Source organism: Triticum aestivum, chromosome 5B (genome assembly GCF_018294505.1).
Source record: "Triticum aestivum cultivar Chinese Spring chromosome 5B, IWGSC CS RefSeq v2.1, whole genome shotgun sequence".
In the NCBI taxonomy this organism is placed as follows: domain Eukaryota; kingdom Viridiplantae; phylum Streptophyta; class Magnoliopsida; order Poales; family Poaceae; genus Triticum; species Triticum aestivum.
Window position 1 is genome coordinate 688814443 of NC_057807.1, and position 144179 is coordinate 688958621.

At 45.0% G+C, this 144179-nt stretch overlaps 1 protein-coding gene, 2 non-coding genes and 1 pseudogene across 3 annotated transcripts; 2 read left to right on the forward strand and 2 right to left on the reverse strand.

Annotated features, from left to right (window-relative positions):
* Positions 1-3243: 3243 nt before the first annotated feature.
* On the forward strand, positions 3244-3316 carry TRNAR-CCU (transfer RNA arginine (anticodon CCU)). The gene has a single exon. It is a non-coding gene; the product is annotated as a tRNA-Arg (tRNA).
* A 12102-nt stretch (positions 3317-15418) lies between these two features.
* Positions 15419-46685, reverse strand: LOC123115293 (protein NRT1/ PTR FAMILY 2.11-like; annotated as a pseudogene).
* On the forward strand, positions 16763-16835 carry TRNAR-CCU (transfer RNA arginine (anticodon CCU)). Its single transcript has one exon. It is a non-coding gene; the product is annotated as a tRNA-Arg (tRNA).
* Positions 46686-81246: 34561 nt separating the features above from the next.
* LOC123114256 (UDP-glycosyltransferase 73E1) lies at positions 81247-83178 on the reverse strand. The gene is made up of 2 exons (XM_044535667.1): positions 81834-83178; positions 81247-81688 (listed from the first exon to the last, which is right to left on the reverse strand). The coding sequence occupies exons 1-2, from the start codon at positions 83049-83051 to the stop codon at positions 81392-81394; spliced, it is 1515 nt and encodes a 504-aa protein (XP_044391602.1). The 5' UTR covers positions 83052-83178; the 3' UTR covers positions 81247-81391.
* Positions 83179-144179: the final 61001 nt, after the last annotated feature.

Consider the following 144179-nt stretch of genomic DNA (forward strand, 5'->3'; position numbering starts at 1 on the left):
GCGAGGCGAGTCAATGGGATAGAAAGCAATGCATGGGAAGACATTATCGTGACGCAATGGCTAGTACGGAACATTAATGTGCCAAAATCCGATGAAACGTCAGTCAAAAATATTAGCTTTTGTTTTTGTTTTAGATTGTTAATATCTGAAATGCTGATCTAACAACATAAAATGTTGCAGTTCATGTTGTGCACTGTACATGCTGAAGAACATCGAATTATTTACGGGACTAAAACTAAGTAAGCAATATGACGAAGTACGTATAGTAACACCTAAAATTATGTCATTTTCTCAAGGTAAAGGAATGATACTAACATATCCTTGCATGCAGGCGTACATCGAGAAATTCAGAAAAGAGCTACCTGTTGTGCTTGTCGATTCACCCTACAACAAAATGAAATACATGAATAGGTTCAAGCAGTACCATGCTAGGCTATCAGATGCAGCTGCGGTTGAAGACGACGAAGATGCAAGCAGTTAGTACAGCAGTGTGGAGTGTTCACTTGGCCATAAAGCGATAGAGTAGGGTGTGGTTGGGTTTTAGTCCTGATCGAAGAAGGTTTCCTAGCCGTGTTCTTAGTCCATTGCACACGAGTCAAGTTGTAAAACTTTAATAATATTGGTTACTATATTTTTCTTGAAATAAATTTGGTCTCTACGGGATCTCGTAGAAATCTATATTTGCATTTTAGTACCATGTGACAGTAATTGTGCCTGGGGCAACCCTAGAAGAATAATGGATTATGATATGTCTATTTTCATACGAGAGAAAAAGGTACGAGCATGAGCATAGCCTCACAATAGAAGTCAAAAATACTGCGTGATTCAACATGCAATCCCAGCTATGTCTGGTAGGCAGGCCGCAAAGCCAAAAAAATAGAGCATAGGATAACAAGAGTAAAGCACGTACCATAGGGGGCCTCTGCAGGTGCTGCAACGCTGAATTGAAGCGGTCACCTTAAGGAGCACAGTGGTGTGGACATGGTACATCCATCCTGCCTCACGGAATCACATAGCATGTTCTGTCATAGCCTTGCAAAACAAAGGAAAAATTACTACTTGTACTAACCTTGTCAAGTGTGTGCATGTAACAAATGTTGGACATAACTAAACACGGGAGAATGAAATGCAACATATGGAAGAATCAAATGCTCATTCCTTTCTCTCTGCTTTTTGCGAGGACCATTACTCTCCCTTTAACAAGGCTAAAACATCATAATAAGAATTAACAACAATCTTGAAAAGGTGGATATCCCATGTGAATCTAATTTTTTATATAAAGCACATGCCAAGTCTGTTGATCCCAGTCCAGCAATTGCACAAGAAGAAGCGAGCATCATAAATATTGAGCAACATAAGCTATGAATTGTTTATAGTACATTCCAAAATTAATAGCTTATCATCTCTATTGATCTCCAAATCTCACCTATCAGCCAAATTGTTTATAGTACATTCCAAAATTAATAGCTTATCATCTCTATGGATCTCCAAATCTCACCTATCAGCCAAATTGAAAGAATACATGTTGAATGCAACGATTGAACGTTCGTAGATCATGCAGTCGGGGCTGGATGAATGGGGCTGGCTGTCGGGGCCGGCGGCCGGCTTCATCTAGTCCCGCAGAACATGATCCATACCCAACCACCTTGCCATCGGATAAGATGCATGGCCAGATCAAAGCTGCAGCCATGGCGGAGAAATGATATGTGTAGACGACGCAAACAACCAATTGGGGTGTGGGAAAGTGGTTGCCTATAACGTTGTGGCTATAGGCACCCGCATGGAGGACTGGGAGGTGGGATGGCGCCGACTCTTCACCGGCGGCCACCGCGGGGAGGGCAGTGGGCCTTCTCTAGTGTTCGTTGAAAAGGTGGTGTGAGATCGCGAGGGAATTGGGGTGAAGGAAGGGAGGGGCCGCGACATGCGGCTAGATCCTGCCGGCGACGAGGGAGGGAGGGGCCGCGACGCGCGGCTAGATCCTGCCGGCGGTGAGGTAGGTAAGGGGCCGCGACGAGCGGCTAGATCCTGCCGGCGAGGATTAAAACCCTAGCGGCGGCGAGGAATAAACCCTAGCGAACAGGATAAAAATCAAACTGAAAATAGCCCTGAAATTTGTACCGAGAATACCCTCGAAATATTTGGGAGGGAAAATCAGATCAGTTCGAAATATTTTTTCTTCCGAAAATGCCCCTCGGAGTCTGATATAATACACGTAACATCAGCATATTGCATCGGATCTGGACCATCGAATTCGTTCCGACGGACGGTCCATATCGTCCGGATGCACTGTAAAATGACTCAAATCACAAGGAGAGCCATGGCCCCTGCTCGCCCACTCCCTCTGCATCGACTAGCAGTAGATTTGAATTGTAAAATCTGTAACCCACGACCATGTTGCCATTAAGGACTATTTGGAATGGAACAATATTGACCCCTCTATGCCTCGTCCATCTGGAACAATATGTATTAGAAGTGGATGTGCACGCTTTGTTGCGTCGTTTTCTCTCCAGTGTTTCACATTTATGTTTCGCTTCCATGGTTAAATTGAAGTTCTATTTTACCTATATATGCAAAAATTTCAGGATAAGTTATCCATGCTGCAAATAGGGTAAAGAAATAGAATTGTATAGTTGAGTAAGCAAATCATATATACGATGAAATTACACCTAGTGCCAACCGACTTCAATTATGGCTTGACGAAATACTTCTTAATAATAATTTCCTAATTATTGAAAAAGCCTTATAAACTATAGTGCGGTTTTATATAATTTCTCATCTTATCCATTTAATCTGATTGATTTAATTGGAATTCCCTCCTCACATCTCCAAAATTTGATCAAGATGTCTGTACATTTCCACAATTCCTCTCTCTTGCAGAAGTTCCGAGCCATAATATAAACAAGTCATATTTTGCAAATCTAACCGAAGAAAGAGTGTATTGACATGACCCTGAAGCCAAGGTAGTAAGTAAAAATTAAATAAGTGGACACGCTGAAAGATAGACAACAGCATAGAGGTATTTGATACGATAGTGAATAGTAAGCACAACACTTTTCTATTTTGCCAAACACAATTTTACCAACCAATAAAATAGAATGGTCAAAAGAATTGGCTAAGCTAGGTTGGTGTGGGCCTTCTTCTGGTTGTCGTCAACGAGCTTGACGTCACCGCACCCGGGTCATTTTTTATGGATTCAGTCGCCACTTGCTAGAAAGTTCCACACCACTACAATGGAACATATGAGCGCCTGTAGCTCAGTGGATAGAGCGTCCGTTTCCTAAGCGAAAGGCCGTAGGTTCGACCCCTACCTGGCGCGTCATTTCATTTTTGCTGTACTGTTTCAAATCTAATTACCTGGCTTCAATTCTTTTTAGCTGATTGTCTTCTGCCAAAGCTTTCTAGCAAAGCTGGCCGTGAGTCTTCTCCCTAGAAATTAGTGAATTATTGGATTTGCTACTGTTTGAGTGCTAATTGACTGACTTTGCACACTCGCTTGTCTATAATTTGGCTCTACTGTTTCAAAGCTAATTACCTGGCTTCAATTCTTTGATTGATTATATAGAAAACACTCCAAAATTGACCATGAAATTCTTTCAACTAAGCATGTTTCCTTGCTAGCATATATTTTCTTGCCTTCAAAGAGAAATAAATATAGTCATGCAATTCCTGTTTGAGTCTACAACATTTTTTTTGCGAATTGAGTCTACAACATTAATCAATGTTGATGATATCACTTATCGTTGCCGTCTCGGTCAGCTAAGGATAAGAGATTAATCGGAAATCGGCTGATTAATTGATACGATAGCATAGAGGTATTTGATACGATAGTGAGTAGTAAGCACAACACTTTTGTATTTTGCCAAACACAATTTTCCCAACCAATAAAACAGAATGGTCAAAAGAATTGGCCTAAGCTAGGTTGGTGTGGGCCTTCTTCTGGTTGTCGTCAACGAGCTTGACGTCACCGCAGCCGTGTGGGCCTGGTCGTTGTCGGACTTCTTAAACCTATACCACCGTGTGCAGTGTGCTGGCCATTAAGTAGACGAGGTTCACGGCGGCGATGACGGTGGTGACCAGGTACAACAAGCCCATACTCCCCTTGTCCAGATCGCGAGCCAGCCACTTAGGTACAACAAGCCCATACTCCCCTTGAAATTTTGAATATTTTATAAAAAAGTAAATAAAATTTGAATTTCTGATATTTTTCAAAATTCAAAGATTTTTTTATTTTGAAATTCTGAACATTGTTGTTTTTTTTAAAAAAAAAATTCTGAAGATTTTTTGAAAATTCAAATAAAATTTGAAATTATGAACATTTTTTGAAAATGTAAACAATTTTGAAATCCTAAACTTTTTCAAAAATTTAAAGAAATTTTGAAATTCTAAACTTTTTCAAAAATTTAAACAAAATTTTAAATTCTGACATTTTTTGAAAATATAAACATATCTGGACATGGTCTGGTGGGTGGGGACGAGTGTCAGGGCCAACATGGCTGCCTCCATGCACCCTGTCTGGGGTGTATGAGATGAGCATAGCTGAGGGCCCTTTTATGCATCAGATGAGCATAGCCCATGTGAGCTTATGCATCCTACCAAACAAGCAAAAGTGGGTCGGATTGGGAACTTTTGCCCTCATGCACCCTCCATGCACCCTACCAAACACACCCTTAGGCTGCCCGCCCTGGTCTCGGGTCGCCCTGTGCACCATTGTCAATATCAGCCCGCTCACGTAGCTCGCCATCGCGAAGACGCGAACCAAGGAAGTAGAGCGCTCCCGCGACACTGCGTATAGTCCCTAGTAACTATCGGTAGTAGAACTAGATATGCCTGATGACACCGAATGCCTCCGACAACCATGCAAACAACTCTTGTGGCAACGGCCAGAAGCACGACATTGATGAGTCGATGGTGTTGGAAGGGAGAGAGGGATTGGTGGAATTGTCGTTATATTGCTTGAGCCTCATAGGCATATATATAGGAGTACATGATCATCTTAGAGTACAAGGCAAGGTAGAATAATATCCTACGGTATCCTAACTTTCCTAATAATCACGATACCCAACATCCTCCCGCAGTCACAACGGTAGCGACGCAGACGGTGAGACTGAAGAAGAATCCGAAGGCAAGCTGACGGACACCCCCCACAGTCATAACAGTCGATGCATCACGGAGTCGTGGCTGGAGTGAAAACCGTCGAGGTTGCTCAAGCAGGCGGTAGCCCTTTGTGCCGTTTGTCGATATAGCCGAGAGCGTGGGTGGTGGAGCCGTGGTCGAGGTAGCCGTGCGAAGAATGCCGTGGTCGATGTCAAGTCAGGGTAACCGGTGTCGAGGAAGTCGCCGTGGAGCCGCGGGCGCAAGGAGGCGCCGAGTTAGTCGTGGGCGTAGTGGTGTCGAAGTAGTGGTGCGCTGGAGGATGATGTTAACGACGCGTCGCGCCAAGGTTGCCAACCCCGGGAAAACATAGCAGACGAAGGCACGCGTCGGTGTTGCCAGCACCGAGCATGCGTAGATGGACGAAGATGAAGTTGACGAATCGCCGCACCAGGCTTGCCAGGCCCAGGGACACGTTGTGGACGAAGGCACGCGGCGGTGTTGCCAGCACCGGGCATGTGTAGACTGGGACCTGCACGAGCTGTACGTCATGTCAAAGAAGTCGGAGAGGCCAGCAGAGAAGGACTCGACGACGGTTGTGGCGCCAATCGGCGCGGGGGCAATGTCGCCCACGGTTGTTAGAGTAGATGAAGCGGTCAGGGTAAATGACGGCGATGCTGGCGACGGGATGGTGCTGGACAAAGACGAAGGGAGGTGGATGGGCGGCTGCGGCGGCTATAGGGGTAGCGGCGGCGGCGGCCGAAGAAGAGCGGCGGCGATGGCCTGTCGGCGGCGGCGACGGCTATGTTAGGAGTGTGATGGCGATGCTCGAAGGAGGCGAAGAACCTGACAACATGACGAAGACCAGCGCGGACAGTGGCGTTCCCGCGCCAAGGGAGGCGGTGCGGCGCATACCACGAAAGGTCAACACGCAGCGACGGTGGTTGACCACGGCCCGCGGCGCTATGGCCTGAAGGGGCTATGCAGCGGCGGCGGCCAGGTCGGGGCGACGGCGGGAAGACCTCGGGACGGCGGCAGGAACCGCGGGCTGCGGCGCGACAGCCCGAAGGGGCGGCGCGGCGAAGGAGCGCGGCTCAGTGTAACTACGGGGACGGCCTCGGGACGGCGGCGTGAACCGCGTGCCACGCTCGCTACGGTGGCGCGAGGGTCTGTGCAGCCATGGGGACGGCCTGGAGCGGACGGCCCCGGGGCGGCGGTGGACCGCGGGCCGCGGTACTACGGCCCGAAGAGGCGACGCAACGGTGACGCGGGTCAGTGCAGCCAGGAGAAGAACCACGAGGCGGCAGCGCTGTGGCCTGAAGGGGCGACGCGGCGGCAGCCCGTTGCTCGATCGGTGGAGGGGCGCGCTGAACTCGGGGATGCTCTTCACGGGCCCTGCGGAGTGCGCGCAACCGACTAGCCATGTCAGTCGCACGGCGTAGATGAGACGGATCGCGGCGGCGGCGGGTGATCAATCCGATCGCGCGCGAAGTCGGGGATGTCGCTCGGTGGAGACGGGATGGCGGCGGAGTTCGAGATGAATCCGGCGATGGCTGGCGGCAGGGCGGCTATGATTGGCCGCCGCATGGCGCGAGGCCGCCGGATCAGGGTGATGCAGGAGTCCCAGTCGGAGCAGAGCGGTGAAGACCGATGTAGATCGACGGGCGGGCCGGCGCGTTAACGGCAGCGGTGAAGGGCCGCCACATGACGCGAGGCCGCCGGGTCGGGGCGACCAGCGGGCAGACGCGCGAACGACGCTCTAAGCCGCCGGGTCGGTGAAGTAGCCGGCCGGTTGCGCCGAGTTTGGAGTAGAGGCGCACAGGCTCGTCGGCGATGGTGGGCGATGCAAACCGATCATGATTAGATCGAAAAACCAAAAAGAAACCGCCGATCAAGATGACCGGTGGGAGAGAGAAAACCCCAGAGCAAGGGCTCGGGAAAAAGACTCTCTAGGGCAGCCGGTCAACACGACTGGTAGACGAACCCTAGGTACGGGCGGCGCGGACCCCGGCGGCGGTCATGGAGGCCGACCGCCCCAGGGGCGGCGCGCAGGTGCGGAAACGGCGATGGCTAGGATTTAGAACCCAGAAACTGATACCATGTTGGAAGGGAGAGAGCAGGGACGGAGCTGCTTGGTAAGCATTGGGGTCAATTGACCCCAATGAAATTAGATAACTCTTCTTTAGTTTAGTACTAATTATTATTCATTTATGGAAGATGACCCCACTGTCACATGACCCTATCAAACTTTTTTTCTAGCTTCGTCCCTGGGAGAGAGGGATTGGTGGAATTTTTGTTATATTGCTTGAGCCTCATAGGCATATATATAGGAATACATGATCGTCTTGGAATACAAAGAAAGATAGAATTCTACATATACTAAACCTGGCTAGGTTTAGTTTTTCTGGTTTTTTCCACTTTTTCCTATCATAACAAATCGTCCAATGAATGTGCAACACGTGTAATAGTGGGGGATGTGGGTGTGTGCACGCCTGGGTGAGCGGAGCGCATGTCGCTGGGAATCATTAAAAAATACGACCGCCTTTGACGATTGGGTGTCCATGTTCAGTTTCGTATTGGTTGCATGGGGGAGACCAATTTGTCTATCGCCTGGTTTGGATTCTTCTGCATGCGCCGCTGTCTACTTCCTTTTTTTTATCTCTGCTTTTTGCCACGTATGCTTGGCTGGGTTGGCTGCCGTTTGCATCTTCTCCACTTTTCGCGCTGGCGTTTGCCGCTTCGATGGAAGTCTCTGCGTATTTCTGCGCTGGCGGTTGCCGCTTTGCTGGAAGCCTCTGCGTGTTTCTCTACCGCCTTTGCTTCCCGACTCCGATTTGAACTCTTCTGTGCTGTCATTCCCTATAAATACAGGTGCTCTTGTGCCTCCGCTGCTCATTGCGTTCGCTTCCGGTTTTCTTCTTCTTTCTTCAGCAGTAGTGCTGCTTCTTTGTTCGGCCCACACCCTGAGCCATCCGGGGGGGAGCTGGTTCGTGCCCCTGTGGCATCGGGGGATACTGCCCTCACCTACGAGCAGCACAGATGTGGAGGGGTTGCGCCGTGTGTGATGTGTGGGAGTTGGAGGTGCCGCTTTGGCAGGAGCTATTCTGACCGGTGTGCCGGTGCGATGTCGCCGGGGTGCAGATGTCGGTCGCTGGCGACCAGTCTGTTAGTCGACTACGCCGCCGGGAGCAACCGCCGGTCCAGTCATAAACATGTTCCTGTCTCTATTTCTTCCTCTTAATTTCCGCCCGGTGTTGTCGATCGGAGGGGAGGCGACACCGGTAGAACACCGTGCAGGAGAGCTCCGGCACAAGTCGGCGGGAGCAGGAGGGATGCAAGAGCATGTCTTCAAGGACGAGAGGTTATTTGGCATGCACTTACCACTCCCACCTCGCATGCGCCGCCGCCCAAGGCCCCAGCCATCGCCACCATTGCGATGTTGCCATCGAGTCGATTTTCACCGTCGGCGGCGAGGTCTTGCTGGGTCCGCAGGAGCCACGGCGTCTTCAGCCTCCTGAACTGGCTACGCGTGCAGCAGCTGGGCGTGGTCGCTGCTATGCTCGAGGTGGTCGTATTCGTGTGAGTCACGCCCGAAGCCCTCTTTCACGCCCGCGGGCCTCCCTTCTCTTGAGTTGTCGCCGTTGTGCACATGGACACAACGTCTGCCGTTCTCTGCCGGTTGCTGGAGTTTTCCTCTACGCTTGCATGGCGGCCATGGTGCTCCAATCCCGAGTTTCCTGCGTCGCTACCTGGCCCGTGCAAGGTCCAAGCTGGGCGAGAAGGATGCCGGAGCCGGCCACAACCGTTCCTCTGTGTGCATGCGTCAACTCTGTTGGGTGTCGTCAACTTGCTTTCTGTTTGCTGCTGCTTGCTTACTGCTTTCTGTATTGTTATAGTTTTAAATTTGTGTTCATACATGCAATTAACTAATTATATTCATTTTCTGGTACACAGATCAATTTTGGCGATTATATTCATTTTCAGGTACAAAGATTAATTTTGATTATATTCATTTTCAGGTACAAACATTATTTGCAGTAGTACGTATAATGAGAAATATAAGGTCTACTTACTTGAGTATGAATAGTCAGATGGAGAAAACATAATATGTAATTGAAAAAAAAAACAGTATGTGATACACTGAATTTTCTTTTACGAGTTCCCTTTTGTACTCTATACTTATTTCTATGGTCCATGTTAGGATATCTCCTACAACTGGCCTGATTGTTACACAAATCTGAATTCCTAAAGGTCCACCGGGATTTTAATGTTGCTAAAGAAAGAGACAAGGATCAGTGTTACATATTACTTACAGTACATCCTATCATGAATAGGCATATATGCTTTTTACCTACCTTTTCCTTATGGACTATGCCGTAGTACATGACTATTTTCAGTTAGCGCTAGCAGAGGGAACACGCAGCAACTGTTGTCCATCTGTACAGCGGCACTGTTGATGGTAAATTGCGTGGACGCGGGCGTAGATGACGTTGTCACGCTTCATTTGTTCTCCATACTTAATTAGCTCCCTAGCTATTTGTGATGGTGAAATTTTTGTAATTTGAATTGTCATATGTGTTGAGATAGCTAGCAGGTACTATGTTTTGATCGACCCATTTGTTTGTCCAGTTGAATCGGTAAGTCCATTATAATGTGTGTAATTGGAAGAAGGTCGGTATCAGCCGGTACATGCATATGTTTTCTCATTTGATCGATCAAGCATCGTGCATGCATGTAGGAATAGTAGGGCATTTGAACATGCTTATTGATCTTGATAGGAACACTTTTCGCCTGTGATTTCTTACTTGGAAGAGCGTTGTATGGTAGTACATCCGGGTGTCCTGAAGCAGGCAACTTGTGATACTATGATTAGTTTGAAGCCATACATACTTGTTTCACAAAATACATGGTTCATCACTTTTATTTTCTTACTATTTGTTTCACTAATGGTGTATATTTTTTTTGGAACGTTTCCTAATGTATACATATGGAAGCTCGGTTCAAGCACAATTTGCCATCAGAATAGGTAGTCTCAAGTTTCTTTTGGTTTTGCCTTGCAAGATTTAATGACCAGAACTACTTCAGTACTTTATTTTGACTCACTACTTTTAAGAATATTGTTGAATGATACAAATTCGATGAAGATTGGCATGTTGGAATCAGTTTAATATGTGCTTCGGGAGAAGATTTCCAATAGGGTCTCTATTCATATATTTATACACTATTCCCCTAAAATTTGATTCGACATGCACTTCTTGGCTCTCAAATTAAGGTATGCATCTTTTATGCTTTCCAAAAGCAGTGGAAGAAGGAAAGAGTTCATGATGTGCTTTCTTTGGAGAACAAAGAGAATGCTACTCTCCATTTTGGATGGAGAAGTGGTAGTTCTTGCCGGGTACTTTAGGACTAATTAGCCAGTGGTTCAGGCCCCTACAAGATATGACATGATTGATGCATAACTGATTGTATCTTCATTACAAAGACATACCTCATCTATCTCACATGAAATCACAACAATGGAAGAAATAAACCAAATAAAATTAAACAAAACAAGAGTTCAAACCAAGCACATGAAACTAGATATGAAGATGAAAAACCAAACATTTCGTGACAAAAAACATACAATTAAACTTACATGAACCTGAACAACCGTTGGAAACACAACAACTAAAATTAAAAACCTCAAACTAACGTAACAACCAACCAATTAGCCAAATAATCAACACAAGGCCCTTTCTATCATCACATACAAAACTTCTATGTAGTGTCTAAATAATGTGTGTATCTTTATGAAAGATTTCAGAATGCGTACCAATATGATGTTCTCCCATACATACAACACAACATAAGAATAAAGTGAACAAACAACAAGTGAATACTCAATCAGATAAAGTTTAACAACATTGCGTACACAATTTCTCACATAATGTATCAATAGGCGCGGCGTGCCGCCGCGCGGGTATGGCTAGTAATATCCTAAGCTATCCTAACTTTTCTAATAATCACGATACTCAACAGATCGTTCGTCATCACTGCTCCATGGTCGTTAACACCAGCATCGTCGCCACTGATGTCGATCCGTTGGAGCGGATGATGCTAGCCTCATGCTTCATGAAGTGGTGGAGCTTTAGCACCCTAAACCGATCATACATGGCGATTTATGGCATGGGAGAGCATCTAGAAGACGACAAAGGAGCCCTGTGGGGTGTCTAGAAGTTAGTTGTTGATCCATCGGTCAGTCTTCAGTGCCTGGAGCACGATGTACGCACCCTACTGGGTGAGCGCGATGAAGTAGACAATCCCCGCTGATCATACCGGAATGATGTGCGTCAAACACTTCAGCTCCTCCACCTGTTGCGCCATGCATAACTGCCATGGTTCCGTCGACATCCTCCCATTGGCACAGAGAATGTTTTTTTAGAACGAAGACTCTTAGACGCGTTTGGCTTTAAATTAATAAAGCCCACAACAGGCAGCGTATCGGACATAGTGACGAAACAGACGACACGAGCACGGAGGCTCCCGGCTAGCTTAAACATAAGGTTTACGAGCGAAAGACCTGACCAAACGAAGTACGAAGCGAGTACATGGCACATAGCCAGAGCTTAGAGCACGCAGGCTCGCTCGATCGCGGGGCAAAAGGGCCACTATCAAGATGGAGACGTGGCGGGGGGCTCCCTAGCCAAAACGTAGAAGTAGCACAGACGGTCTTGAGCATGCTTCAGCTTGTCAGCATCCTTGCGCCTCGCCAACGGACTCCACTGCTGCAAGAAGAGGTTGCATTTATAGATGATGTTAGCCGGGTGCGTTGGGAAGATACCCTCGATCGCAAGTTTGTTCCTAGTGAGCCAAAGAGACCAAGCCAGGGCTCCGATACAGCTCCACAGCATGCGATTGTTGCCTCCTGAAGCAGAGGCGATGATACCCGCTAGATCTGAGGTCGATCGAGGGTTCCACGAGGTGTTAGCGACTGCGCGGACCGCGCTCCAAGCAAAGCAAGCTATCGGGCAGCGGAAGAAAACGTGGTTCGCATCTTCCGTGACGTTGCAAACCGCGCACGTACCCGTAAACGGGCCGTGTCGTTTGGCAACGTTGGCCGAGTTGGGCAGTCTATTGCGAAACAGCTGCCAGAAGAACACCTTAATCTTAAGCGGGAGGCTCGCGGTCCAAAGGCCTTTTGGCACTAGGAAGGCCTGGCTCTGGCACATCTTTCGGTACAAAGATTTGATCGAAAACTTGCCAGAAGGGGTAAGGGACCACGTCACGGTGTCCGCGGGCATGGAAAGCGACACCGGCGCGATGATATCAAGCAGCTCCGCTAGGTGGGCAAGTTCCGTTCCCGTTAACTCGCGCCGGAAACAGATCGCAGGGGGGAGGAGGCAAGCCCCGTGGCAACGCTCAAATCCGAGTTGACCGCCTGTACGTACAAGTCCTGGAAAGCGGACCAGAGGGGTTGGGATCCCCCCCAGTGATCCAACCAAAACTGTGCCGAACGGCCATTGCCAATGGAGAACTTGGCGCCCAGGGCGAAGGCTGGCCGAATCGCTTGAAGGTCATTCCAAAAGGGTGAACCCCTCGCCACACCTTCGAAAAAGTTCCCGGACGGGAAGTACTTTGCACGAAGCAGATTGACCCACAAGCCCGTCGCCCCCTACGACAGCTTTCAGATCCACTTACACATGAGTGCAATGTTGAGTATTCTGGTGTTCGTGATCCCTAGCCCTCCCTGGGCCTTTGGACGGCACACCGTATCCCAACGAACCATGTGGTATTTGCGCTTTGGTCCCGCTCCTTCCCAAAAGAAATGGAACCGGGGTGTGTCCATCTTGGCATGCACCCCTTCGGCCAAAAGGAAAAGCCCCATAGCGAATTGCGGCAACGAGGAGAGGCTCGAATTCGTGAGCACCAACCTAGCTGTGGAGGAGAGGAACTTTCCCCTCCATGGGCAAACCCGTCCACCCACCTTGGTCCAAAGCGGAGCCCAGCCGTCGATCGTAATGCGCTTAGCATCTAACGGAAGACCCAAATAAGTAAACAGAAGTTTGCCTAACTTGCAATTCAGCAGGTTCGCAACGCGCCTACTATCCTGCACCTCCATGCCCATAGACATGACTTCGCACTTGTGGAAGTCTATTTTAAGACCCGACATCAGTTCAAAGCTAATGAGCAGTGCTTTGACTGTAGCAATGCTGTGCAGGTCGGGTTGGAACAATAATAGCGTATCGTCCGCGTATTGCAAGTGAGAAATCCCCCCTGGGATGAGGTGTCCCAACACCCCTTTTATGTGGCCAGCCTCCGCGGCTTTCCGCAGCATGGCAGCCAGTGCGTCGGCGAAAAAGTTAAACAAGAGCGGTGACATGGGGTCACCTTGGCGCAAGCCACGCTTGTTCCTGAAGAAGTTCCCTACTTCTCCTTAACCGAGACGGCAGTTTGCCCCCTCCCCCGAGACCAATTGCATCACTCGATGAACCCATACAGGCGAAAAGCCCCTGCCGGAGAGGACTTGCCGAAGAAAATCCCAGTTGACGCGATCGTAAGCCTTCTCGAAATCTAATTTCAGGAGGATCAGCGGTTCGTGTGTGCGTCTAAGCTCGTGAAGGGTCTCTTGCAAGGCTAACGGACCCTCGAGGATGTTCCTACTGCGAATAAACGCCGACTGCGAGCGACTAATGATGCGATGGGCGATTGGCGAGAGCCTAGAGGCGCAGCCTTTTGCGCAAATTTTGAACGGGACATTAATGAGTGCAATGGGTCTGTACTGACGGATGTTGTCCGCGCCCGGTACTTTCAGAATGAGCGAGAGCACACCGTAGTTAAGCCTAGCAATGTCCACAGAGCCGCCCATAAAACCGTTGCACACGTCGAAAATAGGGCCACGTAGCAGTGACCAAAAATGCTTAAACATCGCCACCGGCCACCCATCCGGGCCTGGGGCCGTGTCGGTTTCATGCTACATAACGCGTTGTCGATTTCCTTAGGGAGGAATGCAAGCCCCGGCTCCTCGTTCTCGCTATCTAACACCCGCTGGGACGGCAGCCACACATCCGCACGCAGGCGCGCGCGTTGTGCCTCGTCCGTCCCCATCATACTTATGTAGAAGTCGTAGATGTGGTTGGAGATCTCCGATTGCTGAAGAAGGAGCCCCTGCTCCGTCTGCAGCCTTAGGATAGAGCATTTCCTGCGCCGGCCGTTCGCATAAGCTTGGAAATACTTAGTGTTCGCGTCCCCTTTGAGCGTCCACTTGAGGCCACCTTGACGCCTCCAATATTCCTCCTCGGCCCGCAGCAATGCTTCGACTTGCCCTTCCAAGTCGTAGCGCTGCACCCATTCTTGCTCCGAGAAAGGACGCGTGTCCGCTTGGGCATCAAGGAGGGCGATATCAGCCAGTAGCCTCGCCCTGAGGACCTTGGCATCACGCCTCTGGTTCGCGCCCCACCCCTTTAGGCTTGCGCGAAGGCGGGACCCCACCGTGATCCAGAGCTCCATCGGGCCACGTTGCTGGCCAGAGAGGTGGACAATTCGTAGTCATCTCTCCCTAAAGATTGCGTCAAAGTCAGGGAGCTCAAACCACGCGGTTTCGAAGAAGAAGCGCGGGCTGCGATGGATTCCATCTTCCCCAGAAGATAAGATTAAAGGCACATGGTCCGAACCGATCCTTGTTTCATCAAGGAGCAAGCACAAAGGGAACACTACTTCCCAGTCCGGAGACATGAAGGCACTATCCAGGACAGATCACACCGGGGCTAGTTGCTTGTTAGTCCAAGTATATCTCGCCCCAGTTCTAGCCACTTCCCTAAGTGTCATAGAAGCAATCGCGTTGTTGAACATGGCCACCCTTGACCAATTAATGTTGTCATTGTTCTTATCCGCACCCGAACGAATCAGGTTGAAATCCCCTCCCACCATGAGCGGGATCCGAGCTGCAGCTAGATCGAGCACCTTGGCTTCAAGTTCTCCCAAGAACTTAGCCGAACGGGAGTGATCTGTCGGTCCGTAGACTTGCACGATCGCGAGTTCGCGAAGCGACGCTCGCAGGCGGATTCTGGCCGCAATAAGGAAAGTACCGACCTCCCAGGTCAGCACCTCATAAGTGGCACTGCAAAAACCAAGCAACATGCCACCCGAGTGGCCGTGAGCTGGGATATGTTGCCACACAAAGCGCTCTAAGGGGTCTATAGCTAGGATATCTTGGTGCCCAAACTCTGATTGATCGTTTCCTGTGGCCCTACGATATCGATCGCCTGTTTTCTAATGTACTCCTTCAGCTGGGTGCGCCGCCTCGAATGGCCGAAGCCACGAATGTTCCAAATAAGCGCGCGCATTTAAATTACACGGTTCCGAAGGCGCACCCCCTGGAGGTGATCGCCTTAGCCACGCGCCTCACCTTGCCACAGCGAGGCGAGGGGGGAGCAGCAACCCCTGTTGTCGTGTCCCCATCGGGCTGGATTGCTGGCACCAGCGAGGGCTCAGCCTCCAGTGCCAGGCGTTCCGTGTGTTGAGCAGCCGCCGCTGCGAGCGCTGCCTGCGCCATCTCCTTAGCACGGATCAGCGAGATGAGCTCGGTCACCCCACCGTCACCCATCAGTTCCACCCCACTCTCTCCCAGAACCTCGCCCAAATGCTCGTCCGAAAAGAAATCTAGAATCGTAAAACGCGGCAAGGGATTACCTGAAGTTTCCAGGTTCTTCTGAGCTTGCAGTAGTTGGGCGCGCTGGAGAATGTCCTGGGGGGCCGGCATGACTGCCTTGTCTAGGCATGTGAAGTGGTTAGTGTATGCTGGCTTGGAGATGAGATTGATCCGATGCAAGGGTCAAACAACTCGACAACACCACGAGATCGCGGGAGGTGGCACTTTTGTGCGGCAGCGACAAGGACTTGGGTGAAGCTCTTGAAGACGACAGCGGGGCGTAGAGGTGCATGCCCATGAAGAAGACGACATATGCAAGAGTCACATGAGCATGGCAGGTAGGGTAGGCATGGCGAGCCCCAACGCCAAGTTGACGTTGCTCTGGAGGTAGATGATGATGGTGGTCGAGAGCATCATGGACGATGGTGAAGATGAAATAGTACTAGTTGAAGAAGCTGGTGATGCCGCGTCGACCATTAGTGGTGCGCGGGTTGAACTAGTCGGCCCCGAAGGCCAGGTTGCACGATTGAGTGCCACTAGCGCTTACGACCATGAGAAGGAGGACACCAGGAGTGTGGCGAACTGGGAGCTGGCGGGGCCCTCACACTGACGCTCTTTAGATGCGTTGCACGCCCGAGGGTAACGGGCATGGAGCGCGATGGCGAGGGTGAGGATGAACATGCCGATGAAGGAGGACATGGTAGTGGCGGCGATGGTAGTGTAGTGGCCGAGGTACGTGTTTCTGACATAGGCACCAAATACGATGGTGAGGTTGCTGGTGCCGAAGAATACGTTAAGGAGCCTGGTGGTGGTGACGCTCGGCACGTGGTACAGTCTCGTTAGGTAGACTAGCATGTTGGACAACGTCGCGGTCGTCCTAAGCTTCCTGAACGTCTCGTTTCCTGGGATAACAAATGCATATCTGCTTAGTTTTCCTAGTCCAAAATTAAATCCAAGGAAACTAACCTGTTCATCTTTTATGAATTCAGTCGCCACTTGCCAGAACAAGTCTATAGCACTTCGAATTAAAATGGGAACATATGAGCGCCTGTAGCTCAGTGGATAGAGCGTCCGTTTCCTAAGCGGAAGGCCGTAGGTTCGACCCCTACCTGGCGCGCAATTCCTGTTTGAGTCTACAACAATTTTTTTTGCGACTTGAGTCTACAACATTAATACATGAAACTGTAAACCCAACGTCACGCCCTGAAAGAAGGGAAACAGTATAATTTCCAAACACATATATACAGTTCGTTTTAAAAACAGAAGGTGACTACCACACAAAAAGTGTAACTAGCCCCAAAAAACTAAGAAGGAAAGAAAAAACTGTTGGGATAGTGAACTATCCCTTAGGAGAGTGGCGGCGGGACAACGGCGGCTTCGGCGTACGGTGACGGGCTGCGGGCTGCGGCGAGCCGACGGGGCGGCAGCGAGACGCAAGACGTCGCGGCGGCGAGGCGCGAGACACGGCAGCGGATCCGGCGGCGGCGGCGCGGATCGGCGGGGCTAGGGTTTTCGGGTGTGTGGGGGGGGGGGGGGGGGGGGGGGGGGGGGGAGGGGCTGGCGGCTCGGGCCTCCCGGCTTATTAGGCCGGCAGGGCCAGGAGTCCGGGGCGGACACGACCCGGTAGGTCGGTTCGTTTTTTCTTTTTTAAATAATTCCGTGTAGAAAAACAAATAAAATAAATACTAAACTGACTCCAAAAATCCTGAATTAAATTTTCACCGTCCTCTAAAAATAAGGTGGACAAGGTGAACTTTTATTTGGGACTCTAATGCAATTTTGAAAAATGCATTTTTTCCTAATTCAAATAAAATAGCAATAAAACTCCAAATAAAATTCTTATTTGATTTTAATATTTTTCCTCCAATTTATCTTTGTTTTGGAGAAGTCATTTTATCTCCTCTCTTTTATTTTTATATTGGAAATATACGGAGGGAAAATAATTAAAACCAAATGATCCCTTTTTCAAAATTTGAGAAAACTCAAATATTCAAATAATGAAATCCCCAACTCTCTCCACGGGTCCTTTAGTTGCTTAGAATTTCTAGGATCAACCAAAATGCATGAAAATATGCTATGCAATGATGATCTAATATATAACATTCCAAATTGAAAATTTGGGATGTTATATGAGTACTGCTCACCCCTCCACCGATCGAGCTATGAGTTGCGGCTACCATCGCCGCCGCCACCATGAGCTAGGCCTGAGCCTTCTCTCTGGAAATTAATGAATTGTTGGATTTGCTATACTATTTTGAATGCTAATTGATTGTCTTTTGCACACTCTAGCATGTCCATAATTTGGCGTATCCTAACTAACTAAAAAAGCGTTGATTAAAAAACACTCCAAATTTGACCATGATTTTTTCCTAACGAAGCATATTTTCTTGCTAGCAGATGTAAGAACATTAGGAATGGGCCATGAATGGGCCAGGCCCCAGGCAGCCTAGGAACGAAGGAACTGGGCCTCACGCCCCAGGCCGCGGTACAAATACAAACACAGATGTCTGCCAGCTAATTTGATAGACTTTGTGGAGACTCATGCGACCGGGCTTCGTATTTCATGCGCAGCTCGATGGATAAGGAACTATCTTGTCGTGTGCCTGTCCACTCTGTGGCCTTTTGCCTCTTTAGTTTCAGAAAGTTCTAGAACCTTCCTTGAACCAGGTTTCTCTTTTTCCTTCTATTTTATTACCTTTTGTTTTTATTTTTTATTTGTATTTTTGTTTTTCTTTAATAAGAGTCATGATTAAACTCGTGAAGTTTTCCAAATTTGTGAACATTTTCAAAATTCACACTATATTTTTAAAATTTTCTGGATATTTCTAAACTTCATGATCTTTGTTAGATATATGGCAACAATTTAGAATCAATGAAAATTTTCTGAAATCCGAGAACATTTTTCAAATTCACAAACATCTTTTGTATTTGTGAACATTTGTTTAATTGATGAACAGTTTTTGAATTTTGTGAAAAAACAAGGAGTTTTAAACATTTCAGAAAGGCGCGTTTTTTGAACTTCAAAACATAATTTGAAGGTCAAGTAGATTTTTTTAAAAGTTAAACATTGTCTGAAACTTATGAACCATTTTAAAATTTGTGAACAATTTATACAATTCATATTTTTTCTTTAAATTTATAATATTTATTGTCGGATTTGGGTTCATGAACATTTTTAAAATTTAACACACTTAAAAATAGAAAAAAAGAAAAAAAGGAAAAAAGAAAAAAATGAACAAGGAGATTTCCCCATGTGTTTCGGGGAACAAGGAGAGGAACTAATTAATCAATGGGTACTTGGACGGCTCCTGCAAAGGTCACTTTTTTGGCCTAAGAGCGCGCTAAGTGGTGCACCCAACAGCCACCACGTTTCGCGATGTGGACGTATCCTTGAGATTTTATTTTTCTTTTCTTTTTGCACATGTTTTCAAGTTTTATTTATTTTTTCAAAAAAAAGTGCTAGTTGTTTTTTGGCTTTTTAGTTTTTTGCTTGGTTTTTTCTAGGTTTTGGTGGAATCTTTTACTTGGTATTTTTTGGGGATGCAACTCTTTCCCGTGAGAAGAAAAGTTGTGCTTCCAAAAAATAAAAAAACCACAATCTGTGCTTCCTAAAGAAGCACAACAATACTTTGTGGAAGGAAAATGCACTGTTATGTTTTTACCGAAAAAAGGGAAAAGCACAACATGTGCTTCTGCGAGATGCAGGGTCTATCACTACTAGGGAAAACCTTAGTAGTAGCGCTTGAAATATGCATAGCAGTAGCGTTGGTACCAACGCTATTGCTATCACGCTACAGATAACATGTAGCCGTAGCGTTGTTTGACCAGCGCTACTGCTATACCTAGTTGGCAGTAACACGGGTGTTTGAAAAGCGCTGCTGATAGTAGTAAGTAGCAGTAACGTTTCTTTTGAAAGCACCACTGCTTATTTTTCCTGCATTTTTAAATTGCAGCTTATTTTTGCTGTATTTGTATAGGATTTTTATACAATATTTTCATCATATGATTTTATCACCATGATTAGTTACTATATACAACAGTGTGTGAAATGAATGTTGTTAGTATATACAACAGTGTGTGAAATGAATATATCAACATTCATTTCACACACTGTTGTATATACTAACTAATCATCATAATAGTCATTACCACCGGTCATAGTCATAGTGTAGCACATCATTATCTTCAAACTCATTCTAGCTAGCTAATCACTACCAACACTAGGTACGGTAGCTATCTAATCACCACCAACACTAGCTAATAATAATCATCATAGTCATTATCACCAACACTAGCGATTTAATCATCATAGTCATAGTGTAGCACATTATCATCTTCAAACTCATTCTAGCTAAATAATCACTCATGCTGAGCATAGAACATGTATAACACTCCTACTTCATCATATTGGAGAATGCAGATGAATCCGTCTCCTAATTGTGGGCTGCGCTTCTGATTGCTGCCTCCATAGTACTTCTCTGCGATCATTCACAATTTTGTTTCAGTCGTTGACTATTAAGGCATGCTTTCTTTTAGAAATCCTGAATGCGCTGATGTGCATTGTAGGATGTCTTGGTCGTATGCTAATCATGAAGATGAGACCTTTAGCCTCAATCCACTGAGGCACAACTATCATCGGGAGTCCCTGTTGAAGAACATCATAGTAACATACTTTGCAATGAAGTTTAGCTTAAAAAATAATGTGTGCAAAAGATGCACAGAGGAAAAATAGTAAAAATCTTACCATCTTTCTTAAATAGATGTGACCGTAGTTCAGTATGAACACTATTGGTCGCACATTTTCAGTACTAAGATTTTCAAATCCAGGAAAATAATTTGTCTTCACAGTATGAAGATCCTCAAGCCATGAAACATAATGACTTATCTCCTCGTAGTTTAGTTCAGCCCCGGGACAGTAGTAGGTCATGTCTACCAAGCGCCGGACATGTTTTCTTGAATGAAAATAAGCTGTCAATAGAAATTAGTTGTCAACTATTTTTGAATAAATAATATCTAAGAAATAAATATGGTTGAGAAACTCACATAATGGTAGAATTGGAGGCGTCTGCACATCGACCCAGATGTCTATATTACCTTCAATTTCATCTTCTGAACAAATATCAAAGTTGATAACCATATTAGGCTCAAAGGCATAAGCCTTGCATAGTGCTCTCCAATCTTTGCATTCAAAATAGGAGTAGGTGTCTGCATTGTATAATTTTGCGGCAAAAATATAACCATGCTCGGTCCTCAAGTGAACTTTCTTTACCTCCATACTTTCCATAGTACTAAAACCAATCTTATCCAAGACATAGTTTCTTGCATGACAGGGGATATGCTAGTAGAATTATAAAAAAAATAAAATTATAAGTTAAAGCAAAAAAAGCAGAAGTAGCAGAAATCATGCTTAACTACAAAAAAATATTTGTCGTTGTGACTTACTGTATCCACTTCGAAGTTCTCATCCAGCACGATGCTGAAGCGCCAACCACCAACTAGGTGAGGCCTGTCGCACATGCCGAGCTCGTATTCACAATATTCGCACATACCAAATTTCCTTTCATCGTCAGACATTTCCTATATATGTTCATATTTGAAACATTGAAAAATCAGTCGAGGGCAATTACTTGGGTGTAGAGGAAGTAGAGGTTCATAATTCAAAGATTAAACTTGTACAATTCAATATATGTAGAGCAAGTAGATCATTATTATTCAGCACGGGTTGACTATCGGTCCGTCGAGTCTCTTTTTTTTAAACTCTCAGCTCACGTGGTGTATATATTCGACCGTTGGTGATGGTCGCTCCTCCCTTCATCTCTGAGTGCATTCAAACTAAATTCTAGCACACGGAAATCAAGGAGAAGCGACCCCCACGACAACAGTCGGTATTATTCTTCTCTCACATATGGTGGACACACTCCCTCACTCATTTTTTGATTGTCATGTATGGGGCCTCGACAGACTTAAAGTCAACCCGAAATATCGTTTAATTATCTTTCTAGAAATTCCAGGCCACTCGATATTTCCTACATATTCTAGCACAAGTCATGCTAGAATTCACGGAAAAATCCGGCATGACCTTTGCTAAAAATGACATATCGAGCTCCTGAAATTTTCCGCAACAGAAATTAATCAACACTCCGGCAAAACATAGGCCACTCGGAGGTGTAACCTGCAAACATGGCTGGCCACTTGGGCATTCAAAGTAGGAGTAGTTTTCCAATTTGAGCATTCAATAAGCAAAACCAAATTGTAAATTAAATAAGTATTAAAATTAACATGCATTCAATAAGAAAACTAAATCATCTCTTTCGTCCGTACATCGTCGAATATTATCACTAATACATCTCGAATAGTATTGTACATATAACATCACTAATATAGCTAAAAACCTAGCGAACGACGGGTATCGGCGTGGGCGATGGACACCCAAAAAGAAGGAACCATCACAGGATCATAGCTCCAGTGAGATCCCTAAAGAACCTGCCAGATATTGGAGAACCTTCCCTCCAACGCAACCATGTAGCGACGGACGTGCTCGTCCTCCTCGCTGACACAATGACGTACCACCTCCACGGGGTCCGCAAGCCTCCACACCATCACTGGCCCACGCGACCGCCACCAAAAAGGTTCTGGTTAACAACGGGTTGGCTCCTCACCAAGCTGTGCCGCCCGGAAGGTAACACCTCCCAGTACCAGCCCGGCAGAGCCCAGTCCCGGACATGGCCCCTCTAATCAAGCAGGTGTCCTCCGCCAAGTCGACGACGAGGATGCGTGATCGGCATCGTCGACGTCGATGCGGGAATAAATGTTTTAACTAAAAAAATAACAACAAATTTGACATGTTGAACATGGTTCGATCATAACTAGGGTTCATACTACATTATTCTAAGATTAAACACCTAAAATACCTAAATTATATTAAGTACACCTAATTAAAAACCTACATTTTGAACATGGTTCGATCATAACTAGCTAGGGTTCATACTACATTATTCTAAAATTAAACACCTAAGATTAAACACCTAAGATCATAACCTACTACATTATTCTAAGATTTAACCTAAAATTTTCAACTAGCTAGGGTTCAAAATTAACAAGGGACGAGGAGGGAGGAGGAGTACCTCTCGGTGGAGGACGACCGACGCGGGGTGGGGGGGGGCTGCGGGGGACGAGGGCCGGCATTGGAGGTCGGCCGGCGGGGGAGGAGGCCGGCGCGGGGGAGGGTGACCAGCAGGGAGGAGAGCCAACGCGGGCGAGGGCGGACGGCGGGAGAAGACCGGCGCGGGGAACAGCGGCAACGACGGCACACGGTGAAGGCGCGCTAGTGACACTAGTAGAAAACAGGGCATATGTTTGGGCCACATGAGCCCATTAGTCCCGGTTCAGTTACGAACCAGGACCGTGAGGCCAGGGGGCTGCCGGGCCTCGTGGGGGCATTGGTCCCGATTCGTCCGCGCCCTTTGGTCCCGGTTGGTGGGACGAACCGGGACCAATGGGCCTCGCTCCTGGACCACCACCATTGGTCCCGGTTGGTGGCTTGAACCGGGACCAAAGGCTGCCCTTTAGTCCCGGTTCATGCCATGAACCGGGACCAATGCGATGCCTATATATACCCCCTCGCGTAAGACCAGAGCACACTGCTCTGTTTTTTCTGGCCGGCGAGGGGAGAGAGCTTTGTGGTGCTCTCGCTCACCTCCTATGCACAGGAGGTGTTCGCTGGAATGCCCGGGCCACACTACTTAAGCTTTCTCCTCTCCAAGCTCGACCTCCAAACTCCATTTTCCTCAATATTTGTCTAGGTTTAGCGGTCTGTCACGTCCCGTCCCTGTCTTCACCGCCGTCGATCACCCGCGCCTATCTCGTCGCCAGAACCACCGTGGTGAGCTTCTTGTTCTTGTCTTCTTTTTGAAAGGAAAAAAAATTCTTACTTGTATGTTTAGATAGATACTTGTATAATTTTCTTACTTTTATTATTGATTCTTATTATTTACACTACTAGGGAAAATCCTAGTAGTAGCGCGGGTTTTGTGCCCACTAGTAGCACGGGAGATCGCACTACTAATAAGGCGCTACAGCTATTACTTAGCAGTAGCACGTGCGTACACGCGCTACTGCTAAGACACATAGCCGCAGCGTGTGTTCTCTCCCGCTACTGCTAATCTAGCTAGTGCCAACGTGTTTACTATCCTTCGCTACTAGTATTTTTTTATTTTTTTTATTTTGAGTGTATTTATAAGACGTTATACAAATTTTGGTACAATACCAATTATGAGGTTTATATCATTATGTCCATAACAGTGTGTCAAATGAAGGTGATTAGGTTCAAGTGGAGGCAATATGTGGTGCATGTCAAAAGTATACTACTAATCCAAACTTGATCTAGTTTGGACTAGTAGTTCTTTCGATGTGCACCACATGTTGCCTCCACTTGAATCTAATCCGTCAGCACATGCTATTTAATCATCATCATAGTCATAACACCAAGAGTAGTTATTTAATCATCATAGTCATAGTGTAGCACATCATCATGTTCAAACTCATTCTATCTAGCTAATCACCACCAACACTAACTGCGGTAGCTATCTAATCACCATCAACACTAGCTACGGTAGCTATCTAATCACCACCAACACTAGCTAATAATATTAATCATAATAGTCATTACCACCAACACTAGCTATTTAATCATCATAGTCATAGTGTAGCACATCATCATCTTCAAACTCATTTCTAGCTAGCTAATCACTCCTGCTGCTCTCTCTTAGGTAAAATAACATAAAACATGTGTAGCACTCCTGCTTCATCAAGTTGGAGCATGCAGCTGAACCTGTCTCCTAATCGTGGGCTGCGCTTCTGATTGCTGCCCCCTAGTACTTCTCTGCGATCGTTCACAATTTTGCCCCAGTCTTTCACTATTAAGCATTCCTCACTATTAGAAATCATGAATGCACTAAAGTGCATTGTAGGATATCTTGGACGTAAGCTAACAATTCTCATGTGACCTTTAGTCTCGATCCAATGAGGCACAACATTCAGCGGGAGTCCCTGTTGAAGAACATCATATAGTAAAATACCTAGCAATGAAGTTTAGCTTAAAAAATAATGTATGCAAAAGATGCACTGAGGACAAATAGTAAAAATCTTACCGTATTTCCTAAATAGATGTGACCGTAGTTCAGTACGAACACTATTGGTCACACATTTTGAGTACTAAGATTTTGAAGTCCAGAAAAATAATTTGTCTTGACAGTATTAAGATCCTCAAGCCATGAAACATAATGACTTATCTCCTCGCAGTTTAGTTCAGGCCCGGGACTATAGTAGGTCCTGTCTACCAAGCGCTGGACATGTTTGCTTGAATGGAAATAAGCTGTCAATAGAAATTAGTTGTCAACTATTTTTGAATAAACAATATCAAAGACATAAATATGGTTGAGAAACTCACATAATGGTAGAACTGGAGGCGTCTGCACATCGACCTAGATGTCGATATTACCTTCAATATCATCTTCTGGACGAATATCAAAGGTGATAACCATAGCAAGCTCAAATGCATAAGTCTTGCATAGTGCTTGCCAAGTTTTGATCCAAAATAGGTATTTAGGTATCTGCATTGTGTAATTTTATGTGGAAAATACAACCATGCTCGGTCTTCAAGTAAACTCTCTGTACCTCCATAGTAGTTTTCATAGGACTGAATCCTATCTGATCCAATACAAAAACTCTTGCATGGCAGGGGATACACTAGTAGAATAGTAAATAAATTAAATTATAAGTTGAAGCAAATGAAGCAGATATCATGCTTAATTACGAAAAAAGACTTGTCGTTGTGACTTACTGTATCCACTTCGAAGTTCTCGTCCAGCTTGATGCTGAAGCGCCTATCATCATCTAGGAAGATTCTGTCGCATATGCCGCGCTCGTCTTCGCAGTACTTGCAAATACCGAAATCCTTTTCGTTGTCAGACATTTCCTATGTTCATAGTTAAAACATTAATTGAAAATCAATTGAAGACAACTATTAGGATACTCAACACACAAATCCAGGGCACTCAATATTTCTTACATATTCTAGCACAAGTCATGCCAAAATTCATGGAAAAATTCTGCATGACCTTTGCTAAAATATGACATATCGAGCGCATGAAATTTTCCGGAACGGAAATGAATCAACACTCCGGCAAAACATAGGCCACTCGGAGGTGTAACCTGCAAACATGACCGGCCACTTGAGCAAGCACGTATCCTATTTGATCAACACAAGATATACATTTTAGAATATCTTATAGGACTCATATTGACATGAGCATTCAATAAGCAAAACCAAATCGTAAAATAAATAAGTATTCAAATTAGCATGCATTCAATAAGCAAAAGTAAATCATCTCTTGCGTCCGTACATTGTCGAATATTATTACTAGTACATACCGAATAGTATCATACATATAACATCACTAATACAACTAAAACCCTAGCGAACGACGGGTATCGGCGTGGGTGGTGGACACCCAAAGAGAAGGAACCATCACAAGATCATAACTCCAGTGAGATCCCTGGAGAACCTGCCAGGTATTGGAGAACTTGTGATCCAACGCAAACAAGTAGCGACAGACGTGCGCGTCCTCCTCACTGACACGGTGACGTACCACCTCCGCGGGGTCCTCAAGCCTCTCGACCATCACTGGCCCACGCGACAGCCACCAAAGAAGGTCCGGGTCAATGACGGGCTGACTCCTCACCAAGCTGCATCCCCTGGTAGGTAGCGCCTCCTAGTACCAGCCCGGCGGAGCCCAGTCCCGGACATGGCCCATCTGGTCAATCAGGTGTCCTCCACCAGGTCGACGGCGAGGATGCGAGATAGGCATCGTCGATGTCGATGCGGGAAAATTGCTTTAACTAAAAAAATAACAACAAATGTGACATGTTCAACTAGTTCTATTAATTCAACTAGTTCATACTAAAAATAAACTTACCATAAATAAAAATAAACTAGTGCCTAATCAGTACCTAGTTCTTACTAACTAATTAGTACCTAGGAACTACTGCCCGAATTACCATCTAATTTGATGAACCTAGGGGTGGAAAGTGGTAGAGGATATTCCAATTATCCAACTTAAAAGTGAAATAAGTGGTCCAATTTTACTCGTTTTATGATTAATTTTAGAAATTATTATGCATTACAATAGTTTTTATTCATCATCTGAAAACATCCGAGCCGCATCCGTATTTGATAACATCTGCATCTAATTCGTTTCCACCCATAGATGAAGAATCCTAGGCAGAGGTAGGGGAGGGGGAGGAGCGGGTGTGCTCACCTCGGGTGCCTACAGCGAGGGAGGAGCAGGCGGCGTCGAGGTCGGGGTCAGGGGCGGCGTCGAGGCCGGAGGCGGCGTCAAGGTTGGGGCCGGGGGCGGTGTCAAATCCGGGGTTGGGGGCGGCATCGAGGGTGTGTGGAGAGCGACGAGAGAGTACGCGGCGGCCGACGGGCGATGGCGGTGGCGACATCGGAGGAGTTGGATTTAGGGGAAGTGGCCATGGGGAAGAATGAAACCGCGCGGTTAAGTCAGAAGTAGTAGTACCGCGTTCTAGGAAGTGCGCTACAGCTAAGTTAGCTACATCGCATTCCCCGATACGCGCTACTGCTACCCCTTTCTCTTTTTTCCCTTATTTATTTCTTTTTATTTATATTTTATTTTTTCCTTTCATCTTTTTCTATTCTTTCATTTTTATTTACTTTTCTATTTGCTTTTCATTTATTTGATTTCCTTTAGTAGTAGCGCCTTTCAGCTTAAACGCGCTGCTACAAAGCAAGTAGTGGTAGCGCGGTTCAAAGTAGATCGCTACTACTATGTGTAGCATATCGGCTAAGCCGTGAGAATTTTAGTAGCAGCGCATTTACCTTCAGGCGCGCTACTGCTACAACTGTATCTGTAGCACCGTTTACACCAGCGCGCAACTGCTAATTAGCACCAGCGTGCTTTTTTGACACGCGCTACTGCTAAAGTTTTATGTATAAGGTTTTCCCTAGTAGTGTTAGTGCGATGGTTTTGGTATCCGCCCCCGTCGGCCCTCGTCCTGTCTATGATTCAGATGTGGTATATATTATCTTTATAACTATTTGGTTCATTTATTGTTTATGACAATTATACCGACCAACGTGACATAGCTTTTATTTATCTAGGAATTATGTGAACCGAAAATTCCAACCGACCCTATTGTCGAGAGGTTAAATTTAGTTGAAGAAGAAAACAATTTCTTGAAGGAAAAAATAAAAAAAATGAAGGAGGAGAAGATGATATTGGAGTTGCATGTTGCGGATGTCGTCGATAAAAAGATGGATGCAATGCGCTTGAAGATTATAAAGATTAGAAAATATGCCATTCATACCGAGGCTTGGTATCATTATGCCGTTGGATCAATTGTTACCTTGGTTGCGATTATAATCACATTTGTTTTCGCATTGAAATGTTTTACATAATTTTAATGTATGGTTTAATTAATTAGATGCTCTGGAGAGCTATATGTTGTTCAACGAGAACTATGTATGTACTTTGGTTTTAATGTGATGATGAACTTATATTAATTTGGTCACTTAATTATCTATTCATGATGTTCTCTAATGGTTTTTGACACACTTAATTTTATATAATGTACACAGATGAACTGGCAATGGAGACACACCTTTGAGTACATTAAGGGCGTGTTTGGTTTCGTGGCTCGCACCTGGCTCGTACCCGCCATGCATTTTCCTCGCTGTTTGGTACGCTGCATGCCTCCCTGGGCCAGGCCCGACGGATGCAAAAAGAGGCTCCCAGCCAGGCCGAGTGGAAACGCAGGTTTCGGGCGTTTCCGCGAGCCTGCATCCGCGACTGCACCCACGCGAGAAAAGGGCCCGGGCTTGTCTGTCAGCCGCCTCCATTCGCGGCGCTGTCCTCACTCATCTCCTCTCTCCCGCGACTCTGGATCTCGCCGCCCCTTCACCTTTGTCCGCATCACCGGCGCGCATCCTCATCTCCGGCGGATGTAGAGATTTCCTCCTCTCTCCCTCCACCATCTGTCCGCATCCTTCGCTTTCCCGTTCCATCCCCAGCTCTCTGGCGCTCGCGCTGCTCGGATGCGTGAGCAGATTGGAGCGGCGGCCTTCCGTTCAGGGATGAGAAGGAAGGCAAGACGAGGCATGTTCGCATGTCTGGGAAGGTCCACGGACGGGATGATGGCTGGCACTGATGCGTGCTTATCCCGTAGCCTCCACTCTTCTCTTTTTTATTTAGTCTGAGATCTGTCCCCAACCTCATTTCCTCCTATGGATTTGGGTTGTTTATATATTACGTGGCTATTTATCAGCATGGATTAGGCTGCGATATATCCCAAGCTCATCTTCCCCCAGGATTAGAGATGGCTGGTGATTAGCATTTAAGCTGAGATTTGTGCGATCTGTTCCTTCACAAATAATTTCTACATCATTTTTATGTAAATAGGTGTGGCACCATTGCTTATATTCTTAGCTAAATTTACCCAACAAAGTTCTGAAGATACTCCCACTGCTTCAAAGAAGACTGTCACCGTTCCAACATGCACGCACAAGCATCTATATTCAAATCACACATTTATCATATTGTTTGGCCTTATGCAGCCTACCAAACAAAAACTAAGGCGAGCCTGGGCCATATCATGCGATACACCAAACACACATCTTAACTCCTCCTTGCACCAGCTCAACCAGGCCGGTCCCAGCCAAGCTCGTGCATGCGATGCAGCCTAGGTGTGCCCAGGGAACCAAACATGCCCTAAGGGTGTGCATGATTTTATCGAAGTGGCTGAGGCAAACAAGCAGAATGGTTTTATGTGTTGTCCATGCCCTATTAGTGAGAATACGAAGTCTTAATCTAAACGGAAAACCCTTTACATCCACCTTCTTGAGAAGGGTTTCATGCCACACTATAATGTTTGGACCAAGCACGAAGAAATAGGGGTTATGATGGAAGACAGCAAAGAAGAAGAGGACGATGACAACTATATGCCCCCTGAATACGGTGATGCTGCAACGGGGGAAGCTGTTGAAGATCAAGAGGAACCAGACGATGTGCCCGGTGATGATCTCCGCCGGGTCATTGTTGATGCAAGGAGTTAGTGCGAAAGTGAAAAGGAGAAGGTGAACTTCGATCACACGCTAGAGGATCACAAAAAAGGTTTGTATCCCAGTTGCGAAGATGGCAACACAAAGCTCGGTACCCTACTGGAATTGCTGCAGTGGAAGGCAGAGAATGATGTGCCTGACAAAGGATTTAAGAAGCTACTGAAAATATTGAAGAAGAAGCTCCCAAAGGATAACGAATTGCCCGACAGTACATATGCAGCAAAGAAGGTTGTATGCCCTCTAGGATTGGAGGTGCAGAGGATACATGCATGCCCTAATGACTGCATCCTGTACCGTGGTGCGTACGAGGATTTGAACGCATGCCCGGTATGCGGTGCATTGTGGTATAAGATCAGACGAGATGACCCTGGTGATGTTGACGATGAGCGCCCCCGGAAGAGGGTTCCTGCCAAGGTGATGTGGTATGCTCCTATAATACCACGGTTGAAATGCCTGTTCAGAAACAAAGAGCATGCCAAGTTGATGCGATGGCACATAGATGACCGTAAGAAAGACGGGAAGTTGAGAGCACCCTCTGATGGGTCGCAGTGGAGAAAAATTGAGAGAAAGTACTGGGAGGAGTTTTGCAGGTGATGCAAGGAACGTGTGGTTTGGTTTAAGCGCAGATGGCATTAATCCTTTCGGGGAGCAGAGAAGCAATCACAGCACCTGCCCGTGACCCTATGTATCTATAACCTTCCTCCTTGGCTTTGCATGAAGCAGAAGTTCATTATGATGCCAATTCACATCCAAGGCCCTAAGAAACCCAGCAAGGACATTGATGTGTACCTAAGGCCATTAGTTGAAGAACTTTTACAGCTGTGGATTGGAAACGATGTACGTGCATGGGATGAGCACAAACAGGAGGAATTTGACCTGCATGCGTTGCTGTTTGTCACCATCAATGATTGGCCTGCTCTCAGTAACCTTTCAGGACAGGCAAATAAGGGATACCACACATGCACGCACTGTTTAGATGACACCCAAAGTATATACCTGGACAAAAGCAGGAAGAATGTTTACCGGGGGCATCATCAATTCCTTCCGACCAACCATCAATGTCGAAAGAAAGGCAAGCACTTCAAAGGCGAGGCAGATCACCGGAAGAAGCCCGCCATGCGTACCGGTGATCACGTACTTGCTATGGTCATTGATTCAAAAGTAATCTTCGGAAAGGGTCCCGGTGGACTATCTATTCCGAAAAATGCTGAGGGACAAACACCCATGTGGAAGAAGAAATCTATATTTTGGGACCTACCCTACTGGAAAGACCTAGAGGTCCGCTCATCAATCAACGTGATGCATGTGACGAAGAACCTTTGCGTGAACCTGCTAGGCTTCTTGGGAGTGTATGGGAAGACAAAAGATACACCGGAGGCACGGGAGGACCTGCAATGTTTGCATGAAAAAGATGGCATGCTTCCAAAGCAGTATGAAGGTCCTGCCAGCTACGCTCTTACCAAAGAAGAGAAGGAAATGTTCTTTGAATGCCTGCTCAGTATGAAGGTCCCGTCTGGCTACTCGTCGAATATAAAGGGAATAATAAATATGCCAGAGAAAAAGTTCCAGAACCTAAAGTCTCATGACTGCCATGTGATTATGACACAACTGCTTCCGGTTGCATTGAGGGGGCTTCTACCGGAAAACGTTCGATTAGCCATTGTGAAGCTATGTTCATTCCTCAATGCAATCTCTCAGAAGGTGATTGATACGTCTCCAACGTATCTATAATTTTTGATTGTTCCATGCTATTATATTACATCTTTTGGATGTTTATGGGCTTTATTTTATACATTATTATCATTTTTGGGACTAACCTACTAACCGTAGGCCCAGCCCGTATTGCTATTTTTTTGCCTATTTCAGTATTTCGAAGAAAAGGAATATCAAATGGAGTCCAAACGGAATGAAACCTTCGGGAGCATGATTTTTGGAACGAACGTGATCCAGAGAACGTGGAGTGCAAGTCAAGAAACAACCGGAGCCTCCACGAGATAGGGGGGCGCCCTCCCCCCGTAGGGCGCCCCCCTATCTCGTGGGCCCCTCGGGAGTCCACCGACGTACTTCTTCCTCCTATATAAGTCTACATACCCCGAAAACATCCAGGAGCCACCTGAAGAAATATTTCCGCCACCGTAACCTTCTGTATCCGCGAGATCCCATCTTGGAGCCCTCGTCGGCGTTCTGCCAGAGGGGGAATCCACCATGGATGGCTTCTACATCAACATCCTTGCCCCTCCTATGAGTTGTGAGTAGTTTACCACAGACCTACGGGTCCATAGTTATTAGCTAGATGGCTTCTTCTCTCTTTTTGGATCTCAATACAATGTTCTTCCCCTCTCTTGTGAAGAACTATTCGATGTAATCTCTTTTTGCGGTGTGTTTGTCAAGATCCGATGAATTGTGGGTTTATGATCAGATTTATCTATGGATAATAATTGAATCTTCTCTGAATTCTTTTATATGATTGAATTATCTTTGCAAGTCTCTTCGAATTATCGGTTTGGTTTGGCCTACTAGATTGATCTTTCTTGCCATGAGAGAAGTGCTTAGCTTTGGGTTCAATCTTGCGGTGTTCTTACCCAGTGATAGAAAGGGTTGCAAGACACGTATTGTATTGTTTCCATCGAGGATAACAAGATGGGGTTTATATCATATTGCTTGAGTTTATCCCTCTACATCATGCCATCTTGCTTAATGCGTTACTCTGTTCTTATGAACTTAATACTCTAGATGCATGCTGGATAGCGGTCGATGTGTGGAGTAATAGTAGTAGATGCAGGCAGGAGTCGGTCTACTTGTTATGGATGTGATGCCTATATACATGATCATGCCTACATAACGTCATAATTATTCGCTTTTCTATCAATTGCTTGACAGTAATTTGTTCACCCACCGTAAAACTTATGCTCTCGAGAGAAGCCTCTAGTGAAACCTATGGCCCCTGGGTCTATCTCTTATCAGATTTGTTTCCAATCTACTTTTATTTGCATCTTTATTTTCTACATCTATATTATAAAATACCAAAAATATATTTATCTTATCATACTATCTCTATCAGATCTCACTTTCGCAAAGTGGCCGTGAAGGGATTGACAACCCCTTTATCGCTTTGGTTGCGAGTTCTTTGTTTGTTTGTGTAGGTTCGTGGGACTTGTTGAGGAGCCTCCTACTGGATTGATACCTTGGTCCTCAAAAACTGAGGGAAATACTTACGCTACCGTGCTGCATCACCCTCTCCTCTTCGAGGAAAACCAACGCAAGCTCAAGACGTAGCAAGAAGGATTTCTGGCGCTGTTGCCGGGGGGGTCTTCGCTCAAGTCCAGACATACCAAGTACCCATCACAAACTCATCTCCCTCGCATTTACATTATTTGCCGTTTGCCTCTCGTTTTCCTCTCCCCCACTTCACCCTTGCCGTTTTATTCGCCCTCTCTTTCCCAATCTTCTTCTCTCTTCTCCGTTTGCCGTTTTCTGTTTAATTGTGTGTTGGATTACTTGTTGCCATGGCACAAGATAATACCAAGTCGTGTGATTTCTCGAATACCAATAATAATGATTTCCTTAGTACTCCAATTTCTCCTCTTAATGATGTTGAGTCTTGTGAAATCAATACTGCTTTGCTGAATCTTGTTACGAAAGATCAATTCATCGGCCTTCCTAGTGAAGATGCCGCTACTCATCTAAACAATTTTGTTGATTTGTGTGATATGCAAAAGAAGAAAGATATGGATAATGATATTGTTAAACTGAAGTTATTTCCATTTTCACTTAGAGATCGTGCTAATGTTTGGTTTTCGTATTTGCCTAAAAATAGTATTGATTCTTGGAACAAGTGCAAAGATGCTTTTATCTCTAAGTATTTTCCTCCCGCTAAGATTATCACTCTTAGGAACGATATTACGAATTTTAAACAACTTGATCATGAGAATGTTGCCCAATCTTGGGAAAGAATGAAATTGATGATTCGCAATTGCCCTACTCATGGTTTGAATTTATGGATGATCATACAAAAATTTTATGCCGGTTTGAACTTTGCTTCTAGAAATCTTTTAGATTCAGCCGCCGGAGGCACGTTTATGGAAATCACTTTAGGAGATGCTACGAAACTTCTTGATAATATTATGGCTAATTATTCTCAATGGCACACCGAACGATCTACTAGTAAAAAAGTGCATGCTATAGAAGAAATCAATGTTTTGAGTGGAAAGATGGATGAGCTTATGCGATTGTTTGATACTAAAAATACTCCTCTTGATTCCAATGATATGCCTTTGTCTACTTTAATTGAGAATAATAATGAATCTATGGATGTGAATTTTGTTGGTAGGAATAGTTTTGGAAACAATGCTTATAGAGGAAACTTTAATTCTAGACCGTTCCCTAGTAATTCCTCTAATAATTATGGAAATTCCTACAATAATTCTTTTGGTAATTTTAATAAGATTCCCTCTGATTTTGAGAATAGTGTGAAAGAATTTATGATTTCTCAAAAGAATTTTAATGCTTTGCTTGAAGAAAAATTGCTCAAAGTTGATGATTTGGCTAGGAACGTTGATAGACTTTTGCTTGATGTTGATTCTCTCAAACTTAGATCTTCTCCTCCTAAGCATGATATCAATGAGTCTCTCAAAGTAATGAGAATTTCCATTGATGAGTGTAAGGAAATAACCGCTAGATTGCGTGCTAAGAAAGAAAGCTTTATAAAAGCGTGTTCTTCTAGTTTCCATGAAAATAATGATGAGGATCTTAAAGTTATTGATGCATCTCCTATTAGATCTATGTTTTGCAATATGAATTTTGATGATTATGGGACTGATAATGAATCAACTTTGCCTAGAAGGCGTCCCAAAAATTTAGAGTCTTTTGATCTTGATGCTAACTTTGGTAAAAGTAAAATTGGAGAGGTCACGACTTTAAATAGTATTGAACCCACTATCTCGGATTTCAAGGAATTTGATTATGATAATTGTTCTTTAGAAAATTGTATTTCCTTGTTGCAATCTGTTGTTAATTCTCCACATGCTTATAGTCAAAATAAAGCTTTTACCAAACATATCGTCGATGCCTTGATGCAATCTTTTGATGAAAAATTTAATTTGGAAGTTTCTATACCTAGAAAACTTAATGATGAGTGGGAACCTACTATAAAGATTATAATTAAAGATCATGAGTGTTTTGCTTTGTGTGATTTGGGTGCTAGTGTTTCCACGATTCCGAAAACTTTATGTGATATTCTAGGTTTCCATGATCTTGATGATTGCTCTTTAAATTTGCACCTTGCGGATTCCACCACTAAAAAGACAATGGGAAGGATCAATGATGTCCTTATTGTTGCAAATAGAAATTTAGTGCCCGTTGATTTTATCGTTCTTGATATAGATTGCAATCTTTCTTGCCCTATTATTCTTGGTAGACCGTTCCTTAGAACGATTGGCGCGATTATTGATATGAAGGAAGGGAATATTAGATTCCAATTTCCATTAAAGAAAGGCATGGAGCACTTTCCAAGAAAGAAAGTCAAATTACCCTATCAATCTATCATGCGAGCTACTTATGAATCAAGTGATGTGGCACAATGTCTTGTCAGTTTCGAGCTGGTGTTCCCACCATCCTTCTTCAATATCATGACGCACGTCCTAGTTCATCTAGTCGACGAGATTGTCATTCGGGGCCCTGTATTTCTACACAGTATGTTCCGCTTTGAGAGGTTCATGGGAGTCCTAAATAAATATGTCCATAACCGCGCTAGGCCAGAAGTAAGCATCTCCATGGGCCATCAAACAGAGGAAGTCATTGGGTTTTGTGTTGACTTCATTCCTGACCTTAAGAAGATAGGTCTCCCTCAATCACGGTATGAGGGGAGACTGGGTGGAAAAGGCACGCTAGGAGGGGACTCAATAGTATGTAGGGACGGTCATTCTTGGTCTCAAGCACACTACACGGTTCTACAAAATTCTACCTTGGTGACCCCGTATATCGATGAACACAAGAACATTCTGCGCTCCAAACACCCGGACTAGTGTGACAACTGGACTACATGTGAACACATCAGTAGTTTCGGCAGTTTGTTCGAAACACGTCTCAGGCGTGACAACACTGTTTCTGACGACCTGTACTCATTGGCGAGGGAACCATCTTCGACTGTAATGACTTACAAAGGGTACGAGATAAATGGGAATACATTTTACACGATCGCTCAAGATCAAAAGAGCACCAACCAAAATAGTGGTGTCTGCTTTGATGCAAAAACCAAGAGGGGAAAGGACACATATTATGGTTACATATTGGACATATGGGAACTTGACTATGGACACGATATTAAGGTCCCTTTGTTTAAGTGCAAATGGGTCAATCTGTCGGGAGGCAGGGTATAGGTAGACCCATAATACGGAATGACATCAGTGGATCTGAACAATCTGGGGTACACAGATGAGCCATTCGTCCTAGGCAATGATGTGGCGCAGATTTCTATGTGAAGGACATGTCTACCAAACCAAGAAAAAAAGATAAGGAAGCGGATACATCATACGATGAGCCAAAATGCCACATAGTTCTTTCAGGAAAAAGAGACATCGTGGGATTGGAGGGCAAGACAGACGTGTCTGAAGATTATGAAAAGTTCCATGAAATTACTCCCTTCAAAGTCAAGGCTGACCCAAGCACCCTGTTAAACAATGAAGATTATCCATTGTTACGGCACAATAAGCAAAGAACACAAGCAAAGAAAAAGTGAAGACTTTCTATCAACAACTATTATGATGCCTTTGATGTAGAATATCACTGCAGTTACATTTGAACAAATGAAATCCCTTTGTAACAGATGAGTTTTCGTCCGAAACCCTGATACTTCCAAAGAGATTGTCTGTTTTGTACACGAAGTGCATCCAATTTTTTCGTAACCCTCTCAACTTTTTAGCACATGCTATATGGGTGAAATGATGATACCATGCCAACTTTCAACCTTTTCAGAGTTCATTTGAAATGCTTTTTATTTTCAGGGATCAACCAAAAAGCTTTTATAAACCTCTAGTATTATTGAAATTAAAATTATATAAAATTTATGCAACTAAAATTATCAAACTATTTGCTATTCAATACATTAAAAGCAAAAAGAATTTTCATAAAAAAATAAAAAAGAAAAAAAAAGAAAAAAAATAAGTAGAAACAAAATAAAATAAATAAGTAGAAACAAAATAAACTTTAATAAAGTAAAATAAATAAACTTTAAGAAAATAAATAAAAATAGCAACTATAAGTAGAAACAAAAAATAATAATAAAGCAAAAAAATAAAAAAAGCAAAAAAGAAAAGAAAATAAATAAGTAGAAACAAAATAAACTTTAACAAAGTAAAATAAATAAACTTTAATAAAATAAATAAAAATAGCAATAGTAAGTAGAAACAAAACAAAATAAATAATGCAAAAAAATGCCACCTACTGGGCCACCACAGCGTGAATACGACTAGAAACCCAACCACGGGCCAGGATTCAGGCCCGCAGAAGGCCCAGTAGGCCCACAAGCAGCATAGTATGCAATTAGGCCCAGTAAGACTGCATTGGAGAGGAGCTCGGGAGGGCAGCCGCAGTGGGGATTATAAACCACTCCGAGCTCCTCTCAACTAGCGAGGTGGGACTAAACATTTGGCCGCGGGGCAGCACAGGGCCTTTGGTCCCGGTTGGTGGCACCAACCGGGACTAAAGGGGTGCATTGGTCCCGGTTTGTGGCACCAACCGGTACAAGTGCACCCCTTTAGTCCCGGTTGGTGCCACCAACCGGGACCAAAGGCCCCCTGCTTCCCTCCCTTTGGGCTACTGAAAAGAGAGCTTTGATCCTGGTTGGAGGCACCAACCGGGACTGAAGTGTTGGGGAACGTAGCAGAAATTCAAAATTTTCCTACGAGTCACAAAGATCTATCTATGGAGAGACTAGCAACGAGGGGAAGGAGAGTGCATCTACATACCTTTGTAGATCGCTAAGCGGAAGCATTCAAGAGAACGAGGTTGAAGGAGTCGTACTCGTCATGATCCAAATCACCGGAGATCCTAGTGTCGAACGGACGACACCTCCGCGTTCAACACCACGTACAGCCCGGTGACGTCTCCCACGCCTTGATCTAGCAAGGAGAGAGGGAGAGGTTGGGGAAGACTCCGTCCAGCAGCAGCACAACGGCGTGGTGGTGGTGGAGGAGCGTGGCAATCCTGCAGGGCTTCGCCAAGCACCGCGGGAGAGGAGGAGTACTTGGGAGAGGGGGAGGGCTGCGCCAGAACTTGGGCTGCGGCTGCCCTCCCACCCCCACATATATATAGGGGCAAGGGAGAGGGGGGCCGGCCCCCTCAGATCCAATCTGAGGAGGGGGCGGCGGCCAAGGGGGGAGGAGTGCCTCCCAAGTCAAGTGGAGGCCCTCCCCTTAGGGTTTCCCCTCTCCCATGCGCATGGGCCTTGGGGGGGCTAGTGCCCCTGGCCCATTAAGGCTAGGGTGCCCCCCTATAGCCCATGCTGCTGTATTGGATGTGGTGTAACAATTTACGGACCTCCGGACGCCTCCAGAATCCTTCGGAACCTTCTGGAAGCTTCCCGGTACAATACCGGAAAAATCCGAACTTTTCCCGGAACCCGAACAACAACTTTCCATATATAAATCTTTACCTCCGGACCATTCCGGAACTCCTCGTGACGTCTGGGATCTCATCCTGGACTCCGAACAACATTCGGTAACCACATACAAACTTCCTTTATAACCCTAGCGTCATCGAACCTTAAGTGTATAGACCCTACGGGTTCGGGAGACACGTAGACATGACCGAGACAACTCTCCGGCCAATAACCAACAACGGGATCTGGATACCCATGTTGGCTCCCACATGTTCCACGATGATCTCATCGGATGAACCACGATGTCAAGGACTCAATCAATCCCGTATTCAATTCCCTTTGTCTAACGGTATTGTACTTGCCCGAGATTCAATCGTCCGTATATCGATACCTTGTTCAATCTCGTTACCGGCAAGTCTCTTTACTCGTTACGTAACACATCATCCCGTGATCAACTCTTTGATCACATTGTGCACATTATGAGGATGTCCTACCGAGTGGGCCCAGAGATACCTCTCCGTCACACGGAGTGACAAATCCCAGTCTCGATTCGTGCCAACTCAACAGACACTTTCAGAGATACCTGTAGTGCACCTTTATAGCCACCTAGTTACGTTGTGACGTTTGGTACACCCAAAGCATTCCTACGGTATCCGGGAGTTGCACAATCTCATGGTCTAAGGAAATGATACTTGACATTAGAAAAGCTTTAGCTTACGAACTACGATCTTTTTGCTAGGCTTAGGATTGGGTCTTGTCCATCACATCATTCTCCTAATGATGTGATCCCGTTATCAACGACATCCAATGTCCATGGTCAGGAAACTGTAACCATCTATTGATCAACGAGCTAGTCAATCAGAGGCTTACTAGGGACATGGTGTTGTCTATGTACCCACACATGTATCTGAGTTTCCTACCAATACAATTATAGCATGGATAATAAACGATTATCATGAACAAGGAAATATAATAGTAACTAATTTATTATTGCCTCTAGGGCATATTTCCAACAGTCTCCCACTTGCACTAGAGTCAATAATCTAGTTCACATCGTCATGTGATTAACACTCACACGTCACATTGCCATGTGACCAACATCCAAAGAGTTTACTAGTGTCATTAAACTAGTTCACATCGTCATGTGATTAAGACTCAATGAGTTCTGGGGTTTGATCATGTTTTGCTTGTGAGAGAGGTTTTAGTCAACGGGTCTGCAACTTTCAGATCCGTATGTACGTCGCAAATCTCTAGGTCATTCTGTAAATGCTGCTTCCACGCTCCACTTGGAGTTATTCCAAATGGTTGCTCCACTATACGTATCCGGTTTGCTACTTAGAATCATTCGGACAGGTGTTAAAGCTTGCATCGACATAACCCTTTATGCCGAACTCTTTATCACCTCCATAATCGAGAAACATGTCCTTAATTTACTCCAAGGACAATTTTGACCGCTGTCCAATGATCCATTCCTGGATCATTCTTGTACCCCTTGAATGACTCATGGCAAGGCACACTTCGGGTGCGGTACACAGCACAACATACTCTAGAGCCTACGTCTGAAGCATAGGGGACGACCTTTGTCTTTTCTCTCTCTTCTGTCATGGTCGAGCTTTAAGTCTTAACTTCGTACCTTACATCTCAGGCAAGAACTCCTTCTTTGACTGATCCATCTTGAACACCTTCAAGATCATGTCAAGGTATGTGCTCATTTGAAAGTACCATTTAGCGGTCTTTGATCTATCCTCATAGATCTTGATGCTCAATGTTCAAGAAGCTTAATTCAGGTTTTCTATTGAAAAACACCTTTTCAAATAACCCTATATGCTTTCCAGAAATTCTACATCATTCCTGATCAACAATATGTCAACAACATATACTCATCAAAAATTCTATAGTGCTCCCACTCACTTCTTTGGAAATACAAGTTTCTCATAAACTTTGTATAAACCCTAAATCTTTGATCATCTCATCAAAGCGTATATTCCAACTCCGAGATGCTTACTCCAGTCATTAGAAGGATTGCTGGAGTTTTGCATATTTGTTAGCGTTCTTCAGGATTGTCAAAACCTTCTGGTTGTATCACATACAACCTTTCCTCAAGAAAACTATCGAGGAAACAATGTTTTGACATTCTATCTGCAAGATTTCATAAATAATGCAGTAACTGCTAATCCAATTCCAACAAACTCTTAGCATCGCTACGAGGGAGAAAGCCTCACCATAGTCAAATCCTTGAACTTGTCGGAAAACATCTTTAACGACAAGTCGAGCTTTCTTAATGGTGATACTTACCATCATTGTTTGTCTTCCCTTTTAAAATCCATCTTTACCCAACGGCCTTACGACCATCAAGTATTATTTCTTCCGAAGTCATGGATCCTTTCTCGGATTTTATGGCCTTGATCCATTCCTCGGAATCCGGGCCCACCATCGCTTCTCCATAGCTCGTAGGTTCATTGTTATCCAGCAACATGACCTCCAAGACAGGATTACCGTACCACTCCGAAGCAGTACGCGTCCTTGTCATCCTACGAGGTTCGGTAGTGACTTGATCCGAAGTTTCATGATCACTATCATAAGCTTCTACTTCAATTGGTGTAGGTGCCACAGGAACAACTTCCTGTGCCCTGCTACACACTAGTTGAAGTGATGGTTCAATAACCTCATCAAGTCTCCACCATCCTCCCACTCAATTCTTTCGAGAGAAACCTTTCCTCGAGAAAGGACCCGATTCAAGAAACAGTCCCTATTGCTTTCGGATCTGAATTAGGAGGCTTACCCAACTGTTTTTGGGTGTCCTATGAAGATGTATTTATCCGCTTTGGGTTCGATCTTATCACGATGAAACTTTTTCACATAAGCGTCACAGCCCCAAACTTTCAAGAAACGACGGCTTAGGTTTCTCTAAACCATAGTTCACACAGTGTCATCTCAACGGAATTATGTGGTGCCCTATTAAAGTGAATGTGGTTGTCTCTAATGCCTAACCCATGAACGATAGTGGTAATTCGATAAGAGACATCATGGAACGCACCATATCCAACAGGGTGCAACTATGATGTTCGGACACACCATCACACTATGGTGTTCCAGGCGGTATTAATTGTGAAACAATTTCCACAATGTCTTAATTGCGTGCCAAAGCTCGTAACTCAGATACTCATCTCTATGATCATATCATAGACATTTTATCCTCTTGTCACAATGATCTTCAACTTCACTCTGAAATTACTTGAACCATTCAATAATTCAGACTTGTGTTTCACCAAGTAAATATACTCAACATCTACTCGAATCATCTGTGAAGTAAGAACATAACAAAATTCACTGCATGCCTCAGCACTCATTGGACTGCACACATCAAAATGTGTTACTTCCAACAAGTTGCTATCTTGTTCCATCTTACTGAAACCGAGGCTTTTTCAGTCATCTTGCCCATGTGGTATGATTTGCATATCTGAAGTGATTCAAAATCAAGTGAGTCCAAACGATCCATCCGCATGGAGTTTCTTTATGCGTATACACCAATAGACATGGTTCGCATGTCTCAAACCTTTTTTAAAACGAGTGAGTCCAAAGATCCATCAACATGGAGCTTCTTCATGCGTTTTACACCAATATGACTTACATGGCAGTGCCACAAGTAAGTGGTACTATCATTACTATCTTATATCTTTTGGCATGAAAATGTGTATCACTACGATCGAGATTCAACAAACCATTCCTTTTAGGTGCAAGACCATTGAAGGCATTATTCAAATAAATAGAGTAATCATTATTCTCCTTAAATGAATAACCGTATTGCGATAGACATAATCCAATCATGTCTATGCTCAACGCAAACATCAAATGACAATTATTTAGGTTTAACACCAATCTCGATGGTAGAGGGAGCGTGCGATGCATGATTACATCAACCTTGGAAACACTTCCAACACATATCGTCAGCTCACCTTTAGCTAGTCTTCATTTATTCCGTAGCTTTTATTTCGAGTTACTAACACTTAGCAACCGAACCGGTATCTAATACCCTGGTGCTACTAGGAGTACTAGTAAAATACACATTAACATATTGTATATCCAATATACTTCTATCGACCTTGCCTGCCTTCTTATCTACCAAGTATCTAGGGTGGTTCTGCTTCAGTGTCCGTTCCTCTTCTTATAGAAGCACTTAGTCTCGGGTTTGGGTTCAACCTTGGGTTTCTTCACTGGAGCAGCAACTGATTTGCCATTTCGTGAAGTAACCCTTCTTGCCCTCACCCTTCTTGAAACTAGTGGTTTCACCAACCATCAACAATTGATGCTCCTTCTTGATTTCTACATTCGTGGTGTCAAACATCGCGAATACTTCAAGGATCATCATATCTATCCCTGATATGTTATAGTTCATCACGAAGCTCTAGCAGCTTGGTGGCAATGACTTTGGAGAAACATCACTATCTCATCTGGAAGGTCAACTCCCACTCGATTCAAGTGATTGTTGTACTCAGACAATCTGAGCACAAGCTCAACGATTGAGCTTTTCTCCCTTAGTTTGCAGGCTAAAAAATCGTCGGAGGTCTTATACCTCTTGACGTGGGCACGAGCCTGAAATCCCAATTTCAGCCCTCGAAACATCTCATATGTTCCGCGACTTTCCGAAAAACGTCTTTGGTGCCTCAACTCTAAACCATTTAACATTACCGAACTATCATGTAGTCATCAAAACGCGTATGGCAGATGTTCGCAACATCCACAAACGACGTTCGGGGTTCAGCACACTGAGCGGTGCATTAAGGACATAAGCTTTCTACTGTCCGCATAATTGCTACTGTCAACTTTCAACTATATTTTCTCTAGGAACATATCTAAAATAGTAGAACTAAGCGCGAGCTATGACATAATTTGCAAAGGGCTTTTGACTATGTTCAGGATAATTAAGTTCATCTAATGAACTCCCACTCAGATAGACATCCCTCTAGTCATCTAAGTGATTACATGATCTGAGTCAACTAGGCCGTGTCTGATCATCACGTGAGACGGACTAGTCATCATCGGTGAACATCTTCATGTTGATCGTATCCACCATACGACTCATGCTCGACCTTTCGGTCTCTTGTGTTCCGAGGCCATGTCTGTACATGCTAGGCTCATCAAGTTAACCTAAGTGTTTCGCGTGTGTAAATCTGGCTTACACCCGTTGTATGTGAACGTAAGAATCTATCACACCCGATCATCACTTGGTGCTTCGAAACGACGAACTTTCGCAACGGTGCACAGTTAGGGGGAACACTTTCTTGAAATTTTTAATGAGGGATCATCTTATTTACTACCGTCGTTCTAAGAAAATAAGATGCATAAACATGATAAACATCACATGCAATCAAATAGTGACATGATATGGCCAATATCATTTTGCTCCTTTTGATCTCCATCTTCAGGGCTCCATGATCATCATCGTCACCGGCATGACACCATGATCTCCATCATCGTGTCTCCATGAAGTTGTCTCGCCAACTTATTACTTTTACTACTATGGCTACCGGTTAGCAATAAAGTAAAGTAATTACATGGCGTTGTTCAATGACACGTAGGTCATACAATAAATAAAGACAACTCCTATGGCTCCTGTCGGTTGTCATACTCATCGACATGCAAGTCGTTATTCCTATTACAAGAACATGATCAATCTCATACATCACGTATCATTCATCACATTCTTCCTGGCCATATCACATCACATAGCATACCCTGCAAAAACAAGTTAGACGTCCTCTAATTGTTGTTTGCATGTTTTACGTGGCTGCTATGGGTTTCTAGCAAGAACGTTTCTTACCTACGCAAAACCACAACGTGATATGCCAATTGCTATTTACCCTTCATAAGGACCTTTTTCATCGAATCCGTTCCGACTAAAGTGGGAGAGACTGGCACCCGCTAGCCACCTTATGCACCAAGTGCATGTCAGTCGGTGGAACCTGTCTCACGTAAGAGTACGTGTAAGGTCGGTCCGGGCCGCTTCATCCCACAATACCATCGAAACAAGATTGGACTAGTAACGGTAAGAATATTGAACAAAATCAACGCCTACAATTACTTTGTGTTCTACTCGTGCAAAGAATCTACGCAATAGACCTAGCTCATGATGCCACTGTTGGGGAACGTAGCAGAAATTCAAAATTTTCCTACGAGTCACCAAGATCTATCTATGGAGAGACTAGCAACGAGGGGAAGGAGAGTGCATCTACATACCCTTGTAGATTGCTAAGAGGAAGCGTTCAAGAGAACGGGGTTGAAGGAGTCGTACTCGTCATGATCCAAATCACCGGAGATCCTAGTGCCGAATGGACGGCACCTCCACGTTCAACACACGTACAACCCGGGGACGTCTCCCACACCTTGATCCAGCAAGGAGAGAGGGAGAGGTTGGGGAAGACTCCGTCCAGCAGAAGCACAATGGCGTGGTGGTGGTGGAGAAGCGTGGCAATCCTACAGGGCTTCGCCAAGCACCGCGGGAGAGGAGGAGTACTTGGGAGAGGGGGAGGGCTGTGCCAGAAGTTGGGCTGCGGCTGCCCTCCCTCCCTCCACATATATATAGGGGCAAGGGAGAGGGGGTCCGGCCCCCTCAGATCCAATCTGAGGAGGGGGCGGCGGCCAAGGGGGGAGGAGTGCCTCCCAAGTCAAGTGGAGGCCCTCCCCCTTAGGGTTTCTCCTCTCCCATGCGCATGGGCCTTGGGGGGGCTGGTGCCCCTGGCCCATTAAGGCTAGGGTGCCCCCCTACAGCCCATGCTGCTGTATTGGACATGGTGGAACAATTTCCGGACCTCCGGACCCCTCCGAAATCCTCCGGAACCTTCTGGAAGCTTCCCGGTACAATACCGGAAAAACCCGAACTTTTCCTGGAACCCGAACAACAACTTTGCATATATAAATCTTTACCTCCAGACCATTCCGGAACTCCTCGTGACGTCCGGGATCCCATCCGGGACTCCGAACAACATTCGGTAACCACAGACAAACTTCCTTTATAACCCTAGCGTCATCGAACCTTAAGTGTGTAGACCCTACGGGTTCGGGAGACACGTAGACATGACCGAGACAACTCTCCGGCCAATAACCAACAGCGGGATCTGGATACCCATGTTGGCTCCCACATGTTCCATGATGATCTCATCATATGAACCATGATGTCAAGGACTCAATCAATCCCGTATTCATTTCCCTTTGTCTAACGGTATTGTACTTGCCCGAGATTCGATCGTCGGTATACCGATACCTTGTTCAATCTCGTTACCGGCAAGTCTCTTTACTCGTTACGTAACACATCATCCCGCGATCAACTCTTTGATCACATTGTGCACATTATGATGATGTCCTACCGAGTGGGCCCAGAGATACCTCTCCATCACACGAAGTGACAAATCCCAGTCTCGATTCGTGCCAACCCAACAGACACTTTCGGAGATACCTGTAGTGCACCTTTATAGCCACCCAGGTACGTTGTGACGTTTGGTACACCCAAAGCATTCCTACGGTATCCAGGAGTTGCACAATCTCATGGTCTAAGGAAATGATACTTGACATTAGAAAAGCTTTAGCATACGAACTACTATCTTTGTGCTAGGCTTAGGATTGGGTCTTGTCCATCACATCATTCTCCTAATGATGTGATCCCGTTATGAACGACATCCAATGTCCATGGTCAAGAAACCGTAACCATCTATTGATCAACGAGCTAGTCAATCAGAGGCTTACTAGGGACATGGTGTTGTCTATGTACCCACACATGTATCTGAGTTTCCTATCAATACAATTATAGCATGGATAATAAACGATTATCATGGACAAGGAAATATAATAATAACTAATTTATTATTGCCTCTAGGGCATATTTCCAACATGAAGGGCGCATTGGTCCTGGTTCATGGCACCAACCGGGACCAATGCTCAGTGTATATAAGCAACACTTGTGAAAATTTTCAGTTTCATTGCGCATTTGCCCCCCAACGATGATGAGCTTATCGATGCCACCAGGCTGCCTGTGCTTGTGGCCGCCGTTGCCGCCCGCACTTCGTCGCTGTTGCCCTGCGCTTCGACGCCACCCCTGCGCCCCAACGCTGACGCCATGCTCCTCGTCGCCGACCCTGCCTGCTCGTCGCCGTCGCCGCGCCCTGCACCACCGTCGTCGCCGCGTTCGAGCCCGCTGTGAGCGCCGCCCAGATCCCCTCCTCCTGATACGTCTCCATCGTATCTACTTTTCCAAACACTTTTGCCCTTGTTTTGGACTCTAACTTGCATGATTTTAATTGAAGTAACCCGGACTGACGCTGTTTTCAGCAAAACTGCCATGGTGTTATTTTTGTGCAGAAATAGAAGTTCTCAGAATGACCTGAAACTCCATGGAAGTTATTTTTGGAATTAATAAAAACTATTGGCGAAAGAATCAAGGCCAAGGGGCCCACACCCTGTCCACGAGGGTGGGGGGCGCCCCCCTAGGGCGCGCCCCCTGGCTCGTGGGCCCCCTGGTGCTCCACCGACCTCAACTCCAACTTCTTATATTCACGCCCAGGGAGAAAAAAATAGGAGAGAAGGATTCATCGCATTTTACAATACGGAGCCGCCGCCAAGCCCTAAACTCTCTCGGGAGGGCTGATCTGGAGTCCATTCGGGGCTCCAGAGAGGGGAATCCGTCGCCATCGTCATCGCCAACCATCCTCCATCACTAATTTTATGATGCTCAACGCCATGTGTGAGTAATTTCATCGTAGGCTTGCTGGACAGTGATGGGTTGGATGAGATTGACCATGTAATAGAGTTAGTTTTGTTAGGGTTTGATCCCTAGTATCCACTATGTTTTGAGATTGATGTTGCTATGACTTTGCTATGCTTAATGCTTGTCACTAGGGCCCGAGCGCCATGATTTCAGATCTGAACCTATTATGTTTTCATGAATATATGTGAGTTCTTGATCCTATCTTGCAAGTCTATAGTCACCTATTATGTGTTATGATCCGTTAACCCCGAAGTGACAATAATGGGGATACTTACCGGTGATGACCGTAGTTTGACGAGTTCATGTATTCATTAAGTGTTACTGCTTTGGTCCGGTACTCTATTAAAAGGAGGCCTTAATATCCCATAGTTTACAATAGGACCCCGCTGCCATGGGAGGGTAGGACAAAAGATGTCATGCAAGTTCTTTTCCATAAGCACGTATGACTATATTCAGAATACATGCCTACAATACATTGATGAACTGGAGCTAGTTCTGTGTCACCCTATGTTATAAATATTACATGAGGAATCGCATCCGACATAATTATCCATCATTGATCCGATCCCTATGAGCTTTTCACATATTGATCTTTGCTTAGTTACTTTACCGCTGCCACTGTTACAATTACTACAAAACTGCTACTATTACTTTTGCCACTGTTACCGTTACTTCCATACTACTTTGCTACTAAATAATTTGCTGTAGATACTAAGTTATCCAGGTGTGGTTGAGTTGACAACACAACTGCTAATACTTGAGAATATTCTTTGGGTCCCCTTGTGTCGAATCAATAAATTTGGGTTGAATACTCTACCTTCGAAAACAGTTGTGATCCCTTATACTTGTGGGTCATCAAGACTATTTTCTGGCGCCATTGCCGGGGAGCATAGCTCTATTCTTTGAGTCACTTGGGATTTATATCTGCTGATCACTATGAAGAACTTGAAAGACGAAAGAACTAAGATTTATCCCTCAACTACTAGGGGAGGTAAGGAACTATCGTCTAGCTCTGCACTTGATTCTCCTTCTGTTATGAGTAAACTTGCAACACCTAAACCCGCTTCCGCTATTAATTCTGATATGTCGCATGTTATTGATGATGCCACTTCTGCTATGCATGATACTTATGATGAAACTACTTCTATGCTTGATACTACTGTGCCATTAGGTAAATTTCTTGATGAACAACTAGCTAGGGCTAGAGAGAATGAAACTATTGAAACTGATAATATTGATGAAAGTGATGATGAAGGTTCTCCCCCTAAATATGAATTGCCTGTTGTTCCCGAGGGTTATGTTATGGATGAAGAAACTGCTAGAGATTTCTTTCTTGCAATGATAGATCTGATCTTAAGAAATTATTAGCTAAGCTGAAACAAAAGTCTCTAAATGCTAGAATGAAACATGACCTTTTTTTTCTGCTTCACCTATCTGTGTTACTGATAAGGATTATGATTTCTCTGTCGATCCTGAGATAATTACCTTGGTTGAATCTGCTCCTTTTTATGGCAATGAATCTGAAACTGTTGTGGCACATCTTACTAAATTAAATGATATAGCCTCCCTGTTCACTAATGATGAGAAATCTCACTACTACTATATCCTTAAAATATTTCCGTTCTCATTAAATGGTGATGCTAAAACCTGGTTTAATTCTCTTGATCCTAGTTGTGTGCGTAGTCCCCATGATATGATTTATTACTTCTCTGCTAAATATTTCCCCGCTCATAAGAAACAAGCTGCCTTGAGGAAAATATATAGTTTTGTGCAAATTGAAGAAGAGAGTCTCCCACAAGTTTGGGGGGAGGCTTCTCCGATTACTTAATGCTTTGCCTGATCACCCTGTTAAGAAAAATGAAATACTTGATATCTTTTATAATGGACTAACCGATGCTTCCAAGGACCACGTGGATAGTTGTGCTAGTTATGTTTTCAGGGAAAGAACAGTTGATCAAGCTGAATTGCTATTGAATAATATGTTGACAAATGAAAACAATTGGACACTTCCTGAGCCAACTCCTAAGTCAACTCCGAAGGAAAGAGGTGTTCTATTTCTCAGTGCTGAAGATATGCAAGAGGCAAAGAAATCTATGAAAGAAAAAGTTATTAAAGCTGAAGATGTTAAGAATTTGCCTCGTGTTGAAGAAATACATGGCCTTAATATACCACCTATTGAAGAAATACATGGTCTGGATAACCCGACACAGGTAGTGAAGGTAAATTCTCTCTATAGATATGATAAAATTGAAATCCCGTCTACTAAGTTTGCTAGCCAATGCTTGGATGATGTTGATGACTTTATGGCTAGACAAGAAAACTTCAATGCTTATGTTAGTAGACAAGTGAAAAATAATGCTTATATGATTGGACGTTTGAGTGATTATATGTCTAGAGTTAAGGGTGAACTTAAACTCACTAGTAAACATGCTTCTATGGTCACCACTCAAGTAGAACAAGTGCTTAAGGCTCAGAATGATTTGCTCAATGAGTTAAATGATAAGAGAAATGATAATGCTGTTAGAGTCATGACTAGAGGTGGTAGAATGACTCAGGAACCTTTGTATCCCGAGGGCCACTCTAAGAGAATTGAGCAAGATTCTCAGGGAAATAATGTTGATGCACCTAATCCTTTTAAAAAGAAGAAGAAGAAAAATGATAGGACTTTGCATGCTTCTAATGAACCTGTTGTAGACACACCTGAGAATCCTAATGATATTTCTATCTCTGATGTTGAAACACAATCTGGTGATGAACATGAACCTAGTGATAATGCTAATAATGATGTTCATGAAGATGCTCAACCTAGCAATACCAATGATATAGAAATTGAACCTGCTGTTGATCTTGATAACCCACAATCAAAGAATCAACGTTATGATAAGAGAGACTTCGTTGCTAGGAAGAACGGTGGAGAAAGAGAACCATGGGTTCAGAGACCCATGCCTTTTCCTCCTAAACTATCTAAGAAAAAGGATGATGAGGATTTTGAGCGCTTCGCTGAAATGATTAGACCTATCTTTTTGCGTATGCGTTTGACTGATACGCTTAAGACGAATCCTTATGTGAAGTACATGAAAGATATTATTACAAATAAAAGAAAGATACCGGAAGCTGAAATATCCACCATGCTTGCTAATTATACGTTTAAGGGTGGAATACCTAAGAAACTAGGAGATCCAGGAGTACCAACTATACCATGCTCCATTAAAAGAAACTATGTTAAAACTTCTTTGTGTGATCTTGGAGCCGGTGTTAGTGTTATGCCTCTCTCTTTATATTGTCGACTTGAATTCAATAAGTTGACACCTACTGAAATATCTTTGCAAATGGCCGATAAATCAACTGCTATACCTGTCGGTATTTGTGAGGATGTGCCTGTTGTGGTTGCAAATGTTACTATCTTAACGGACTTTGTTATTCTTGATATTCCCAAGGACGATAGTATGTCAATTATCCTTGGTAGACCCTTTTTGAATACCGCAGGGGATGTTATTGATTGCAACAAAGGCAATGTCACTTTTCATGTTAATGGTAATGAGCATACGGTATAGTTTCCGAGGAAACAACCTCAAGTTCACACTATCAATTCTATTGGAAAAATTCCATCAATTATTATTGGAGGTTTTGAATTTCCTCTTCCTACTGTCAAGAAGAAGTTTGATATTCTTATTATTGGGGATGTACATATCCCCGTTGAGTTAACCTAGTGTCATTTCGAAATTTCTCTAGTTTCATGCGATTCGGAATGAGTTTGTTAACAAGACTTGATCAACCTTGTTACTGGATTCCTTTTGATGAGCATGAGATGGACGAAGTTAGAATTCTCTGTACCCTCCTTTTACTTTCTGTTATTTAGATTAAATAAAGCAAAATTAGTATTTTCTGTCTGTTTCCTGAATTATCCATGTAATAAAAAATACCCCAAAAAATAAAATTTCTCCAAATGCCCTACAACTTAAATATGATTTTTTCTAGAATATTTGAGAATATCTGGCACTGAAACTCAGCAGGGGGAGCAAGCACCTGGCCACGAGGGTCCAGGTCGTGCCCCTGCCTCGTGAGACCCCGGTGGGGCCCCTCCACTTATTCTTAAACACATTCTCTTATTCTTGCTCCCAAAAAAATCAGTAACTAGCTCAAGCACGAGTTCTAGCTCAACTTGCTGCCATTTTCGATCTCCTAGCTCAAAGCTCCATTCACAAAACTGCTTTGGGGGATTGTTCTTTGGTATGTAACTCCTCCAATGGTCCAACTAGTTTTTGTTCTAGTGTTTTATTCATTGGAAATTTTTGCTGCTAAGGTGACCCTGTTCTTGAGCTTGCATGTCAAATTTATTTGGTCCCAAGTTGTTCTAATGCATGATATAGTCTATAGGCACTTGTGGGAGTAGTTTCTATCAATTTTATTGAGTTTGGTTTACTTTTATTTTGAGTTAATAAAAATTTCAGAAATTTTTCAGAGAAAAATGCATAGGAAATTGTACCAAGGTGGTTCCTCAAGGAAGCAAGGACCAAGGCTCGCAATACGTGAGCCAGACAATGAACCACCGAGGGAAGCTTACGTGCAGCCTTGTGAATGGCCGTCAGAGGAGTTTATGGTCAAAGCATGCATCAATGATGAATTTGATGCACATGTGCGTAATGCTGATCTTGAGGACTTCGTGCAAGATAAGTGCCCTCAATACTACCATTTAACTGATTCCTTTGTGAGAAGGTTTAAATTTACATCTTCGTGCAATCCTCACAATGTCCTGTTTGATCTTTATGATAAATCTTATACCATGGACTTAGAAGATTTTACTACTACTTGTAAACTCCTGCAATGGGGTAGTGCTAGTGAACCTCGCAAATCTGAATTTAAAGATTTTCTGGCTAGTATCACTGTGGGGGAATCCAGAGAAATAGCACAAGCTACCATAGGAAGCATTCATTTTCCTGCTATACATTATTTTTCTCTCTTTATAGGTAGATGCATAAATGGTAAGGATGAGGCATGTCACAGGTGTGTTCCTGATCTTAGTGTTCTCAGGATTGCAGTGTTAGGAGATAAAAAAATATAACATGGGGGCCATCGTTGCACGTAGGTTGCATAATAATGGTTTACTTGGAGATTTGTTTGGTGGAATTTATGCAACCCGTGTAGCTAATTATCTTGGGGTACCCATACATGAAAGTGATAGAGAGTTGCTTCCTTCTTATCTAGATTATAATGCCATGGTTAGCCATCAGTTTCTTGAAAGGAATGAACAGTTCCTCCAATATCGACTAATCTTTGACAGACGGCGTATTGTCCATATTGCTCTCCCTGCTCCTACTTCCTTTGACTTTCAGGCAAAAAGGAGATACTTTATAACCAGGAAGGAGGCTAATGAGTACGAGAGGAGGACGGAGGCAGCCCGCCTCCAAGCTGCAGCTCGTGAGGCAATGGCTGCTGCATCTCACTACGACCCTAGCTACCACTTTGATCCGTGGGCATAGACCAACTTAGGCCGAAAGCCTAAGCTTGGGGGAGTACGTATTTCTCAACGACGTTACATTCATGTTCACACACTCATTCTAGTTGTCGGTGCTCATACTTTTTCATTGTACAATCAATGCTAGTTTATTTTCTTTTTCTTGCTTTCTTCTTGTGTGTTTGAATAACCTTAAGAAAAACAAAAAAATTAGTAATAGCTCTTAGCTAGTATACTTTCCATGCTTGTAGTAGTAGTAACTAAAAGAAAACCCAAAAAGATTTCTTGTTCTTCTTTTGCTTGTTGGGAGCTTTCCCGTGTAAATAGTTTTATTTCTTTTTCTTTTTCTTTGTGGGGTCGAAAGGACAAGATCTCGATGAAAATGTTGAGTGGCTCTCATATGCATTATTGTTGATTTAACCAAGAGCCCATATTACTTTGTCTTCTCCCTTAAATTGAATGCTTGCAGATTCCAGCTTAGTCAATGCACGTGCACTATTATTATTATCCACACCGTTCAGTCGTGCAAGTGAAAGCAAATAATGACGATATATGATGAATTGATTGAGATGAGAGAAGCTGGTATGAACTCGACCTATCTTGTTTTTGTAAATATGATCAGTTCATCGTTCCTGATTCAGCTTATTATGAACAAACATGTTTGCAATGACAATTAGAGATTATAGTTGCTTATGTCATGCTTAATTAGCTAGAAGTTTATAATGGTTTACCTTGTGTGCCAACATGCTATCAAATGGTTGTGATGTGGTATGATAGGGTGGTATCCTCCTTTGAACGATTTGAGTGGCTTGACTTGGCACATGTTCATGCATGTAGTTGAAACAAAATCAACATAGCCTCCATGCTATTTATGTTCATGGTAGATTCGGTGTCTATTAATTTTAATGCATGTTCATGATTGTTGTCTCTCTCTAGTTGGTCGCTTCCCAGTCTTCTTCTAGCCTTCACTTGTACTAAGCGGGAATACTGCTTGTGCATCCATTTCCATAAACCCCAAAGTTATTCCACATGAGTCCACCATACCTTCCTATATGTGGTATCTACCTGCCGTTCCAAGTAAATTTGTATGTGCCAAACTCCAAACCTTCAAATGAAATTCTGTTTTGTATGCTCGAACAGCTCACATATCAACTAGGGCTATTTGTATCTTCCATGTTAGGCGGGTTATTCTCAAGAGGAGTGGACTCCGCTCCTCACTCACGAGAAAATGGATGGTCACCGGGATGCCCAGTCCCATGCTCAAATCAAATCAAAATAATTGCAAACAAAACTCCCCCAGGATTGTTGTTAGTTGCAGGCACCCATTGTTTCGGGCAAGCCATAGATTGATGATTGTTGGTGGTGGGGGAGTATAAACTTTACCATTCTGTTTGGGAACCGCCTATAATGTGTGTAGCATGGAAGGTATCGAGATCTCTTGGTTGGCATGTTGACAATGAAAGTATACCACCCAAACCATTATTATCTCTCTTTCAAAATCGAGCTCTGGCACCTCTACAAATCCCTGCTTCCCTCTGCGAAGGGCCTATCTATTTACTTTTACGTTGAGTCATTACCCTCTTATTTAAAAAGCACCATTTGGAGAACACACCTCTGTCATTTTCATGCATTACTATTAGTTTATATTGGGTATGACTATGACTGGATCTCTTTTACCATGAATTACAATGTTTAGTCAGTCCTTGATCTTTAAAGGTGCTCTGCGTTTATGTTTTGCGGTCTCAGAAAGGGCTAGCGAGATACCCTCTTGTTATATCATATTATGATTGTTTTGAGAAACTGTTGTCATCCGAGTTTTATTATTATTGCTCGCTAGTTGATTATGCCATTGATAGAAGTAAACATGAGACCTAATTGTTATTGTGAATATGGTTACTTCATAATCTTTGCTGAAAACTTGAATGCTGGCTTTACATATTTACAACAACAAGAGCAAACAAAGTTTGTAAAAGTTTTTCTTTATCACTTTCAGTTTATCAACTTAATTGCTTGAGGACAAGCAAAGGTTTAAGCTTGGGGGAGTTGATACATCTCCGTTGTATCTACTTTTCCAAACACTTTTGCCCTTGTTTTGGACTCTAACTTGCATGATTTGAATGAAACTAACCCGGACTGACGCTGTTTTCAGCGGAACTGCCATGGTGTTATTTTTGTGTAGAAATAAAAGTTCTCGGAATGACCTAAAACTCCATGGAAGTTATTTTTGGAATTAATAAAAAATACTGGCGAAAGAATGAAGGCCAGGGGGCCCACACCCTGTCCATGAGGGTGGGGGCGCCCCCCTAGGGCGCACCCCCTGCCTCGTGGGCCCCCTGGTGCTCCACCGACCTCAACTCCAACTCCATATATTCACGTCCGGGGAGAAAAAAATAGGAGAGAAGTATTCATCGCGTTTTACGATACGTAGCCGCCGCCAAGCCTTAAACTCTCTCGGGAGGGCTGATCTGGAGTCCGTTCGAGGCTCCGGAGAGGGGAATCCATCGCCATCGTCATCATCAACCATCCTCCATCACAAATTTCATGATGCTCACCGCCGTGTGTGAGTAATTCCATCGTAGTCTTGCTGGACAGTGATGGGTTGGATGAGATTTACCTTGTAATCGAGTTAGTTTTGTTAGGGTTTCATCCTAGTATCCACTATGTTATGAGATTGATGTTGCTATGACTTTGCTATGCTTAATGCTTGTCACTAGGGCCCAAGTGCCATGATTTCATATCTGAACCTATTATGTTTTCATGAATATATGTGAGTTCTTGATCCTATCTTGCAAGTCTATAGTCACCTATTATGTGTTATGATCCGTTAACCCCGAAGTGACAATAATCAGGATACTTACCGGTGATGACCATAGTTTGAGGAGTTCATTTATTCATGAAGTGTTAATGCTTTGGTCCGGTACTCTATTAAAAGGAGGCCTTAATATCCCTTAGTTTCCAATAGGACCCCTCTGCCACGGGAGGGTAGGACATAAGATGCCATGCAAGTTCTTTTCCATAAGCACGTATGACTATATTCGGAATACATGCCTACATTACATTGAAGAACTGGATCTAGTTCTGTGTTACCCTATGTTATAACTAATAGGAAAAATGCCCGTGCGTTGTAATGGGAGAAAATTTTACTTTCCTAGCATAGACTAAAATGCAAACCATTATTTAATTTATTATCCACGGCAATTATTCCCAAGATGAAAAAGAATTATGCTTTCAATTATAACATCTTTGCAAAATGATCACAGTTCAGTTTGTGGCTTCATAGTTTCATTCTCACCTCCATGCCACAATCAAATGAGAAGGAAAAACATTGTTACAGAATAGGCCCATCTTGGCCGACGTAGGGGAGAAATAGAAACGTATTACTTTTCGCTGCTCCACAATTGAATCGAAGAAAGAAAAAGTGTGGAGCAGCCTAGCTCGGCCCACGCGTTGGAGAAACATAAAAGGTGTGTGGTACATTGGTAGATTGATGACGGTTGAAACTATAATTGGACGGAAGAAATCTCCATTCCTTGAATATTAGTATAATAATTAGTATATATATATAAAGGATTAGGGCAACAAAGTGACCAGAATTTTACATCGGGGCAAAATTTCAATGACCTCATCGAGGCGATGACGGAGTTTGCAACATTAGTTCATGACCATGGATGGCACAGATCATGTTGCGTGCAGCCAACAACAACAATCAAACCATCAACAAAACCTAGGATGACCTCGATGAATATTGTTGTGAGTAATTGAAAGTTTTCTTACGGAGCACGATGATTATTTTTTGAATGGATGAACATTTTTTGTAACTTGCATTTTTTTAAGTAGGCACACATTTTTGGAATTGGTGAACATTTTTTCAAATTAATGAACATTTTTTGTTTGACTAACATTATTTTTTAATGTATGAAGACTTTGAATCAGCGAACATTTTTTGAATTGGTGAACTTTTTTGAAGTTCACGATCAGTTTTTATTTTTATGAACATTGTTTAAAAAGTTCATGAACATGTTTTGAATTTGCAGAATTTTTCTTAAATTCATAAACATTTTACTACTTCTGGAACATTTTTCAAAATTCACATTTTCTTAATTTAAAACTTTTCTGAAATCTTAAATTACTTAAAGAAGGAAAAAGGAAATAAGAAAATAGTGGCGTCCCTCCCTGCTCATGGGCCAGCCTAATAGGGCACATGGTTTCTAGTTTTTAATATTCACAGTTTCTTTTAAAATTTGGAACTTCCTGAAATCCTAAATTATTTTAAATAAGGATTAATAGAAAAGAAAATAAAAAGAAAAAATGAAATAAGAAAAAGGGTAGTCCCACCCCGCTAATGGGCCAGCTCAATAGGGCGCGCGGGAGAGGAGGATATAAAAGGTAATATTCCTCTATGTTTCCAAACAACATTGTGGCTAGGTGGATTGGTTGTTGCATTGCAGCTCAACATAAGTGGGAGGGGTTGGAGTCCGTGCTAAATCATTTTTTAATGTAAAACGGCGGCGGACGAAAAAACATAAAACGTAAAGTAAAATGGTGGCGGACGAAAAAAACATAAAACATACCAAAAACATCTGATGGACCAAAAATAGTGGAGAAACAATCCGTCCTTTAATATTAGGTAAAGATTACATGAGGAGTTGCATATTATCCATCACTGATCCGATGCATACGAGCTTTTCACATATTGATCTTTGCTAAGTTACTTTACCACTGCCACTGTTAGAATTACTACAAAACCGCTAATGTTACTTTTGCCACTGTCACCGTTACTTCCATACTAGTTTGGTACTAAATATTTTGCTGCAGACACTAAGTTATCCAGGTGTGGTTGAGTTGACAACTCAACTGCTAATACTTGAGAATATTCTTTGGCTTCCCTATTGTCGAATCAATAAATTTGGATCGAATACTCTACCCTTGAAAGCTGTTGCGATCCCCTATAGTTGTGGGTCATCATCCTCCCAGTACTGGCCGTCGTCGCCGCCGCGCCCCTTGCCCTACGCTACCGCCGCGCGCTGGCCCTGCCCTGCGCGGCCACCGCGACGCCGCCCCTCCCTGCACCGCCCCGCCGCCCCTGCCCTGCAATTTTTTTATTTTTTTGTCATATATATGTATTTTTTGTCAATTTATATGTATATGTGTATATATGTGTGTATGTGTATAAATGTGTGTATGTGTATTTTTTTGTCAATTGTTTTCTGTTCATAGATGTTTTGGTGATATTATTATACAATATGCAAATGTTTGTATGTTCATATGCAAAGAATATGTCATTTTGTATAGAATTTTTATGATTTATTTCTGTTGTAATTTTGTTCATAGAATTTTATTTTGTTCATTGAATTTTTATGGTTTTTTCTGTTGTAATTTTGTTCATAAAGTTCTAGGATGAAAAAAAGAAGAAGAAGAAAAAAGGAAGGAGGAGAAGTTTCGTTTAGTTTTAGGATTATTTTAGTTTATGTTTAGTTTAGGAAGAACGAAAAGAAAAAGGAGAAGAAGAGGAGAGGAAGAAGACGAGAAATAAATAAGAAGAGGAAAAAAGAGGAGAAGAAGAAATGAATAGAGGAGAAGAAGAAAAAATAGAAAATATTCTATCTTTTTTTCTTCTCCTCTATTCCTTTCTTCTTCTCATCTTTATTTTTTCTTTTTTTATTCTTTTTTTCTTCGATCTTCCTCTCTATTCCTTTCTTCTTTCTCCTTTTTTTCTTCTTCTTCCTCTTTTTTTATCGGGTATGTCGTTGATAATATACCACCTCCCCGATAACTTCGACATGAGGGGGGGGGGGGGGTCGATATACCCCCTCCCTGATAACTTCGACACGAGGAGGGGGAGGGGTCGAGGGGTTGAGGGTTCTAGGGTTCTAGGGTTCTAGGGTCAAGGGTTCGAGGGTTCGAGGGTCACCGAGGGACCGAGGGTTCGAGGGTCGAGGATCGCCGAGGGGTCGAGAGGTTGCCTAGTGTCAAAGTATTGAAGAAACCCATGGCTTCATCATTAGCCGGAAGTAGCCGGGGCATGATGGTACGAAGTTCTCCAAAGTTATTCTGGAATGGAGTCCCGGATAGGATAATCCGCCTTTTGGTTCAAATTCCAGCAAGGGCCTTCCAAATAATGATATTCGGAAGGCTCTTGCTGTACTTTGTACCAAAAAGCGCATTATCCTATCTCGGATTCCGTTCCATAATAAGTTTGGAGAGCTTCGTACCATCATGCGCCTGTTACTTTCGCCTAATGATGAAGACATGGTTTTGTTGAATCCTTTGACACTAGACCCTAGAAGCGCTACCTAGGCCACCCAAATTTGCCAAGTTAAAAAAGCATTGTCGTCGCGGCCACCCCGAACCCTTGAAGCGTTGCCGAGGCCACCCCAAACCCTAGAGAAGCGTCAAGACCACTAATTAATATAATTCCTTGTGATTAGCTATAGCTAGGTCTACATTTTCCACTAATATATCCATATGTCATGTTTTTATAATAATGTCATGTTGTAATATTTGCAGAAACTATGGAGCACGACCGAGACGAGGAAGCAGAACAGGTGTTGGGGGACATAATCGCAAACGGAGGTGATGTCATGTCGTATCTGAATGAAACCGATGGTCTGGAAGGAGAGAGTGAAGCAGGCTACGTTTATCGAACAACGAAGGAGGAAGGACATGATTATGATGGCTCCGGTGACCGAATGCCGGTGCAAGAAGGAGATCGTGATGACGGCTCCGGTGACCGAACATAGTCCGACCAGGTATATATATTAGTTAAGACTGTGCTGACTAGCTAATTGATGCATTAATTGTTTTGGTATGTACATATATTAACTCTTCTTTCTTCTTTTATATAGCCCTCCGGATCAAGCAATACTTCAGTAAAGAAACGAGGCCCGAAGAAAAAGTTGCATTGGGATGAAAGGTTCACGATCACAGAAATCACGCGCAATGGCCAACCGATTAAACCCCTCCGGACCAAGGAAGCATTTTCTGCTCAGTGCGGGGTTCTTGTCAGGGACATGATCCCGATCAGCATCGAGCTATGGAATGAGCCTAAGAAGGAAGATCTTCAAGTTTCTTTTGTCAAAGATAGACAGAAAGAAGATCTTTGGAAAGCGCTGAAGGTAAATTTCACCCTACCGGAAGAGGAGGATCCGGAGAATCCAGTTATAGAGCCATTGATCAAGTCCTGTGCTCTCAAGAAGATGGAAAATCTATTCAGGAGGTGGAAGAATGAGTTGAAAACAACGTATGACGACCAAGACAAGACTCCAGATTTCACTGGCCGATTTGAGAAGATAAGAGATCACTGGCCCGCATTTGTGTCTAACAAGACATCGGAAAGGAGTAAGAAGATGTCAGCGACTAACAAGATAAATGCTGCAAAGAAGGAGCATCACCATCTCACGGGGTCAGGCGGCTACCTCAAAGCCCGGCCGTTGTGGGACAAGGCTGGGCAGGACCTAATTGCTAAAGGGGTCGAACCAGAGACATTGCACTGGCCTGACTGTTGTAGGACTTGGTTCTTCGGGGCTGGTGGAACATTGGACCCTGAAACAGGGAAGTGCTGCTGGATGAACGAGCAACTTGCAACACCCGTCACGAAGCTTCGGACAACAATCAACGAAGTGCGGGAAGGGAAGTTCGTTCCCGATAGAGAGAACGACGAGCTCAAAAAGGCCCTCGGGAATCCTGAGCACCATGGACAAACACGAGGAACGCCAGGCTCCGTTCCGTGGAAGGCTGGGTTTCCCGACGTAGGCGGTTACAAAACACAAGAGAGGAAGAGGAAACTGGAGCAGAGCGAACTGCAAGATCTTAAGGCAAGGGTAATAAACCTAGAGGAACGAGATGTTGAGAACCAGCAGCTGTGAGATCCTGCCCAAGAAGCTACCCCGGAAGCTACCCCACCATCTCAGCGGAGAAGCAGTGTGGCTTTCACCGAGCTCGTTTAGCAGCCTGACTTGAAGGGTCCTACCTACCCCGTGGATTTTATCACGGATTCACACCAGTGCCACCTTATGACGCAATGGCTTCAGCTCAAAGTGAAGGCGGCTGTTGGTTGTGTGTTCCCTCCTTCACTCGGAGCAACTTTTCACTGCAGTCCGATTCCACAAGGCTATGCTGTTGTGATGGTGGACTAAATAACGGAGGGATGTGAGGAGCTCCATCTTGACCACCCTACAGGTGATGGGGAGACTCAGCTGGGACTTGCTATGCATACTCCGTGTCTATGGCGGAAGGATCACATCAAGCTTCTGAACTTCACGGATCCTGCTAGTCAGCTGGGCACTCTGCCTCCTCCACCTCCTCCTCCTCCTTCGGCGAATGATCAGCAGGGCACTCTGCCTCCTGCTCCGGTGCGTGAGGGCGGCAGTTCTCCACCTCCTTCTCCACCTGCTCCGGCGCGTCCGAGTAGCCCGCCTCCTCCTTCGCCGCCTCGTAAGCGACGGTGGAACACAGACGCCGCCGCTCCGGCTGCTCCAGTGCGTCGTAGCAGTCCGCCTCCGGCTGCTCCACGTCTTCAGCAACGAAAGAAGACAGCCGCAGCCACTCCGACTGCTCCGGCGTCTAGCAGTACAGCCAGAGGCGGGAGGCAATATAGATTCGGTCCATCGTCTCTCAAGCCTCTACATAAGTTACCATATGAGCTGACCGTCGAGGAAAACAAGTAGGTCGTTCAAGGCCAAGTGAACGACTTCTTTGAATCGGTAAAAGCTAAGAAACATCCACCTCCAGAGGAGAAGATAGATCCGGTGAAAGCGAAGCGCACTTTGGATGCCCTGCAGCGACCATCACCGCCTCCGCCGAAATCCAACTATGACCGCATCATTGAAAGTACATATAAGGAAGCGGAGCGGTTGGGAAGTACTTGAAGTGATCAAAGGCTAGCAGAACAAAGAAAAGGGAAACAAATTCCCCAGCTCGGCAAACAAGCGAAGCAATCGTGCCACCCGTTCAATGTGTCTAGCCATAATATCGTCGCCAATCTTCCGAGGCTGCTGGCCGGTACCAATCCTAGAGATTACATGACCGACAACGATGCAAATGTTTTTGAAACAATGGAGGTGGAGACATTAAGATTCCAGCACGGGAAGCCTCTTGTCAGACCTGGTACTTCCCTAACAACGATGATGCGAAGATTCCATGATTGGTACATGGACATGTGCAGGAAGACTGGGAAAATACTTTGTCGCTGAGAGTTAAAGAGGAGCACGACCTCATTGGAATTGATGTGTTGTTAGTTCCATATGAGGAGTTCTTCCAATTTTTCAATCAAAAGGCCATCGATAAAACAATCATCACTTGCTACTGTCTGTAAGTACTACTCTTCTGTAATTAATTAAGTCTCTATATATAGCTCAGCTCTTTCATTGCATGTATATATAATTATCCTCACTATATTATGCAGATTGAAGATCGCCAAATTGAAGAAAAGACAAGTAGGTGATATTGGGTTCATTAACATAAATCTCATGGATGAATGGAGTGTTAAACATTCTGCAAGAGAAACTGAGGCCAACTTGCTCGCATCGTTACTTCAAAATCAAAACAAAGCTACAATACTCTTTTCTTACGAATACAAGTGAGTGTTACTATCTTGTGCATATTCGGTTTCCCTTATTACTCGAGGTTATAGTAATGTAATTGATGAGTTATGCATGCGTGCGCAGCTTCCACTTTATTCTGCTAGAGATTAATCTTGAGCAGGCACTGGTAACCGTCATAGACTCCAAACAAAAAAATCCGGAGGAGTATGCGACCATGAATAAAATGCTCGAGAAGTAAGTTCAGTCGATCAGTATCGCACCATATCAGCAACTTTGTTCATTTCCTGATATCAAGTAATTGTTTTCTTTGTCTGGCAGGGTTTGGAAAAAGTTCACTGCACAAGCTCCGGGACTGCCGGCGCAGCTGCGATTTAACCACTCGAAAGTAAGTACTAGCTACTAGCTAGTTCCGCGCATCTCCCACTGATTCTAGCTCGTTTCATCAATACCATTTAGCATGCTTGCTTATCAGTTTGATTGACCTCTATTTCTTGTAAAGTGGTTGTGGCAGGAACGCGGGAATGATTTCTATGGATACTACATTTGCGAGTTCATCCACCAAACCACCTGTGAGCGGGGCTACTCTAAACAATAATATGAAGTGTGTAAGCAATAATATTCACAATTTTATTTTATTACCACCATTTGTGTTCAGTTTCATTCATATATATGTATTGACCCCCCTTCTTGAAATTAGACGTGGCAGATGCGGGATGAACTCCTACCACAAGATCGCATACAAGCAATCCAAGAGGAATTGGCGGATTCTTTCTTGACCACGTCATCGACAAACACGAGAATACCATGTGAAAGTTGAGTCCAGATGTTAGGGGATTTTGTAAGAGATCTTATATTGTATATATATATGTAGCCAGTAGCGGCTGATAGATATACAAAAACTTGTTGTTCAACCAATCTATCGGAGAAGGAGAGGTCGATCACTTCTCTCTGTGTATATGTTCATGACGATCTTTTGTACTTAATGGTTTGATTCATTTGCTTAGAGCATCTCCAACAGCCGCGCCAAACTAGCGCCGTGCCGCAAAAGTGGGCGTTTTAGCGCGCGCGCAACCGGCGTAGTTGCTCCAGCGGGCGCGCAAAAACAGCGCGTGCGGCATATGTAGTTCAGCGTGCTGGCCGAAACGCAATCGCGCGCCGCTTATTTGTTGCGCCCGCTCCTGCACATTGGACTCTCGCGCGCTTGCTCTCCCACTTCCAGCCCCATCCGGCCGCGCCGCCGCCTCCGCCCGCACCTCCCGGCGACCTTTCCGGTGCTTCCCCCGCCTATCCCCGTGCCGCCGCGCTTCCGCCCCCCCTCCTAGTCCTGCCGGCCCTCGCGCGCGCCCGTCGTCCGAGGAACAGCACCCGAGCGATCACTGCCGCGCCACGCCCGCAAGGTGTTCGACAAAACGCCTACAAGGTATGTATTGCTCAAACTTCCTGAATTTGGTGCATGTTTTTAATTTTAGTTTTTATAGTATAGTATTGAACATTGTAGATGAGTTCGTCGTATGATTCTTCTGAAGAAGAATTTGATATGGAAGAGGAGGAGGATCTTGCAATGATCATAGCTATGCATATCAATAAAAAACCAAAGCACAGTGGTTCGGTTATGGGTCGGCAAAAAATTTGGAGAGATAGGATTGATGCCCATAACAGATTGATGAGGCACTATTTTGTGGAGAATCCCACATACCCGGAGTCGTATTTTCATCACCGGTTTAGGATAAGCACCGACTTGTTCAGGCGCATTGCAGAGAAACTAGCCAGCCGTGACCGATTTTTTCAGCAAAGGAGGAATGCTGCCGGAGAGCTCGGGCATAGCACCTTTCAGAAGGTGACAGACGCTTTGCGTATGTTGGCATACGGTATCCCGGCTGATCTAGTTGATGATCACTTGGCTATGGGTGAGAGCCAAGCCATTATGTGTGTCAAGCGCTTTGCAGTGGGAATTGTGCAAGTGTTTGGCGAGGAGTATTTGAGATCTCCCAATGTTGAAGATGTCGCAAGGCTATTTGCGATGAACAAAGCTCGCGGCTTTCCTGGCATGCTTGGCTCAATAGATTGCATGCATTGGAGTTGGAAGAATTGTCCAAAGGCATGGCATGGGCAATTCCACGGCCAAAAAAAGGGTTCCACTATAATCCTTGAAGCGATGGCCGATCAGGAGACTTGGATTTGGCATGCATTCTTTGGAATGCCTGGATCTTTGAATGACATCAAAGTTGTCAACCGGTCACCACTGATGAATAAGATTGCAAATGGTGAGTTGCCACCGGTGCAGTTTGTAGCAAATGGTCGTACGTACAACTATGGCTATTATCTAGCGGATGGCATCTATCCAAAGTGGCAAACCTGTGTGAAGCCGTTGAAAAAGCCGGAAGGTAAGAAAAATCTTGATTTCCACAATGCTCAGGCAGCAGCTTGAAAAGATGTGGAGAGAGCATTTGGGATTTTGCAAGCCCAATTTGCTATTGTGAGAGGACCGGCTAGATTTTGGGATCAAAAAACGCTTTGGTACATCATGCACGCTTGTGTGATCATGCACAACATGATCATCGAGAATGAGTGTGGCCTAGTGATGTCTACTACACAACCTTCTTCTTGTAGACGTTGTTGGGCCTGCAAGTGCACATGTTTGTAGGACAGTAGCAAATTTCCCTCAAGTGGATGACCTAAGGTTTATCAATCCGTAGGAGGTGTAGGATGAAGATGGTCTCTCTCAAGCAACCCTGCAACCAAATAACAAAGAGTCTCTTGTGTCCCCAACACACCCAATACAATGGTAAATTGTATAGGTGCACTAGTTCGGCGAAGAGATGAAGATACAAGTGCAAAATAGATAGTAGACAAAGGTATTTGTAATCTGAAATCGTAAGAACAGCAAGGTAACAAGTGGTAAAAGTGAGCATAAACGGTATTGCAATGATAGGAAACAAGGCCTAGGGTTCATACTTTCGCTAGTGCAAGTTCTCTCAACAATAATAACATAGATAGATCATAAAACGAGCCCTCAACATGCAACAAAGAGTCACTCCAAAGCCACTAATAGTGGAGAACAAACGTAGAGATTATGGTAGGGTACGAAACCACCTCAAAGTTATCCTTTCTGTTCTATCTATTCAAAAGTTCGTACTAAAATAACATAAAGCTATTCTTTCCGCTCAATCCATCATAGAGTTCATACTAGAATAACACCTTAAGACACAAATCAACCAAAACCCTGATGTCACCTAGATACTCCATTGTCACCTCAAGTATCCATGGGCATGATTATACGATATGCGTCACACAATCTCAGATTCATCCAACCAACATAAAAGTACTTCAAAGAATGCCCCAAAGCTACTACCGGAGAATCAAGAACGTGTAAAAGATCGCATTTTTTGCACTTCGTTCAAATAAGAGTTGTACCCGTACGGAATTATCGTCTTTCATTCCCTATGCATAGGTTCCCAATGTCACGAAACCTGCAAGTTGATCACCAAAACATACATCAAGTGGCACATGATATCCCATTGTCACCACAGATAATCACGGCAAGACATACATCAAGTGTTCTCATAAAAGACTCAATCCGATAAGATAACTTCAAAGGGGAAACTCAATTCATCACAAGAGAGTAGAGGGGAGAAACATCATAAGATCCAACTACAATATCAAAGCTCGGGATACATCAAGATCGTGCCATAGAGGGAAAACGAGAGAGAACACGAGAGAGAGAGAGAGAGAGAGAGAGATCAAACACATAGCTACTGGTACATACCCTCAGCCCCGAGGGTGAACTACTCCCTCCTCGTCATGGATAGCACCGAGATGATTAAGATGGCCTCCGGTGATGGGATCCCCCTCCGGTAGGGTGCCGGAAAAGGGTCCCGATTGGTTTTTCGTGGCTCTGGAGGCTTTCGGCGGCGGAACTCCCGATCTATCTTCTATTCTGAAAGTTTTAGGGTACGTAGGTATATATGGGTGCAGGGGGTACGTCGGTGGAGCAATAGAGGGCCCACGAGGCAGGGGGGCGCGCCCAGGGGGGCGCCCTCCACTCTCGTGACTGCCTCTGGCACTTCTTGGAGTAGGGTCCAAGTCTCATGGATCACGTTCAGTGAGGAAATCACGTTCCCGAAGGTTTTATTCCATTTGATATTCTGTTTCTTCGAAATACTGAAATAGGCAAAAAACAACAATTCTGGGCTGGGCCTCCGGTTAATAGGTTAGTCCCAAAAATAATATAAAAGTGGAAAATAAAGCCCAATATAGTCCAAAACAGTAGACAAAGTAGCATGGAGTAATCAAAAATTATAGATACGTTGGAGACGTATCACCAAGATTTAGACTACTCAAAGGATGAGCTCTTGGGACATCCCGTGCGAGTGTGACGGAGGGCTGAAAGGGTAGCCCGTTTTGTTGCCTCCTATCATGCCATTCGGCGTCCCGCAACACACAATGAACTTCAGAAGGATCTGACTGAAGAGTGGTGGGCATGGCATGGACGACAAACAGCATGATTTCTGCATTCGACATTGTATTATTCATGAACTATTTGTTGTGTTTATTGCAGTATTTGTTGTACTGAACGATAAACTATTTGTTTGGGTTGTAATGATAACAAAATTGAACTATTTATTGTTGATTTATTTTGTTTGTTTGATCATTTTTGCTCCTCTTTTTGAAATATATATGTGGTTTATGCGTGCCGCGTGCGCTGTATTTTTGCGCGCTGCTGGAGCGGCGCGCGCGCGCTGCATTATAGCGCGGCTATTGGAGCCCGCGCTGGCGGACGCGCTAAACCAACCGAAGCGCGCGCGGCATACTAGTTTTTAGCGCGCGGCATGAAGCGCGGCTGTTGGAGATGCTCTTACGAGCTAGCTAGCGTGTCGAGTCCTCTCTATACGTATAGTACGTAGCATCGACCAAGCACGGAGATAAGAGAGGACACTTCTCTCTATTAGCTAGCTAACACAATATATGAAACCCATAAATTAACCCTACAAAACGCCCTAAACCCCCCAAACTCCCCCCCCCTTTCAGAAAAAAAAACAAAAAACCCAGCCCCTGAACTGCTGACGTGTGGAAGCCTTTTGGTCCCGGTTGGTGGCACCAACCGGGACAAAAGGCCCCCCTGCCTGGGCAAGCGGCAACGGCCACGTGGAGCCCCATCTGTCCCGATTCGTGGGCGAACCGGGACTATAGGTATAGGGCTTTAGTAATGACCCTTTAGTCCCGGTTCGGGAACCGGGACAAATGGCCCTCACGAACCGGGATGAATGGGGTTTTTCTACTAGTTTGAGATTGTGTGAGGGGGAGAGTGAGGTCGAGCGCGGGCTGGAGCGTGGATAAGGTGCCTGTAGTAGTAGCGCTTGTATGTAGAAAGCACTACTGCTACGTACAATAGCAGTAGCGCTTTCTACATACAAGCGCTACTACTATGCCTAGCCTGCCGGCAACGGTCTGGCAATTGTAGTAGTAGCGTGTTTTATGAACACAGCGCTACCGGTAAGTGCATAGTAGCAGCGCTCATCTTTAGCAAGCGCTACTAATAAGTAGTAGCAGCAGTTTCTTATAAAAAGCACTACTACTAAACTCATATGTATAGGCATTTTCCTAGTAGTGTATGCTTCCCGAAAGGGAAAAAAGGAAAATCACAACATGTGTCATGTTTCTGCAGGAAGCACAACTTTGCGTATGCGTGTATCACAATCTATGCTTCCCTGGAAAAATAAGGAAATGGGAGGGTATTTGGAAGGCTCAACCAAGCATTGATCACACTCATTCCTAAATCCCCAGAAGCATGTGCAGTGTTTGACTTCCGGCCTATATGCCTTGTGCATAGTATGCCCAAGATTGCATCCAAACTGTTGACCGCCAGGCTAAGGCCACTCATGGGAGAGCTAGTTCAGACAAATCAGTCCGCTTTCATCAAGGGCAGATGCTTACACGACAACTTCCTCTTGGTCCGGCAAATGACGCGTTCGATGCATAGGAGGAAAGCCAAGGGTGTGTTGCTCAAGCTTGACATATCTAAAGCCTTCGACTCCTTGGCATGGCCGTTTCTGTTTGAGGTGTTAAGGGCTAAGGGCTTCTCAGAGCATTGGATTTCTTGGATCGCGATCCTGATTACTACTGCCAGCTCGAGAGTTTTGGTGAACGGCTGCGCGGGTGACAAATTCATGCATGCAGAAGGGCTTCGGCAAGGGGACTCCATATCACCCTTGCTGTTTGTTATTGCCATGGACATTCTTACAGCAATCATCAGCAAGGCACATGAGGACAGAGTGTTTAGTATCATCAATGGATGTAGCCCTATGCAGCGCTTGTCCCTGTACGCGGATGATGTGGTTCTATTCATAAAGCCAACTTGGCCAGATCTCATGTTCGTCAAGGAAATTCTCATCATCTTCGGAGTGGCATCTGGGCTCAAAGTAAACTATGCCAAATCAGCGGCGATCATGATCAGAGCGGAGAGTGAGGATGAGGAGCTTGTCAAGTCTGCACTACCATGGAAGATTGGCACATTTCCGTGCAAATATCTAGGGCTCCAGCTCAGCATAAAACAGTTAAAAAGATCCGAGTGGCAGCCCATTGTTGATACAGCCCTACACATTTTGCCAGGATGGCAAAGGGGCATGGTGATGAGGCCTGGGAGGCTCATACTTGTCAACCAAGTTATGAGGGCGAGAGCTACACATCACCTCATGATTGTAGAGGCTCCGAAATGGGCCTTGGAAAGAGTGGACAAAGGGTGTAGGGCCTTCTTCTGGGCTGGGACAGAGGCGGTGAATGGGGGCAAATGTGTTGTCTCATGGACTAAGGTATGCAGGCCGAAACACATGGGAGGGCTTGGAGTCATTGACCTGTCTAAGCACGGCATCGCATGGAGATTGAGATGGGAATGGCAGCAAGGACTCAACTTGACCGCGGACAAAAAAGTTGACCAAGCATTTGGGACTAGTCAAATGGAAGGTTGGATCGGGAGGCAAAACCTTGTTCTGGAAAGACCGGTGGATACATGGTGCAACAATCAAAGAGATTGCTCCATTGGTGGCAGCAAAGGTGCGGACACAAGTAGCTAAACCGGAGGCTTGTGCGGGATGCGATGTACATGCATACATGGTGGACGATTTAGTAGGAAGCCTATGTACTGAGGGTCTTACCCAGTTCATCGGACTTTGGGAGATTCTCATGGAGGTCCAGCTGGATGATCAGGTGGAGGAATGTCCCATATGGGCTTGGAATGCAACGGGCGTATATACGGCGTGTCTTCGGCATATAAGATGTTGTGTGAGGGAGGAACTAAATTCCACTCCTTCGGGGCCATATGGAAGTGTTGGGCACCTCTTGCGTGCAGGATTTTCATGTGGCTCGCCATGCAATACAAACTGTGGACATCGGACAGGAGAACCAGGTACGGTTTGCAAGACCAAACATCTAACTGCTACTTGTGCGACCAAGAGGAGGACACGGTCGATCATATATTGCTGCAGTGTGTTTTCTCGCGGCAAGTTTGGTTCCGTTGCATCGACATGATGGGTTTGATGGCGGATCTCTGCCCATCTTACGACTCTAGTTTGGTGCAATGGTGGACGGATGGTAGAAAAAGGATAGATAAGCATTCCAGGAAAGGTTTCGACACTTTCGTGATGCTAATCTGTTGGACGCTATGGAAGTAAAGGAACGCGAGGGTTTTCGACACTGGGATGATCAAGAACGAGTGGTATACAGTGGACATGATCTTCGATGATCTTAGGACCTGGGCCTGGCAGGAGCGTTTGGAGGACAACCAATTGTAGACTAGTCGAGTAGACCTAGGGAGTGGTGTGGAGGGTTGGTTAGGGTCGACTTGTGACACCTAGCTAGCATATGTGTAATCTCTTGACATATTTTTTCCCCTTCTATAAAGCTAAGGTACGCCTTTCGAAAAAAGAGAAAAATAAGCAAAGCACATTCTCTGCTTCCAAAAAAAGTGAAGAACGCAATTGTACTTCTAACTTTTGTTTTTTCCTTCCGGTTTTTGGTTTCTTCCGGTTTTTTCCTGGTTTTCTTCCATTCGGTTGTTGGTTTTCTTTGGTTTTTCTTTTTCTTTTTGGGGGTTATTTCATGAAATTTTTTGTTGAAGCCTGTTAACATGGGATTCGCATATCACACCAACATGGGGAACGTGGTGGTGACAACATATGATGACTTTGATTTGTTGGCGCTTCTCGAGTATTCAATCTTGAGCTTGGAGCTGAAATTTCCAGGTCTTACCCTAGTTAGTTATACTTAGCAATGACGGTGTTTTTGCGCCGCACCTTTGTTAAGGCCTTTCTCGGACTTTATCTTTAATGGAAAACTTATGATTTGATATTTGCTGGTTTGATCCGCGAAGGCGTTGCTCTTAGAAAACCTTTCTCCTTGTCTTTATGATGTCAAGAGATGGTTGGGGGGTGGTCTTAGTTGTAGTTTGTTGATCGTTGTTTTGGTCGCGTTAGAGTTTTTCCATTCTTCTTGTTTTTCCTCCACCTAGCCATAGCTTAAGTCTTGTATGATTTTTTTCTTTGCCGGCGTGATTCTTTGTGTGTATTCGTGTTGGTCATGTACATCCTAGTCATCCAAAGACCGGGTATGTGATAATTTTTTTTGCATCTCATTAATGCTTCATTTTGAGTCAATGAAATCCCGCTTTAACTGGAAAATAGCTCAACATCATTCTAGGTGACATTGTTAACGTAGCCCCATGATTAAATCATAACTAATTTGCTCTTCCCATCCTAAAAAAACTCTTGACTCCTAATAATAACATGTGTGAAATCAACAGAAAGATCTCAAATCAACCTTGAATTTTTCTAGTATTTGTTTTGATTTTTTCTTCGACGCGGAAAGTTCGGTTCCACATCTAACATTTCCCAGTTTTCTTTTAGAAACACGGTGAAAACATAAACGCTCACATACTACCCCTGTGAGCACATTCAAGAGACTGAGCCGTCAAATCTTGAGAATGATAAGTCATCATAGACGCCCCGTAGTCCGCAGGAATATCGTCTCCCACCGAACGAACATTATCGGAAAAGCTAAAATAAATCCAGGAAAATTCAAGCCTAGTTACAAGTCCCGGACTTGAACCTTGATGCGCTGGCTCCATCACAAAGAACCTAACCATCTAAACTCCATCACGCCAATTATACAATGTGGTACATGTACCATATATGTCAGATAGCCAATAGACTCTGTTATGGTCTCCTCTTAACCTCCCAACTAATTCCTCATAGTCAGCAGGAATGTCGTCTCCGTAATTTGATCCACCATTCCCAAAAAATAAGTAAATAGTAATGATTTGATTTGAGTTTACAGATTCCAAATTTGTCTTTTTTGCCGAGAGTTGTCCAGATGTCCAAATGATCTGAAAATTGAAGCAGACCTCACGCATCAAATTATCTACCATGCAATTTTTTTTGATTTTTTTTTTGAATTTTTCTAGTATTTATTTTGAATTTTGTTCAACGCGGGTGCAGCCTAGGCTCAAAAATGGATATTCGTGATTTGATCCACTTTGCAGTTACCTTCCATCAATAGGACTTGCCATTGTTTTCTTCTTGTACAATGCACGACTAGCTTGTTTCTTCAGTCATGGGCACACAAAATAATGTGGCACCAAACTTCGCATAGTACCGTAAAACCAGACCTGCATAACACATGCGCATCAACTAGTTCATGACGTCAAGACCATGACGTCGTCTGTTGGTAGGCCGGCCTCTCCATGGGCGACCGCACAATCGATCTCTTCCTAGCTCGGCTGCTATAAATACCCAGCTGAATAAGCCATCTGCCGCAGTAAGGTGTTGACTAATCATGAGTTACCTACCTAGCCAGGTCCGGTCCCTTGCTAATCACCTGCGTACACGGCTTGACGAGATCTGTGGCCGGCCGGCTATGGTTAAGGTGTTGCCGGCGGTGCTTTGGTTACTTGCTGTGGTGCTTACACTTGGAGCATCAGCTTACGTTTGGAGCATCAGCTACTCCAGGCATATGAAGGTCTACGATTTCTACGTAAGTCTACTTCGCATGTTCACGTGCCATGCATGCATTTTCACTGATGTATATGTAGCATGTATGTCCACCATACCGTATTTTGATTACATAAATGAACTACTCCGCCTGTCTCATAATATTAGACGTTTCTTGACAAGTATTGAAAAACGTCTTACATTATAAAACGGAGGAGTACACAATAAGGGACATATACACATTTTGCAGGTCAAAGAGAACAACTACACGAGGATCTGCGAGCAGAAAAGCATGCTCACCGTGAACGGCCAGTTCCCCGGCCCGACCATCACCGCGCAAAAGGGGGAGGTCTTCATTGTCAACGGTCTACAACCAGGGCAATAAACCCATCACCATCCACTGGTAATTAATCATATAAATTTAATTAAATAGGCAATCCTCACAAATTAGTTTCTCTTAACATGTATATACTAAATATATGCCACGTCAACATATGGAAGCACATGTCACCTGAACATGGAAGCATGCAGGTGAAAATGTTCATCTCAATGCATGGGAAAAACTATCTATTCAACTAAGCTACTTTATATTCAGTAAATAAATTATAACCGTAATATAATCAACTATAATAAATCCTTTATTTTAAGTTACAACTCAACTAATCTAAATATTCTTGTTATATACAATCAAATCCTACTGAAATATACTGCAACCAATTTAAGCAGCAACACGTGAGGTATCATCTAGTTACATTCATCTACTTCCTCCGACCGGGTTTACGTCTCCTTTGTATTTTGTTCAAAATTTTGACTAGAGATTTAACTAGAAAAAAATAAAATTAAATATCACAACAATTTCATTAATGGGTTCGTATTTGAAAGAAGTTCCGAATGATATTATTTTTACTACATAAAATTTATATTTTACAAATTAAATTTATGGCCAAAGTATGACACGAAATACAAGGGGGGCTTGTAAAATCGCTGCAGCTTCGCATAGGTGCTCAAGCGAGTCAATCTGAGATGAACCAGCCCATTTGACGAGCGAGCCACCTGCTTTTGGGGAAGGTTTTGACCGGTTTGAGAACATTCTAAAACATTCTGAACCGTTTTTACTTTACTCGTTTTTTGGTTTTCCTTTTTTTCTTCCTTTTTTGTTTTTTTATTTCTTCAGAATTTCGAAAATTATTTATCCTCTAAAAAATGTTCCGAATTCTGAACATTTTTTCATGCTTTTAGTAGTTGTTCACACTTTTAAAAAATGTCACCATTTTAAGAAATGTTCTCAAATTTCAAAACATGTTCCTATTTTTCAAAAATTGTTTACTTAAAAAATGTTCATTTACTTAACAGCTTGTTCACTTTTCCAAAAATAGTTCAGAATTTCAGAAATTATTCACATTTCAATGAAAAATATCAAAAAATTGTCGGAATTTATAAATTATTTGCCTTTTCAGAGGAAAAACCCAAAAACTAAGTTTTTGTAGGCATGAGGGAGTTCACTGTGTTCATCTACACATTGACATGCATATGTAACAAATGGGTACGTTCAATGATTTGCAGGCATGGCATGGACCAACTACGAAACCCCTGGCAGGATGGCCCAGAGTTCATAACACAGTGTCCCATCAACCCCGGTGCTAACTTCACATACACCGTTATCCTATCGGAGGAGGAGGGCACACTTTGGTGGCATGCGCACACCGAGTTTGATCGTGCTAGTGTCCATGGCGCCATTATCATCCACCTCAAGCTCGGCACTGACTACTCCTTCAAGAAGCCGCACGAGGACATACCCATCATCCTCGGTGCGTACACATTCAATGTTACATTTTCTTGCAATCGTGTATATATATTTATGATACAGCAAAATATATGGCGCACGGGGTTCTGATACCTGGTCATGCAGGTGAGTGGTGGAAGGCCAACGTGAGTCATATTCTGTAAGACAAAACTCTTCGTCAACAGGTTCCCCCTCCCATCGCGTCCCTCCACTGATTTTTCATCTAGTCGGTTTTTCCTCACCATGCCATACGGACGGCATCTTTCAAGTACGTCAACTGGGAACCAAAAATCCATGGCCAGCAAATTTGCAACATGTATATGGCGAAAATATAGCAAACAGGCCCAAAAAGTGAAATTTGACATGGAACATGTAATGGTGTATTCAGTCAATAAAAAAAGTTAGGGTTAGCTGATGAAGCAACCGACACTTTTGCCTTCTAATCTAACCAGTTCCTCTCAAGTCTTGGAACCCTAAGGTTTGGGATTCCTATTCTTCTTTTGGAGAAGACCTAAACATAGGTCAAGAGCACAATTAAGATTTTTTAACCTATTTTTATCCATTTCCCCGCTCTTGCAGTCCAAATTCGAATCATATAAAGAAAATACACTTAATGCCTATAAAAGAAAATAGATAGGATAAAGAAAAGAAAAGAGAAGGAGCAAACAAATACTGTAGAAAAGAACAAAGCATAAAATGAAAAAAGAAAGCAAATAATGTACAAGATAAATGAAGAAGAAAAAAAAGGCACTACTCTTTCCCCTTGGGTTTCCTAGGGTCTACCTATCCTCCGACGGCGCCGCCGCCGGAGTCCACATAGATCTACCGTCGTTCTACCCTAAACTTAAGCGAGGGTAGGGCAAAAGGCACCCGTACTACTTCGAGACGAGGTTGCATGGGGGATCGTGAACACCTTGAAGGCGCGGGGGGGCTGAAGGAAGTGGATACGAAGATGCAGTCGGGAGAAGTGAGGCAGGAAGGAGGCGGATCAGGAAGTGGCCAGGCGGCAACGTCGGGTGGTGTTTCTTCGGCGGGGATGCCAGAGCGCGCGCAGGAAGATGTTCTGGAGGATAATGATGGGGAGGAGGGTTCACCGCGGCTCAGGGCCAACCATAGAAGATGCCTTTGATGGTATGAATCTGCACGATGAGGAGGTGGATGACCTGGATTTATCAGAGGAGGTGGATGATCTAATCAGGGATGTTCGGTGGCTGGCTCTGTTTAGGGTTCATACCATGAGACCCTTCAGCCATGCAGCTCTCCTAAATTCTATGAGGAACGCCTGGGCCTGTGCACAAGGCATAACCTTCAACATAAAGGGGCCAAACCTCTTCTTGGCTCAGGTTCATTGCTTGGGGGACTGGAAACGGGTTATGGATGGGGGGCCATGAAAATTTAGAAGAGATCCGGTGATTCTTGTGGAGTATGATGGATTCAAAACGTGCCTGAATATGCCCTAGACATGTATCCATTATGGGCGAGAGTTAAAGGGCTTCCGGATGGCTTAACGAGGAAGAAGGAGTTAGCGGAGAAGGTGGCAAAAAAAAGTTGGTAATCCACCGTTCACAGTCATTGTTAATGAGGGGAGAATAAACCCTTCGAGTCATCTACGAGTTAGAGTGTTTGTTAATGTCAATTAGCCGCTAGCAAGATTCGTCCCAATCATGCTCAAAGAAAGGAAGAAATACCCGGTCAGCTATGAGAAACTACCAGATTTTTGCTTCTTTTGCGGCTGCATGGGCCATGTGCTTGAGGAATGTGGAGACGGCACACATGATTTGGCCTCCTGTGAGTGGGGTGATTGGTTACATTGGTCGAACGAACCGGTGGGAGGAGGTTCAAGAGGAGGTAGAGGAGGTGGTGGTGGTAGAACAGGTGTAGGGAGAGGGAGTGGAACCTTTAATGGCCCTCCCCATGGAGGTACAAGTGGAGATGGGGGTAGAGGGGGCAGAGTTGGAGGAACATGAGCTATGGGGGGAGGCAGGGCTGGTGAGGAAAACCAAGGGTTAGCTGACATGGACATCTCAGTTGGCAATCATTTGGTCTTGGGAGAGGATGGAAGGGGTGCTCGTAAGAGGCTGGTAAGTCAGGACGGCACCATCACAGTAAGGGGTCAACCGTGCCCAATCTGGCCGAAGAGGTAACCAATACAGTACTTATGATCGAGAGTGGGGGAGAAACAGTGGAGCCTTTGGAATCGGGGTCGTCAAATTCCACACCGGGGAAACATCCTGTCGTAAAGAGAAGGAAGCAATGAGAAGGGGCAGATGGTGTTGATGATCTATTGTCAAATGAGGCGGCCTCCGACTCGGAGGACCGTCGGGCCCAATGAATCTCCTAAGTTGGAACTGCCGAACAGTTCGTGAGCTAGCAACTCTTTGTCAGTCGCATTCCCCCACTTTGGTTTTCTTATGTGAGACAAGGCAGATGGCGGACAAGATGAAAAGATGTCGAGGAAGGTTGGGGTTGAAGGGTTTTTGCGGCGTGGATAGTAATAGTATGAGTGGTGGTCTAGCCTTATGTTGGCATGAATCTTATGACGTTCAGATTTTGGACAAGAGTGATAGATATATCGACGCCTTGGTGCGAGTCCATACGGATGCTGAGCAGTGGAGAGTCACTTGCGTGTATGGAGAACCCGGAGTGGAAAATAGACCTTTAATGTGGTTGACGTTACAGAACTTGAGAAGTGTTAGTGATCTGCCATGGATAGTTGTCGGTGACTTTATTGAGGCTATGTGGAACTTTGAACACATGTCTACCACGTCGAGACCCGAAGCACAAATGGTGGCCTTTAGGGATGTTTTGGAGGTCTATGATTTGGTTGATCTAGGATTCATTGGAGTTCCATTCACATATGATAATAAACGGAGTGGTGCAAGTAATGTAAAAGTCCGGTTGGACAGAGCAGTGGCAACCAATACATGGAGGAATCTGTTTGCGTACTCTTCGGTTGTTCATATTCCTTCCCCTTGTTCGGATCATATAGCTATTCTGGTGAGAGGTTCAACTGACCCGGGTCCGACAGGGAAAAGCAGCAGAAGGTACGAGCTCTTTTGGGAACGAGATCCTACGCTGCCAGAGGTAGTAAGGGAGGCATGGGAGGCGGTAGGCGGTGCACAGAATCTGGCGCAGCTGCGGGATGCTCTATCTAAGACCATGAGCTCGTTGGGGGTTTGGAGCAGGAAATTTGGAAATATAAGGAGAGAGTTGGCAAAGTCTCGAACACAACTAGAAGAATTGATGCACATGAACGCTGATCGAGCGGAAATCAGGGTGATAACTGACAAAATTAATGAACTATTGTATCAGGAGGAAATGTTATGGCTACAACGTTCAAGAATTACATGGCTGAAGGAAGGTGATAGAAACACGAAGTACTTCCAGAGCAAGGCAGTTTGGAGAGCGAGGAAGAATAAAATTCGGGACCTCACTCATAGCATTGGGGTGGTGCATACAGATAGTGTGGTGATGGGGAAGATGGCAAATGAGTATTTTCAAAACATCTTCAAGGCCAACCATCTATAAATCCTTCGCCAATACTGGACCATGTGGAGGCAAAAGTGACAGCGGATGATAATGCGAGGCTGGTTGCTCCTTTCTCTGAAAAGGAGATTTCATATGCTCTTTTTCAGATTGGCCCTTTGAAGGCTCCGAGACCGGACGGTTTCCGACTCATTTTTTCCAGAGGAATTGGAGTACACTCAAGGACGATGTTATTGCTTCGTTCAAGGATTTTTTTTCAAACAAGCATTATGCCAGAAGGGGTAAATTCCACTTCTATTATTCTTATCCCTAACATTACTAATCCGTCGAAGTTGTTTGACTACAGGCCCATCAGCTTATGTAATGTTGTTTATAAGGTTATTTCCAAATATTTGGTTAACCAGTTGAGGCCCTTGATGGATGATCTCATTTCTCCGGAGAAAAGTGCATTTATCCCGGGAAGGATGATTGCAGATAATGCCTTGATAGCCTTTGAGTGTATTCACTGTATTAAGCAGGGAAAAGATCCCACAAAAAGCTTTTGTGCTTATAAGCTTGATCTTTCCAAAGCATATGATCGTGTGGATTGGGTCTACTTGAGGCAGGTGATGCAAAAGTTGAGTTTCTCTCATCGATGGGTTGATTGGGTTATGACGTGTGTCACATCGGTGAGATATTCAGTCAAGTTTAATGGAACCCTCTTGGATTCATTTGCACCGTCGTGTGTCCTTCGGCAAGGCGACCCACTTTCACCATTCTTATTCCTGTTTGTGGCGGATGGATTATCTACTATTCTGAAAACAAGGTGGCTATGGAGGATATCACACCGGTGAAAGTTTGTAGAAGAGCTCAGGGCATATCGCACCTTTTGTTTGCGGACGATACGTTGCTGTTTTTTGAGGCCTCGACAAACTAAGCTGAGTGTGTGCGGGCTGCTCTGGAGGAGTATGGTGCGGCCACTGGGCAGAAACTAAATTATGATAAATGCTCAATATTTTTTGGGAGTGCTTGCCCCTGATACAGTTCAGGCGCAGGTCCGGGATACCCTGCTGGTTACAAGTATGGCGTTTGATGAAAGATACCTTGGCCTTCCGACCCCGGCTGGCCGCATGTCCAACGGCAGGTTTCAGAACCTTCAAGCAAGCCTCACTAAACGATTGTTGCAATGGGGGGATGGCCTGTTGGCTCAACCAGGGACAGAGGTTTTGATTAAATCGGTGGCCCAATCCTTGCCAACATATATTATGGTTGTCTTTAAACTCCCCTTCTCGGGGTGTGATGATCTGACTAGAATGGTGAGGAATTTTTATTGGGGATATCTAGATGGGAAACGAAAGGTGCATTGGAGAGGGTGGGACCATCTTCTTCAGCCAAAGGATAGGGGAGGTGTGGGATTTCGAGACTTCCGGTTATTCAATCAAGCGTTGCTAGCTCGACAGGCATGGTGACTACTGTCCAACCCGGATAGCCTTTGTGCCCAGATTCTTAAACCAAAGTACTACCCGTATGGCAAGTTAGAGGATACCTCTTCACAGGTAATGCATCATCATCATGGCAAGCAATTAGTCATGGCCTGGACTTGTTAAAGAGAGGACCGATATGGAGAGTGGGGAACGGAAGGAATATTAGAGTTTGGAGGGACAATTGGATACCGAGGCCGTTCTCCTTCAATACGGTCTCGTTACAGGGACGATGCCGTATCCGTTTCGTTGCAGATTTGCTGAATGCAAATGGATCTTGGAAGGTGGAGACACTACAACAGTATTTTCTGCCGGCAGATGTGATTGAGATTTTGAAGATTCGAGCTTCGCCAAGGTTAGCCGAGGACGTGATTGCATGGGCACCGGGTAGACATGGAGTCTTCTCTGTCAAATCGGCGTACCACTTTGCATTTCAGGAAACGTTTGGGACAGAAACTGCCTCTTATAGTACGTCGTCTTCAGGAGGAAGGAGCTGCTGGAAACTTATATGGAACAGTGCAGTCCCTCCAACGATCCGGAACTTTGCTTGGCGTTTGGCGACGGACGCCCTTCCTACTTGGCAGAACACGAATAAGAGAGGGCTCGAGATTGTCAACGGATGTCCGGTGTGTGGCACGGAAATCGAGGATAATTTCCACCCTTTTCTGAGATGCCAACGGGGGCGTGATCTATATAAGGAAATGGCGAAGGTCTGGAAACTGCCGGCTATTGAATCATTTGTTCCCAATGGGAGAGAGTGGTTCCTTCATGCGTTGGATTCATTGTGTGAGCTTGATCGGTGTAAGGTGATGCTCATTTTCTGGAGAAGTTGGTATGTGCGAAATGAAATCATACATCATAAACCGGCACCGGCCATGTATGTCTCTGTTAGCTTTCTGAAAAGATACTTGGAAGAATTGGCAGGGATAAAAATGAATCAAGGAATGGATCCGGCTAAAGGCAAAGGATATCTGACTTTTGATCAGACTAGTGCAGCGATCAAACCTCAGAGCGCAGGTCCGGTGTGCAAGTGGAGGCCTCCCAACGAGGGTTGGGTAAAACTGAACACGGATGGCTCTTATGTTGATTCTGACAATGCAGGTGCTGGTATGATCCTACGAAACTCTACGGGGGGAATCATATTTTCGGCTTGCAGATCGTTATTCTCTTGCAGAGATGCGGTTGAAGCGGAACTAGGGGCAATCATGGAGGGTTTATCTCTCGCGATACAATGGTCCGAATTGCCCGTTGCTATCGAGACAGATTCAAGCTTGGCAGTGGCTATGGTAACATCTACTGAAGTCGATCGATCAATTTATGCTGCTTTGGTGAATGAAATAAGACTACTCATGTGTCTTAGGCAAACTTGTGTTACTCATGTTTTGAGAGTCCAGAATAAAGCTAGTTATAGTTTGGCTAGATTTGCTCGTGTTGAGGGGCGAATTATGACTTGGCTGGGATCTGGTCCAGACGAAGTCTTGGGTATTTTCCTTGATGATTGTAAAGACATTATTACATGAGTAATACAAGTGTTCCTGAAAAAAAATGAAGAAGAAAAAAGGAGAGGGGAAGAAAAGAAAAAAGTTTGTTGGGTGGCGTGCAATGTCGGGTGCCATGTGGCAGAACTCCGCATACTGGAGAATGTGGCGAATGTCACCATTTTGCCGGTGTTTTCTCTATGGCTTGCATGATCCATGTTCAAACTATGATTTACTATGGTGCTTTGAGTATTTGGTGTCCTTTCGCTGTGTACGTAGAACGGTTGATAGCTGGTCCAGCCTAATTAATACGAACAAAACGGTTGGTAGTTGGGTAGTGGGGGTTGCTTGTTGTATGGCCAGCCATTTTTGACACAAAAAAGACAATAGTAAAAAGACAGGTTTTAAGAACATATACTCCCTCCGTTCCTAAATATAAGTTTTTTAGAGATTCCATTACACTACATACGAAGCAAAATGAGTGATTGTACACTCTAAAATATGTATATATACATCCGTATGTAGTTTGTAGTGCAATCTCTAAAAAAACTTACATTTAAAAACGAAGAGAGTACATGGTTAAATAAAGAGCAATGCTACACACGCGTAATTCATTGTACGTGATTAACGTACATGCTTAGGTGGGGTGTCTTCTGATTGGGTTTAGGGTGGTCTCATAATTGTTTCGTGGGTGTCATATTTTCGTTAAATAATTAAGTAGGACGGAGAAAAGGGCACTTTCACTTGAAAACGGAAATAAACAAAAAATACGAAAACAAATGGACAGGAAAAGGGGAATAATAGGTGCACTCCACACCTCTCTCACCATATCGGCATAGTCTGTTATTGATGTCTAGTACTCGCTCGTATGAAATTACTTGTCATAGAAATAAATAAAATGAATATACTATATGTAGAACTAAAAAAATATACGTGTAGATACAACCATTTCTTCAGCAAATAATTACGAACGGAGGGACTAGTACATGTCCTAATTATCCTAGAGCGGAAGTTTTGACTTGTCCATCTGTCTTCTCCTTGTTTCCAAGCTCGGGCACGCCCTTCTCCTTCCTCTGCGCGAGCTCCCCCACATGGCGAACCATATCCGCCACATCCCGGTCCGACGACCTGCCCTCCGCCATCGCCTCCCTTGCAACCGTCGCGAGCTTCTTGGCCGACGTCCGTATTCCGGACCCCTCATCCATCAGCTCCGTCAGAGCCCTCATGATGTCGTCTCTCCCGACCTGTTTCCCATGCACCTCGGGGTTCAGGAACACGTGCAAGGCTGGCACCTTGCCGAAAAAGGGTTTCCCCCCGCTTTGTATTACAAAGCAACAACATCGATACAACCCACGATAGGTGCCGGGGCGGAAGCAGCACAGGCACGCCCAAAAGAGAAAAAGAGAAAACACAAAAGGAAAAAAAAAATGCCGACGCCTTAACACCGACGCGGACGCCGGCGCCGAGCACGTCCACGACCAGCGTCTCGTTCAGGAACTGGTCGGCGATGTGCGGCCATGTCAGCAGCGGCACGCCGTGGGAGAGCGACTCCAACGTGGAGTTCCACCCGCAGTGCGTCAGAAAGCCGCCCACCGCCGGGTGCGACAGGATGGTCACCTGCGGCGCCCACCCACGGATGACAAGGCCGCGGCCCTCCACGCGCTCCTCGAACCCAGCGTCGAGGCCGTCGGTCTCCCTAGTGACCCAGATAAACGGGCGATTCGACGACTCCAGGCCGGCGGCGAGCTCCGCGGCCTGCGACGGGAGGAGGCGGGCCAAGCTGCCGAAGCTGACGTAGAGCACGGACCGGTGCGGCCGCCCGTCGAGCCAAGAGGCGACCAGGCCGGCGTCGACGGCCGCGGCGTTGCCTCTTGCGGCGGTGGTCTCCGCGTCGGAGTCCAGAAGGCAGAGCGGTCCGACCGCCCACACCTTCCGGTCGAGCGCCTCTCCGTATCCCTTGATGTACGCGCTCTCGAACGCCCCGCACGTGTTGAAGACGAAGCCGTCGGCGGTGGCCTCGGCTTCCAGCGTGTCACGCCTTTCCTTCTCCAGCCCAGGAAACTGGAAGAACCCAAGCGACGTGGCCTTGCTCGTGACGACGCGGACCGGAAAATCAGGCACCTCGAACTGCTCCAAGTCGCCGGCGACGCTGTCGTTGTCGTCGTGCACGCCGTGCTTGGCCAGGCTATGATGCGCCAGGAGGAAGAACGCCGACGGGCTGTGGAACACGAACCGCGGAATGTCAAGCCGGCGCGCGACGTCGGCCGTCCACGGGTTGCACGTGTCGGCGACGAGGCAGTCCGGCCGCCGTGGCAGCGCGCGGAGGTACGTCTCCAGCGGCCCGGCGAGCAGCCAGACGGCTTGATAGAATAGCGTGAAGAGGGACATGTCCGTGACCATGTCGTGGCTCTCGCACCCCTCGGGCAACCCCAGCGCCGGCCCCGGGAACCGGAGCTCGGCCACGTCGACGGCGAGCCCCACGCGGAGAGCGTGCTCGAGGACGGCCCGGTTGCGCGCGGCGCTGACGGGCGTGAGGACCACGGTGACGCGCGCGCCGCCGCGGCCGGCGAGGAGGCGCGCCAGGTCGAGCATGGGGATGACGTGGCCCGGCGCGAGGAGCGGCACCAGGACGAAGTGCAGCGGCTGTACTGCCATGGCCGCGCCGAGCGCCGTACGACAAGTCAACACGAAGTAGAGGATACTTTACTTGTTGTACGCCGGCCTAGACAAATAGAATCACGAGCACAGCTAGCGCTGGATCGAGATGCAGACGTACAATCGGCCACTGCTGAAAAGTAGATAGCGGACACTGCTGCTACATCGGCCACAGCAGGATAATTATTGGTTGGACGAGGGTGAGGTGATGTCGTTTACACGCATACATCCTTCACGAACGACGGAGGGTGGACGGCGACGGCCGGACCCGTAAACCTCCGTAACTGTCCAAACCGCGAAAGTCATTCAACGCCGACCTGTATTGGTCGGCAGGATGATTAAGACGCGATTTCTCCGGTAAATTGGAGACAAAAATGTGGCACGTTTGCGGGAGTCCGGACACCTGAAATATAGGACTCCGACACGCCCGACTCTCCCAATTCCCCCTCCCGATCCCCTCAAGCGCTGGATCTGCTCGCCTCGCCTGCATCCCCTCCCGCGCCGAATCCGCTCGCCTCGGCTGGATCCCCTCAAGCACTGGATCCGCTCGCGCCGCTTGCATCCCCTCCAGCGCCGGATCCGCTCACCTCGGCTACATCCCGTCAAGCGCTGGCTCCGCTCGCCTTGGCTGCATCCCCGCTCGCCTCGGCTTAAACACAATGGATATGACAAGATGGTGCAACATGCATGGGCAGATGCGGGGGGACAGGTGTTCGGCTCTCCTGCTGGGATCCCTGCACGCACTATCGTGAAGGGCCAACCAGCAGCCAACACGTGGCCTGGTGGACCCCACCACTAAAACGACCAGCTCGTATCTCACTAATTACAGAAAATCAAAAAAACTGCCTTTCTTTCTCCCGCGTATCAACAGATTGCCACCAAAATCTCGAACATCCTTTCTCCTATCTATCTACTCCATTGTGGATCATACAAGAATAGATCAGGATCGATAGAGAATTGCCCTCTCAGTGGACCAGCATCTACGGTGTTCTTCGGCATGGAAGGAGCTCCCGCGACTTCATCATCCATAGGTTTGTTGTGTTTTGAATCTGCAAATTATTAACACTCTCATCATATGGAGGAGACAAGATTAAACAGAAACAAAGGAAAGAGCTACAATTTGCGTCTACTTCCTCAGAATATGACACCAGTGCCACAACCACAGAATTATAATTTGCATGTATTGCATCACGGCCTGCCTCAACTACCGCAGGCAGATGCTACTTCTTTTTAGCAGTTACTCAGCTTGCAACCACAACAACCATATTTCTATTATGGCACTCAACCAAGTCAGGTATATTTAATTAGTTAGTCGTTAAAAATTAAGACGAACATGTATAGGTCATTCACTTCCATTAACTTTAAACTGTATGTATAGTTCTGTATTGATACCGAACTTGGAATGGCCAGCATATCAAAATGACCAGCTGCAGACTAAGGTATTGTTTCACTTACAAGTCAGACTCTCAAATCCATGTTTATTTCTCACACAAAATCATTCTTTTTTTTTTATTTCAGGACTTGGGTAGCCAATCAAGCCATGGATAAGATAGCACTTTTAAATACGAAAATGCATAGGTGAACATGGCGCCACGCGAGGTCTTTATCTCACCATCCATTTCTCTCAGATTTGTATCCTATTCATACCATAAGCAGTGCAAATCACGTATGTTGAATATTCCTCCTTACAGTATTGAATCTGTATTCCACAAAACAATCAATGCATAAGGGGCCACATGCTTGACAAACGTGACCCAACTCATTTACTAGGAGCAGACCTCATTTACTAGGCACATGTTGGGAATGTTAACTGCATTTGAAGCCTGCACCACCATCTCTCTCCATCCAGCGTTGTTGAAGTTGGAAAGTTAGCTATTTTAGTGTCATCAAATTTAATCGGCAAAGGTGAGGATTAATGCACCACACTGCCCTCGTCTTAATGTGTGCTGCTCCACTACATATTACTAGTGCACCACCCTCTATAGCTGCAACAAAAATGTGTAGTCTGCTAATTGGTCCGAACGTTTTTTTAGATGAATTAATCTGAACTGTTAACTATGCTAGATCAGCTTAGGTCTATCTCCATGTCAGGCCAGGCATGTGCGTACACATTATTAGTGTTTCTAATTTGCAAGTAAAACATTGTTCCTAAATTGCAGTTAATTTTTTGAAAAATCAGGAATCCATGATTTTAATTTTTTAAATTTGTACCCACCGCATAAGATTAAACTAGTCCACCTAGAACAAATAATCAGAGCCCCAAATAGCTATTTTCCTTTTGAGAATAATTAATGTGAAGTTTTAACTATGCTAGATAAGGTTTGGCCTATCTCCATGTCAGGTCAGGCATGTGCATACACATGATTAATATTCCTAAATTGCAACTAAAAAATGTTCCTAAATTGCAGTAAATAATTTAAAATTTCAGGAATCCAAGATTTAAATTTTGAAAAATATGTCTACGGCATAAGATTAAACTAGTCCACCTAGAACAAATAATCAGAGCACCAATAACTATTTTTCTTTTTTGGATGAATTAGTGTGAACTTTTAACTATGCGAGATCAGCTTAGGTCTATCTCCATGTCAGGTTAGCTAGGCATGTGCACAAACACGATTAATATTCCTAAATTGCAACTAAAAAACAATGTTCCTAAATTCCAACAAATAATTTAAGATTTCAGAAATCCAAGATTTTAATTTTCAAAAATATGTGCACTACATATAATTAGACTAGTCCACTTAGAACAAATAATCAGAGCCCCCCAATAGCTATTTTTCTTACCTTTTTATCCACATTTTCCCATGTACCTTCCACTATGTGGTGCGTCCTCACCTATCGTACAATCCGTGTCATGTTATGCTTATCACTCAACAGTCCATTTTGATGTTGTTCTGCTGATATACAATCAGCACTAGAAATTAATTCGTTTTTGTCCCAATTGTTGTGCTTACCATATGATTAAGATGCATGGTACCTCATACACAAAACAGCAGGAACCATACAAATTAGCGTGCCTCGCACAAGCCAAGCACCATAAATCTCTCACATGCTGCCGACATTTGTTTAATTTCCGCATAGACGATTGTAAATGAGTGGACAGGTCATCAATGCACCCAACAAATATTACCGATTGACTAAAGGACAAAGTAGTATGTATACGAATTTAAAGCTTTGAGGCCCACTCCTGGCCAGTAAAGAAAAGCGTATTCTAGTGCATTATTGAGCAACACTGTTTGTATTGCAGCAAACACTAAATTAATTAGTAATCTAGATGCGAACGTGGACGACTAAGATTACGGCATCGCATGAACCATGTCCCAAAAATCCGCGTCCTTTTAAATAGCTCTATATAAACTTTGCTTCTCAGGATTGCTCTACAAAACAATTACATCCCCATGTAATAGTTCATCTTACTATTCCTTTTGGTGTGAGATGTATAACGGATCTTACTATTCCTTTTGGTGTGAGATGTATAACGGGATTTATTCTAAATGGAGATATATAGGTGTGATTAGTTGCTGGTTAGTTCTCCGTGGTTCAATCCACAAGGATCTTTCACCAATTTGAGATTTATGTGACCGACTAAAAACAGAGTACATAGCTACATGAGGCTGCCTAGTTTGAAGTCATTGAAAGCTAGTTTAATCTCAAATAACGGTTATCTTAGCAATATACTACTTCCTCCGTACCATAATATAAAGACGTTTTTATATTATGAAACGGAGGGAGTAGTAATTAATCGGATAGACCTTGTACTAGTTTGAACCCATCGAAATCTAGCTACTAGTACAGGATAGATGAAGAAATCAGCTACCACTAACCTCTGTCCGACGAGTGTGCATCGGGCTCCCGTCTTGATGTGCGCCTGCACGGCCTCATGACGGCCGGCCGCATGCCCTGAAGTTGCCCAGAAGGGATCTGATAGGTCCAGGAGGGGAACGGCGGCATGCGAGCGCTTCTGCTCCAGCCTTGGCTGGGCCTTTGGGCGCACCAGAGTCAGGCAGCGGCAGCCGGGGCTGCTCCCTCTGTCGCTCGCCACGAGCACGACACAGCCGGACAGCGGACCTTACTTTCTGAAACTCTCTCTGTTTCTCTCTATATCTCACTCACGGAGCTCAGTTCAGTGAAATAATGGTATAGCTCGAAACGGCCGCTGCGGATAAGGCAAGGCGAAGGACTTTTCAGAAAATTGAACAGAACAATATGTGTTTATTAAGTGGTGGGGTCCACAGGAACATGTGGGGCCTGCACTATAGTGCGTGCAGGGCTTCCAGCGGGAGGGAAGAAAATTTTATATGACCCGGGTCGTACAAGACCGATTGTGAGACCCTCTCTAGTGCGTGACATCTGGAGAAACGAATCTCGAAGCACAAATTTGTTTGAGTATCCTCTAAACCCAGTAGCAAATTGTGAATCACGTTTACCAAATCCCCAATCCCCTTTTCTTCCCCGCTTCCGCCGTTGTAGCGCTCGCTCGTTGTCGCGGCTGCCAACACTCGCTTCACCGTCGTTGTCGCCACCACCGGCACAACTCTTCTGCTCGCTCTGTCGCGGAAGCACCGGAGCTCCATCCCCGCTGCTCTCCCCAACCATTTATGAATTACGACCACACTCCTCGGTGCCCCAAGCTCAAGTCAAGCACCAACAAAGTACAGGAACGTGCTGATTGAGTGTGGTTGGAGGCGCCCACGAACATCGCCGTGGCCGGCGGGGATGTCGCCATTTTTGACGGGAATGGAGCGCGCTGAGCTTGGGTGGTGTACCTGATGTCGAGGAGCATGCCGGCGGCGATGTGGCCAGCAGCCATGGCGCATCACAACGGTGACTGTAGTTTGACTGTTTGAGGCAGCTGGAGAGATTAGAGAAGGCTATGCTTTAAGATTCGGATCGCCAGGTGTCACATGCGGGAGAGGGTCTCACGATGGGTCCTGTACAACCCGGTCGTATGGGGCCTATCTCGCAGCTTTGTGCCATCTAGGGGTCTCCGTCAAGGAGACCCTCTATCCCCATACCCTTCTTGTTTTGTGTTGAAGGTTTTTCAGCGTTGTTAAAACATGCTCGAAGCGAGAATTCAATTAAAGGGGTGGCATTTGGGAGCACTGGCCCCTGTGTCACACACTTGCTTTTCGTCGATGACAGTATTGTGTTCTTGGAAGGCTCAAACGAGTCGATGCAAACTCTGATGAATATTCTCACTGATTATGAAGTGGCGTCGGGACAGAAGGTAAACCTCCAGAAATCAGCCATATTTTTTGGGAAAGGTTGCAAGGAAGAGGATAAGGCCGGGCTCAAGCAAGCTATTGGTATAAACTCTGAGGCGTTGAGTGAAAGGTACCTTGGTTTACCTACACTGGTTGGTAGATCAAAAGAGGGCACCTTCAAGCATGTAAGGGAAAGCTCGACGGGCCAAGTCTCGGGATGGAAGGGGCAAGGGTTATCTAAGGCAGCAAGAGAGGTTCTTATCAAGTCAGGGCTTCAGTCTACTCCTACTTACACCATGAGTTGTTTTCAACTCACAAAGAAGAGGTCCCAGAACCTGAAATCGATTTCTTCTAAATTCTGGTGGGGTGCAGCAAATGGTGAAAGAAAGGTGCATTGGATCTCTTGGGACAAGATGTGCTCTGCTAAGAGGGAGGGTGGGATGGGGTTTAGGGACCCGGAGGCTTTTAACCAAGCGTTATTAGCAAAACAAGCTTGGAGGATATTGCAGAACCCTTCCTCCTTGTGTGCAAGAGTTCTCAAGGCACGATATTTCAAGGAGGGTCAATGATGCTAGCTACGTGCCCGAGTGGAGCATCTTTCACATTTCGGAGCATCTTACATGGACGGGACCTGCTGCGGGAAGGGTTGGTGAGGGAGTTCCGGACTAGGGGGTGTCCGGATAGCCGAACTATCATGATCGTCCGGACTCCAAGACTATGAAGATACAAGATTGAAGACTTCGTCCCGTGTCCGGATGGGACTTTCCTTGGCGTGGAAGGCAAGCTTGGCGATACGGATATGTAGATCTCCTACCATTGTAACCGACTCTGTGTAACCCTAACCCTCTCCGGTGTCTATATAAACCGGATGGCTTTAGTCCGTAGGACGAACAACAATCATACCATAGGCTAGCTTCTAGGGTTTAGCCTCCTGGATCTCGTGGTAGATCTACTCTTGTAACACACGTCATCAATATTAATCAAGCAGGACGTAGGGTTTTACCTCCATCAAGAGGGCCTGAACCTGGGTAAAAACATCATGTCCCTTGTCTCATGTTACCATCCGCCTAGACGCACAGTTCGGGACCCCCTACCCGAGATCCGCCGGTTTTGACACCGACATTGGTGCTTTCATTGAGAGTTCCTCTGTGTCGTCACCGATAGGCTCGTTGGCTTCTTCGACCATCATCGACGACGTAGTCCAGGGTGAGACCTTTCTCCCCGGACAGATCTTCTTATTCGGCGGCTTTGCACTGCGGGCCAATTCGCTTGGCCATATGGACCAGATCGAAAGCTACGCCCCTGGCCGTCAGGTCAGATTTGGAAGTTTGAACTTCACGGCTGACATCCGCGGGGACTTGATCCTCGATGGATTCGAGCCACAGCCGAGCGTGCCGCACTGTCACGGCGAGCATGATTTAGCTCTGCAGTCGGACAGTATCCTGGAGGCCGCACTCGAACCCGCTCCGATCTTCAATTCGGAACCGGCTGCGCAGATCGAGGACGAATGGCTAGACACCGCCTCGGGGGCTACAACCTCTACGGCGATAGATCCGAACACTGACCTTGTCCCTCATAAAGCTCGTGACTCCGAGGTGCTGGACTCCCCGCCGGACTTCGAACCTCCCGTGCCCCCTCCGATCGAATCCGATTGGGCGCCGATCATGGAGTTCACCGCAGAGGACATCTTTCGACACTCACCTTTCGGCGACATCTTGAGTTCGCTAAAGTGTCTCTCATTATCAGGAGAGCCCTGGCCGGACTGCAGTCAGGACGGTTGGGATGCGGACGATGAAGAAATTCAAAGCCCACCCACCACCCACTTGGTAGCCGCTGTCGACGATCTAACCGACATGCTAGACTACGACTCCGTAGACATCGACGGTATGGACGACGATGCCGGAGACGAACAAGAACCAGCGCCCACCGGGCACTGGAAAGCCACCCCAACTAACGATGTATACATGGTGGATACACCAAAAGTAAGCGATAATGAGGAAAACAGGACGTGGCGAAGGACAACTTGCCCAACAAACAACCAAAACGGCGACGCAAGTGCCGCCCGAAGACCGGCCTCGATAAAAACGGCACCCATACGGACCCGGCCCTAGAGCAGGGCGAAGCAGTGGACGACGCCCATGTCACCAAGCAGCCAGCCAGACCTGAACTGGACAAGCAACCCATCCCCGGCGAAGACGATCTCACATCAGCAGAGCATACGAATCTTCATAAAAGGCTCGTCGCCACCGCAAGAAGTTTGAAGAAGCAAAGGCAGAAGCTCAAAACAGCGGAGGACGCACTCAGAATGAGATGGAGCAAAGTACTCAACAGCGCAGATAAACATGGCGCTAGTCACCAGACAAAGAGCTACCCGAAGCGCAAGCTGTTGCCCGAATTTGACGAGGAGGCCTTAGAGCCCTCGCAGTCAAAAAAGAAAGAAGCCGCCTGGCCGGATAGACGATCAGATGACAGGCCAAGAGCAACAAGGGGCGCCGCACACAAGCCGGCACACGATCAGCATAAAGATCCTTGGAAAAAGGACGGCCCAGTCAGATCTATCTATGGGCCGAAAAAGAAGACTCCAGGAAGGAACATAACCCGCCGAGCATTTGAAGACAACAGCACACCCAAATACAGGGGCGCCACACACCCACTATGTTTCACCGACGAGGTACTGGATCATGGACTTCCAGCGGGATTCAAACCCGTAAACATACAGGCATATGACGGAACAACAAACCCCGGAGTCTGGATTGAGGATTACATCCTACACATACATATGGCCAGAGGAGACGATCTCCATGCCATAAAATACCTACCCCTCAAGCTCAAAGGGCCAGCTCGGCATTGGCTTAAAAGCCTCCCAGAAAATACCATTGGAAGTTGGGAAGAGCTTGAGGATGCGTTTCGAGCAAATTTTCAGGGGACCTATGTCCGCCCTCCAGATGCAGACGATTTAAGTCACATAACTCAACAGCCCGGAGAGTCAGCATGCAAATTCTGGAACAGGTTCCTCACTAAAAAGAACCAAATAGTCGACTGTCCGGACGCTGAAGCCTTAGCAGCCTTTAAACACAACGTCCGAGACGAATGGCTTGCCAGACACCTCGGCCAGGAAAAACCAAGAACAATGGCCGCACTAACAAGCCTCATGACCCGCTTTTGCGCGGGGGAAGACAGCTGGCTGGCTAGATGCAGCACCAGCGACCCGAGTACATCCGAAGTCAGGGATGGAAATGGGAAATCACGACGCAGAAAAGATCAGCGCCGGAATAAGGAAAATGGCCCGAATAGTACGGCGGTCAATGCCGGATTCAAAAGCTCTCGACCGAACCACAAAACACTGCCCCTCAAGGACAACAGTGATGAGCTATCCAACCTAAACAAGATTCTGGATAAACTATGTCAAATACATGGTACCTCCGAGAAGCCTGCAAACCATACCCACAGAGATTGTTGGGTCTTCAAACAGTCCGACCGACTTAATGCCGAACACAAGGGGCTCGACACACCAAGCGAAAGTGACGAAACCCAAAAGCAGCACTCCGGAAAACAGAAGACTTTCCCACTAGAAGTCAAAACAGTGAACTCACTTCATGTGATAACACGAAAAGACAGCGCGGCACCTGCAATACCAGGACACCGCCCGCAGAATGGGGATAGTCCCTACCAAAATTCGCCATAGTAGCACTTCCTTCAAAGGAGTGACACCAGGCCCTTAAGCCAATTATGCAGGCTCTGGACCACTAGAGGTTGTGTTCGGTTCATCCGACAACCTCCGTCGTGAAAGGCTCACTCTCCATCGCCCCATTCAAACAGTAGCCCTTAAGCACTACTGGGGCGCGCAGCTTTCGCCAGCCCTAAGGCAATACCACATTACGCGTTTTTTACGCTCAAAAATACTCGGTCAACGTGGCATAATGTCATTAAAAATTAACTTCGAGTGTTCGCCGACCATGGAGAACGTGAAACTGCTTCGACAGCCACACACTAATCAGACCTTGCAGGTCAAAGCCCCTAAAAACAGGTCATTTAGACCTCGGACATGGTTAGGCGAGTCCGGCGTAACTAAACAAGGGGCTTCCCAGCCGCATACCCCCTTCATAAGGGGCCGCGTGTATAAATGATGAGAGCCAATAAAGCTCAACTTTCTTAATTCTATTCTATTTTAATACAACTTCTGCACGATATTTCTTGGAAACTAAGTCCTTCTCTTTTACAGATGAAGCACGTGCTACACCCGTCCAGGATACAGCACAACGGAGACACAGGCGCAGACGTGCAGCAGGGACCCGTTACAAGGATTCTTTTCAGCTTAAGACCCTGAGTAAACCTTTCTTACTGTCTCTTGTTGATACACATCCCCCGGTTTCCCACCATAGCCGAGGAGGAGGCTGGCGTTTTGGCATCGGCCGCGTCAGAAGTTCCCGCCTGTACCTGGACACTAGGGGCTTAGGGCATTGTTCTGCCCGGTATCATAAAGACTGAACACCTCAGGGAGTGTTCGGCGTCTCGAGTTAGGCCTTATATGCATCAGCTCCAAATCATGTCTTTGGTCAAATGTTGGGTTTGCCCGGCTCCTGTGTTTTGCTGCCTTACGTTCCGTATCATTGGCTAACGCGGCACCAGGAGAACTACTGCGATTGTGCCCCGGTTCGGCCGGGCGAGCACCTCAGTAGAGAAAGCCGAAAACTGACTGTCATGATATAGCGAGAGACTGGTCAACCACTCGATCGACCATTGGAATGTTTAGAATTCCTCCGCTTTGATGAAGGACCGCTTCCCGGTCAGGCACATACGCGCCCCGAGTTCGGGGAAGAGCGGTGCCACCAGGGGCTATATAGTAGCCCCACATTCGAGCTCCTATGGCTAAGTGAAAGTGATAAAGCATTATAGTCCGGTTGCCTAGTTTGCTACGCTATCACCTCCTTAAAAGGACCAAGACGTTGGATTAAGTGTGAAAAAGCGCTTTTCTTTTTGCAAACACCCCCGCACCATGTGCGTGGGGGCTGAAGCCAAAGACTGCCATCTTTCAGATTATACATACATATACGGCCGCACAGGAGATAGTTCAATACTTGAACACACAAGTATAAAAAGTTATTACATTATAAACATGATCTCAGAAATCATACATGTCATTCAAACATAACATCTTTCAAGCACTGCGACTCTATTATACGAGCGCCCTGCAGGACTTCCTCAAAATAGTGCTCGGTGGGGAATCGGCTTTTGTCCGAACCCCGGGATGCAACAGCGGTGGCATCCATCTCCGCCCAGTATGTCTTACCACGGGCGAGAGCCATCCGTGCACCTTCTATGCATGCCGACCGCTTCATCGCCCCAATACGCGGCACCGCCCCAAGGAATTGCTGCAAAAAGCCAAAATAACTCTTCGGCTTGGGCCTTCTCGGCCACACATGAGCGACCACATCCGTCATGGCAAGTCCGGACAATCTATTCAGCTCAGCCCACTCAACCAGCTGATCACTCAACGGAAGTGGACGCTCCGGACTATGGAATTGAGACCAGAAAAGCTCTTCCATTTCGTGATCCTTCTGGCTTCGAAAGTGCACGACTGCGTCCGCCGCACTCGCCGCCAAGTCCAGATAAGGATCCTCTGCACCGTACAAACGGCCCAGCTGAGCATACTTCGGATCCGTGAACTTCCTACACAGCATAAAGGGCTTTCCAGCCACAATGTCTCCGACCTGACGCAGTTCCTCCTTCATAGCCCGCATCTCACTACGCGCATCCTTGGCTTCGGCGTCGGCCTTCTTCAGGTCCTCTTGCTCCGCTCGGCGTTCTCTTTCAAGAACCTCCAGGCGGTCAGTAGCAACTTTTAATTTCGTGGCCATTCCGGCCATCTCCTCCCTACTTCGGCAGTGAGCAGCCTTCTCGGCTTCTAGCTCTGCCGCTGCCTTCGAGGCAGCCGCCTCGCTTTTTCTGGCTTGCTCCTTGGCCCGAGCAAGTTCTGCTCGAAGGCCTTCCACAACAGCAGCACTATCTGCATCAGGCATACAAATTGTAAGGAATGGGAGTCAGCTCCCTTACTAGGCGACCGCAGAGCAACCACATACCTTGTGACTCATCAAGTCGTTTATTGACCAGCGAGATGTCCGCATCCGCAACGTCGAGCTGCCTCTTCAGCTCCGCAAATCCATCAGTCCGGCTGGCCACCGAATGTTCCGCCACCTGCATAGGAAAGGCGACAATCTATAACTGAGATTATGATCCTCGGCACGCTGTCGCTTTCGACAGCATACCAAGTCTCAGGGGCTACTATCTATACAGGGCGCACTTCACGTGCAAAACTGTCAAAAGGTATGTCATTTTTGCGTACCTCAAACCCCGTCAGCAAACTTCCGACGGCCTCATACAACTCGCTTTCGACGGACGAGACCCTCTCAATCACCCTACCCATTAATGTGCGGTGATCTTCTGAGACAGACGCCCTCTTAAGCAAATCCTGCAGCTCCACCGGCCGTACTCCAATGGGTGCCGAACTCTCTGGCCCCGCCGGACTCGGGGAGACCCTCCACGACGACACCTCAGGGTCGTCCGCCCCACATGATGGGGCGGCAGGTGGAGGCGTTTCGCTCTCCATCATCTCCGGACGAAGGTCTCCCGAAGATGAGCTGTGCTGAGACGGGCTGGGATCCGAACTACAAGATGAAAACTTCGGTTACCCTTAGAAATTAAGCAGGGATGGCCACTACTACAAAATCCCCCCTTTTTATACTTACGGCTCGCTAGAGGGCTGATTCCTCCGAGGAGACAATACGGCCGGGGCTCTTCCCGGCACAGGACCTTCCGGTACAGATTCCTTTCCTCGCTTTGAGGCCTTGGCCTCCGGGTCTTCGGAAGCGGTCCTCTTCTTCCCCTGGAAGGAGGGACTCTCGATTCCTCCCTTACTGAAAACCTCCGTGGTTGAGGTGGTAGTTCCCCTGTGCCCTTCTTCGCCCTCCTCCAAAGGTGCAAACTCCAACATTTTGATTAACATGGGATCCTACGTGGTCTCAGGGAGGGGGCCCGGACACCGTATCAGTTTTGCTTGCGCTATCCACTCCTGTCCAAGCGATAGCTGGTTAAAAGGCAAACCCACAGTAAATGAACGGACGATGTGTCCGGACATAGGGCTACTTACTTGAGTATCCGGGTGATTGCAGCTTAGGCCAGCATCCTCGGTCAATTCCGGACGCATCTCTTGCGATCCGAAGAACAGTTTGTACATCTCCGCGGGTGTCAAACCCATGAAGTGTTGAAAAGCTCATGGCCCCTCCGGATTAAATTCCTACAGGCGGAGGGGGCGACGTTTGCAGGGCAGTAGGCGCCGGATCAGCATAACCTGTACCACTGTGACTAGATTGATCTCCCTTTCATGGAGGCCTCGAATCCGATCCTGCAACAGGGGTACGTCTTTGGACGGCCCCCAGTCACGCCCCTTGTTGACCCATGACGTCAACTGTTGTGGAGGTCCCGAGCGGAAGACGGGCGGCGGCCTCTGCCTGCTGCCCCTGGGAGCGGTGATATAGAACCACTCCTATTGCCACAAGCCGAGCTCCTCCTGAAAAGAGCCCTCGGGCCATGGAGCATCGGCCCTCTTGCTTATAACCGCCCCGCCGCACTCTGCCTGACGCCCCTCAATCATCTTCGGCTCCACGTTGAAGGTTTTGAGCCACAAGCCGAAGTGAGGGGTAGTGCGGAGGAAGGCTTTGCAGACGACAATGAATGATGTGATGTGGAGGATGGACTCCGGAGCCAAGTCATGAAATTGCAGCCCATAGTAAAACATGAGTCCCCTCACGAAGGGATCCGTCGGGACGCCTAAACCCCAACGGAAGTGGGACACGAACACGACACTCTCACCAAACTCGGGTTCGGAATAACCTGCCCTTGGGCAGGCAGCCTATGCGAAATCTCGTAGGTTAAGTACCTGGCGTCTCTCAGCTTTAGCACGTCCTCTTCCGTGACGGAGGAGGGCATCCACCGGCCTCGTAGGTCGGGGCCGGACATTGTCGCAGATCGAAGGTACCCGAATGTGGAGCCCTGGGTGTTGGAACTCGGGGCGAGGGGCGGATTCGATAGAGGATTGAAGGAAAAGAACGGACCTTGGTCTCATTATAAAGAGGAAGAATACCAAGAGCCGTCCCCATGACCGTTTGGAACCCGCCTTCGATGGAGGGGGCGTGGCAACGGGCGCGGTTGGGTTACCCACGTCCGTATTGATGGGAATCTCGGAATAAGGGGAACACGATCTCTACTTCGACAAGACGTGCCAAGGAAACCGCCTCGCTAAATGCGCTGAGGTGATACAATAAAAACAATTTGAGTAAAGGCTTGGTAATGGTGTGACGTCACGCCACAAAACACGTCAGCAGATTGAACTTGTGTAATATTATTTTCTCTACGTACGTGGAATTTATTTTTGCAGAGCCGGACACTATCCTGGTGTTCACGATCTTCTATAAATTATTCGGAGGAAGAACCCGCCTTGCAATGCCGAAGACAACATGCACGCCGGACTCGTCATCATTGAAGCCTGGTTCAGGGGCTACTGAGGGAGTTCCGGACTAGGGGGTGTCCGGATAGCCGAACTATCATGATCGGCCGGACTCCAAGACTATGAAGATACAAGATTGAAGACTTCGTCCCGTGTCCGGATGGGACTTTCCTTGGCGTGGAAGGCAAGCTTGGCGATACGGATATGTAGATCTCCTACCATTGTAACCGACTCTGTGTAACCCTAGCCCTCTCCGGTGTCTATATAAACCGGATGGCTTTAGTCCGTAGGACGAACAACAATCATACCATAGGCTAGCTTCTAGGGTTTAGCCTCCTTGATCTCGTGGTAGATCTACTCTTGTAACACACATCATCAATATTAATCAAGCATGACGTAGGGTTTACCTCTATCAAGAGGGCCCGAACCTGGGTAAAACATCGTGTCCCTTGTCTCCTGTTACCATCCGCCTAGACGCACAGTTCGGGACCCCCTACCCGAGATCCGCCGGTTTTGACACCGACAGGTGGTGTGGAGGATTGGCGATGGTACCTCTATCAATGTGCACCACGACAACTGGATTCCAAGGCAGGGAAGCCTCAAGCCCTTGGGACAAATGTATAGGCAGGGGGTGACAAAAGTGGCTGACCTCCTCAACACACAAGGCGGTAGCTGGGATGTAGAGAAGATAGATGACATGTTCACAGCCGATGACGCATGCGATATCAAGCAGATTGTGGTGGGCGGCCTGGGTGCAAGTGACTATCTTGCATGGAACTTCACAAAAAATGGTCAATTCACTGTAAAATATGCATACCATCCGAGGATGAGTATCAAGGCGACGAGAACCGGACAGCCGGAGACCTCATCTATGCTAAGAACACATAAAACATGGCTGGCGCTTTGGGGTACCGATGCACCGAATAAGGCCAAGATACATACCTGGAGTCTGATGCGTAATGGGCTGGCAGTCGGGGCGGAGCTTTACCGGAGAAGGATTAAAGGTGGAGTCTTTTGTGTCGCGTATGGAAGGGAGGAGACAATCTATCACCGGTTTTGGGGCTGCCAGCACTCCAAACTTTTCTGGCGCATACTCAAAGAGGAGCTGGGTGTTCCTGTTGTAACGCCCCCGGAGATGGATGGATCTTTTTGTTGGGAAATGTAGCGCAATTTCAAAAAAAATTCTATGCTCATGAAAGATCTATCTAGGATATGCATAGCAATCAGAGGGGAGAGTGTGTCCACGCACGTCTCCAGTGGCCCGGCGAGCAGCCAGACGGCTTGATAGAAGAGCGTGAATTGGGATAGCTCCGTGACCATGTCGTGGCTCTTGCACCCCTCGGGCAACCCCAACGCTGGCCCCGGGAACTGGAGCTCAGCCACGTCGACGGCGAGCCCCTCGTAGAGAGCATGCTCCAGGATGGCCCTGTTGCACGCGGCGGTGACGGGCGTGAGGACCATGGCGACGCGCGTGCCGCCACGGCCGGCGATTGGGCGCGCCAGGTCAAGCACGGGGATGACGTGGCCCGGCGCAAGGAGCGGCACCAGGACGAAGTGCAGCGGCCGTGCCATGGCCGCGTCGAGCACAAGTCAACACAAAGTATAGAGGATAAAGATTTCAAAAAAAAGTATAGAGGATAATTTACTTGTTGCATGGATGCTAGCATCTGGAAGGCCAAGAGAAATAGAATCACGAGCTAGCGTTGGATCGAGATGGAGATCGAGACATACAATTGGACACTCAAAAATAGAGAGTGGACACTGGGTAAATACCCTTTGGTTCCTGGTTGCATGTGCATCCTATATGAAGAATTTTTTTAATATGCTACATCGGCCACAGCAAGATAATTATATTATTTATTGGTTGGACGATGGTGAGGTGATGCCGATTACAGGCATGCATCCTTCACAGACGACGGACGGTACGGCAGACGGCGATGGCCATCCACTAAGAGCATCTTCAACGGACACGCGTGGTCGCGATGCGGTAAAAAGCGTTTACAACGCCGAAATAGCGTTCTTCTGCGGCGAGTGGTGACAAGGTGGTTCCTCACCTCACTCCGGCTCTTAATTTCACAAGCTACTTGGGCCGTGGATGGTAAAGGTGCTCCATTTTTTGTCGAAAAGGACCAGTTGCCGAACGCAATTGTCAAAAAGAACTACATGTAGATGAATTTGACAAAAGAGATCCTCGGCCGTGGCGGCAGGCGACATGTGGCACCCTACCGCCACGTCTAGAGGCGGCGGACCTTGCCGCCACGGGCGGCTAGCGTCATATAACATATTTTTGTGTCGGGACGAAACGGGGTCAGGCCAGTGGGCCCTGCCGCCATGGTACGATGCGGCCTGCACTGGTGCTGCTGCTCGGCTATCGACAGGGCATCGACACGCACGCCAAGGCGGTGGGTGATACGTCCATTTTGCATCATGCTTTTATATCGATATTTATTGTATTATGGGCTGTTATTACACGTTATGTCACAATACTTATGGCTATTCTCTCTTATTTTATAAGGTTTATCATGAAGAGGGAGAATGCCGGCAGCTGGGATTCTTGCTGGAAAAGGAGAAAATATTGGAAACCTATTCTGCACAGCTTCAAAAGTCCTGAAACTCCACGAAAGTTATTTTTGAAATTAATAAGAATTATTGAGCAAAGAAAATATTAGAGGGGGCCCACACCCTGACCACGAGGGTGGGGGGCGCGCCCACCACTACTGGGCGGCCTCCTATCTCGTGGGCCCCCTCGTGGCCCTCCGGTGCCCATCTTCTGCTATATGAAATTTTTCCCTAGAAAAAATCATACGCAAGCTTACGAGACGAAACTCCGCCGCCACGAGGCGGAACCTTGGCGGAACCAATCTAGGGCTCCGGCGGAGCTGTTCTGCAGGGGAAACTTCCCCCGGGAGGGGGAAATGATCACCATCGTCATCACCAACGATCCTCTCATCGGGAGAGGGTCAATCCCCATCAACATCTTCACCAGCACCATATCCTCTCAAACCCTAGTTCATCTCTTGTATCCAATCTTGTATCCAAAACCACAAATTGGTACCTGTGGGTTGCTAGTAGTGTTGATTACTCCTTGGAGTTGATGCTAATTGGTTTACTCGGTGGAAGATCATATGTTCAGATCTTTAATGCATATTAATACTCCTCTGATTATGAACATGAATATGCTTTGTGAGTAGTTACATTTGTTCCCGAGGACATGGGTGAAGTCTTGCTATTAGTAGTTATGTGAATTTGGTATTCATTCGATATTTTGATGAGATGTATGTTGTCTCTCCTCTAGTGGTGTTATGTGAACGTCGACTACATGACACTTCACCATTATTTGGGCCTAGAGGAAGGCATTGGGAAGTAATAAATAGATGATGGGTTGCTAGAGTGACAGAAGCTTAAACCCTAGTTTATAAGTTGCTTCTAAGGGGTTGATTTGGATCCATTTTTTCATGCTATGGTTAGGTTTACCTTAATACTTCTTTTATAGTTGCAGATGCTTGCAATAGGGGTTAATCATAAGTGGGATGCTTGTCCAAGAAAGGGCAGTACCCAAGCACCGATCCACCCACATATCAAATTATCAAAGTAACGAACGCGAATCATATGAGCGTGATGAAACTAGCTCGACGATAATTCCCATGTGTCCTCGGGAGCACTTTTCTCATTATAAGAAATTGTCCAGGCTTGTCCTTTGCTAACAAGAGGATTGGGCCACCTTATTTACTTTCATTGCTTATTACCCGTTATGAATTCTTATCACGAAACTATCTATTACCTACAATTTTAGTGCTTGCAAAGAATACCTTATTGAAAACCGCTTGTCATTTCCTTCTGCTCCTTGTTGAGTTCGACACTCTTACTTATCGAAAGGACTATGATAGATCCCCTATACTTGTGGGTCATGAAGACACTTTTCTGGCGCCGTTGCCGGGGAGTGAAGCGCCTTTGGTGAGTGGAACTTGGTAAGGAAACATTTATATAGTGTGTTGAAATTTTCTTTCACTTGTTACTATGGAAACTAATCCTTTGAGGGGCTTGTTCGGGGCATCTCCGCCCCGACCAGTAGAGCAAAGAGTTGCTCCTCAACCTACTGAACCTACAGAAAATGTTTACTTTGAGATTCCTTCAGGTATGATAGAGAAACTGCTAGCTAATCCTTTTGCAGGAGATGGAACATTGCATCCCGATTTACACCTTATCCATGTGGATGAAGTTTGTGGATTATTCAAGCTTGCAGGTATTCCCGATGATGTTGTTAAAAGGAAGGTCTTTCCTTTATCTTTGAAGGGAGAGGCATTGACATGGTATAGGCTATGTGATGATACAAGATCTTGGAATTATAAACGATTGAAGTTGGAATTTCACCAGAAGTTCTATCCTATGCATCTTGTTCATCGTGATCGTAATTAGATATATAATTTCTGGCCTCGCGAAGGAGAAAGCATCGCTCAAGATTGGGGGAGGCTTAAGTCAATGTTATATTCATGCCCCAATCATGAGCTCTCAAGAGATATGATTATTCAAAAAATTTATGCTCGGCTTTCTCTCAATGATTGCACCATGCTCGATATTTCCTGTGCTGGTTCTTATATGATGAAGACTACTGAATTTAAGTGGGATTTATTGGAAAGAATTAAACGCAACTCTGAAGATTGGGGTTCCGACGATGGTAAGGAGTTAGGTATGACACCTAAGTTTGATTGTGTTAAATCTTTTATGGATACCGATGCTTTTCATGGATTTAGCACTAAATATGGACTTGACTCTGAGATACTAGCTTCTTTCTGTGAATCTTTTGCTACTCACGTTGATCTCCCTAAGGAGAAGTGGTTTAAATATAATCCTGCCATTGAAGTAAAAGTAGTTGCACCTGTTACAGTTGAAGAAAAGACTATCACTTATAATGATCCTATTGTTCCTGCTACTTATGTTGAGAAACCACCTTTTCCTGTTAGGATAAAGGATCATGCTAAAACTTCAAGTGTGGTTCGTAAGAGTAATACTAGAACATATACACCTCCTGAGCAAATTAAAGTTGAACCTAATATTGCTATGGTTAAAGATCTCTTGGATGATAATATTGTTATTTATTTCTGTGAACAAGCTGCTAATATTGCTAGACCTGATGCTAAGATACATAGACCTGTTGTTGGCATGCCCGTTATTTCTGTTAAAATAGGAGATCATTGTATCATGGCTTATGTGATATGGGTGCTAGTGCTAGTGCAATACCTCATTCCTTATATAAAGAAATTATGCATGATATTGCACCTGCTGAGATAGAAGAAATATATATTACAATTAAGCTTGCCAATAGAGATACTATTTCACCAGTTGGGATTGTTAGAGATGTTGAAGTCTTGTGTGGGAAAGTTAAATACCCTGCTGATTTTCTTGTTCTTGGTTCCCCACAAGATGACTTTTGTCCCATTATATTTGGTAGACCCTTCTTAAATACTGTTAATGCTAGAATTGATTGCAAAAAGGATGTTGTCACGATTGGCTTGGATGATATGACTCATGAGTTTAATTTTGCTAAATTTCGTAGACAACCACATGATAAAGAACCGTCTAGTAAGGATGAAATCATTGGTCTTGCTTCTATTGCTGCGCCTCCTACTGATCCTTTAGAACAATATTTGCTAGATCATGAAAATGACATGTTTATGAATGAAAGAAGGGAAATATATGAAGTATTCCTTCAACAGGGTCCTATTCTGAAACACAACATACCTGTTGAAATCCTAGGGGATCCTCCTCCACCCAAGGGTGACCCCGTGTTTGAGCCCAAACCTTTACCTGATAATCTTAAATATACTTATCTTGATGAAAAGAAGACATATCCTGTTATTATTAGTGCTAACCTTTCAGAGCAAGAAGAGGAAAGATTATTGAAAACTCTGAAGAAGCACCGTGCTACTATTGGATATACTCTGGATGATCTTAAGGGCATTAGTCCCACTCTATGCAAACATAAAATTAAATTGGACGAAGGTTCCAAACCAGTTAGAGATCATCAACGACGGTTAACTCCTAAGATAAAAGAAGTGGTAAGAAAGGAGATACTAAAGCTCCTCGAGGCAGGTATAATTTATCCCGTTGCTGATAGTGATTGGGTAAGTCCTGTCCATTGCGTCCCTAAGAAGGGAGGTATTACTGTTGTTCCTAATGATAAAGATGAATTGATTCCGCAAAGAATTGTTAAAGGTTATAGGATGGTAATTGATTTCCATAAATTAAATAAAGCTACTAAGAAATATCATTACCCTTTACCTTTTATTGATCAAATGCTAGAAAGACTATCCAAACATACACATTTCTGCTTTCTAGGTGGTTATTCTGATTTCTCTCAAATTCCTGTGTTAGCGGATGATCAATCAAAAACTACTTTTACTTGCCCTTCCGGTACTTTTGCTTATAGACGTATGCCTTTTGGTTTATGTAATGCACCTACTACCTTTCAAAGATGCATGATGGCTATATTCTCTGACTTTTGTGAAAAGATTTGTGAGGTATTCATGGATGACTTCTCCATTTATGGATCCTCTTTTGATGATTGCTTGAGCAACCTTGATCGAGTTTTGCAGAGATTTGAAGACACTAGTCTCGTCTTGAATTGGAAAAAGTGCCACTTTATGGTCAATGAAGGCATTGTCTTGGGGCATAAAATTTCTGAAAAAGGTATTGAAGTTGATAAAGCTAAAGTTGATGCTATTGAAAAGATGCCATGTCCCAAGGACATTAAAGGTATAAGAAGTTTCCTTGGTCATGCCGCTTTTTATAGGAGGTTCATTAAGGACTTTTCTAAAATCTCTAGGCCTTTGACTAATTTATTGCCAAAAGATATTCCTTTTATCTTTGATGATTGTGTAGAAGCATCTGAAATACTTAAGAAAGCTTTGATCACTGCACCTATTGTTCAACCACCTGATTGGAATTTACCCTTTGATATTATGTGTGATGCTAGCGATTATGCTATAGGTGCTGTCCTAGGGCAAAGAGTTGACAAGAAATTAAATGTTATCCAGTATGCTAGTAAAATTCTTGATACTGCCCAGAGAAATTATGCTACTACTGAAATAGAATTCTTAGCAGTTGTATTTGCATGTGATAAGTTCATACCTTATATTGTTGATTCTAAACTAACTATTCACACTGATCATGCTGCTATTAAATATCTGATGGAAAAGAAAGATGCTAAACCTAGAATTATTAGATGGGTCCTCTTGCTCCAAGAATTTGATTTGCATATTGTTGATAGAAATGGAGCTGAGAACCCCGTTGTAGGCAACTTATCTTGGTTAGAGAATGTTCTTGATGACCCACTACCTATTGATGATAGCTTCCCCGATGAACAATTAGCGGTCATTAATGCTTCTCATACTGCTCCATGGTATGCTGATTATGCTAATTACATTGTTGCTAAATTTATACCACCTAGTTTCACATACCAGCAAAATAAAAAGTTCTTTTATGATTTAAGACATTACTTCTGGGATGACCAACACCTTTATAAAGAAGGAGTAGATGGTGTTATCAGACGTTGTGTACCTGAGCATGAACAGGAACATATCCTACGCAAGTGTCACTCTGAACCATATGGAGGACACCACGCTTGAGATAGAACTGCACATAAGGTATTGCAATCCGGTTTTTATTGGCTTACTCTCTTCAAAGATGCCCGTAAGTTTGTCTTGTCTTGTGATGAATGTCAAAGAATTGGTAATATTAGTAGACGTCAAGAAATGCCTATGAATTATTCTCTTGTTATTGAACCATTTGATGTTTGTGTCTTTGATTATATGGGACCTTTTCCTGCCTCCAATGGATACACACATATTTTAGTTGCTGTTGATTACATTACTAAGTGGGTAGAAGCTATTCCAACTAGTAGTGCTGATCATAACACTTCTATTAAGATGCTTAAAGAAGTTATTTTTCCGAGGTTTGGAGTCCCTAGATATCTCATGACTGATGGTGGTTCACATTTTATTCATGGTGCTTTCCGTAAAATTCTTGCTAAGTATGATGTTAATCATAGAATTGCATCTCTTTATCACCCACAGTCTAGTGGTAGTAGAATTGAGCAATAGAGAGCTCAAATTAATTTTGCAAAAGACTGTTAATAGATTTAGAAAGAATTGGTGCAAGAAACTTGATGATGCATTATGGGCCTATAGAACTGCATATAAAAATCCTATGGGTATGTCTCTGTATAAGATGATTTATGGAAAAGCGTGTCACTTACCTCTGGAACTTGAACATAAGGCATATTGGGCCATTAAAGAGCTCAACTATGATTTCAAACTTGCCGGTGAGAAGAGGTTATTTGACATTAGCTCAGTTGATGAATGGAGAACCCAAGCCTATGAGAATGCCAAGCTTTTTAGAGAAAAAGTTAAAAGATGGCATGACAAAAGGATACAAAAGTGTGAGTTTAACGTAGGTGATTATGTGTTGCTATTCAACTCTTGTTTAAGATTTTTTGTAGGAGAACTTCTCTCTAAATCGGAAGGCCCTTACGTTATCGAGGAGGTCTACCGTTCCGGTGCCATAAAAATCAACAACTTCGAAGGCACAAATCCGAAGGTGGTGAACGGTCAAAGAATCAAACATTATATCTCAGGTTACCCTATAAATGTTGAAACTGATATTATCGAAACCGTAACCCCGGAGGAATACATAAGGGACACTTTCCAGAACGTTTCAGACTCCGAAAAGGAATAGGTATGTGGTACGGTAAGCAAACCGACTCCAGAACAGTTCTAATGGCAAATTTTCTTTGTTTTGGAATATTTAAAAATTTAGGGAAGCAAGAAGTAATCCGGTAAGGACACAAGGCCTCCACGAGGGTGGAGGGCGCGCCCACCCTTACTGGGCGCGCCCCCTGCCTCGTGGGCACCTCGTGTGCCTCCCAGACTCCATTTTCTTGCACGTTACTTCTCTTGGTCGGTAAAAATTCATTATATAATCTCCCAATGGTTTTGACCACCGTGTCTCGCAAAAATCTTCTGTCTTTGTCTCGAGCTGTTTCTGTCGCAGATTTGAGCAACATGTCATCCCAGGATTCGGAGGGAGAAAGCTATGTGGTTGATTACCTTGCAGACCCTAAAGGCTACATGGACTTGGATCATTGTGGCTGGACCACTGAGGATGAAGAAGACTATGAGCCTAAGGGAAAGAAGGAGACGAGCTCAGACGAATACGAAGTCCCGTTACCTCAACCTGGGGATATGCACGTGGAGTTTAAAAAGTCAAGCCTCCCTGATAGGGCAAAGAAGCCCAAGATCGAGTTTATCCCTTTTATCTCTTGTAGGATAACAAACAGGAACTATGCAAAAGAATATTAAGCCTTGAGCAGGAGATCGATGATCTAAGGGAGCAAAATTCCATTCTCAAGCACAAGTTGAGAATTAAACCTACATCATCAACAACTCCTTCTTCACCACCTCCGGGGACATAATCACATGGGTATGGGCACTCCCCTCGGCAACTGCCAAGCTTGGGGGAGGTGCCCCGGTATCGTATCACCATCACACTCCCATCTTTACCCCTTTACTTAGTTTGATCCTTTTGATAATATCTAGATCTAGTAGAATAAAGTTTTGGTTGAATTAGTTTTGAGTTTTGCTTTGTGATCCTTCTATGTAATCGATTCCGTGAGTTATATATAATAAACATTAGTGTTGAGTCAAGGGCTTTGCTATCTTGCCATGATCTTAAGAAAATAAAAAGAAATAAAAGAGTTCATAGTGATCTTATGGATAGTAATGACTTCACATATAGAAAGTATGAGGCTTAAAAGTTGTTGAGAGTTGGCAAACATAGTTTGGTCATCGTTGCAATTAATAGGAAGTAATAAGAAGAGAGGTTTTCACATATAAATATACTATCTTGGACAACTTTTATGATTGTGAGCACTCATTAAAGTATGACATGATAAAGAGTTGATGTTGGACAAGGAAGACAACGTAATGGGTTATGTTTTCTCACATCTCAGTTAAAGTATATTGTCATGGATCATTCAAACATGTTGAGCTTGCCTTTCCCCCTCATGCTAGCCAAAATTCCTTGCACCAAGTAGAGATACTACTTGTGCTTCCAAATATCCTTAAACCCAGTTTTGCCATGAGAGTCCACCATACCTACCTATGGATTGAGTAAGATCCTTCAAGTAAGTTGTCATGTTGCAAGCAATAAAAATTTCTCTCTAAATATGTATGACTTATTAGTGCGGAGAAAATAAGCTTTATACGATCGTGTGAGATGGAAGTAATAAAAGCGACGGACTGCATAATAAAGGTTCATATCACAAGTGGCAATATAAAGTGACGTTCTTTTGCATTAAGATTTTGTGCATCCAACCCTAAAAGCACATGACAACCTCTGCTTCCCTCTGCGAAGGGCCTATCCTTTACTTTATGTCTTTTACTTTATGCAACAGTCAAGGTGATCTCACCTTTCCCTTTTTCATTTTATCCTTTGGCAAGCACCTCGTGTTGGAAAGATCCTGATATATATCCAATTGGATGTAAGTTAGCATGAACTATTATTGTTGACATCACCCAAAGGTGAATACGTTGGGAGGCGAGATTATAAGCCCCTATCTTTCCCAGTGTCTGATTAAAACTCCATAACCATAAGTATTGCGTGAGTGTTAGCAATTGTAGAAGACTATATGATAGTTGAGTATGTGGACTTGCTGAAAGGCTCTATTCTTGACTCTTTCTAACGTTATAATAAATTGCAATTGCTTCAATGACTGAGATTATAGTTTGTTAGTCCTCAATGAAATTTCTGAACCATACTTGACATTGTGAATAGATTGTTACTTGAGAATAAGAAATCATACGACAAAATCTATATATGTTGCTATTATAAGAATGATCATGATGCCCTCATGTCCGTATTTTATTTTTATCGACACCTCTATCTCTAAACATGCCGACATATTTCTCGATATCGGCTTCCGCATGAGGACAAGTGAGGTCTAAGCTTGGGGGAGTTGGTACGTCCATTTTGCATCATGCTTTTCTATCGATATTTATTGCATTACGGGCTGTTATTACACGTTATGTCATAATACTTATGGCTATTCTCTCTTATTTTACAAGGTTTATCATGAAGAGGGAGAATGTCGGCAGCTGGGATTCTGGCTGGAAAAGGAACAAATATTGGAAACCTATTCTGCACAGCTCCAAAAGTCGTGAAACTCCACGAAAGTCATTTTTGAAATTAATAAGAATTATTGATCAAAGAAAGTACCATAGGGGGCCCACACCTTGGCAATGAGGGTGGGAGCACGCCCACCCCTACTGGGCGCGCCCCCTGTCTCGTGGCCCCCCTAGTGGTCCTACGGTGCCCATCTTCTGCTATATGAAGGCTTTTACCCTCGAAAAAATCATACGCAAGCTTACGAGACGAAACTCCGCCGCCACGAGGCGGAACCTTGGCGGAACCAATCTAGGGCTCCGACGGAGCTGTTCTGCAGGGGAAACTTCCCCCGGGAGGGGGAAATGATCACCATCGTCATCACCAACGATCCTCTCATCGGGAGAGGGTCAATCCCCATCAACATCTTCACCAGCACCATATCCTCTCAAACCCTAGTTCATCTCTTGTATCCAATCTTGTATCCAAAACCACAAATTGGTACCTGTGGGTTGCTAGCAGTGTTGATTACTCCTTGGAGTTGATGCTAATTGGTTTACTCGGTGGAAGATCATATGTTCAGATCTTTAATGCATATTAATACTCCTCTGATTATGAACATGAATATGCTTTGTGAGTAGTTACATTTGTTCCCGAGGACATGGGTGAAGTCTTGCTATTAGTAGTTATGTGAATTTGGTATTCATTCGATATTTTGATGAGATGTATGTTGTCTCTCCTCTAGTGGTGTTATGTGAACGTCAACTACATGACACTTCACCATTATTTGGGCCTAGAGGAAGGCATTGGGAAGTAATAAATAGATGATGGGTTGCTAGAGTGACAGAAGCTTAAACCCTAGTTTATAAGTTGCTTCTAAGGGGCTGATTTGGATCCATTAGTTTCATGCTATGGTTAGGTTTACCTTAATACTTCTTTTGTAGTTGCGGATTCTTCCAATAGGGGTTAATCATAAGTGGGATGCTTGAACAAGAAACGGCAGTACCCAAGCACCGGTCCACCCACATATCAAATTATCAAAGTAACGAACGCGAATCATATGAGCGTGATGAAACTAGCTCGACGATAATTCACATGTGTCCTCGGGAGCGCTTTTCTCATTATAAGGAATTGTCCAGGCTTGTCCTTTGCTACAAAAAGGATTGGTCCACCTTGCTGCACCTTATTTACTTTCATTGCTTATTACCCGTTATGAATTAGCTTATCACTAAACTATCTGTTACCTACAATTTCAGTGCTTGCAGAGAATACCTTACTGAAAACCGCTTGTCATTTCCTTCTGCTCCTCGTTGGGTTCGACACTCTTACTTATCGAAAGGACTACGATAGACCACCTATACTTGTAGGTCATTAGTGGGCCATGCCACCACTTCGTGAGGAGGCCGCACTGTTTGTGATGCATGCCAACCGACAACATCTTTTGTTGCTTCGGCGGGAATCCGCGCCGTTTCCTTTCTTTATGCGCACTGATTCATATGCCCTGCTGCTGCCTGGGAATCACTCTGGCTTTTGCTTCAGCGGATGCGACGGCACTGCGGGAATCACTCTGGCTATTGCTTCAGCGGATGCGATGGCAGCGCGTCACTCACTCGCTGCGGGAATCACTCTGGCTATTGCTTTAGCGGATGCGACGGCACCGTGTCACTCATTCGCTGTGGGAATCTGAAGCTGCGGGAATCTGTTGTGCCGACACTGAAGGAAATATGCCCTAGAGGCAATAATAAATTTGTTATTTATATTTCCTTATATCATGATAAATGTTTATTATTCATGCTAGAATTGTATTAACCGGAAACTTAGTACATGTGTGAATACATAGACAACATATAGTGTCCCCAGTATGCCTCTATTTGACTAGCTCGTTAATCAAAGATGGTTATGTTTCCTAACCATAGACATGTGTTGTCATTTGATGAATGGGATCACACCATCAGAGAATGATGTGATGGATAAGACCCATCCGTTAGCTTAGCATAATGATCGTTAAGTTTATTGCTATTGCTTTCTTCATGACTTATACATGTTCCTCAGACTATGAGATTATGCAACTCCCGAATACCGGAGGAACACCTTGTGTGCTATCAAACGTCACAATGTAACAGGGTGATTATAAAGATGCTCTACAGGTGTCTCCGAAGGTGTTTGTTGGGTTGGCATATATCGAGATTAGGTTTGTCACTCCGTGTATCGGAGAGGTATCTCTGGGCCCTCTCGGTAATGCTTATCAATATAAGCCTTGCAAGAAATGTGACTAATGAGTGAGTTGCGGGATGAGGCATTATGGACTGAGTAAAGAGACTTGCCGGTAACGAGATTGAACTAGGTATGAGGATACCGACGATCGAATCTCAAGTATGGCTCTATTCTTGACTCTTTCTAACGTTATAATAAATTGCAATTGCTTCAATGACTGAGATTATAGTTTGTTAGTCCTCAATGAAATTTCTGAACCATACTTGACATTGTGAATAGATTGTTACTTGAGAATAAGAAATCATACGACAAAATCTATATATGTTGCTATTATAAGAATGATCCTGATGCGCTCATGTCCGTATTTTATTTTTATCGACACCTCTATCTCTAAACATGTCGACATATTTCTCGATATCGGCTTCCGCATGAGGACAAGTGAGGTCTAAGCTTGGGGGAGTTGATACGTCCATTTTGCATCATGCTTTTCTATCGATATTTATTGCATTACAGGCTGTTATTACACGTTATGTCATAATACTTATGGCTATTCTCTCTTATTTTACAAGGTTTATCATGAAGAGGGAGAATGTCGGCAGCTGGGATTCTGGCTGGAAAAGGAACAAATATTGGAAACCTATTCCGCACAGCTCCAGAAGTCGTGAAACTCCACGAAAGTCATTTTTGAAATTAATAAGAATTATTGATCAAAGAAAGTACCATAGGGGGCCCACAACTTGGCAACGAGGGTGGGGGGTGCGCCCACCCCTACTGGGCGCGCCCCCTGTCTCGTGGCCCCCCTGGTGGTCCTACGGTGCCCATCTTCTGCTATATGAAGGCTTTTACCCTCGAAAAAATCATAAGTAAGCTTACGAGATGAAACTCCGCCGCCACAAGGCGGAACCTTGGCGGAACCAATCTAGGTGTCCGGCGGAGCTATTCTGCCGAGGAAACTTCCCTCCGGGAGGTGGAAATCATCACCATCGTCATCACCAATGATCCTCTCATCAGGAGGGGGTCAATCTCCATCAACATCTTCACCAGCAGCATCTCCTCTCAAACCCTAGTTCATCTCTTGTATCCAATATTGTATCCAAAACCATAAATTGGTACCTGTGGGTTCCTAGCAGTGTTGATTACCTCTTGTAGTTGATGCTAATTGGTTTACTTGGTGGAAGATCATATGTTTAGATCCTTAATGCATATTAATACTCCTCTGATTATGAACATGAATATGCTTTGTGAGTAGTTACGTTTGTTCTTGAGGACATGGGTGAAGTCTTGCTATTAGGAGTCATGTGAATTTGGTATTCGTTCGATATTTTGATGAGATGTATGTTGTCTCTCCTCTATTGGTGTTATGTGAACGTCGACTACATGACACTTCACCATTATTTGGGCCTAGAGGAAGGCATTGGGAAGTAATAAGCAGATGATTGGTTGCTAGAGTGACGGAAGCTTAAACCCTTGTTTTTAAGTTGCTTCGTAAGGGGCAGATTTGGATCCATTAGTTTCATGCTTTGGTTAGGTTTACCTTAATACTTCTTTTGTAGTTGCGGATTCTTCCAATAGGGGTTAATCATAAGTGGGATGCTTGAACAAGAAAGGGTAGTACCCAAGCACCGGTCCACCCACATATCAAATTATCAAAGTAACGAACGCGAATCATATGAGCGTGATGAAACTAGCTCGACGATAATTCACATGTGTCCTCGGGAGCGCTTTTCTCATTATAAGGAATTGTCCAGGCTTGTCCTTTGCTACAAAAAGGATTGGTCCACCTTGCTGCACCTTATTTACTTTCATTGCTTATTACCCGTTACGAATTATCTTATCACGAAACTATCTGTTACCTACAATTTCAGTGCTTACAGAGAATATCTTACTGAAAACCGCTTGTCATTTCCTTCTGCTCCTCGTTGGGTTCGACACTCTTACTTATCGAAAGGACTAAGATAGACCCCATATACTTGTAGGTCATCAGTGGGCCATGCCACCACTTCGTGAGGAGGCCGCACTGTTTGTGATGCATGCCAGCCGACAACATCTGTTGTTGCTTCGGCGGGAAACCGCGCCGTTTCCTTTCTTTATGTGCACTGATTCGTATGCCCTGCTGCTGCCTGGGAATCACTCTGGCTTTTGCTTCAGCGGATGCGACGGCACTGCGGGAATCACTCTGGCTATTGCTTCAGCGGATGCGACGGCATCGCGTCACTCACTCGCTGCGGGAATCACTCTGGCTATTGCTTCAGTGGATGCGACGGCACCATGTCACTCATTCGCTGCGGGAATCTAAAGCTGCGGGAATCTGTTGTGCCGACACTGAAGGAAATATGCCCTAGAGGCAATAATAAATTTTTTATTTATATTTCCTTATATCATGATAAATGTTTATTATTCATGCTAGAATTGTATTAACCGGAAACTTAGTACATGTGTGAATACATAGACAACATATAGTGTCCCCAGTATGCCTCTATTTGACTAGCTCGTTAATCAAAGATGGTTATGTTTCCTAACCATAGACATGTGTTGTCATTTGATGAATGGGATCACACCATCAGAGAATGATGTGATGGATAAGACCCATCCGTTAGCTTAGCATAATGATCGTTAAGTTTATTGCTATTGCTTTCTTCATGACTTATACATGTTCCTCAGACTATGAGCTTATGCAACTCCCGAATACCGGAGGAACACCTTGTGTGCTATCAAACATCACAATGTAACAGGGTGATTATAAAGATGCTCTAAAGGTGTCTCCGAAGGTGTCTGTTGTGTTGGCATATATCAAGATTAGGTTTGTCACTCCGTGTATCGGAGAGGTATCTCTGGGCCCTCTCGGTAATGCTTATCAATATAAGCCTTGCAAGAAATGTGACTAATGAGTGAGTTGCGGGATGAAGCATTATGGATTGAGTAAAGAGACTTGCCGGTAACGAGATTGAACTAGGTATGAGGATACCGATGATCGAATCTCGGGCAAGTAACATACCACTACTAGAAAAACGGCTATAGCTAATATGGACATTAATGGCGCACCAGGTATGTGGTGCGCCACTGTTATATAGCAGTGGCCCACCATATATAGGTACGCCATTAGTGGCCATATCACTAATGGCGCACCGCACTTACGGTGCGCCACTACTAACATTTTTTTTTCAATACTAGTAATGGCACAACAGGGGATAGTGTGCCATTACTAGTTTTAACTAGTAATGGCGCACCACACCCTCGGTGCGCCACTACTAACATTTTTTTTTCAAAACTAGTAATGGCGCACCTGGGGATAGTGCACCATTACTAGTTTTAACTAGTAATGGCGCACCACACCCTCGGTGCGCCACTACTAACAAATTTGTTTTTCATTTTTTTCAAAATTAGTAATGGCGCACCTCGGGATTGTGCGCCATTACTAGTTTTAACTAGTAATGGCACACCACACCCACGGTGCGCCATTACTAACTTTGACCAAAAAAATTTCGCCAAATGCACCCCCTGACCCCCCGCGTTGACCGCGTTTTCAGTTTAAAAAAAATAAAAGAAAATGATGGAAATGTCAAAAAAACAAAAGAAAATAAGTTTCCCATGTGATGTGTGGAATAGTTATTGGGAAAATTTACAAATATGAATTTCGAATTTATTTGCAAAATCTCTCTGGATTTAGTAAAATGGGCATAACTTTTGCATACGAACTCGGATTAAAAATTTTTTTATATGAAAAATCATCTACTCGAAAAGTTACATCCGAATTCAATCGGGGAACCCCGTTGAAGATTTTCAGAATCCCCAAAAACCTAACAGAAAAAAAGTTACGATGCTTTTAAGATCCGGAGGCGGGAAAAATGGAAACAAATTTAAACTTAGTAATGGCGCACCATTTGCTAGGTGCGCCACTAGTAACAGAAAAAAAATTTGGTTTCGAATTTTTTTTGGAAAAAATGTTCAAAATATGATACGTAATATGACCGGGAAATTTGAAATATTTTTTCAAAATTTCATCACACTCATGAACATGAACAAAGTCCTAGACATCAACAAGGTTTAATATGATTGGTATGATAGATATATCAACAAGTGCCTGTTAAGTTAGCTAGTGCTGGGGTTGGATAGAATTGAGAAGTTAAGCATGCTTGGGCTAGAGTAGTGTGAGGATGGGTGACCTTCTGGGAAGTTTGACCACGGAGTGCGATTTGACTTGACATTAAGCCTATTGACCCGAGATTAAGCCATAGTGACCCGAGATTAAGAAAAAAATGAAAAAATATGAGTTTTTTTGAATTTCTGAAACAAAATTTGTAAAAAAATTGTTATTAATGGTGCACTTCTATGTGGTGCGCCATTACTAAGTTAGATAGTAATGGCGGACTTCTAGGCATAGTAATGGCGCACTTATAGTGTGCCATTACTATCTGTGATAGTAATGGCGCACCAAATGTGCTCCATTACTATTTATTAGTAGTGGCGTGATAATAGTGGTGCACCTATAGTGTGCCATTAATAGCCAAAATAGGTGCGCCACTAACAGCCTTTTTTCTAATAGTGTACCGATCACAAAGGGAACAACGTATGTTGTTATGCGGTTTGACCGATAAAGATCTTCGTAGAATATGTAGGAGCCAATATGAGCATCCAGGTTCCGCTATTGGTTATTGATCGGAGATATGTCTCGGTCATGTCTATATAGTTCTCGAACCTATAGGGTCCGCACGCTTAACGTTCGATGATGATTTGTATTATGAGTTATGTGTTTTGATGACCGAACTTTGTTCGGAGTCCCAGATGAGATCATGGACGTGAGAAGGAGTCTCTAAATGATTGAGACATAAAAATTGATATATTGGAAGGTTATGTTCGGACACCAGAAATGTTCCGGAATTGTTCGGGCATTTTCCGGAGTTCCGAGAGGTTACCGGAACCCCCCATGGGAAGCAATGGACCTTAATGGGATTTAGTGGAAAGGAGAGGAGGGCCGCAGGCTGCCCCCCCCCCCCCATGGCTGGTCCGAATTGCACTAGGAGGGGTGGCGCCCCCCTCTTTCCTTCTCCCTCTACTACTCCTTCCCCCTCTCCCCTCTTGGGAAAAAGGAAGGGGACTCCAACTAGTATTGGGAATCCTAGTTGGACTCCCCCTATAGGCGCGCCCCTCCTAGGCCGCTGGCCTTCTCCCACCCTCCTTTATATACGGGGGCAGGGGGCACCCAAAGCACATCAAGTCTCTTCTCCGTGTGCGGTACCCCTGTCCACAGTTACACACCTCGATCATATCGTCATAGTGCTTAGGCAAAGCCCTGCGCCGGTAACATCATCATCGCCGTTGGCAAGCCGTCGTGCTGACGGAACTCTCCCTCGTCCTCAACTGGATCAAGAGCATGAGGGACGTCATCGAGCTGAACATGTGATGAACGCGGAGGTGCCGTACATTCGGTACTTGGATTGGTTGGATCGTGAAGACATTCGACTACATCAACTGCATTACTAAACGCTTCCTCTTTTGGTCTACGAGGGTACGTGGACATACTCTCCCCTCTCGTTGCTATGCATCTCCTTGATAGATCTTGTGTGATCGTAGATTTTTTTTGAAATACTACGTTCCCAACAGTGGTATCAGAGCTAGGTCTATGCGTAGATGATATATACACAAGTAGAACACAAAGAATTGTGGGTGATAATAGTCATACTGCTTACCACCAATGTCTTACTTTGATTCGGTGGTATTGTTGGATGAAGCGGCCAGACCGACGTTACATGACCATGTTAATGAGACTGGCTCTACCGATGTGCTTTGCACACAGGTGGCTGGCGGGTGTCTATTTCTCCAAATTTAGTTAATTCGAGTTAGACTATGGCCGGTCCTTGTTGAAGGTTAAAACATCACACTTGACGAAAAATCCTTATGGTTTTGATGCGCGGGTAAGAACGATTCTTGCTAGAAGCCCGTAGCAGCCATGTCAAACTTGCAACAAGAAACTAGAGGACGTCTAACTTGTTTTTGCAGGGCTTGTTGTGATGTGATATGTTCAAGATGTGATGTGATATAAATTGTTGTATGAGATGATCATGTTATGTAACAGAGTTACCGGCAATTGGCAGGATCCATATGGTTGCTGCTTTATTGTATGGAATGCAATCACCATGTAATTGCTTTACTTTATCACTAAGCGATAGCGATAGTCGTAGAAGCAATAGTTGGCGAGACGACAACAATGCTACGATGGAGATCAAGGTATCGCGCTGGTAACGATGGAGATCATGACGATGCTTCAGTGATGGAGATCATGAGCACAAAATGATGATGGGCATATCATGTCACATATTTTGATTGCATGTGATGTTTATCTTTTATGCATCCTATTTTTCTTAGTACGGCGGTAGCATTATAAGATGACCCCTCACTAAATTTCAAGGTATAAGTGTTCTCCCTGAGTATGCATTGTTGCTACAGTTCATCGTGCCGAGGCACCATGTGATGATCGGGTGTGATAAGCTCTACGTTCACATACAAGGGGTGCAAGCCAGTTTTGCACGTGCAGAATACTCGGGTTAAACTTGACGAGCCTACCATATGCAGATATGGCCTCGGAACACTGAGACTGAAAGGTCGAACGTGAATCATATAGTAGATATGATCAAGATAGTGATGTTCACCATTGAAAACTACTCCATCTCACGTGATGATTGGACAAGGTTTAGTTGATTTGGATCACGTGATCATTTAGATGACTAGAGGGATGTCTATATAAGTGGGAGTTGTTAAGTAATATGATTAATTGAACTTTAATTTATCATGAACTTAGTCGTGATAGTTTTTTCATATCTATGTTGTTGTAGATCAATGGCCCGTGCCACCGTTCCTTTGAATTTTATTGCGTTCCTTGAGAAAGCTAAGTTGAAAGATGATGGTAGCAATTACATGGACTAGGCCCGTAACTTAAGGATTATCCTCATTGTTGCACAGAAGAATTACGTCCTGGAAGCACCGCTAGGTGTACCCCCTGCACCGGCAACTGCAGACATTGTGAATGCGTGGCAGACGCGTGTTGATGACTACTCGATAGTTCAATGTGCCATGCTCTACGACTTAGAATCGGGACTTCAAAGATGTTTTGAACATCATGGAGCATATGAGATGTTCCAAGAGTTGAAGTTAATATTTCAAGCAAATGCCTGAGTTGAGAGATATGAAGTCTCCAACAAGTTCTATAGCTACAAAATGGAGGAGAATAGTTCTGTCAGTGAACACATACTCAGAATATCTGGGTACCTGTCAGTGTCAAAACCGGCGGATCTTGGGTAGGGGGTCCCGAACTGTGCATCTAGGCGGATGGTAACAGGAGACAAGGGACAGGATGTTTTTACCTAGGTTCGGGCCCTCTCGATGGAGGTAAAACCCTACTCCTGCTTGATTAATATTGACGATATGGGTAGTACAAGAGTAGATCTACCACGAGATCAGAGAGGCTAAACCCTAGAAGCTAGCCTATGGTATGATTGTTGTTCGTCCTGTGGACTAAATCTCTCCGGTTTATATAGACACCGAAGAGGGCTAGGGTTACACAGAGTCGGTTACAATGGGAGGAGATCCACATATCGTATCGCCAAGCTTGCCTTCCACGCCAAGGAAAGTCCTATCCGGACACGGGACAAAGTATTCAATCTTGTATCTTCATAGTCCGGGAGTCCGGCCAAAGGTCATAGTCCGGCCATCCGGACACCCCCTAATCTAGGACTCCCTCAGTAGCCCCTGAACCTGGCTTCAATTGCGACAAGTCCGGCGCGCAAATTGTCTTCGGCATTGCAAGGCGGGTTCCTCCTCCGAATACTTCATAGAAGATGTTTGAACACAAGGATAGTGTCCGGCTCTGCAAAATAAGTTCCACATACCACCGTAGAGAGAATAATATTTACACAAATCTAATCTGCTGACGTATTCCCTAGTGTGACATCACGCCATGGCCAAGCCTTTATTCGAATCGTTTTACAGTCCCACCTCAGCGCGTTTAGCGAGGCGGTTTCCTTGGCACATCTTGTCAAAGCAGAGATCATGTCCCCTTATTCCGGGATTCTCATCAATACGGGCGTGGGAAACCCAACCGTGCCATTGGTATGACTTCTTAATTGAAAGTGAGTCCCAAACGGTCACGGGGAGGGCTCTTGGTATTCAACCTCTTTATAAAGAGACCAAGGCTCGACTCCTTTCTTTCAATCCAATCAAATCCGCCTCTCGCCTCGAGTTCCAACACCCAAAGCTCTAGATTCAGGCGCTTCGGACCTTCGATGATGTCCGGCTCCGACCTCCAAGGCTGGTGGATGCCTTCCTCCGTTACGGAAGAAGACGTGCAAAAGCTGAGAGATGCCAGGTATCTGACCGGTGAAATCTCGCATAGGCTGCCTGCTCAAGGGCAGGCTATTCCCACTCCCCAGCCCGGTGAGAGTGTGGTGTTCATATCTCACTTCCTTCGGGGGCTAGGTTTCCCGATTGATCCCTTCGTGAGGGGGCTCATGTTTTATTACGGGCTGGAATTTTACGACTTAGCTCCGGAGTCCATCCTCCAAATCTCATCGTTCATTGTCATGTGTGAGGCCTTCCTCCATATTACTCCTCACTTCGGACTGTGGCTTAAGACCTTCAAGGTAGAACCGAAGATGATCGAGGGGCAGCATGCTGAGTGCGGAGCTACTATTATAAGCAAGATTGCCGACGCTCCATGGCCCGAGGGATCTTTTCAAGAGGAGTTTGGCTTATGGCAACGAGAGTGATTTTACATCACAGCTCCCAGGGGCACCACGTGGGTGGCGCCACCTGCCTTTCGCTGGGATCCCCCACCACGGCTAGCGTCATGGGTTAATAAGCTTAACTGGGGGCCATCCAAGGACGTGCCCTTGCTGCAGGGCCGCATTCGAGATCTCCTAGAAAGAGATACCAATTTGGCCGTAGTGGCGCAGGTTATGCTGATTTGCCGCATTCTGCCCTGCAAACGTCGCCCCCTCCGCCTGTGGGAATTTAATCTGGAAGGACCGCGAGCCCGCCAACATTTCATGGGCACGACGCCCGTGCAGATGTACAAATTGTTCTTCGGATCACAAGAAATGTGTCCGGACTTGTTCGAGGACGCAGGTCTGAGCTGCAATCGCCTGGACACTCAAGTAAGTAGCCCTGTACCCGGACACACTATCCGTACATTTATCATAAAACTGCCCTTAAAAGAGCTATCCTTTAAACAGGAGTGGATAGCGAAAGCAAAGCTTATTAGGTGTCCGCCCCCCCTCACTGAGACCACGCCGGATCCCGCGTTGACCAGGATGCTGGAGATTGCGCCTTCAGAAGAAGGCGAAGAGGGGAACAAAGAAGCTACCGCCTCCGCGAAGGAGGCTGTCAGGAAAGGAGGAATCGAGAATTCCTGTATCCAGGGAAAGAAGAGGACCGCCTCTGAAGACCCGGAGGCGATGGCCTCAAAGCGGGGGAAGAAATCTTTGTCAGAGGGTCCGGCGCCGGAGGGTGCCCCGGCTGAATTATGCCCCCAAGGGGATCAACTCTCCACCGAGCCATAAGTAAAGAGAGGGATTTTTAAAAATAAGAGACATCCCTGTTTTGTTTCTGAGGAAGATAACCGAAATTTTACCTTGTAGTTCGGATCTCAACCCTTCGCAGCAGAGCTCATCTTTAGGGGATCTTCGTCCGGAGATGATGGAGAGCGGAATGCCTCCCCCAGCTGTACCGTCTTGTGAGGCGGGCGACCCCGAGGTGTCGTCCCGGAGGGTTTCTCCGAATCCGGCATTGGAAAAAGGTATTCGGACGAGTCCGGCACCATCTGGTGCACGGTTGGAGGAGCTGAAGGATCTGCTCGGGCGAGCGTTTATCTCAGAAGAACACCATGTGTTGATGAACACGGTGATTAGAAGGATTTCATCCGCGGAAAGCGGATTGTACGAGGCCGCCAGGAGTTTACTGACAGGTTTTGAGGTACGTGAAATGATGTATCTTTTGATAGATCTGCATATATAAAATGCGCCCTATATAGATAGTAGCCCCTGAGACTTTGTGCGTTGTCAAAAAATGACGACGCACGGAGTATCATAATCCCAGGTATAATATGTCGCCTTTCCTATGTAGGTGGCTAAGAGTTCGGTGGCTAGCCGGACTAATGAATTTGCCGATCTAGAGCGGCAACTTGACGTGGTAGATGCCGACATCACGCTTGTCAACAAGCGGCTGGACGAGGCACAAGGTATGTAGTGTCTCCGAAGACATTTGGTAAGAGGAGCTTAATGTCCGTACCTTATAACATTTGTGCTTAATGCAGATGGTGCCACTGCCATGGAAAACCTTCGGGCGGAACTTGCCCGAGCCAAGGAGCAGGCCAGGAAAAGCGATGAGCTGCCTTAAAGGCGGCTGAAGAGCTAAAAGCCGAACAAGCTGCTCACTGCCAGAGTAAGAAAGAAATGGCCGAGATGGCTGTAAAATTGAAGGATGCTGCCGACCGTTGTAAGCTTCTTGAAAAAGAAGATAGGGTGGCACAGAAGGACCTAGAAAAGGTCACTGCCGAAGCCAAGGACACTCGCTCTGCAATGAGAGCTATGAAGGAGGAGCTACGTCAGGCCGGACATATCACGGCTGGAAAGCCCTATATGCTGCGGATGAAGTTCGGGGATCCTAAGGATGCTCCGTTAGACCAGAAGTGGAGTGTGGCGAACACTTATCTGGATTTGGTGGCCAGTGCCGCGGACGCGACCGAACACTTCCGGGGTCTAGATGACCATGAATTGGAAGAACTTTTTTAGTCGCAGTTCCACAATCCAGAGCGCCCACTTTCGGTATCCGATCGTTTGGCCGCATGGGCGGAGCTGAACAGGTTATCCGGACTCGCCATGAAACATGTCGTGAGTCATCTGTGGCCGAAAGGGCCCGAGCCGAAGAGTTATTTTAGCTTGGTGCAGCAGTTCCTTGGTATGGTGCCGCATATTGATGCAATGAAAAGGTCAGCGTGCATAGAGGGTGCATAGATGGCTCTTGCCCGTGTCAAGACATACTGGGCGGAGATGAAGGCCAGTGTTGTTGCATCCCAGAATTCGGACGAAAGCCAAGTACCTGCCAAGCACTACTTTGAGGAATTTCTGCAGAGCGCTTGTTTAATAGAGACGTAGTGCTCGAAGGATGTTATGTTCGAATAACATGTGCTATTGTGAAACAATATTTTAATTGAATATAAGAGCTTTTTATACTTGTGCCTTCAAGAATTAGAATACCTCCTGTGCGGCCGTTAATGTATATGTGTATATAACCTGAAAGATGGCAGTCGTTGGCTTCAGCCCCCACGCATATAATGCGGGGGTGTTCGCAGAAGGCGCATTTTCACACTTGATCCAACGTCTTGGTCCTATAAAGGAGGTGATAGCGCAGCGAACTAGGCAACCGGACTATAATGCTTTATCACTTTCACTTAGCCATAGGAGTTTGACAATGGGGCTACTGAATAGCCCCTAGGGGCACCGCGCTCGCCCGAATTCGGGGCGCATGAGTGCCTGACCGGGAAACGGCCCTTCGTTAATGCGGAGGAATCCTAAAGATTCCGGCAAGTCATCGAGTGGTTGACCAGTCTCTCGCTATATCATGACAGTCAGTTTTCGGCTTTCTCTACTGAGGTGCTCGCCTGGCCGAACCGGGGCACAATCGCAGTAGTTCTCCTGGTGCCACCTTAGCCGATAGAGCGGAACGTAAGGCAGAAAAACACAGGAGCCGGGCAAACACAACATTTGACCAAAGACATGATTCGGAGCTGATGCATATAAGGCCAAACTCGCGACGCCGAACACTCCCTAAGGTATTCGGTCTTTATGAAAACGGGCCAAACAAAAGCCCTTGGTAAGAAGCCCCTGGTGTCCAGGTACGCGCAAAATTCTGGCGTGGCCACATGCCAAGACGCCAGCCTCCTCCTCGGTTATAGCAATAAACCGGGGGATGTTATCAACAAGAGACAGTAAAAAAGGTTTACGCAGGGTCTTAATCTGAAAATAATCCTTATAACGGGTCCTTACTGCACGTCTGCGCTTGTGTCTCCGTTGTGTTGTATCCTGGACGGGTGTAGCACGGTGTTCGTCTGCAAAAGAGAGGAACTTAGTGGAAAACAATCGTGCGAGAAATCTATGTTAAAATAAACAAAGTATAATACAAAAATGGGTAGAATTGAGCTTTATTGTCTCCTAGTGTAAACGCGTGGAGCCCCTTGTACGTGGGTATGCGGCTATTAAGCCTTTGTATGTTTATGCCGGACTCGACAAGCCATGTCCGGGGTCGTGAACGACCTGTTTAGGTGCTCTAACTTGTAAAGCTGGATTAGTGTGCGGCTGTCAAGGCAGCCGCACCATCGTCCGTGCTCGAGGAACACTTGATATTTCCCTTTAATGAGATGATGCCTCGTGGACCGGGTATTTTGAGTGTAAGGGATGCATAATGCGGTATTGCGTTAAAGCGGGCGAAAGCTTCGCGTCCCAGTAGTGCTTGATAGCTACTTATGAATGGGGCGATGTGGAAGGTTAGCTTTTCACTTCGGAAGCTGTCGGGGGAGCCGAACGTAACTTCTAACGAGAGGGAACCCATACAATGGGTATCTGGGCCTGGCGTGACCCCTTGAAATGAAGTGTTTCCATGGCAAATTGTTGCTGGGTTTATCCCCATTTTGCGGATTGTGTTGTGATATAGCAGGTTTAGGTCACTGCCGCCATCCATTAGGACTTGTGTAAAGCGGAGTCCGTCAATTATCGGATCTAAGACCAAGGCAGTCCAGCCTGCGTTCCGGATACCTCTAGAGTAATCCTGATGATCGAAGGTGATTGGTTGTAACAACCAGTGGCGGGACTCCTCTAGGACAGGCCATATGGCGCGTATCTCCATAGGCGCCACTCTGTATTTCCCCTTTGTCACATGAAGTGAATTTACTGTTTTGACTTCTTGCGGGAACTTCTTTTGTTCTCCGGTGCTTTGCTTGTGGGGTTCGTCGTCATCCTCGCTTGGTATGTCGAGCCCCTTGTGTTTGGCGTTGAGTTTGCCGGATTGCTTGAAGACCCAACAATCTCTGTGGGTGTGGTTTGCAGGCCTCCCGGGAGTACTGTGGATTTGGCATATTTTGTCTAAGATTTTGTTGAGGTTAGATAGCTCGTCCCTATTATCTTTGGGGGCGGCCTTTTCTGATTCTGCCGAGAGCTATTGAATCTGGCGTTGACTGCCATGCTCTTCGGGCTGTTATCCTTGATCCGGCGCCGTTCCTTGTTAGGTGCGGTTTCCCGTTTCCATCTCTGACTTCGGATGTACTTGGGTTGCTGGTGCTGCTTCTTGCCAACCAGCTATCCTCTCCTGCGCAAAAGCGGGTCATGAGGCTTGTCAATGCGGCCATTGTTCTTGGCTTTTCTTAGCTGAGGTGTCTGGCGAGCCATTCGTCTCGAACGCTATGCTTGAAAGCTGCTAGGGCTTCGGCGTCCGGACAGTCGACTATATAATTCTTTTTAGTAAGAAATTTGTTCCAGAGTTTTCGGGCTGACTCTCCGGGTTGTTGAGTTATATGGCTTAGATCGTCGGCATCCGGAGGTTGGACATAGGTCCCTTGAAAATTTGCCCGAAAAGCATCCTCGAGCTCGTCCCAACTTCCTATGGTGTTTTCGGGAAGGCTTTTAAGCCAATGCCGTGCTTGCCCTTTGAGCTTGAGGGGTAAGTATTTTATGGCGTGGAGGTCATCTCCTCTAGCCATGTGTATGTGGAGGATATAATCCTCAATCCAGACTCCAGGGTCTGTTGTTCCGTCGTATGCCTCTATGCTTACGGGCTTGAATCCCGCTGGAAAATCGTGGTCCAGCACCTCATCAGTGAAACATAGGGGATGTGCGGCGCGCCTATATTTGGGTGTGCCGCGATGTTCGGATATTCGTTGCATTGCATTGCTTACTAGAGCTTGCTTTCTTGGCCCATAGATAGATCTAGTTGGGCCATCTTTTTGATGTGAATCCTTGTACGGATCGCGTGCTGGATTGAATGCGGCGCCCTTTGCCGCTCGATGTCGGTCATGGGGTCGTCTATCCGACCTGGTGGCTTGCTTGTTTTTTGACTGTGGGGGCTCTAAGGCCTCCTCATCAAATTCCGGTAGTAATTTTCGCTTCGGATAGCTCTTTGTGTGGTGACTATCACCGTACTTGTGTGCGGTGTTGAGTACTTTGCCCCATCTGATTCTGAGTGCATCTTCCGTTGTTTTGAGCTTCCGTTTCTGCTTTTTCAGGCTACGCGCAGTAGCGATGAGCCTTTGGTGGAGGTTCTTCTTCTCCAGCAACTTGTCCGGCGTGAGGTCGTCCGGACTATTATCTTCGCCGGGGACGGGTTATTTGGTTTGTCTATCCAATTTGCCCTGTTCGGACGGTTGCTCGATGGCATGTTCGTCGCCCGCCGGTCCGTCCTGCTCTATGGCTGGGTCTCTGTCGTGGTGGGGTTTGGCACGGCGCTTCCACCGCCGCTTTGATTGCTTTTCAAGGGAATGATCCCTCGTTGCGCCCTTTTGATCCTCGTTGTTGTTTCTTTTAGGTGTGTCCACCATGTATACATCATGGGATGAGGTGGTTGTCCAGTGCCCTATAGGCGCTGGTTCTTGGTCGTCTCCTTCATCGGCGTCCATACCGTCGATGTCTTCGGAGTCGAAGTTGAGCATGTCGGTTAAATCATCGACAGTGTCTACGAAGTGGGTGGTGGGTGGGTTTCGAATTTCTTCGTCGTCTGCATCCCAACCTTGCTGACCATAGTCCGGCTAGGGCTCTCCTGATAAAGAGAGAGACTTTAGTGAATTCAGGATGTCGCCAAAGGGCGAGTGTTGAAAGATGTCCGCGGCGGTGAACTTCATGATCGGAGCCCAATTGGGTTCGATCGGGAGGGGTGCAGAAGATTTGGAGTCCGGCACCTTGGAGTCGCGAGCTCCGTGAAGGACAAGATTGGTGATCGGCTTGATCGCCGTAGAGATTGCAGCCCCTGAGGCGGCGTCTAGCCACCCATCCTTGACCGGCGCAGTCGGCTCCGAGCTAAGGGTCGGAGCGGACACCTGAGCGGTGCTCTGGGCACTGTCCAGCGGCAGAGCTAGATCATGCCCATCGTGACAGTGCGGCGCGCTCGACTGTGGCTCAGATCCGTCGAAGATCAAGTCTCCGCAGATGTCAGACGTGTAGTTTAAACTTCCAAATCTAACCTGATGGCCCGGGGCGTAGCTTTCGATCTACTACAGATGGCCAACTGAATTGGCCCGCAATGCAAAGCCGCCGAATATGAAGATCTGTTCGGGGAGAAAAGTCTCACCCTGGACCGCGTAGTGGTTGATGATCGAAGAAGCCATCAGGCCTAAAGGTGACGACACAGAGGAACTCTCAATGAAAGCACCAATGTCGGTGTCAAAACCGGCGGATCTCGGGTAGGGGGTCCCGAACTGTGCGTCTAGGCGGATGGTAACAGGAGACAAGGGACACGTTGTTTTTACCCAGGTTCGGGCCCTCTCGATGGAGGTAAAACCCTACTCCTTCTTGATTAATATTGATGATATGGGTAGTACAAGAGTAGATCTACCACGAGATCAGAGAGGCTAAACCCTAGAAGCTAGCCTATGGTATGATTGTTGTTCGTCCTACGGACTAAATCTCTCCGGTTTATATAGACACCGAAGAGGGCTATGGTTACACAGAGTCGGTTACAATGGGAGGAGATCCACATATCGTATCGCCAAGCTTGCCTTCCACGCCAAGGAAAGTCCTATCCGGACACGGGACGAAGTCTTCAATCTTGTATCTTCATAGTCCGGGAGTCCGGCCAAAGGTCATAGTCCTGCCATCCGGACACCCCCTAATCCAGGACTCCCTCAGTACCATAACCACTTGACTTAGCTGGGAGTTAATCTTCCTGATGATAGGGTCATTGACAGAGTTCTTCAATCACTGCCACCAAGCTATAAAGGCTTCGTGATGAACTATAATATGCAAGGTATGAACAAGACGATTCTCGAGCTCTTCGCAATGCTAAAGGTTGTGGAGGTAGAAATCAAGAAAGAGCATCAAGTGTTGATGGTCAATAAGACCACTAGTTTTAAGGAAAAGGGCAAAGGAAAGAAGGGGAACTTCAAGAAGAACGGCAAGCAAGTTGCTAATCAAGGGAAGAAGCCCAAGTATAGACCTAAGCCTGAAACTGAGTGCTTTTACTACAAAGGTACTAGTCACTGGAAGTGGAACTTCCCCAAGTATTTGGCGGATAAGAAGGATGTCAAAAGGAAAGGTATATTTGATATACATGTTTTTGATTTGTACCTTACTAATGCTCGTAGTAGCGCCTGGGTATTTGATACTGGTTATGTTGCTCATATTTGCAACTCAAAACAGGGGATACAAATCAAGTGAGGATTGGCTAAGGACGAGCTGACGATGCGTGTCGGAAATGGTTCCAAGGTCGATGTGATCGTCGTCGGCACGCTACCTCTACATCTACTTTCGGGATTAGTTTTAGACCTGAACAACTATTATTTGGTGCCAACATTAAGCATGAACATTATATCAGGATCTTGTTTTATGCGAGACGGTTATTCATTTAAATCAGAGAATAATGGTTGTTCTATTTATATGAGTAATATCTTTTATGGTCATGCACCCTTGTTGAGTGGTCTATTTTTGTTGAATCTCGATCAGGGTGATACACATGTTCATAATATTGAAGTAAAAAAAATGTGAAGTTGATAATGATAATGCAACTTATTTGTGGCACTGCCGTTTAGGTCATATTGGTATAAAGCGCATGAAGAAACTCCATGCTGATGGGCTTTTGGAATCACTTGATTATGAATCACTTGGTGCTTGCGAACCATGCCTCATGGGCAAGATGACTAAAACTCCGTTCTCGGGAACAATGGAACGAGCTAATGACTTATTGGAAATAATACATATCGATGTATGCGGTCCAATGAGTATTGAGGCTCATGGCGAGTATCGTTATTTTCTAACCTTCACATATGATTTGAGCATATATGGGTATATCTACGTAATTAAACATAAGTCTGAAACATTTGAAAAGTTCTAAGAATTTCAGAGTGAAGTGGAAAATAATCGTAACAAGAAAATAAAGTTTCTACGATTTGATCGTGGAGGAGAATATTTGAGTTACGAGTTTGGTCTTCATTTGAAACAATGTGGAATAGTTTCACAACTAACGCCACCTGGAACGCCACAGCATAATGGTGTGTCCGCATGTCGTAACCATACTTTATGAGACATGGTGCGATCTATGATGTCTCTTACTGATTTATCGCTATCGTTTCAGGGTTATGCTTTAGAGACGGCTGCATTCACGTTAAATAGGGCACCATCAAAATCCGTTGAGACAACGCCTTATGAACTGTGTGAAGGAAATATGCCCTAGAGGCAATAATAAACTTATCATTTATTTCCTTATCTCATGATAAATTTTTATTATTCATGCTAGAATTGTATTAACCCGAAACTTAGTACATGTGTGAATACATAGACAAAACATAAGTGTCCCTTGTATGCCTCTACTTGACTAGCTCGTTTATCAAAGATGGTTATGTTTCCTAACCATAGACATCTGTTGTCATTTGATGAACGGGATCACATCATTAGGAGCATGATGTGATGGACAAGACCCATTCATTAGCTTAGCATTATGATCGTTACAGTTTCATTGCTACTGCTTTCTTCATGACTTATATATGTTCCTCAGACTATGAGATTATGCAACTCCCGAATACCGGAGGAACACTTTGTGTGCTATCAAACGTTACAACGTAAATGGGTGATTGTAAAGATGCTCTATTGGTGTCTCCAAAGGTATTTTTTGGGTTGGCATAGATCGAGATTAGGATTTGTCACTCCGAGTTCTGGAGAGGTATCTCTGGGCCCTCGTGGTAATGCTCATCACTATAAGCCTTGCAAGCAATGTGACTAATGAGTTAGTTTTGGGATGAAGCATTACGGAACGAGTAAAGAGACCTGCAGGTAACGAGATTGAACTAGGTATGATGATACCGACGATCAAATCTCGGGCAAGTAACAGACCGATGACAAAGGGAACAACGTATGTTGTCATGCGTTTTGACCAATAAAGATCTTCGTAGAATATGTGGGAGTGAATATCACTACAAAAAAAAGACACATCCGTGACATTTTGGGCCGAACAAATTTTTTTCCTGTCATACTTATGACACTTCTATGACGATAATTGTGACAAAACCCGGTATCATCATAGATGTGGTGGGCTGCTACTTCTATGAAAAAAATCATGACAGAAAATGGGCTTTTCGTCCTCGGCAGGCCGGAGACGGAGCTGCATGATATTCTTTGGGCTGTCCATGACGGAAAAAACCGTGGTAGACGCGAGGGCGAGGAAAATATCAGGGAGTTCCCGGTTACAGTGAGTGGTCGGGGGCCGAGCGATGCGTGTTTCTCTTGTACCGTACGCGCGTGGGTGCGAGGCGTTGGGCTCTAACTGAACCCGAGTGAGGCGTCGCCTAACTGAACCCGAGCGATTGCACTGCAGGCTACGCGTTATTGAACCCTAGCGATCAATAGATTCCTTCGCTACTGCTGCTAACTGAAGCCGATTGATGCTGCCTCTGGATGAACAGTGAGTGTTGCTGGGGGGCTTGGATGAACAGTTCCCGATGGGGCTTGGGTGAACAGGACCCTGTGGTGTTGCCGCTGGATGAACAGGAGCCTAATCAATCGAACCGGTTGGGCATGGATGAACAGGACCCCGTGGAGGGCTGGATGAACAGGACCCCCTGGAGGGAAGGTTGAAAAGTAGCCGGTGGAGGGCTGGTTGAACAGTAGCCGGTGGAGGGCTGGTTGAACAGTAGCCCATGGAGGGGTGGTTGAACAGGAGCCCGTGGAGAGGGCTGGTTGAACAGTAGCCGGTGGAGTAGTGCGCGGTGGAGGCTGGATGAACAGGAGCCCGTGGATGAACAATCACAGGTGGAGGCTGGAGGAGGTCGACGGTGGATGAACAGTAGCCCGTGGAGGTTGGAGGAGGTCGACGATGGAGTTGAACACTATCCCTTGGAGTCCCGTTTTGCGGTACACCACACCCCTCCCGATGAACAGGACCCCCGTTTCGACCGTATCGCTCCAACACAAGTCCATTTCCTCCCTTTCGCGGTATGCCACATGATGCAACATAGTAGCATAAGTATTTCCCTCAGTTATTGAGAACCAAGGTATCAATCCAGTAGGAGGCTCCTCACAAGTCCCACACACCTACACAAACAAACAAAGAACTCGCAACCAACACAATAAAGGGGTTGTCAATCCCTTCAAGGCCACCTGCGAAAGTGAGATCTAATAGAGATAGTATGATAAGATAAATATATTTTTGGTATTTTCTAATATAGATTGGAAAAGTAAAGATGCAAATAAAAGTAGATTGAAAGCTTATATGATAAAAGATTGACCCGGGGGCCATAGGTTTCACTAGTGGCTTCTCTCGAGATAGCATAAGTATTACGGCGGGTGAACAAATTACCGTCGAGCAATTGATAGAAAAGTGAATAATTATGAGATTATCTAGGCATGATCATGTATATAGGCATCACGTCCGTGACAAGTAGACCGACTCCTGCCTGCATCTACTACTATTACTACACACATCGACCACTATCCAGCATGCATCTAGAGTATTAAGTTCATAAGAACAGAGTAACGCATTAAGAAATATGACATGATGTAGAGGGATAAACTCATGCGATATCATATAAACCCCATCTTTTTATCATCGATGGCAACAATACAATACGTGCCTTGCTGCCCCTGCTGTCACTGGGAAAGGACACCGCAAGATTGAACCCATGGCAGGAAAGATCAATCTAGTAGGCCAAACCAAACCGATAATTCTAAGAGACTTGCAAAGATAACTTAATCATACATAAAAAATTCAGAGGAGATTCAAATATTTCTCATAGATAAACTAGATCATAAACCCACAATTCATCAAATCTCGACAAACACACCACAAAAAGAGTTACATCGAATATATCTCCAAGAAGATCAAGGAGAACATGGTATTGAGATTCAAAGAGATAGAAGAAGCCATCTAGCTAATAACTATGGACCCGGAGGTCTGTGGTAAACTACTCACAACTCATCGGAGAGGCTATGGTGATGATGTAGAAGCCCTCCGTGGTCGATTCCCCCTCTGGCGGAGCACCGGCGAAGGCTCCAAGATGGGATCTCGCGGATACAGAAGGTTACGGTGGTGGACATAGTTTTTCGTGGTCGCGCCTAATGTTTTCGGGGTACGTGGGTATATATAGGAGGAAGAAGTACGTCGGTGGACGCCCGAGGGGCCCACGAGATAGGGGGGCACGCCCATTAGGGGGGAGGGCGCCCTCCACCCTTGTGGCCGCCTCGGGAGCTTCTTGACTTGCACTCCAAGTCCTCTGGATTACGTTCGTTCCAAAAATCACGCTCCCGAAGGTTTCATTCCATTTGGACTCTGTTTGATATTCCTTTTCTTCGAAACACTGAAATAGGCAAAAAACAGCAATACGGGTTGGGCCTCCAGTTAGTAGGTTAGTCCCAAAAATGATATAAAAGTGTAAAGTAAAGCCCATAAACATCCAAAACAGGTTATATAATAGCATGGAATAATCAAAAATTATAGATATGTTGGAGACATATCAAGCATCCCCAAGCTTAATTCCTGCTCGTCCTCGAGTAGGTAAATGATAAAAACAGAATTTTTGATGTGGAATGCTATCTAGCATAATTCTCAATGTAATTTCTCTTTATTGTGGCATGAATGTTCAGATCCAAATGATTCAAAATAAAAGTTCATATTGACATAAAAATATTAATACTTCAAGCATACTAATCAAAGCAATCATGTCTTCTCAAAATAACATGGCTAAAGAAAGTTCATCCCTACAAAATCATATAGTTAGGCTATGTTTCATTTTCATCACACAAAATACTCCCATCAAGCACAACCCCGGTTTCAGCCAAGGAATTGTTTCATACTTTAGCAATCTCAAACTTTTTTCAACTTTCAGGCAATACATGAGCATGAGCCATGGATATAGCACTATGGGTGGAATAGAATATGATGGTGGAGGTTGTGTGGAGAAGACAAAAAGGGAGAAAGTCTCATATTGACGAGGCTAATCAACGGGCTATGGAGATGCCCATCAATTGATGTCAACATGAGGAGTAGGGATTGCCATGCAACAGATGCACTAGAGCTATAAATGTATGAGAGCTCAACAAAAGAAACTAAGTGGCTGTGCATCCAACTTGCTTTCTCATGAAGACCTAGGGCATTTTGAGGAAGCCCATTGTAGGAATATACAAGCCAAGTTCTATAATGAAAAATTCCCACTAGTATATGAAAGTGACAACATATGAGACTCGCTATATGAAGAACTTGGTGCTACTTTGAAGGGATAATTAGATTTATGCCCCTAGTTGTGTCCCACTCGTCTGTTTTACCCCTTAGGGCATTTTGAGGAAGCCCATCCGAGTTTTAGCTCTTATGCTACCACCATGAATAGTAAAATCTAAAAAAGTTCAAAAAAAAATTCAAAAAAAATTTGGTGGCAAAGAATGCCAAATGTTTTAAGTGCCTACCAAGTTTAATCAGGGAATAACATTCGTTGGTGCCGTGGCAAAAAAAACAAGCACCACTCCAAAATAGATTATTTTTTCCCACGACTTCCACGAATGTCGTTCTCTAATGAAACTTGGCAAGCACTTAGAACATTTGTCGTTCTTTGCCACCATATTTTTTTTGAATTTATTTGAATTTTGTTAGAGTTTACTTTTCATGGTGGTATCAAAAGAGCTAAAACTCGGATGTGCGCTTTCCAACACTTTTTTCATGAATGCAAATGACACTGACATATAGGTGATGTTTTTCTGAACATTTTGGTATCTTATTTGCATTTTTCTGATTTAGTATGAATTAGTTATGAAGTTTTCAAACTGATGGTCAAATGGTCAAAGGGCAAAAGCATAAGAGGAGCAAAGTGACTTGGATAGAACTGGTGACTTTTGGAAATTAGGGGTAAAACAGACGAGTGGGACACAACTAGGGGCATAAATCTAATTATCCCTACTTTGAAGCACAAGTGTGGAAAAAGAGATAGTAACATTGCCCCCTTTTTTTTCTTTTTTTTTATTTCTTTCTTTTTTGGGCCTTTCTTTTTTTCTTTTTGGCCTTTCTTCTTCTTTTTGCTTTTTTTTATTTTTTTTCTTTGGCCTTTCCTTTTTTTTCTTTTTGGCCTTTTTTTTCTTTAGGGACAATGCTCTAATAATGATGATCATCCACTTCTATATATTTACAACTCATGAATTACAACTCGAGACTAGAACAAAATATGACTCTATATGAATGCCTACGGCGGTGTACCGGGATGGGAAATGAATCAACATTGACATGTATAAAAATTTATGCATGGTGGCTTTGCCACAAATACGATGTCAACTACATGATACTTCAAGGCAATATGACATTGATAATGTATGTCATGATGATAAATGGAACGGTGGAAAGTTGCGTGGCAATATATCTCGGAGTGGCTATGGAAATGCAATAATAGGCAGGTATGTGGCTGTTTTGAGGAAGATATAAGGAGGTTTATGTGTGATATAGCGTATCGTATCACGGGGTTTGGATGCACCAGCAAAGTTTGCACCAACTCTCAAGGTGAGAAAGGGCAATGCACGGAACTGAAGAGGCTAGCAATGATGGAGGGTGAAAGTGCGTATAATCCATGGACTCAACATTAGTCATAAAGAACTCATATACTTATTGCAATATTCTACAAGTCATCAAAAACAAAGCACTACGCGCATGCTCCTAGGGGGGAGGTTGGTAGGAGTTAACCATCACGCGCCTTCGACCTCCACACAAGGGAAGGCAATCAAAATTGCACCCCATGCAATAAATTTGTTACACAACTTTTACTATACGTGCATGCTATGGGACTTGCTAACTTCAACACAAGCATTCTTTAAATTCATAATCACCCAAATAGCATGACTCTAATATCACTACCTCCATATCTCAAAACAATTATCAAGTATCAAATTGATCATAGCATCCAATTCACTTCTATGATAGTTTTTATTATACCCAACTTGGATGCCCATCATTCTAGGACCAATTTTATAACCATAGAAAATACCATGCTGTTTTAAGAAACTCTCAGAATAATATAAGTGAAGCATGAGAGATCAGCAATTTCTTCAAAATTAAGCCACCGCCGTGCTCTAAAAGATATAAGTGAAGCACTAGAGCAAAAATTATCTAGCTCAAAAGATATAAGTGAAGCACATAGGGTATTCTAATAAATTCCAATCAAGTGGGCTTCTCCCAAAAGGTGTGTGCAGCAAGGATGATTGTGGTAAACAAAAAAGCAAAGAATAATATCATACACGACGCTCCAAGCAAAACACATATCATGTAGCGAATAAAAATATAGCTCCAAGTAAAGTTACCAATGAACGAAGGCGAAAGAGGGGATGCCTTCCTGGGGCATCCCCAAGCTTAGGCTTTTGGCTATTCTTGAATATCTTGGGGTGCCATGGGAATCCCCAAGCTTAGGCTCCTGCCACTCCTTATTCCATAGTCCATCAAATCTTTACCCAAAACTTGAAAACTTCACAACACAAAACTCATTAGGAAATCTCATAAGCTCCGTTAGTGAAAGATAGAAAAACCACCACATAAGGTACTGTAATGAACTCATTCTTTATTTATATTGGTGTTAAACCTACTGTATTCCAAGTTCTCTATGGTTCATACCCTTACATACTAGCCATAGATGCATCAAAATATGCAAACAACACACGAAAGGCAGAATCTGTCAAAAACAGAACAGTCTGTATAATTCTGTAACTTTCGAATACTTCTGGAACACTAAAAATCCTACCAAAATAGGACGTCTTATGAAATTTGTCTATTGATCTACAGAAAAACGAATCAACGAAAAAAACACGTTTCTGTGATTTACTGAATTTCTTCTCGTGGGCGCAAAGTTTCTATTTTTCAGCAGAATCAAATTAACTATCACCATAGGTTATCCTATAGGTTCTACTTGGCACAAACACTAAATAAAACTTGAAAACACATCTAAACAGAAGGTAGATGCAAAATTTATTGAATAACAGCAATGAAAAATATTGGGTTGGCTCCCAACAAGCGCTTTTCTTTAAAGCCTTTTTAGCTAGGCATTGAGATTTCAATGATGCTCACATAAAAGACAATAATTGAAGCATAAAGAGAGCATCATAAAACATGTGACAAACACATCTAAGTCTAACATACTTCCTATGCATAGGCATATTATAAGCAAACAAATTTGCAAGGCAAGCAAAAACTAGCATATGCAAGGAAGAAGAAAGAGACGATAGCAATCTCAACATGACGACAGGTAATTTATTATCATGAAAATTTCTACAAACATATTTTCCTCTCTCATAATAATTACATGTGGGATCATAGGCAAATTCAACAAAATAGCTATCACATAAAATATTTTAAACAGGATCCACATGCATGCAAAGTTGAAACTCTTCCAAAATAGTGGGATTGACATTAACTAAAGTCATGACCTCTCCAAACCCACTTTTATAAAAAACTTCATTAGATTGAGCATTATACAAATATGTGGGGTCTAAAGTTGACACTCTTGCAAACCCACTTTCAGTATTATTGCAAACATTATTATCAATCTCATATTCATCATGAGGCTCAAATAAAATTTCAAGATTATATGAAGAATCACTCCAATCATGATCATTGCAACAAGTAGTGGACATAGCAAAACTAGCATCCCCAAGCTTAGGGTTTTGCATATCATTAACAAAATTGACATTAATAGAATTTATAATAAAATAATTGCAATCATGCTTTTTATTCAAGGAGTTATTGTTAATCTCTTCATAAATTTCTTCATCATAGTTTTTAGATTCACAAATTTCAAGCAAAGCTTCATAAAGATAATCTAGTGCACAAAACTCACTAGAAATTGGTTCATCATAATTGGATCTCTTAAAAAGATTGGCAAGTGGATGAGGATCCATAGATCTTAGGTTCTTTGTTTAGCAATAAATAAACGAGCCAAGTAGGACATCAAGGCAAACAAAAAGACAAACAGAAGAAGGGCGAATAAAACGACAAGGGTGAAGTGAGGGGGGGGGAGAGGAACACGAGAGGCAAATGGCAAATAATGTAATGTGAGGGAGATGAGTTTGTGATGGGTACTTGGTATGTCTTGACTTGAGCGAAGACCTCCCCGACAACGGCGCCAGAAATCTTCTTGCTATGTCTTGAGCTTGCGGTGGTTTTCCTTGTAGAGGAAAGTGTGATGCAGCACAGTAGCGTAAGTATTTCCCTCAGTTTTTGAGAACCAAGGTATCAATCCGGTTGGAGGCTCCTCAGAAGTCCCACACACCTACACAAACAAACAAAGAACTCGCAACCAACACAATAAAGGGGTTGTCAATCCCTTCAAGGCCACTTGCGAAAGTGAGATTTGATAGAGATAGTATGATAAGATAAATATATTTTTGGTATTTTATAATATAGATTGGAAAAGTAAATATGCAAATAAAAGTAGATTGAAAGCTTATATGATAAAAGATAGACCCAGGGGCCATAGGTTTCACTAGTGGCTTCTCTCAAGATAGCATAAGTATTACGGTGGGTGAACAAATTACTGTCGAGCAATTGATAGAAAAGCGAATAATATGAGATTATCTAGGCATGATGATGTATATAGGCATCACGTCCGTGACAAGTAGACCGACTCCTGCCTGCATCTCTTACTATTACTCCACACATCGACCGCTATCCAGCATGCATCTAGAATATTAAGTTCATAAGAACAGAGTAACGTATTAAGAAAGATGACATGATGTAGAGGGATAAACTCATGCAATATGATATAAACCCCGTCTTTTTATCCTCGATGGCAACAATACAATACATGCCTTGCTACCCCTGCTATCATTGGGAAAGGACACCGCAAGATTGAACCCAAAGCTAAGCACTTCTCCCATGGCAAGAAGGATCAATCTAGTAGGCCAAAACAAACCGATAATTCGAAGAGACTTGCAAAGATAACTTAATCATACATAAAACAATTCAGAGGAGATTCAAATATTTCTCATAGATAAACTAGATCAATAACCCACAATTCATCGGATCTCAACAAACACACCGCAAAAAGAGTTACATCGAATAGATCTCCAAGAAGATCAAGGAGAACATGGTATTGAGATTCAAAGAGAGAGAAGAAGCCATCTAGCTAATAACTATGGACCAGAAAGTCTGTGGTAAACTACTCACAACTCATCGGAGAGGCTATGGTGTTGATGTAGAAGCCCTCCATGGCCAATTATCCCTCCGGCGGAGCACCGACGAAGGCTCCAGGATGGGATCTCGCGGATACAGAAGGTTACGATGGTGGAAACAATTTTTCGTGGTTTCCCCCGATGTTTTCGGGGTACGTGGGTATATATAGGAGGAAGAAGTACGTCAGTGGACGCCCGAGGGGCCCATGAGATAGTGGGCGCGCCCAGTAGGGGGGGTGGCGCCCTCCACCCTCTTGGCCACCTCGGGAGCTTCTTGACTTGCACTCCAAGTACTCTGGATTACGTTCATTCCAAAAATCACGCTCTCGAAGGTTTCATTCCGTTTGGACTCCATATGGACTCCATTTGATATTCATTTTCTTCGAAACACTGAAATAGGCAAAAAAAAACAACAATACGGGCTGGGCCTCCGGTTAGTAGGTTAGTACCAAAAATGATATAAAAGTGTAAAGTACCCCATAAACATCCAAAATAAGTAATATAATAGCATGGAACAATAAAAAATTATAGATACGTTGGAGACGTATCACCACACCCCTCCTGATCAACATGACCCCGTTTCGATCGTAGGAGGTCCAACAGAAGTCCATTTCCTCCGTTTTGCGGTACGCCAGACCCCTCCCGATGAACAGGATCCCGTTTCGAACGTGGCCGGTCGAACACAAGGCCGTTTCCTCTGTTCTGCGGTACGCCAGGCCTCGTTTCCATCGGTTGTTTCGTCCAAGCCCTCCCAATGAACACGGCGACGCATTCCGTTCTGACCCAGCCGGTTGGTCCCCATGAACATGATGACGATGCAGTTTCTCCGTTCCGACCCAGCCATGTACACGAGCCCTGACCGCATGTATGTGCGAGTAGGCGTTCGAGACCCCGCCCGTATGTACGTACGTGGCTGTATTTTCTTTCTTGCACCCTAGCCATTGTACGTACATGTACATGATACGTGCGTGCCTATACTACAACACGTGCGCGCCTCTACTATGACACATGCGCGCCTCTACATCAACCAGTATGTACGTACATGTTCGTGACCAGAATGACAATGCTACGTATGCTTCGACCAGGTGGGTCCTGACTGTCAGGCACTTCCTTGCGTGCGAAGATGTAGCTGGTGGGTCCCAACTATTAGGGGGGCGAATCGGTTTTTTTTGCTCGGACGCACTTCCTTGCGTGCAAAGATGTAGCTGGTGGGTCCCAACAGTCAGGGGTAAACTTTTTTTTTTTGCAAAATGCGGTGGCCCGTCCGGCGGGTGTCGGTGTCAAAACCGGCGGATCTCGGGTAGGGGGCCCCGAACTATGCGTCTAAGGCTAATGGTAACAGGAGACTGGGGACACGATGTTTACCCAGGTTCGGGCCCTCTCGATGGAGGTAATACCCTACTTCTTGTTTGATTGATCTTGATGATATGAGTATTACAAGAGTTGATCTACCATGAGATCAGAGAAGCTAAACCCTAGAAGCTAGCCTATGGTATGATTGTTGATGATAATGATGATGATAATGAGTCCTACAGACTAAACCCTCCGGTTTATATAGACACCGGAGGGGCTAGGGTTACACAGAGTCGGTTTACAGAGGAGGAGATCTACATCCTAATCGCCAAGCTTGCCTTCCACTCCAAGGAGAGTCCCATCCGGACACGGGACGAAGTCTTCTATCTCGTATCTTCATAGTCCAACAGTCCGGCCAAAGTACATAGTTCGGCTGTCCAGATACCCCCTTATCCAGGACTCCCTCAGTAGCCCCTGAACCAGGCTTCAATGACGATGAGTCCGGCGTGTAGATTGTCTTCGACATTGCGAGGCGGGTTCCATCTCCGAATACTCCAAGATAAATTCTGAACACAGGTACCGTGTCCGGCTTTGCAAGACAACATCCCATATACCACCATGGAGAGAATAATAATAATCCACAAATCTAATCTGCTGACAATTCTTTGAAAAGTGACATCACGCCATGGTCCGGTTTTTATTTGAACCGTTTTCTACAACCTGCATCCGCACACATCGCGAGGTGGTTTCTTTGTCACATCTTGTCAAAGCAGAGATCGCGTCCCCTTATCACGGGATATCCATCAATGCGGGTATGGGTAACCCAACCAGCGCCATTAATCGAGGCGCCTGAAAAAATAAGGGATTTCGAGAGGCAAGTGGGGAGGCACACATTCACATCGCCTTTATAAAGGAGCAGAAATCTCCCCTTTTCACCAACGCCTTCTTCTTGCTTCGCTCATCCGTTCTCGCACCGTCAAGCTCCAGCGCCCAAGTTCTCACCTTCTCCTTAAGACCGCAGCATGTCCGGAGCGGGAGGCAAGTGGATGGCCTCCTTTGTTACAGAGGAGAACATTACCAAGCTTCGAGAAGCCGGATACCTGGCCGCTAACATCGCGCACAGGCTTCCAACAAAAGAACAGATTACCCCTATGCCGAAGTCTCGGGAGAGAGTGGTATTTGTCCCTCATTTCGTCCGTGGACTAGGGTTTCCACTCCACCCTTTCGTCCGCGGGCTCATGTACTACTACGAGCTAGATTTTCACGATCTGGCCCCGAATTTCGTCCTCAACATCTCGGCGTTCATCGTCGTGTGCGAGGCCTTCCTCTGCATCAAGCCTCACTTCGGCCTGTGGCTGTAAACCTTCTGCGTGAAGCCGAAGATAGTGAGCGGCCAACAGGCAGAGTGCGGAGGCGCCATGGTGGGAAAAATGCCCAGTGTTATATGGCTCGAGGGCTCCTTCGTGGAGTCCATAAAGGGGTGGCAGTCAGGGTGGTTCTACATCACCGAGCCGCGCGACGCCAACTAGGTGGCGGCCCCCAAATTTAGATCCGGAATCCCCACGCGGCTCACATCTTGGAAGAAGAAGGGCCTGGCCTGGGGCGAACCCACAGAGCTGACCGGACTCGAGACCTGCCTCAGAAGTATGAGGGACAAGAATATCAAGCTTGTCAACATGGTCCAGGTCATGCTCATTTGCCGGATTCTCCCATGTCAAAGACGGGCGTTTGATATGTGGGTGTTCGACCCAGCCAAACACCAGATGCTGCTAGAGCTCTTTAGCACCACATACAAAGAAATCTGGAAGGTTCTGTTCAAGACCGGTGAAGTCCCTCCTTCCCTTTCCAGGACCGAGGGCTCAGCGCAACGCGCCTTGCCAGTCCGGTAAGTCCCTTGACTATTTACGAGACGTTCGCTTAGTACATTCGGGGGAGGTTTTTTAAGTCACCTTGCTGACCGAATAGGAGTGGGTGGAGACGGCGGAGTGATACGTCTCCGTAGTATCTATAATTTTTTATTGTTACATGCTAATATTCTACAACTTTCATATACTTTTGGCAACTTTTTATACTATTTTTGGGACTAACATAATGATCCAGTACCCAGTGCCAATTCCTGTTTGTTGCATGTTTTGTGTTTCGCAGAAAACCAATATCAAACGGAGTCCAAACGGGATAAAAATGGACGGAGAATTATTTTGGAATATTTGGGATTTTCCGGAGGAAGAATCAACGCGAAACGGTGTCCGAGGTGGCCACGAGATAGGGGGGCGCGCCCCAGGGAGGTAGGCGCGCCCTGGGCTCTCGTGGGCCACCCATAAGGCGGTTGATGCCCTTCTTTTGCCGCAAGAAAGCTAATTTTATATGAAAATTCTGGGCGAAAGATTCACCCCAATCGGAGTTACGGATCTCCGCTTATTTAAGAAACGGTGAAGGGATAGAATCTGAGAACACAGAAATAGAGAGATAGATCCAATCTCGGAGGGAATCTCGCCCCTCCCAAGCCATGGGAGCCAAGGACCAGAGGGGAAACCCTTCTCCCATCTAGGGAGGAGGTCAAGGAAGAAGAATAAGAAGGTGCCCTCTCCCCCCCTTGCTTCCGATGGCGCCGGAACGCTGCCGGGGGCCATCATCATCACCGCGATCTTCACCAACACCGCCGTCATCTTCACCAACATTTCCATCACCTTCCCCCTTCTATATCCAGCGGTCCACTCTCCCACAACCCGCTGTACCCTCTACTTGAACATGGTGCTTTATGCTTCATATTATTATCCAATGATGTGTTGCCATCCTATGATGTCTGAGTAGATTTCCATTGTCCTATCAGTGATTGATGAATTGCTATGATTGGTTTGAGTTGCATGTTTTATTATTGGTGCTGTCCTATGGTGCCCTCCGTGTCACGCAAGCGTGAGGGATTCCTGTTGTAGGGTGTTGCAATGCGTTCATGATTCACTTATAGTGGGTTGCGTGAGTGACTGAAACACAAACCCGAGTAAAGGATTGTTGCGTATGGGATAAAGGGGACTTGATGCTTTAATGCTATGGTTGGGTTTTACCTTAGTGAATCTTTAGTAGTTGCGGATGCTTGCTAGAGTTCCAATCATAAGTGCATATGATCCAAGTAGAGAAAGTATGTTAGCTTATGCCTCTCCCTCAAATAGAATTTCAATAGTGATTATCGGTCTAGTAACATAGTCAATTGCTTAGGGACAATTCCACTACTCCTACCACCACTTTTCCACACTCGCTATATTTACTTTTATTGCTTCTTTATCTAAACAGCCCCTAACTTTTATTTATGCGCTATTTATTATCTTGCAAACCTATCCTATCACACCTACAAAGTACTTCTAGTTTCATACATGTTCTAGGTAAAGCGAACGTTAAGCGTGCGTAGAGTTGTATCGGTGGTTGATAGAACTTGAGGGAATATTTATTCTACCTATAGCTCCTCGTTGGGTTCGACACTCTTACTTATCGAAAACTATTGCGATCCCCTACACTTGTGGGTTATCAAGACCTTTTTCTGGCGCCGTTGTCGGGGAGTCATAGCGTGGGGTGAATATTCTCGTGTGTGCTTGTTTGCTTTATCACTAAGTAATTTTTATTTTCTGTTCTAAGTTGTTCTTTATCTTTAGTTATGGATATGGAACACAAAATACCAAAAAAATTAGAGGTACTTGCTACTCATGTAGATGGGGTAACTCCTAAAACCCCCGACTCTCATCATGTGAGAGATATTATGCACTAATTTGATAATCCTGAGAAAACCCCATTCAACTTTATAATGGGAGACACGTTGGATCAATGTGAATACTTTAGGGATTATCGCTCGACAAAAAAATGGAAACTATTATGGGATCAATTTATTATGTTGCGTTGGTATGCCTGGACTCTCTGCTTGAGATATGATATTACTTGTTGCTCTAGGATGAAGGCTCCACACCTTCCCTTTTCATGCAAATTTAATGATAATGAAACCTTATCTTCTTATGCTAATGGTATATATGATTACTATGATGTGGAACAAATAGAATAATTTTTTGCTTTTAAGGATGCTTATGAAATTGACGCTTTGTTTGAAAAGTATGAAGCTTTTGATGATGATGGTTATAGGCCTGAAAATCTTGCTATACTTAGACATTGCTATGAAAATTATGAATACAATTATGATATTAATGCTTTTATGAAGAAAGTCTCCGCTATCCAAGAAGAGACTAATATTTTGCAGGAAGCTATGGATGAAGAAATTGATGAAATTGTGAGCTCATTGGATGAAAAAGATGATGAGGAGAGCGAAGAACAAAAGGAGTAAGAGCGGATTAGCTACCCGTGCCCACCTTCTAATGAGAGTAACTCTTCAACTCATACATTGTTTAATTCCCCTTCGTGCTTACCAAAGGATGATTGCTATGATGATTGCTATGATCCCTTGAATTTGTTTGAAATATCCCTTTTTGATGATGCTTGCTATGCTTGCGGCCAAGATGCCAATATGAATTATGCTTATGGAGATGCAATAGCTATAGTTCCTTATGTTCAAAAAGGAAAGTGAATGTGAGAAAGACAAGCATTGTTGAAGTGGGAGCTAGCCTTGAACTTTGTTCATGCTCACGAAAACATTGTGAATCTTGATTACAGAAACTTTTCATCCAAAATAATTATCCCCTTGTATAGTTCCATTGTATTATAAAAATAATGTGCCAAGGTTTGCCTTTAGGATGTTTACAATGCTTGTTGGTTTGTACGGTGCTGTCATGACCGGTTCTCCAGACATAAATTTCCAGAAAAGACCGTCGTGCTCATCAGCCCCAGGATTACTGTTAGCTGATGAGGCTCCAACTTGATACAGAAATTCCAAGCAGAATACAACATATGTAGTACAAGACCATTCTGGCCTGTTAGTACAACAAACGGTTTCTAGTGGGTGATGGCGGAAGCGGTTTGCGAAACATCAGTGTCTATGGGGCTCCATTTCCCACATGAACAGCTGACCAGGTTAACTCCTATCTTCGCGAGGCTGCTATCTCCATTGTGTGGGTTCCGGGGCTGGTATCGCGTCGCTCCTCTCCGAGCAAAAAAAATTCTGGCCAAGACAATAGCCAGGGACAAGCCAGTGAGTACTTTGAATGTACTCGCAAACATTATGAACACAGGTATAATATAACAATGATGTGCTAAAAAATATTTTTATGCTCATGACGTCAGTCACAAAAGATAAATGAAACTTTGATGCGTGCAAGCACGTTATTTATAAAAATGCAATAACATGGTAGTATAAAAATTTATGAAACAATTAACAAGCAATGCCACAGTCGGGCGTCTTAGCGACACCACATAAAGGGCTTTAAAAGAAATGCCACAGTCGGGCGTCTGAGCGACACCACAAAAAGGGCTTTAAAAGAAATGCCACAGTCGGGCGTCTGAGCGACACCACATAAAGGGCTTTGAAAGAAATGCCACAGTCGGGCGTCTGAGCGACACCACATAAAGGGCTTTAAAAGAAATGCCACAGTCGGGCGTCTGAGCGACACCACATAAAGGGCTTTAAAAGAAATGCCACAGTCGGGCGTCTGAGCGACACCACATAAAGGGCTTTAAAAGAAATTCCACAGTCGGGCGTCTAAGCGACACCACATAAAGGGCTTTAAAAGAAATGCCACAGTCGGGCGTCTGAGCGACACCACATAAAGGGCTTTAAAAGAAATGCCACAGTCGAGCGTCTGAGCGACACCACATAAAGGGCTTTAAAAGAAACAATCATAGTGAATATCCCGGAGGTAGAACCATCCCAGAGATACTCGATAATAACAATAATATCACGGGTTAGTCAACAATAATAAAAATCATAGTTATCACAAGTCACGAGTAGTAATTCCATTTCTGGTTAACCGTCTCACCTCCGAAGACCGACACTAAGACCGACACCTGACCCATCCCAGACTGTAATCCTTAACCATGGACACGGCTATTCGAATAGGTTTATTCTCTGCAGAGGGTGTACTCTTTACCCACGAGTAACGGATTTCTTTAGTCCATCGGGACTAATTCCGTCTACGGCCTTTTTGTTGAAAACCACCTAACTTGCACACACCAGCTTAACTCACACGTGTCTGGAACCACCCACGACACCTGTTAAGCAAACTCTAAGTGGGGAGGCTACAACCTCGCGTAGCATGGGATCAAATTTATAACGCGCGCTCTAAGGGGTGGCCTCCCCTCTCGGTCCCAACCGGAAACACCCATGCCCTCGGACCAGGTGGCCTGCCTACCAGCTACAACCGGTATCTTCCACCATGGCCTCTCTGTACGGTGTGTGCTAGAAAAAGGTTGACAACTTACTGAACCGTACTCTACTTGCTGTAGAGACGAGTGGTAGTACGAA

Coding starts and splice junctions, on each gene's coding strand:
- LOC123114256 (XM_044535667.1), bottom strand. CDS start 83,051: ATGGCAGTACAGCCGCTGCACTTCGTCCTGGTGCCGCTCCTCGCGCCG. Junction 81,689..81,833: donor GCGTCCGCGTCGGTGTTAAG/GCGTCGGCATTT, acceptor TTTTTCGGCAAG/GTGCCAGCCTTGCACGTGTT.